The 143,713-nt window shown below is 44.0% G+C and overlaps 6 protein-coding genes across 12 annotated transcripts in view; 4 read left to right on the top strand and 2 right to left on the bottom strand.

Annotated features, from left to right (window-relative positions):
* Positions 1-9,885: 9,885 nt before the first annotated feature.
* Positions 9,886-34,116, bottom strand: rtca (RNA 3'-terminal phosphate cyclase). Its single transcript, XM_039767295.1, has 11 exons — positions 33,695-34,116; positions 33,508-33,608; positions 30,551-30,694; positions 27,207-27,330; positions 26,825-26,883; positions 22,240-22,381; positions 21,133-21,257; positions 20,098-20,156; positions 15,909-16,003; positions 15,717-15,821; positions 9,886-10,375 (listed from the first exon to the last, which is right to left on the bottom strand). Exons 1-11 carry the CDS (start codon positions 33,734-33,736, stop codon positions 10,277-10,279), a joined length of 1,095 nt encoding a protein of 364 aa, XP_039623229.1. The 5' UTR covers positions 33,737-34,116; the 3' UTR covers positions 9,886-10,276.
* A 5,460-nt stretch (positions 34,117-39,576) lies between these two features.
* Positions 39,577-79,235, top strand: dbt (dihydrolipoamide branched chain transacylase E2). The gene is made up of 11 exons (XM_039767294.1): positions 39,577-39,643; positions 42,586-42,700; positions 45,421-45,496; positions 54,249-54,430; positions 61,541-61,668; positions 67,995-68,232; positions 69,538-69,704; positions 71,579-71,656; positions 73,654-73,845; positions 74,944-75,015; positions 78,640-79,235. The coding sequence occupies exons 1-11, from the start codon at positions 39,602-39,604 to the stop codon at positions 78,805-78,807; spliced, it is 1,458 nt and encodes a 485-aa protein (XP_039623228.1). The 5' UTR covers positions 39,577-39,601; the 3' UTR covers positions 78,808-79,235.
* Positions 79,236-81,351: 2,116 nt separating this feature from the next.
* Positions 81,352-86,349, top strand: LOC120537974 (tctex1 domain-containing protein 4). Of its 2 annotated transcripts, none has more exons than XM_039767291.1 (2): positions 81,352-81,926; positions 85,042-86,349. In XM_039767291.1, exon 2 carries the CDS (start codon positions 85,081-85,083, stop codon positions 85,573-85,575), a length of 495 nt encoding a protein of 164 aa, XP_039623225.1. In that variant the 5' UTR covers positions 81,352-81,926; positions 85,042-85,080; the 3' UTR covers positions 85,576-86,349. The 2 variants fall into 2 exon arrangements, with proteins under 2 accessions (XP_039623225.1, XP_039623227.1); XM_039767293.1 differs by lacking the exon at positions 81,352-81,926 and adding an exon at positions 81,943-82,606.
* A 3,402-nt stretch (positions 86,350-89,751) lies between these two features.
* Positions 89,752-99,159, top strand: lrrc39 (leucine rich repeat containing 39). 3 transcript variants are annotated; one of them, XM_039767290.1, is made up of 9 exons: positions 89,752-89,801; positions 93,727-93,911; positions 94,450-94,555; positions 95,432-95,588; positions 97,636-97,772; positions 98,149-98,294; positions 98,393-98,545; positions 98,754-98,902; positions 99,046-99,159. In XM_039767290.1, exons 2-9 carry the CDS (start codon positions 93,775-93,777, stop codon positions 99,099-99,101), a joined length of 1,041 nt encoding a protein of 346 aa, XP_039623224.1. In that variant the 5' UTR covers positions 89,752-89,801; positions 93,727-93,774; the 3' UTR covers positions 99,102-99,159. The 3 variants fall into 3 exon arrangements, with proteins under 3 accessions (XP_039623224.1, XP_039623222.1, XP_039623223.1); XM_039767288.1 differs by lacking the exon at positions 89,752-89,801 and adding an exon at positions 89,986-90,093; XM_039767289.1 differs by lacking the exon at positions 89,752-89,801 and adding an exon at positions 92,659-92,808.
* trmt13 (tRNA methyltransferase 13 homolog) lies at positions 98,875-126,689 on the bottom strand. 3 transcript variants are annotated; one of them, XM_039767284.1, is made up of 11 exons: positions 126,525-126,689; positions 122,111-122,160; positions 120,878-120,944; positions 120,696-120,758; positions 120,543-120,612; positions 116,517-116,623; positions 112,803-112,970; positions 112,260-112,332; positions 112,096-112,170; positions 100,093-100,432; positions 98,875-99,354 (listed from the first exon to the last, which is right to left on the bottom strand). In XM_039767284.1, exons 1-11 carry the CDS (start codon positions 126,663-126,665, stop codon positions 99,129-99,131), a joined length of 1,380 nt encoding a protein of 459 aa, XP_039623218.1. In that variant the 5' UTR covers positions 126,666-126,689; the 3' UTR covers positions 98,875-99,128. The 3 variants fall into 3 exon arrangements, with proteins under 3 accessions (XP_039623218.1, XP_039623220.1, XP_039623219.1); XM_039767286.1 differs by having other exon boundaries at positions 126,517-126,688; XM_039767285.1 differs by having other exon boundaries at positions 126,531-126,688.
* Positions 126,690-139,520: 12,831 nt separating this feature from the next.
* Positions 139,521-143,713, top strand: part of sass6 (SAS-6 centriolar assembly protein) — a 38,817-nt gene continuing 34,624 nt past the window's right edge. The window contains exon 1 of one of the 2 annotated variants that reach the window (XM_039767279.1): positions 139,521-139,938. In XM_039767279.1, coding sequence (XP_039623213.1) covers positions 139,874-139,938 — 65 coding nt within the window. In that variant the 5' untranslated portion in view covers positions 139,521-139,873. The remainder of the gene's footprint in view (positions 139,939-143,713) is intronic. The other variant, XM_039767278.1, reaches the window with a different exon arrangement.

The following is a 143,713-nucleotide window of genomic DNA, read 5'->3' as shown; positions in this document are numbered from 1 at the left end:
AGATTTGTCCTGTTTTCCCGAGTCAGAAATCAGAAATTATGGGTTACAAATTTTAGCTGAATGCAGCAGAAGCATCTCTTGAATGGGCTTCCATTAAAGTTTGTGTTAAAACTCCACAAAATCTTCCCTTTATTGTCCACCACCACATAGGACTAGATGGATGACATTTCTTCAGATTAGCTCCTGGTATGCGGAAAACATTCTCCTCCATTGTCCGCCTCTTCACTGGAAGTCGCTCTGTGCTGGCTGAATGGTGAAATTACATACAGTATGTAGACTGGAGGCAGTAAACAGGAATTATGGGTAAATGTTTAAACAGCATGTCTGCTCACCATTCAGATGATGAGAAGATTCTAGAAATTACTAGGGGGCTCTGCCCCCTGCTCACTTCACTCGCCAACGCCCAGGTGTGCACTGCGCGCCAGCCACTTCACGGCTCTGCCACTTCACGGCTCTGCCGCTCACGTATGGAGAAGCGGATGTGCAATTTAAACAGATTGTTATTTTCATGAGAATTGTCACATATGCATAATAGAACTAACCATTTGACATTACAGCGAATAATTAACCCTAGTAAAAAAAAAATAAAACGTAATAAATTGAAAGTAAATTATGTTTCATGTTGCGTTAGAGGTATTCGTTGCATTATACATTTTCGTTCTGTTTGGCTTTGAAATGAACACACAGATACTTTTCAAACTTACACTTTTACTGTAAAACTTCACTAATAACAATGTTTGGAATTAACTTTTCATCAAAACCGCATTAAATGTTGATTCCGTGTTTGGACTTTCATCGTGACAACGCCACGTATAACTGGCCGTGAGTGAATTTTGTTTCTTTCTGTCTAATAAATAAACCAACTTTTTCGAATGTTTGTCCCTGTGATTTGTTAATTGTTATAGCAAAAGCGATTCTAACGGGAAACCGTAAACGTTTTAATACGAATGGCGTATCAAGATCTCCTTTGGTGTCTCATGTTAGATGGACTACATCACCTTTCTTGTCGCCTGTTAAAATTTTACATGTCAGAATTGTTCGACCAATTTTAAATACAACTAATCTTGTTTAATGGTGATATTGCATACAGCATGTAGACTAGGGGTAGTAAACAAGAATTATGGGTAAATGTTTAAACAGTATGTCTGGTCACCATTCAGATGATTAGAAGATTCTAGAAATTATTAGGGTTCTCCGCCCTTCTGCTCACTTCACTCGCCAACGCCCAGGTGTGCACTGCGCGCCAGCCACTTCACGGCTCTGCCACTTCACGGCTCTGCCACTTCACGGCTCTGCCGCTCACGTATGGGGAAGCGGATGCACAATTTAAACAGATTGTTATTTTCGTGGGAATTGTTACATATGCATAATAGAACTAACTATTTTACATTACAGCGAGTGATTAACCAGAGTAAAAAAAGAGCAAAACATAATAAATTGAAAGTAAATTATGTTTCATGTTGCGTTCGAGGTATTCATTGTGTTACACGTTTTCGTTCTGTTTGGCTTTGAAATGAACACACAAATACTTTTTAAACTTACACTTTTACTGTAAAACAATATTTGGAATTAACCTTTCATCAATATCCGTTTAAATTTTGATTCCGTGTTTCGAGTTACATCCTGACAACGCTACGTATAACCACTCGTGAGTAAATTCCGTTACTTACTCTCTAATAAATAAACCGACTTTTTCGAATGTTTGTCCCTGTGATTTGTTAATTGTCCTAGCAAAAGCGATTCTAACAGGAAACTGTAAACGTTTTAATACGAATGGCGTATCAAGATCTCCTTTGGTGTCTCATGTTAGATGGACTACATCACCTTTCCTGTCGCCTGTTAAAATTAAATGTCAGAATTGTTCAACCAATTTTGAATACGACTAATCTTGTCCTATTGCATAGCCCATCACTCAGACATCAATTACGCAATTACATCACGACACATCCTTCCTTCAACAGTAATTCGGCCGGTGGAAGACCAGACGGTGTTAACGGTTGTCGATATTCTTCGTGATATTGTATGTTGATGTTTTCATCTTCCTCACCATCACCACCAACTGTTTCAGCAGAGTCTACTGATACGCGTTTATCCAATTTGTCTCGTAACCGATTGACATTTTTGTGTTAATTTGTTTCACTTCCTCGTTTCTCGGTGCTAGGATTGCCCGTGAACTCATTTCTTCTGTTGATAACCGTTCGTGATGAAATTCTTCAATAAGATTTGAACATAATACGTTGTCTTTAATTGGGAACTTAAAGTGAGGAAAACGTAAAAATGTATAAGAGCTGAGAGAGCAGGAACTGTGATGAAAAAAGCATTCACACCAATGAGAGGACTGTGGGTGTGGTCTGAGAGGAGGGCGGGACATGAGAAAATCTTCTGGTCTCATCTCTTTTATTATATTTTAGAATAGAGAGAAATAATAACATTAACACTCAAACCGGTGCTGCAATGATGACACAGCCTTGGCAAAGTAAACTTAAACGATTAACACTCCAACAGGACTCCTCCATGTCGTCTATGGCGATTTGTAAAAAAAATCAGAAAAATGAATGCAATACCACAAGCGACTTCAGAATGTGCATCTGCCATTTGATTCTTGGACGCTGTGTGGCGCGGTGAGACATTGCAAACTGCATTGTGTAAAATGAACCTTCCAAATGGTTAAATATTAACTTTAAATTCCCAAGGCTGACACTCTACTGTTTAATATTTCGTAATGTTAAAAGTGACAGGGGCGCAATGACCGAAGCGCTGCCTGAGATGATCATCTCGCCGCCTCACTTCACGTGCACGGATGACATGGGGTCAGGGGGGCTTAAATATAAGACACCACACAGATGAGACTCGCTTCTATGTGTGGGGCCTGAAACACGTGCATTCCTCACTTTCCATGTCTTTGCTCTCAAACTCAGGAAAATCAGAATTTGGACAAAACAAGAAGAGACCATCCTGTCTGTGTGGCTAGTAGCTCTGTTGTCCCCCAAACAACTGCTTTATCGGCTGTGGTGTGCACAGAGCCCACTCCTACGACTCTTGGATTTTGCTGGGGTGAGTCACAGAGCGGTTAAGAAGTCACTAGTATGTCAGACTACACGACTGCCAGTCACCCACCTGCCTCAGACTTGCTAGGGTTACGTAAATGAAGTCTGCGACTGAAAATTACTGAAAAATGAGGAGCAATCGGCGCCTCCCCAGCGGGCTTTCATCTTGACAGGACACCTGCCTACTTCACTCTACAACTCCCAACCGCTACACATTATGGCTACAGGTTTCTCTTTGGACTGCATTCAACATGAGCCCACCAAGTATCCTGACATTAGCTAATGACGATCCCCTGCAATGTCGACTAAGTTTGCCAAAACCCTCATGAAGCAAATCTTAAGGACGACCCGATTCTCATAATATGCACTAACTTCCTAACGCAGGACCTTTCATGACATTTGGATTAATGATGTGGTTACTTGGGTTTCGCTTTCAGAGGGATGTGCGCCGCACCCACGCATGGTCAGATTTCCCAAGAAGCAGCTACAAAGTTTACTCGGCACTTCCTTTATGAGATCAGGAGCCAAAAAGGAATAAAAAAGAACCTGTGGAGCAGCAGCAGCAGCAGCAGCAGCATTACCAGTGCCAGTTCAGGGGAGGTGACCTCTTCTCTAGGAGCAATGATCTTGGGTGGTCAGTGGGTCAGCCTGTTAAGATGGTAGCTAAAGCTAATCTGATGACTTGGGGTCATTTTTGAAGTTTGCAAACTGAAGTGTGTTAGCAGGATATTGTGCAACCCACATGGCATTTTTTTGGCAAAAAAGAGATCAGAAGCTACAAAAACAACTAACGGCGCTCCTGTCCAAGAACGTTGAACATTCACAGGTAGCCAGAATGTCTTAACCTGGGGGACATAAGAATGAATAGACAGATAGACAGATAGAGATATGAAAGGCACTATATAATAGATAGATAGATAGATAGATAGATATAGGGTGGTGCAGATCTAATTATGCAGTTTTAATTACGCTATTACTTATTAAGTTTATTACATAGAAAATCACCCGAAAAATCCCGAACCATTAAGAAGTGTGTGAACTGACAACATGAAGAATCGTCCCCACATATCGATCGATCGATCAAAAGATAGATAGATGCTTTATTAATCCCAAGGGGAAATTCCCATACAGCAGCAGCATACTGATAATAACAATATTAAATTAAAGAGTGATGACAATGCAGGTATAACAGACAATAACTTTGTATAATGTTAACGTTTACCCCCCCAGGGTGGAATTGAAGAGTCTCATAGTGTGGGGTCTCCTCAGTCTATCAGTGAGCAGGATGGTGACAGCAGTCTGTCGCTGAAGCTGCTCCTCTGTCTGGAGATGATCCTGTTCAGTGGATTCTCCATGATTGACAGGAGTCTGTCTGCTCAGTGCCCGTCGCTCTGCCACGGATGTCAAACTGTCCAGCTGCGTGCCTACAATACAGCCTGCCTTCCTCACCAGTTTGTCCCTTTTCTTTATGCTGCCTCCCCAGCCCACCACCATGTAGAAGAGGACGCTCGCCACAACCATCTGATAGAACATCTGAAGCATCATATTGCAGATGTTGAAGGATGCCAACCTTCTCAGAAAGTATAGTCAGCTCTGAGCTTTCTTACATAGAGCATCAGTATGGGCAGTCCAGTCCAATTTGTCATCCAGCTGCACTCCCAGGTATTTATAGGTCTGCACCCTCTGCACAGTCACCTCTGATGATCACGGGGTCCATGAGGGGCCTGGGCCTCCTAAAATCCACCAGCAGCTCCTTGGTTTTGCTGGTGTTCAGTTGTAAGTGGTTTGAGTCGCACCATTTAACAAAGTCCTTGATTAGGTTCCTATACTCCTCCTCCAGCCCACCATAGCAGTGTCGTCAGCGAACTTTTACACGTGGCAGGACTCTGAGTTGTATTGGAAGTCTGATGTATGTTGGCTGAACAGGACCAGAGAAAGTCCAGTCCCCTGCGGCTCCTGTGTTGGACCACAATGTCAGACCTGCAGTTCCCGAGACGCACATACTGAGGTCTGTCTGTAAGATAGTCCACGATCCATGGCACCAGGTATGAATCTACTGCCATCTCTGTCAGCTTGTCCCTAAGGAGCAGAGGTTGGATGGTGTTGAAGGCACTAGAGAAGTCCAGAAACATAATTCTTACAGCACCATTGCCTCTGTCCAAGTGGGAGAGGGATCGGTGTAGCATGTAGATGATGGCATCCTCGGCTCCCACCTTCTCCTGGTATGCGAACTGCAGAGGGTCGAGGGTGTGGTGGACCTGTGGCCTCAGGTGGTGAAGCAGCAGCCGACTAAAATAAGCTGAATGAATAAGCATTAAGTTCAAGAACCCTTGTTGGAGTGTACATGTTTAGAAAGTAGGGTGGACTATGAGGGTCCTAGAACAGCCATGGGATTGTGTGGGTTGACCCTCGTGAAGTACATGGTCGTTATGGAGAAGCGGATTGATCCACGAGTGCGGCTCTGCCCGAGGATAAGGATGAAGACAGTGAAATGTCCAATCGGCCCATGTGTGGCAGTGACAATGAGTCTGTGGGATTCTCCATAAAGGAAACGGGTAACTGCAGCCGTACTTCAGCTTGACGACTCCATACAGTCCGAGTGGACACTCCTGGTGTGAAAGTGGCTGCCACACGTGCCACTGTGGCCATTCAGCCTGCCAGAAACTCCCATCCGTATGTGTCCGACGCATCTCTGGCTGTGGTTACCCTCCTCTTTCCACTGCTGCCAACAACAATCCACAGCAGTCACCATCAATCCGATTCATTCTGCAGTTTGACCGAAGGACCATCCTGCTTTGTAAACGACTACTCAAATGGTTAATTACACGAATGGCACGCAATGACATTTACCAGGTGTGGAAATTGTGGGAAAGGTTGGAGTTGACGTATGGCATTTGGCCTCGGCGTAGGGGTATTGACTTTGCAAAGGCCCGCTATATGACCGTACACAACCAGCTCATTAAATGAATGGCACACAATGGCATCTACCAGGTGTGGAGGACACTCTGCAGAGTATCGGATAGCACGTGCCAACACAAACGACGGTGTCCATAACCCACTGGTGGCAGTGGCGTGACCTTTGCCATACTCTGCATCACCATGGGGTGCCCCGATGACCCTGGGACTTTACCATATTGTATGGCGGTGTTTAAAAATGGATCCCTTCTTGGTGTGTGTGTCCCCCCTTTCCACTAGTGCAGGTTTTCTGTCATGTCATCTAAAAAGCTCTGCCCTCCAAACAGCCTCGTTGCACTTGAAGTATTGACACATACATTTGCATGTGGTTTGTTGGTTATTTTTTTTTTTTTTTGTCTCTCTATGTAAAACCCCATTGCCGTTTGAGAATACCGTAGCAGAAGATGGGAGGGTTGGATTGGGAGGACCTTTTGGGAGGTACGGGGCTGTCATTGTGATTTCCGGGAGTGCCATGGAAACGGACGCACTATTTAAATAGGGGTGCGAAAAGGCAGGAAGAGAAGGAAGAAAAGACAGCCTGAGTTTCTATGGTGAAGGAAAAAGTCCAGGAGAGAAAGATGGTTTTCGGGGAGCACCACAAGTTCAACACAGTCTGGGGTGGCCACCTCAAAGATTATGGATACACTGAGGGAAGTGAACTTCACCGTGAAAGGGATCGGAAGCAGTGTGAGCCGTAAATCTTTTATTCTGGGATTGGTGTGTCTAAGAAACTGAACTATGGGGAAATAGGACAATCGGATAAAAAAAAAAGACTAAATCGAATGGACGCTGGGGAATATTCTTTTATGCCTTTTGTTTATTGTATATATTGGAAGAGGGGGAGTTGTAGCAAAGGTATTAATTACATTGTGTTTGTTGCATCTTTTCTCGGTGTGGTTTAGTAAAAATCGCTTTTATTATTATTATAAATCATCTCTCTGCGCTGTGGGAAGGGGCTGAAGGCAGTTTGGGGTTGACCTGCAATCATCAGTACAAATGTCACTATAAACTTAGTGAAGTGTAGCGGTTATCATCGATATTCACTAATCCATGGCTACCACACTGTCTGGATTCGGTTTCGTGATTCCCAACAGTACATAATGGGATTAATTAATTCAAAATACTGCTGCAAAAATTATTACAAGAACAAGGAAATACGAACACATAACTCCAGTTCTTCAATCCTTACTCTGGCTCCCGGTTAAGTTTAAGGCAGATTTCAAAATCCTCCTTTTAACATATAAAGCATTAAATGGCCAAAGTCAGGCTTACTTGTCCGAACTTATCATGACTTACAAACCAGAGCGTACATTAAGATCTCAACATGTTGGTCTACTTAGGATTCCAAGGATTAATAAAATAAAAGTGGGAGGTCGAGCTTTTAGTCGCAGGACCCCTAAACAGTGGAGTGGTCTGTCTGCTACTATAAGAGATGCCCCTTCGGTCTCGACTTTTAAATCCCGGCAGAAGACTCACTACTTCAGTTTAGCACACCCTGACTAGAGCTGCTGATTTACTGTGCAGACTCCATCTCTCTTGTCAGTCATCAGCACTAAAACAGAAGTAACGTGACAGTTAGAATTGGATACTAACCCTCCTCACCTATTCCGTTTCTCTTCTCGGTACACAAATGTGCCACTCGGTGCCCACGGCCCACTTGCCAAGTTGTTCTGCCTGCCTAAGGTAAAGTCATCCCTGATGGAGGGTCGCATGAATCGTGGGGTAGAGGGGTCCTTTCATCGGATTAGCGCTATTTCAGCTGTGGAATGGCCAAATGGGGGAGGCAGCTTGATGGCCGAGGTCTCCAGGACTCTAAACAAATCCAAATCCTATTATGGGATATCACCTACTGGTTAAGTTCTACTCCATAATTCTAAAATTTGTATTTTTATACTGTATTGAGGATGTGTTCTGTTCTATGTATTGTATTGACCCCCACTGCATGCCCATCCTACCTGGAAAGGGGTCTCTCTTTGAATTGCCTTTCCCAAAGTTTCTTCCATTTTTTCCCTAAGATTTTTTTTTTTTTTTCGGAGTTTTTCCTTGTCTTCTCAGAGAGTCAAAGCTGGGGGGCTGTCAAGAGGCAGGGTCCGTTAAAGCCCATTGCGGCACTTCTTGTGTGATTTTGGGCTAAACGAAAATAAATCATATTGTATTGTATAATGGGAAGGGGTCTCACTTGGGCCGCGGAGTTTATGATAGGTCACTTGGTGCAATTTAAGCAAATCCGCTATGATTGCCGTTGGCGATGCTCCAAAGGGGGAAACAAACCCAACTCGGTTAATGGATCAGGGACAATTCTTCAAGGGGGATTATTACCCCACCAGGATGATGGTTGGCAGCAATTGTCATGTGGGGTAGTAGGGATGACGTTTAATTTAGTTGCTCCATGTTTAATTGGTGGCGATTCTCCAAGGTGGGACAACCCCCAATCGGAATAATAACCAGCAGGGATTCTCAGTCCCAAAGACACAAAAATCAGATTACAAGGAGGAAAGAGAAAAAAAAAAAAATAAAAAAATAATGAAGACCACTACACTAATCTATAAAGGTTAGAACAGGGGTGTCAAACTCCAGGCCTGGAGGGCCGCAGTGGCTGCAGGTTTTCATTCCGACTCTTTTCCTGATCAGTTTTCACTCCTAATGAACTCCTTTTCCCTTCATTTTAATAGCCCTGTTTTTACGGATTTAGTCCTGCGAATTGATTCTTTTCTTCATTAAATGAGAGCCAAACAGAAATGAGATGTGAAACGAGCCGACAGATGAGCAGCTAAACTGGGATTTCAAACTCCAACCAATCTCTTAATGAGAAGCCAATTCTTGCTGTCAAACTCATTTAATTCCATCACTTGTTGCTGCTCTCATTCTGCCACAGCAGACATTTCCAAAACCATCAAAACGTTCTGGTGACCTGAGAGATCAGCGTTACTGAGACCACCTTCACCTTTCTTTATTTTCAGATATTGTGTGTTGGGCACAGGTGAGCTGGTCACGTGGCAGCTTGTTTTGTGTCTCATGGTTTGGCTGCCAATTAAAGAAAAAGAGACAACTAAGAGACCCTAGTCAAGTTAATTCAAATTAAGGCAAAAAGAAGTTCATTAGCAGCAAAAACGGGTCACTAATGAAGAAGATGGTTAGAATGAAAAGCTGCAGCCACTGCGGCCTGCCAGGCGTGGAGATCGACACCCGTGGGTGAGAACAACAACAGATCTGTGGTGCTATTTACCTCATGATAGTTTTTATACCCCCATTATCACCAAACAGGTACCACCAGTAAAACCCAAAAAGGCAGCGTGGCTCCTTTCCTGTATATGGTCCAGGGGAACAGGCATGGACTGAACAGTACCTCCCCTGGGACGCTAGATGGCAGCCCCCCTGGGTGGCACTGGTGCATCAGATTCTCACAGGGCTCCATGGGAGATGGAGTTCTCTACGCCCCTGTTGGGATCTGCCACCAGGGGGCGCTGCAGTGGTTCCTGAGCCCATGTGGGTGGTTCTTCCACCAAACGCACAAGTGGGTCACTAAACACCTGGAGCACTTCCGGGTGGGCTATAAAAGGAGCCAGCAGCCACCACTCCAGGAGCCGGAGTCAGGAAGACGAGGATGGCGTAGAAGAAGTGAAAGGCCTGGGAGCTTTACTGCCGATTTGTGTATTGTTTGGTGCCGTGTGCAGGAGCAGAAATAAAAGGGAGTATTTTGGGATGGGACTTCTGGCTGTCTCAGGGTCTCTCTGTGTCCGGGCGTCTTTCACAACTCCCATTGTGCACTGAACAGTAATGGAGTAACTGGCACCAACAAAGAAACGCTGCAGTGTACAGGTTTCCACGTTGCCCCGACTCTCCAATAACATAAAAACAAAAAAAAAAAACAGAAATCAAAGTCTAATCTTTTATTTGATATAAGGCAAAACCCTGAGCAACTTACATTATTAATGGGGTGCAAACAACAGTCCTCCACTGGCACCAACGTCAATGCATCTTTCAGGAGCCCAGAGCACCACAGGCTGCCAGGCAACTGCTAACATTTTTTTTTCTTCCTTTTCAAATGTGTATTATGCAGACAACCGAAAGGAAATTAATATTACTATTTCCACTGAGCCTCTCAAAAATACAGTTCTAGACCTAAAACCTTCTATTTTGATGACCCTCCTTGACCTCTTTCCCATTTTCAGTTCATTTTTCCAAAAAAAAAAAAAAAAGCAAATTTGACTGTAGAGGTCAAGAAAGATAAAAAAAAGTTGCAACTCCCTTGTGCAGCAAAACAAAACCCCCGTTTACAGCCTGTCATTGGTCAGCCCGATCCCTTGGCACTCGATGATGTGGGTGTCATTGTTGGCATTGTCATCTACTGCCTTTGTGATTGTAAATTTGGCCTGAAACACAAAAGAGAGGAGAGATTTACAGATAAAAAAACCAAAAGGCTGCACATCTACGGTATTCTAATCTAGGAATCACCAGCCTGATGGCACAAAACTGGCACAGCCAGCTCAGGGTGTCCTGCAAGGCCAATAAACTGGAAAATTGAAACAAAACAAAAAAAATCAGGAGTGCAGCTTCAGTTTCATTGCACCATCAGAAACGTTTTTGCCAAGAATAAACCATTCGTCCCTACGGTGCGATCCTAGCCACTAAATTTCTTCAAAACAATATCAAGTCGAGTATTGAAAGTCCCTCAAGTCCTCCACTCTACAGTGGTACCTCGGTATACGTCCTTAATCCATTCCAGATCCTCTGACTTATACCAAACAAATTTTTCCCATAAGAAGTAAAAGGAAAATGATTACATTGAGAGAGAAAAAAAAAAAACCTATTGTTATTGGCATATTCTACATTGATGGGGTTGTATAAAATAATTTAAACACTGCTTAATACTAAAATATATAAACACAAAAGCAATTAGATGAAATAAATGAAAATTTCACCTCACTTTACTTTTTAATAACGTCTTTGTTTTTCACAATTGTAGATATTGTCGTTCTCGGCATACGGTATGCAGCAGCCATGTCTCAGATACGCATGCCACCTTCATACTTTTCAACAATCCATTCAAATTTACGCGAAAAAATACAAAATCACGCGAAAATTCACAGAGTTATAGCGCGGGTTGTTCACTGAATGCTAGCAACTGGCGTACTGAGGCTCGTGGGCAGTCGTGGCTTTGTCTCGAGAGAGGTAATCAAGGGTAGCGCGCGGTGTTCTAGCACACGAGTCGTATACCAAATACTAACTTAGACTTATTCCAAAAGCGGATGTATACCGAGGTACCACTGTACTTGGTCACATACTCCATGTGTCTGCGGTTCTCCTTTACACAAACTTCCTAATGTTTGTGTGAAATTTACACTTAAGTTTCCAACTGTGTCCCCGTGATCCTGATGAACTCATTTTAAAGTCGCCGTCTCGATCCACTGCGCTACTTACTTTAATCATTTTAAACACTTCAGTCAGGTCTCCTCTTCATCTCCTGTAAAGGCTCAGCTCTGTTAATCTTTCCTCATCACTCGTCCCCTGTAGCCCCACTCGTCGCTCTTCTGTGGACCTTCTCTTGTGCTGTTATGTCCTTTTTGTAGCCTGGAGACCCAAACTGCTCACCATACACCAGAAGGGGCCTCACCAATGTGAGCCTGAGCAGACCCTCCTGTGACTTGTAGTCCACACGTCAAGGTGCTATACAACCTGACATTCTGTTAGCCTTTTTAATGGCTTCTGAACCCCGTTTGGAAGTGGATAGTGACGAGTCCACTACAACTACCGAGTCCTTCTCATAAGGTGCACTTTCGAATTTCAGACCTCCCATTGTGTATTCTAACATTTTTACATCCTACACCTAACACTTTACATTTACTGACATTTCATCTGCCACTTATCTGCCCAAGCCTTATAATGCCCAAGTCCCACAGTAATCATTTGGCCATTTCCAGATTGTCTGACCACTCCCCATAGCATTTAACCAGCTTGTTATTTAAATTTCCACTCAGATCATTCATTAAAACAAGTGCCCCACAGCCATCACTCTTCTCATCAGCCAATTCCGATAAGGTTTCTTACACCATAACCTTACGCTTCTTGTGTTTTAGCCAGTTTTGCACCCGTCTACACACTACACCCTTAAATTTCCCAGTTCTCATTTAGTTCGATACCCAATCTCTCGTGTGAGACCTTATCAGATGTTTAATCATTTTTCTTTACAGATTGACTTTGATAGGTGTGTGGCCTGTCTGCTTATTGTATGCACCTAATCTCTGACTCTCTGAAACTGGGGTCTTCTGTTCATTCATGTGGCCATTGTTATTGTAGGAGTGAATTTATGACAACAATAAAAGAGAAGTCTGGCACTTACAAATGTTGAGCTGTGGCTCTAGTATCGCTCTGGGGGTCGATGCATTGACGACACTGCTTATTCCCTGATGCTTTTCAGGTTTTTTTTTTTTTGTTTTTAATGTCCCAGTCTAGTTAGAGCAGTGAAAGGCAACCTTTTTCGAGTTGCGGCGCACTAAGTCCAAAAATTTTCTTTCGCGGCGCACCTGAGGGACTGCCCATACATAGTCGTGACGACACAAATCTATGGACAATCGCCAATAAAAAACGGTTAATTTTACAAATTTGAAAGACATTAATAAAAGAACCAAAGGATAAATCTTAAATTTAACTAATGTGAACGCCGAGATTGTTTTTCAGCACATATGAGATTGATGCGAGGATCAATTTTCGAAAGACAGACGCGCATTTCCTTGTCAATCATTTGAAGTCTCTCGCATTTCTTAGACTTCATTTCTGTATCCGTACAGTGAGCGAGATCTTCTAACAGCGGGACTTTTAAGTCTCACAAGACGTGTTTTTGACATCGCTGGTGTTGATATTATGATGAATGGTGAACTGTGAAAATTTTAACTTGCATTCAAAATAAATACATTCGTTTATTCAACAATCTGATTAACCGTTATCTGTTTTTCCAACATATATTTTTTAAACATATCTTTTTAATCAACCAAAAGTTCAAAAACACTAGCAATTTAAAATATTTTATTAAAGTTTTCACGGCGCCCCTAGAAAATTGCTGCCCGACAAGGAGTTAGAGGTATACAGTTCACTGGAACCTCCGGTCACGACCGTAATTTGTTCCAAAACTCTGGTTGTAACCCGAACTAATTTCTCCCATAAGACTGTATGTAAATACAATTAATTGATTCCGGACCGTACGAGCTGTATGTAAGTAAATAATATATAAAAAAAAATTATATATATATATATATATATATATATATATATATATGGTTTTTTTTTTTTCTTTTTAAAGATTTTTAAGCACAAAAATAGTTAATTATACAATAGAACGCACTGTGTAATAGTAAACTAAATGTAAAAACACGGAGAAAACCTTGAACAGAGAAAACTAACTGCAAGAGTTCACGCTACCGCCTTACGAACCGCTCACTGTAAACACTTTTCTTTAATGAGTTTTAAGCACAGGGAAAAAAATGAACGTTTGAAAAATCCGTAATTTATACAAAAACTAAACCGTAAACAACCAAGAAAACTAACCTTGTATGAGTCGAGTTCTGGCATGAAGGAATTGAGGAGGAACTGGGTGGAGAGGAGATTTACAGTTTTGAGGTAAAGTCTGTGACGATGCGGGTTCGCTGCATGCTCCCATCTTGCTTCCGGGAGCCCTTAAACCCGTCACTGTCAGTAACGTTACCGATGAGCACGACAGTGAGGCACTACGATGGAGCAATCGGATGGTGCAAAAAGTGCCAAGTGCTTTTATTAAAATCCAATCCAAAACAAAAGTCCAAATTAAAGTGCAGTGCTTTCAGAATCCTTCAATAAATAAATGATCCCATAAAAATTATAGTGAAGTGGAGGTTAAAATCCAATAGAAAAAACTCTTCATTGAAATACAACGAGATTAAAACAATGCTCGAAGCAGTCTCTTTAAAAACAAGCCCCGGTGCATTCTTTAACTGCCTTCTCGCACCCTCTCGCTCGCTGCACAGGGAGAGACTGAACACGTGCAGAAATCAATGGCGCGTACGAACCGGAAGGGAAATTGGCTTGTTCATCACCCGAGTGTGTGGTCGTGAACAGATGCAAAAGTTCGGCAAACCTTTTGGTTGTAACCCGATTTGTATGTGTTCCGAGCCGTTCGTGACCAGAGGTTCCACTGTATATTATTGTGTTTAACTCCAATATTACTCTGCTCCACAGTTTTGTTTTGAGTAAGTTGACTGCAAGTCTAACGTTGCAGGCACATTATGTGACTTTTTAGTCGCTGGGCATATCAGATTTGCCGATTGCATTCACTGATCTTGTCGCTGCACCATCTCAAATTATACAACTGCAGATTGCAGCCCATGTCACAGTTACTGATCGAGTGCCGATCTTCCAATGGATCTTGCGCTTGTTCTTTATTTTAATTACAGCCAATAGCGTGTTGCCTGACCATTTGACAATTTGGCCCTTTAAGGAGGATTAAAAGTTGCAGCGAGTTCAGCAGCGATCTCTACTCTTTAATTCCTTTTCCCATTCAGTTATGGTATTTAAAACATGAGACATCAGACAGACGAGCTTCACACATGTACTTCCAAAAGAGCACTCATTGGGTCACTTGATTGTCAGCTCTCCCAAGCTCACTGCCCACTACTCTGACCATTAAGAATATTAAACCAGTTTGACTTTATCCTAGCCAGTCGCAGACTAATTGGTCTCAGTCATGAGGTTTGTCACATTAGACTAACTGCTTCACAGAAGCACCCCAATGACTTGCTAAGATTACATAAATGAACACTGTGACTGAAAAATCATTGGAAAAGTTGTCTAATGTGAAATTGGCCTGAATTACCCCTAGAAAACAACAAGAGAAACTGACGCATGAAGGTGAAAACTTTACTACTGAGACCACAGACACCTCATGTTTTCATGGTGAAAGCTGAACAGCAAACCCAAACAAAAGTATCACTACAGTGTGGAGAATTATTGACTCTCTCATACCCACCTTAATAAAAGGATAAATGTCTGTGTATCTGTGAGTCACGACTTTTACAGATTCCAAACCAAATGGCATATAACAGAGACATGTGCATTGGATTTGTCATCCCAACAGATTGTGCATCACAAACATTTGCAGTAATGCATTTTATTACTTAAAATTTGTGTGATGCACCATTTGTTGGAGTTAAAAACTGCAATGCATTTCATTATTACATATATTACAAAATACAAGCCGATAGATGGTGCTCTGTAAAGTTTAACAGTACGGCCTACGTTGATTACTCCGATTTCAACCCTTCTTAGATGGGTAGCATAGCTGGTATTAAACCAACGGTGTACTGGGTGCTGAATACTTAATATATTAAATAACATATCCTGTTTGTTTTTTCGTTTTTTTTTAAAAGCACCAAACTGGAAAAATGTCATAGCAAATCCATCAAGGAATGTTGTTAAGCATGTTGGTTAGGTTCTTAGCCATGTTGTTAATTAGTGAAAAAAAATTAAGGTTCAACAGAAGGTGAAATTAGTGTACAAGAACGTATGGTTCGGGGGCTCCGTTCACGGACAGAAAACAATGAAAAAAGTAATAATCAGAGTATCTAAACTAGTAGAGTGGAAAATGCTCTTGAAAGGAACATCAGAGTGATGTGCCCAACCTTGCCTACGTAATACTAAACACACAAATGACAAGTGTGAATACACGGCTCACTCCGTGGTGCTTACCTTGGTTAACTGTTCTGCAATGTGTATCGCCGTCTGTGTATGGAGTGTTAGAGGACCAGTTCGCAATCTTGAAGTGCCATTTGCTAATGCCATAAAAAGGATAAGCTGGATTAAAAGAAAAAGACATAAAAAGACATGGTTGGTTCAAGTCCGGCACAATTTATTGCTAAAATATCTGTACTGTCATATTACCTGGTCCTGAAGAAACTCATCCACACAGCCATTATGTCTTATATTTTTCAGAAGCATTTCAGCTGCTTCTAGCCCAACTTTGTCTGCATAGACACCTAAAAAATAAAAATGACAGAAATTTTGCTTGGTTAGATTTTAATTAATAAGAACGGTCTCTCTACAATTCAGGGTCAGGCAACAACTACAAAGCCCACAGGCACAACTTCTCCAAGAGTCTGTCACGTTACATGACTTCTGCAGCACTTTTCAGTCACAGACTTAATTTGCGTCATTTTAGAGAGATGAAGGTGATAGCAATGCGTGACAGTGAATATCAGTCATGTAGTCCGACATCCCCAGTAAGTCAGTGCCACCAGTCTACTACTCTTATATCACTGGGACAGGCTCTGTGTGCTTGTGAGAGCCGACAACCAATGAGCACTCACCGCCAGAGCCGACAACCAATGAGCACTCACCGCCAGAGCCGACAACCAATGAGCACTCCCCAGGAGTACAAGGCATATAACAAGGAACGTGGAGGTTTTGAATCTTATAAACAGAGGAGAGATTCGTCAGTTGGAAGTCACCGGTTTTTCCTACCACAACAGAAAGCAAAAGGGATGAAACTGTGGTTGGACTCGTCATGCTCATAAAGCCTTTACATGAGCACTGGTCTGTCAGGCAGCACATTATTTACTTTTAGAAAAATGGGTGAGCTTGAAATAGTTTTGAAATGTGAAACTGTGTCGAAAACTCGTCGGGGAGTCATCTAACTTGACATACCCTGCGATTTCTAGTCATGCAATCTAAACAGGATGGCCGTAGTGACTGCAGGTTTTTATTCCAACCCATTTTGCTGTAGTGGAAACAGATATTGCCAATACCACCTCTTACTTAAATTTTGTTTCATCTTTAAGTTTTCATTCTGTCAGGTTAGGTCGCTCTTATATCATAAAATGTTTCTCCCTTTTCCAAGGATATCACCCAAATTGATTTTTTGCCTGAATTCTTCACTTTTTTCTTTTCAGTTTCCTTCCAAGTGTTTTGTTAAACCAAACAGTTCAGGATGAATACACACAGGGGGTCAATGGAAACAAGCTGGATGGAGAACTGCTGTTTGCTCCTTTGTCATACATTAGGAAATTGTTCAACTATAGACACCTGGAATAAGTGACCAAGTAGTACGGTAGACATTGGACTACAGGTACATTCAAAAACTGACAGACAATGTTATTAAGTGGATAGGACTGGTGAGCTTTGATGAGCTGAATGGCCTGTTCTCGTCCAGATTATTCAAATGTTCTAATTTGCATGTTATTACTAATAGCAAGCAGTTAAAGGACCGAATGCACCGGTTTTAGACTAAAATAAGCAATTTAGGGTGAGAAATCTGAAAAGTGCTGCATAAAGATGTAGCTTCTGCAGAAAGTGCTTTGACAGCAATAATGGACTTCATTAAGAAAGAGGGTTGGAACAAAAACCTACAGCCACTGCGGCCCTCCAGAATTAATTTGGCAGACCTCATAAAAAGATCTTAATCCAACATAGCACTTTAGGGATGAGGTGAAGCATGAGATTTGTCGCATAAATGCTTGGCCAAAAAACTGAGACTGTCCAATCAGCATTGGGCAAAATCCGTAAGACAAATTTCCAGCACCTTGTTGAATCCTGGCCTCAAAGAATTCAGTCTGCTCTGGAGGGCCTAAAAGGGCCCAACGAGAGGATCACTTTTCACACAGACATGAAGAAAAGTTGAATACAGAACTAAGAGGTATACAGTAATCCCTCCTCGATCGCGGGGGTTGCGTTCCAGAAGCCCACGCGATAGGTGAAAATCCGCGAAGTAGAAACCATATGTTTGGTTATTTTTATATATTTTAAGCCCTTAGAAACTCTCCCACACTGTTTATAAATATTCTCCGCAGTTATACAGTAAACCCTCGTTTATCGCGGTTAATCCGCTCCAGACAGATAAATGAATTTCCACAAAGTAGGATTCTTTATTAATAAATCTAATATTTTTGCAGTTAGAGCATAGAAAACCTGCTTACAAACTTCGAAATACGTTTTTTAACATCATTGGAGCCTTCTAGACGTGAAATAACACCCTTTAGTCAAAAGTTTAAGCTGTGCTCCATGACAAGACAGAGATGACAGTTCTTTCTCACAATTAAAAGAATGCAAACATCTCCTACTCTTCAAGGTGCACGTCAGGAGCAGAGAATGTCAGAGAGAGAGAGAGAGAAGTAAACCATCAAAAATCAGTAGGTGCTGTTTGGGCTTTTAAGTATGAAAGCACCGCGATAAAGCGGCAGCAATGAAGGGATCAATGTGAAGGTAGTCTTTCAGCATTTTTTAGAGGAGCGTCCGTATCTTCTAAGCAAACAGCCTCTGTGCAAACAGCCCCTCCGTCAGGAGCAGAGAATGTCAGAGAGAGTGAGAAAAGCAAACAATCAAAAATCAATACGGGCTGTTAGAGCTTTGAAGTGTGCGAAGCACCGCGTGGGAAGCATATCGTATATAATTGAGGAGTTTTAGTTAATACGTGATACGTGCTCCGATTGGCTGGCTTCTCAGCCATCCGCCAATAGCGTCCCTTGTATGAAATCAACTGGGCAAACAAACTGAGGAAGCATGTACCAGAAATTAAAAGACCCGTTGTCCGCAGAAATCCACGTACCAGCGAAAAATCCGTGATATATATTTAGATATGCTTACATTTAAAATCCGTGATGGAGTGAAGCCACGAAAGTCGAAGCACGATATAGCGAGGGATCACTGTAATCTAGGGAATCCGGGATTCCCGGACATTTTTCATTCCCGGGAATGAAACTGCTGTAATTCCCGGGTGAATGGGAACAGCCAAGCTCGCATATATAGCGTGTAAAAATCGATCAAGAAATGTTGGAAATGGTGTAGCGTGTTGCTCATTAATTCAGTCAACAACAGACCAGCAGCCATCGTCAGTCTCCCAGCTCCCACTAAGACTGAGCACAGTGGACTGGGAGGAGTCTGCACTTCAGACAACAGCTTTGAACAGCAACTTGAAATTGCAATGCGTCAGTCTGTTGCATCCGCATTATCTGTGCCAAGAAACTTGCTCACACAGAATGAGGACAAGAAACTGGATGCATCAGTAAAAGCTGAAATGGCGGCATTTCCAAGTACCGGCAAGCGTGGAAGTAGTGCAGAACAAGCGTATCAGTATCTGATGACTGTGCTGCCTACTTCAGTGGAGACCGAGCGTGCTTTCTCAGCGGCTGGCGTTCTCTGCACGAAGGTGTACTCTTCACCTGGACGACCGCACGCTGGACACGTTGTGCTTTCTACGCTCTTATTACCACAACTAACTAGATACAAGTACTTATTTGACAGCATGAACTGCTTGTAGTTAACGTTAGTCTTTTATTGGTGTCAACGTATAGCAGTAGTTTTATTAAAAATAAGTGTCAGTTTTTCTAAAACCGTTCACATGTGAGATGCCCGTGCACTGTGTCATCCCCGGGAGCCCAGGATTCCCGGGAATGATATGCGGGATTCCCGAATTCCCAGAAATAGATAAACCCTTCCGGGAACGGATTCCCTAGTATAATCGGACTGCTCCTGACTGTCCTACCAAGAGTGGGACAATGCATCTCTGTTCTGTGCAATGGTCTCCCTTTGGCTATTCCTGCTCTCTGTTTTGCCAGTTTTTGTAAACATTTCTTTTTGTTAAATAGGACAGCTGCTGTTGTCTTAGATAGTCGCAGGTATAATTACAAAGTAGTAGTATAAGGAGGAAGACTCCCTCTTGCTTTTGATGCCTGCACCTTCTAATCATTCTTATATGCATTATAACTTGCTTTTTTTGTAAGTCACCTTGGATAATGGAGTCTGCTAAATAAATAATGAAGTGTCACATTCATACATTATCTGAATATAAACTGTTCAATATTTTGAACTGGTTGGTCTCTTCTCTTCAAAAGTCTCTTTAGGTGACATTTTTCCAGATGGTTCCTAACAAGCTGTAGTGATTCTATGGGGTACTGCAAATTACCAGCAAGTTCACATCTAAAGACCCCAAACCTACTTGCCACAACGCAGAGGTGGACTTTTAAACAAAAGATAACAAATTTTAATGTAGATCTCAGGTTCAAAATATAGCAGATTATACTGTGCATAATACAAATGGAGAAGTTTGAAAGTAAAAAAAATATATATACATTCATACCTTTTTTACCCAAAGCAGAACCAGCAAATATACATCCTGTGGAGGATTCTGCAAGTATTCTAAAAGGAGAAATACATAAATCAATTCAAGCACAACAAAGGTATTGTGGATTTGTCAATAAAGAAGAAATTAGAATAAAATTAGGTTAATTTTAGAAAATAAAATTAGTATATTTAAAACCACTGGGACGGTAGAAAGAATCATGCAAACTGAGAAACAACCCACAAATTCAAAGCATTAATTAATATCATGTATCAATTAAGGAACAGATTATTTAATAATAATTCTTTACATTTATATAGTGCTTTTCCCAATACTCAAAGCACTGCAGTGAGTGGTGAGCCACTTCATACACCACTAATATGGAGCAGCATCCACTCCTGGATGATGTGATGGCAGCCATTTTGTGCCAATACACTCACCACACATTATGGGGGTGGGGTGGAGAGAGAGAGAGAGAGAGAGAGAGAGAGAGAATGAATGATTATGGGGCTAGAATGACCAGGCCATGGTGGGCAATTTAGCCTGCACATCAGGATACACGCTACTCTTTACAAACAACACCCAGGGATCTTTTATAACTCTAGAGAATCAGGACCTCGGTATTGCGTCTCATCTGAAGGACGGTGCCATTTTTACAGCACAGAGGCCGAGTATCTGCCCAGGGGCATTGAGATCCACATTCTGCCCAGAGGGTAAACGTCCCCTACTGGCCTCACCTCAACACCAAGCTATTCCTGGTTGGTCTCCCATCTGGACTTGAACATACTTTGTTTCAAGGGGATGACCTCTTTTGAAGTGTAGGTGGTATGGCTGCTGGATATTACTTTCTGCATTTACTAACTTGTCACATGCATAACATGGCAAGCATTTTTATAATTATTGTGTTTTCACAAGCAGAAGTTTAAATTCTCACTTATGTACAGAATATTGAGAATAAAATCAAAGAAAGCACCCTGGCCATTTTATCTAAAAAAAAAAAAACAACACCAACTGTGGCTGTGAACCGGTCAGGCTCCCAGTTTCTGCACTCACATGATGCCATTGCCGTTTCCACAGGCCTCATCTTTACTTTCTCGCACCGCCTGGATATTAATATAGAGGTCTTTGATCTCCCTTCTGATACATCGAACAGCTGCTGTTGACATGTCTTTGGCAAGCTAAAAAAAATAAATAAATAAATAACATCATTACGTAAAGAGCAGGCTTGGCATCCAGCTTCTTTGCAGCTCCTCCAAAAGATTCCCTGGATGCCAAGCCTGCTTCCCAGTGGTCATTCAGCAAGTCAGCCCACCCATTCTTAAAACACAAAAGCTAAAAAAGGACCAAGAAACTCCAAGAGATGTGGAAAAAAATCCAAAGTAAATGAAACACATTTGAGGACTGTAGATGCGGTGGGCTGGCGCCCTGCCCGGGGTTTGTTTCCTGCCTTGCGCCCTGTGCTGGCTGGGATTGCCTCCAGCAGACCCCTCAACAGTGACCCTGTAGTTAGGATATAGCGGGGTGCATAGATGACTGTAAACATTTTATTTCTCCCCTAACTCAGGGTTATCAAATTAAATTTCTCCAAGACCTGAGAGCAATTTGAAATGGTTTATCTACTTAACACTTAAGATGTTAGGGAAATAAACTATTTATTTAAACCATCACTTTAGCTTACAAAATCATCTGAAATAAGCACGAGAAACAGTTGATCTCAACACACATGGCTGGGCTAGCATACCTCTGCAGATACTTCGCTGCTCCAGTTTCTTTGTAACTTTTCAGCTCCTGGGTTTTCTCTTAACTTTCACCAAAGCGTTTTTATTCTTTAAAGCATTACACAACTGGCCAAAATTTAGAGACTCTGAATTTGGACCCAATTCAATAAGCAAAACGTCTCTTTAGCCTAACATTCTGTAATCCATTTAATCCAATTCAGGGTCATGAAGAGCTGGAGGTCTGTCCCAACAGCATTGGGTGGATTCTTACTAAATGCTGGGCAAGAGCAGTGATAATTGTATGAAGTTTAAAACGGTTACTTGAAGCACCACTGCGCTGAAAAGCAAACCGGTTTAAATCCAACCATACCTAATTTGTAACAAGCCGTTTTTGTCTAATCCTATCAAACAGGATTATCCGACTCGGTTCACACTTTCCCACCTTGTCGGGGAGCACACCAGCAACGAAGGCCCTCCCGTAGATTTTAACAATGTTGCCTCGCTCGGTCAGGTTGATTGGAGTGAGTTGCTTCACCGGGTTTGTCCTCACTACAATTTCACCCCCACCGCGGGGATAGTAGCCCCTGTAAAGAGAAGGAAGAGGTGAAATCACACTGCTTTTCCATAAATTTAACAAAACATTGGTGTCAACAGTCAGGAGGCTACAAGAACGTATCCTCTGTAAGGGCATCTGTAACCGGTGAATTTGGAAAGCAGTTTCCATTGCTATTCTGGAAATGCTGTTTCACCAAAAGTCACATGAATATTCAGAAAACTAACTTTTTATGTAGCAGACCCTTGAATAAAGGGAATATTGGTTTTGAGGAGGACAGGACATGCACTTAAAAAGAGCTGAAAAGAAGTTAAAGTTTTTGGGTTTGTGATGATTCATGTGGATCCTAAGACAACATAATTTGATGGATGAATAGAAAAAAAACTGTTCATGGGATTTGTTTTAGAATAAAGAAAAACGAACCAAAATTGTTGGAAAAATGAGAAAGAATATTGTGTAACAGAAATTGGTAAATACCAAAATGTCAACATAAATACAGTAAGAAAGGACTGCACTGCACTGATGCAGATTTACAACACAAAGTACAGCCTGACATGATAGATTGATAGATGACAGACAGACAGACACTTTATTAATATCAAGGGGAAATTCCCATAATCCAGCAGCAGCATACTGATAAAGAACAATATTAAATTAAAGAGTGACAACAATGCAGGTATAACAGACAACTTTGTATAATGGTAACTTAACCCCTAAGGGTGGAATTGAAGAGTCGCATAGTGTGGGGTCTCCTCAGTCTGTCACTGGAGCAGGATGGTGACAGCAGTCTGTCGCTGAAGCTGCTCCTCTGTCTGGAGATGATCCTGTTCAGTGGATTCTCCATGATTGACAGAAGTCTGCTCAGCGCCCGTCGCTCTGCCACGGATGTCAAACTGTCCAGCTCCGTGCCTACAATAGAGCCTGCCTTCAGATGGGACAGTAGAGAAGCGCTTCTTACGTCCTTTGGTTATACTTTTTTCTACTGTTTGTGCATGAGAGGTTAGAATGTCGGCATCTGATCTGCGTGATCAACATCACCAACTGCATTATTGTGGACTACCATAAGCACAAGGCCTTCCAAATTTCCCCGACAAGGACATTGACAGTTGCTGTATTGTGAACATCGTTCTTGTCCTACTTGTTTGCGATCATTCTGTCTTTTTGACACACACCTATTTGCACCATGGTGAACACTCAGGAGACCAAACTTACATGACAGATCACAGCGGTTTGGTCGTACAGTGCCAAATGGGTCAGTTTCACCATCGATGGCAACATTTCATGATAATTCACATTTTCATCACTAGGGCTTGATTCAACTAATGGTGCAGCTTCAGTTTGTTCTAAAACCGGCTTTACGGCTTCTCATTTACACTACACACCTTTGTGTGTTTTGGTTGAAGGTCACACCCTATTCATGAATATTGATAAATTAGAATAAAGTGGCAGAAAGTAAACAAATATTTCTGATCCCCACCCCCCCCCGGAATGATCCACTAGATGGCAAGAAAACAGCGTTACTTGAGCTTTGTATTGTACACGTGAACATCATAACGTGACACTTGGGCTTAACCGTCTTTACATAGAATTCCAAGCCCAAGGAGAATAATGAGAAATTAAGAATGTTATTTTGACAATATATGAGCTTTCCCATCAGTCTCAGCATTTAACTAAAGCTAAAACCCCACCATGATAGCACAGCACGTTCTTTATAGGGATGCGAAAGGTTTTATTACTTATTAATGCAGGAATCGTATTTTGCCGTATGTGTGTGTGGCGTGGCATGTTATGGAAAGCTCAAGGAGAGACTGGACAGCCATTTGTACAAATGTAGGCCGAATCTGCATAGACTGCAATTTTCATCTTCCTTTTTGTATTGGAAGCCAGAATTATTTCAACGTATTTAATTCCCCTTCATTTCTTTATTAATAGACACTTTAAAGAGCCTAATTTATAATAAGTCTATACATTTGTTAATGTACTGTATACATACGTTTTCAAATACACTTTTTTATATTGTGGTTTTGCTGCATGTTACTTTTCATATTATATATATATATATTTGTTTTTGTTGATGAATGAAGATTATAGTTTTCCATTGTTATGTGCTTGTATTGTTGTTTTATTTCTATGAGCTTCACCAAGTCAAATTTAAAGCAAGTGATGTTGTCAAGAAACAGGAATGGAGCTCCCTTATGCCAACGACAATATGCCTGGATAATGCCTCACTGGGACTGCCAAGTCAGAAGTTTGTGTGTGTTCAGAATAGTGTGTGGGTATCCGTAAGGATTTTATCTATCTAAAGTATTTATTTAATGAGCTTCAGTGAAAAACTACATTTCCCCCGGGACAAATAAAGTTCCATCTTTGTATCTAAAGTATACATCCATCCAACCCGCTATATCCTAACTACAGGGTCATGGGGGTCTGCTGGAGCCAATCCCAGCCAACACAGGGTGCAAGGCAGGAAACAAACCCCGGGCAGGGCGCCAGCCCACCGCAGTCTAAAGTATACATCAGATGTCAAATCATACTCACCAGAATAACTCTGAATTACTTATTGCAAAGCTATAATTATACTATTCATCCTTTAGAATAATATACTCAGCAAAAAAAGAAACGTCCCTTTTTCAGGACTGTGCATTTCAACAATAATGTTTTAAAAATCCAAATAACTTTACAGATCTTCATTGTAAAGGGTTTAAACAATGTTTTCCATGCATGTTCAATTAACCATAATCGATTAATTAACATGCACCTGTGGAATGGTCGTTAAGACCTTAACAGCTTACAGAAAGTAGGCATTTAAGGTCACAGTTCTAAAAACGCAGGACACTAAAGAGACTTGTCTACCGACTGTGAAAGATGCCCAGGGTCCCTGCTCATCTGCGTGAACGTGCATTAGGCCTGCTGCAGGGAGGCATGAGAACTGCTGAATAAATTGCCATGTCCGCACTGTGAGACGCCTAAGACAGCGCTACAGGGAGACAGGAAGGACAGCTGATCATCCTCGCAGTGGAAGAGCCCGGATCTCAATCCCATTGAGCACGTCTGGGACCTGTTGGATCGATTTGGATCGATGGCTAGGGCCGTTCCCCCCAGAAATGTCCAGGAACTTGCAGGTGCCTTGGTGGAAGAGTGGGGTAACATCTCACAGCAAGAACTGACAAATCTGGTCCAGTCCATGAGGAGGAGATGCACTGCAGTACTTCAAGCAGCTGGTGGCCACACCAGAGACTGACTGGTACTTTGGATTTTGGGCCTCCCTTCATTCAGGGACACATTGTGAAACATTTTTAGTTTATGTCTTATGGTGTTGACCCTTTTAGTGTTCATACAAATATTTACACATTAAGTTTACTGAAAGTAAAAACAGTTGAAAGTCAGAGGACGTTTCTTTTTTTGCGGAGTATAGTATTCTTTACTTTATATAGCGCTTTTCTCACTTCTCAGTGCACTTGAGTGAGTGTGGAGCCACTTCAGCCAGCACTAACGAATGATGCACCAGTACACTCACTGCGTATGAGCAACTAGGGGTTGAAGGGGTTAGAGATAGCCAATTAGAGACCGGGGATGATTAGGGGACCAGAATGGATGGGACATTAGCCTGGACTTTTTCAACACATGCCCATGGATCTTTAATGACCACCGAGAGTCAGGACCTTGGTTTTACGTCTCATCTGAAGGACGGCACCATTTTTATAGCAGTGTCCGTGTCACTGCACTGGGGCAATGGGGTCCACGCACAAACCACAGGGTAGGCGCCCCCTGCTGGCCTCACCAACATGTCTTCCAGTAGCAACCCAAGCTTTCCCAGATGGTCTCCCGTGCAATTACTGGCCAGGACTGAACTGGCTTAGCTTCTGAAGCACATGTGGTATTGGCTGTCATCTGCCAAATGTACACAAAAAATTGCTTAATAAATAAATGAGAACGTGCAGGGAACTCCAAACCTGAATCATTCTCGCACTTGCATTTTGACAGAGTCTGCTGCCACACTATTGCCGACAGCTTGAAATCATTACACCCTGCTGACTCTCCACCACAAGTGTGTTCATGACTATTCAAGCCGTGCACTACCTAATGGCTACTCACTCTTCTGCTGCCATTACTGCAGGCCATGTAGATTATAATGAATGCACAGCAAACCCTGGCGAAGGACCACCACAGGCAGCAAACGGCTTTCCTCAGAACCTAAGCTGGAACCATCAATACACTCTTGAAGAGTACAACTGCAAAAAAGTGGTTTTTGATTTTACATAATTTAATGACTGGACAGCAGGAACCTCAAAATGGAGAATGTGCTGAACTGTGTAGCTTCCATCAGAAAACTAAACGTCTGCCACTTGGGAGTATGGACACTCCGTCTAGCAACCTGCTTTGTGTTTGTATGCGATTGTGAAGGTGCTTTAGTTGTATTGTCTGGGGTCTGCTAATCAAGTATTATAAATCACCAACATAACTTCGTCCTTACCTCATCTTTAAACTACAGTCAAATTTCACACCAAATTTTTCTGCAATTGGCTTAAACACCTGAAAAAAAAAATCATAGAATTGGTCATAAATACTGAATAACAGGAGCAGATGAAGTTGCTACTAAAACAAATCTTAAAATTATTTTCATCTGACAGACCCAAGCAAAGCATTCTACCGTCAGTTTAATTTAAACTTAATAAAATCCTTTAATATGAGCGGTTAAAAAAGGAAATTTGTACATTTCCTAATGATGGCCACAAGAGGCTACAAACTTTAAAAGAAAGCTTAATAGGTAAAACACATTTCCATTAAATAAAAATTCCAATACTTGGTTTCAATAAAACTCATGCCTAACAAGACAGTTACAGGTTTGTACCCACCGACAAAGTGTAGTCAATCTGAGGGGCCATTTCAGCATTTGTGCCCCCCTTGAGACACAGCACTGACGGTGAATCCGCAAACAGCACACAAGGCAGAGCCACCTGAAGCAGCAAGCTGACACTCCTGAAGAACAAGAATAAAACAAAGTTTTAGATTTGAAAATGAAGGACCTCAAACTGACCTTTTTTTGTTAACATAAAAACAACTTGACAGCTTTCCAGCTCAAAGCCCGATTGATCTTGGCAACCAGAAGTATGAAAAGCAGACAAAATGCAAAGCACACAGAATGCCTTGAATCCCCCCCCAAAAAAATAATCTGAAACCATGTTGTACTCTCGGACAGATTGACCCAAAGGCACAGGGAGTGACCTCCATTGTCATCGTTCGTGAAGAGTGGATATTGAGGAAAGACAGCGGCTTAAATAAAAAATACAACTCATGAGAAGCCATCGACTTGACCTCAGAATAATCTCGTTTTGCATTTATATAGCGCTGTTCTCACTACTCAAAGCGCTCAGCAATCACAGGTTAAAGGCCTTGCTCAAGGGCCCAACACAGCAGAGTCCCTATTGGCATTTTACGGGATTCGAACCGGCTACCTTCCGATTGTCAGTGCGGTTCCTTAGCCTCCGCCTAATAAGGGGGAACAACATTTACTTTGATTAAACACAACATTTTTCGGTTAACTTTAACGATAGTCAATTAGAAAAAAATGTATTTCTGATTTAATAAAAGGAATGACGCCATGAAAGAGACACCTGGACTAGTATGTGAAGTCTATTAACTCTTTTAGGGCGGATGTCAACTTTTGCCGACTTCCAGGGTTGGAGGGCGACAATCCGCTGTTAATGGCAACAAAACTTCCTGTTACGTCACAGGCCTTCCCTCTCTGCTTGGAGGAATGCTAGACTCATTGACTCGCCATCTAATCCTTGCGTGAGCGCGAGTTACGAGATGTAAACAAAGGCAAGATGGCATCGACATGTCACGAGGGAGCAAAGCGAGTGCAGAAAACAAAATACTCAGCAGACAGTGTTTTGCGCATTATTGCAGAGTCGGATTCTGATTTTTCAAAATCTGATTTTGTTGAGAGTGATCAGGAGAGTGAGGAACTGGCATCAGCTGATCGGACACCAGCCGATGCCACCCCAGCGGAGCACATCCGCACAAACGACGCACCTCTGGCAAGGTTCGTGTGGGAGGAATACCCAGACATTGATCCGTGGGAGCCAAACTGGCTGCCGGACTTCACAAGACAGCACGGCTTGTTGTCAGACACGAAGGATTACCAGCCGCTGGACTACTTCAGGCTGCTCTCTCCTGATGCCGCTTTTCAGCTACTGTCAGATGAGACAAACGGGTATGCAGAGCAATTGTTTTGAATTGCAGGCTGCGCTTGCACCGCATTCTCGTTTTACAAAGTGGAAACCCACAACAAGAGACGAGATGAAGGGCTTTGTGGCATCACAACTAGAGATGGGGCTGGACTGGTGATAGAACTTCAGGCAGCATTGGTCCAAACGTGCTCTGTCCCCAGGTTATGCCAGTGATAGGTATGTGCTGCTGCAAAGTTTTATTCACTTCTGTGATAATCAGAAGCAAATCCCGGGGTGTGAGCCAGGCTATAACCCCACGTATAAAGTTCAGCCCCTGCTTGACATTGTGGAGCCAACACAAACAATTTTATCAGCCTGGCCGTGATTTGTCTGTGCATGAATCTATGATAAAATAAAAGGGACGCCTTTTTTTCTGCCAATATATGCCAGACAAGCCCACCTTCTAAGGCTTCTGGCACAGAGCCTAAGCACCAGAAGACGTTTAAAACACTCCAGTGGAGGGTTGAACTACTGGATTTGCTCCGGGAACTAAAAAGTTATGCTGCAGTAGTGCGCCACTATGTCATTAATGAAAGCACCACACGCTACATGAAGAAGGAAGCAGCGATCTGGAGTACCGTATCTGTAAGTTCCTGTGATAGCGCCAAAAAGTTAACGACCGGAAGGAATAAAAATATCGTCAGGATGGAATCTGCCTTGGCATTGTGGATCACCGACTGCGGGAAGAACATCATCCCCTTGGACGGTAACATCAGCCGTGAGAAAGCACGGAAATTGTACCAGCAGTTCGCTACAGGAGACAATGTAGCAACTTCTCATCACAATGTTCCTGAAACTTAAGAAGAAAAGCCAGCACGAAACCCCAACGGGAGACGACCCGTCCAAAGATACGACTCCTCCTGAAGCACCTGAAGAGGAGGTGCCACCCGAGGAGTTTTAAATCCTGTGCATCGTACTGCACATCATCATCAATATCATTCATCATTGGAGAGCACCCGTACATTTTACTGTATTTTAATTCAATGAAATTATTATGTATTTACTCTACTTATGACAAAGAAAACGACAGTGCATACCAAAGAAAACGCACTTGGGACGTCTTTTTTCTGCCAATATATGCCAGACAAGCCCACAAAGTATGGCATAAAGGATTTTGTACTGGCAGAAGCAAACACTGGTTTCGGCCTGAAAGTAATCGCATATACAGGAAAGTATTTGTGTCAAAGAGAGAACTGTCCCTTGACAAGTCGGGTTGTGCTGGAGCTGCTTCAGGGCTATGAACATTTGGGTCATGTTGCATACATGGACGACTTTTATACATGCCCAGAATTGTTCATGGAGCTACAGAGCAGGGGAATTGGAGCTTGTGGCACAGTGAGGGTGAACAGGAGACACAGGCCTGAAGATGAAAAGAGGGGACAATACGGTTTTCATGCAGGTGGCAATGGCACGATGTCAAACGGGTGACTTGTCTCACGACAGTACACACGAACAATATACGTCAGAAAGTGCAGCAACGGACAATTGAACAGGAGACGCCAGTGCAACACGTATTGTGAGGAGTGCAACACGGCCATGCATGTAAATTGGCCGCTTAGAGCGAGATCAGACTTGGCAGGACTTTGCTGTGTAACATGTCTGTGAAATCAGAGTATGCAGGCTCGTACAACATAAAAAAAGTTAATATTTGTTGTCGATGTTGATTTAAAAAAAAGTTAGTTTTTGGAAAAAAATATTCAGCCCTGGGAGAAAAGAAACAAAAAAGGGCCCTCAAAGAGTTAAAGGAACACTTCATCCGACGGTCGTCATTTTTTCCTCTTCTGTTTCCTACCCCCTACAGGCACCACTGATCCACTACTCTGCATAACAAACCCCTGAAACGTGTCCCCATTTATAGACACACACACACACACACACACACACACACACACTTCCAGCCCCCACTTGTCTTTTAAACGCTTCAACTGAGCAAATGATCTCAACGTGCAAGTTGGTGAAACGCTTACCCAGCAGTTTTGGTGTCTGCTATGTGATTCCCTCCTTTGATTTTACCAGGAGACAGTGTTATTTCAGTGGAGCCGACTTCAGCTCCCTCAAGTCGACCATCAGACAAATCTCGGACCAGCTCAAGTCCAGAAAGATGCTGGGGCCTGGGGGTCAAAAACAAACAAAAGCCGACAGGTTAGCAGGGCAGCAGGACAATCTGTCAACAAGACCACTCTGACCATATCGTTCCAAAAATGGTTACAGATTAAGGAATGACTTACCAAAAAATTAAAAAAAGACACAAGTACCGTACACGGACATTGTACTAAATTGTGCACATGACATGACACTGCTTTATTAGGAGCTATGAAACTAGCATAGGAGGTGCAACTTTTAAGCATGGGTCCAAATACATTTATTTTTCTGGTTCTGCCCAATGCCTAGATCTGATGCCAGTATATTTAAAATTCCCTTTTTTTCACATTTTGTGTTCAAGAATCAAAGAAAGAAGAAAAATGGTTTTTGTGCCTTTATATATGCTGTTGGTACCCGAGTGTTATAATCCCACCACTCAAGCCAGATAGCGCTTCTCCAATGGTGATGACCCTTCTGATGTTATACTTAATGACACTGGAAACTTTGCGACAGACATTGGAGCACCACAAAAAAATCAGTCCTGCCGCCTCCTCCTCTCTTTACACCTCCAACTAGAACTAGAACACCAAGTCATGTCCCTTGCAGAAATTCTCAGATGATTCTGCACTTCTCAGGTTTACCGATAAGGGAGATGAGACAAAGAATACGAGTTGGGTGAAGAATCGTCTGTAACTTAACATCAGCAACTCCAAGGAACAGCTTATTGACTTTCACTGCACCAAACAGCCTATTCGTTATTCTGTAGAGGCTGTCCACTCCTACAAGTACTTTGGAGTTGACATCAATGACAGAGTGGACTGGTCTCAGAACACAGATGAACTATTGAGGAAAGGGCAGGGCAGAGCAGACATGCGACGTCCTTCACATCTTCTGTAACTCCGATGGCCGGTGTGCTGTGCTGGTAATATCCCTTCAAGAAAGGGCCACCAAATCAACACGCTAACTAAAAGGGCAAGCTTAGTTATGAGATGCACTCTGGACCTCCTGGAGGTCATAGCAAAGGAGAGAATTAAAGCAAAGTGCCATTATGAACAATGCTGCACATCCTCTTTCTGACGCACAAAACGCAGAGGACTTTCAGCACAAGAAATGCTATCGGGGGGCTCCTTTATATCAATAGCAATACACCTGTATAGTGCCTTACTGGGACTACCAAGTCAGACATGTTCTGTCTTTTTAATTTTCTTTTAGTCATTCTAGTGTGTGTTTGTATTTACTAATTGAGCTTCTGTAAAAAGAAAAATTTCTCCCTGGAGACAAATAAAGTGTGTTCTCTCCCTCTCTGCCAAGATATACAAATCTGTTCAAATATTTTTTATAAAAAAGGCCCAGGACACAACTCACATTCTTGCAATACAACCATTTTCTCTCAAATTATAACAAATACACACATCCAGGTTTGTCTGCACTGGCTCCCAAGTCACAGCTTCTTTTCAATTTAAAGTGAGTGAGTAGTCACTGCCCAAAACCACTTTAAAAGAGACCAGGCACAAAGGTGCCCCTAGGGTCAGTGCTAGGCCCTCTACTCTTGTTTTGATACACCTACTCACTAGGCCTCCTCCTCCTCCTCATCATCATCATCCTCCTCCTCCTGTCCCATGGTATCTCCTATCACTGCTATTTACCTGCTGTTCCTTCCAGAGGACCACACAGGTAGAACCTCTGTACATCTCGGCAATATTGCAGCCTAGCCAAAGAAACACCATCTCCAGCTCAACTTGGCAAACACATACCTTCTCATTATGCCAGCTCATCCATCTATTCAATCCTCATCTTCATTCAGGCTGGTTCATTAATGATCAGCTGGCCGTCACTGACCACGCTGCAACTGTCTCTCAGTCATTCCAATTCATGCTACACCCAACACCTGCAATATCAGACTTGAGCTGATTTGGTCTCGTCATGTCTGGACTACTGCAGCTCTCTGCTGGAGTACCTGTATGTGTCACCAAGCCGCTGCAGACGAATCAAAATGCAGTCACACATCTGGTATTCAACCAGCTGAGGTGGACATATATCAATTTTCTCTTCAGGTTACTATATTGGCTCCTTGTAGCGCTAGTGTTAAGTTCAAATTCTTGATGCTTGCCTACAGAGCAATCAATGGGTCAGCACCAATATACATGGAGACACTTGTGAGGTCTTACTGCTCCAGACTCTTCATACATAGCGCCTAGCTAATGGAATGATCTGCTCACCTCCATTCAAATTTTTGACTCAATCAGGGTCTTTAGTAACATTTGAGAACTCGTGCTGTGAATTCCTGTCCGTCTTAGATGTTAGACTTTTACGATCTAGGAATTCTTAACTCACTTTGATTTTGCTCTGGGCTCTTCACTTGAGGTGATCAATGTTGTACCCTTGTGCTGTCACACTTGCTCCCAAACAGTCCCCCCCCCCCAAACTGATGCTTACTCGATTATGTTGACCACTTTTTTTTTTTTTTTAAGTCACTTTGGTCAAAAGCGTCTACTAAGCAAATAAATGCAACGTACGGCAACTATAAAAAATGAATATCTCGAGTTAATACTGATGGGAAGAGTCGTGTCGATTTTCTGTCTCCCGTTTTAAATGTGTATCGATTTTACGTAGTTCTACAGTCAAAGCCATTTACTAAAGGAGTCTTAAAGATCCCGATCGATCAATTTGGACTTGAATATCTGACCGGACCTCGAGCTCCACACCCAACGGACTGGAAGCCACGACTGCTTCTCTCCCCTCTACCCCCACTTGCTAGAATGGCGATCCTGAGCTCTGCCGCAGCTCTCCAATCCTCCCTCTCTCTCCATTGGTCTCATTCGCTTGGCCCACTGTGGTTTACCTCAAGCCCGGCGTGCTCCTCCCGGCTCGGATTTTCTCAATCTTGATGGACGAGCCCTGGATGCAGCTGAGAGCTGCGGACGCCCGGAGAATCTGTCCGCCCTACGGGGAAACAAAACAATGTGTGAGCACACTGGCGGAGCTCGGCCAAACGGACGGCTTCGGCGACAACACTTCGCCCTACTCACCCCCTCCATGATGCTGCCGTCTACTACGAACGCAGCAGCCATGATTTTCCTCTTTATTCCAGTCGCCGGCGTTTCTCTGCAGGATGGAACAACCGGGAATAAATGTGCCGTGCGGTGTGCGCGCGCCGGGAATCCTCGAGGGGAACAATGCGCCCCGCCGCTCTTATTGTCGGCAAGTGCGACCCTCCAAAGCAATGAGGCTTCCTTTCGCAAACGCAAGACTGCTAACGCCGGCAAGAGGCTGCGTTCCGCTCCGGTCCCTTATATTACGATGAGAAAAGTATACGTCTTGCGCTCCTTGTCGCTGTAATCGAACTGCCTGTCAACAGCGCCGTCTGGACTGCGCCATGTTACATACAACCAAGCGTGCGCGCCGCACAAAGAGCGCCGAAGAAACCGGCGTCTGTATCCAGGCGTGCGCGCTCCTGAAAGAAGCGACTTATACGTGAGAGTGCACGTCATCGAAAGAGCGCCGAGAAGGTGTGCGCGCGTCGCACAAAAGGCTGATCGGAACAGGAGAGCGCCCCCGTGTGTTGTTTCTCAGTGTGTAATGGGACAGAATAACTCTGTCTCATTCACCGATTCACAACAGCACAGATTAAAGTGTTTTACAGTGGGTACGGAAAGTGTTCAGACCCCTTCGATTTTTCACTCTTTGTTATATTGCAGCCATTTGCTAAAATCATTTACATTAATTTTTTCCTCATTAATGTACACACAGCACCCCATATTGACAGACCAAAAAAAAGAATTTTTGAAATTGTTGCAGATTTATTAAAAAGAAAAACTGAAATATCACCTGGTCCTAAGTATTCAGACCCTTTGCTCAGTATTTAGTAGAAGCCCCCTTTTGAGCTAATACAGCCATGAGTCTTCTTGGGAAAGATGCAACAAGTTTTTTACACCTGGATTTGGGGATCCTCTGCCATTCCTCCTTGCAGATCCTCTCCAGTTCTGTCAGGTTGGATGGTAAACGTTGGTGGATGGCCATTTTAGGTCTCTCCAGAGATGCTCAATTGGGTTTAAGTCAGGGCTCTGGCTGGGCCATTCAAGAACAGTCACAGAGTTGTTGTGAAGCCACTCCTTCGTTATTTTAGCTGTGTGCTTAGGGTCATTGTCTTGTTGGAAGGTAAACCTTCGGCCCAGTCTGAGGTCCTTAGCACTCTGGAGAAGGTTATTGTCCAGGATATCCCTGTACTTGGCCGCATTCATCTTTCCCTCGATTGCAACCAGTCGTCCTGTCCCTGCAGCTGAAAGCATGATGCTGCCACCGCCATGCTTCACTGTGGGGACTGTATTGGACAAGTGATGAGCAGTGCCTGGTTGTCTCCACTCATACCGCTTAGAATTAAGGCCAAAAAGTTCTATCTTGGTCTCATCATACCAGAGAATCTTATTTCTCACCATCTGAGTCCTTCAGGTGTCTTTTAGCAAACTCCATGCAGGCTGTCATGTGTCTTGCACTGAGGAGAGGCTTCTGACAGGCCACTCTGCCATAAAGCCCTGACTGGTGGAGGGCTGCAGTGATGGTTGACTTTCTACAATTTTCTCCCATCTCCTGACTGCATCTCTGGAGCTCAGCCAAAGTGATCTTTGGGTTCTTCTTTACCTCTCTCACCAAGGCTCTTCTCCCCCGGTAGCTCAGCTTGGCCGGACGTCCAGCTCTAGGAAGGGTTCTGGTCTTCCATTTAAGGATTATGAAGGCCACTGTGCTCTTGGGAACCTTAAGTGCAGCAGAAATGTTTTTGTAACCTTGGCCAGCTCTGTGCCTTGCCACAATTCTGTCTCTGAGCTCTTCAGGCAGTTCCTTTGACCTCCTGATTCTCATTTGCTCTGACATGCATTGTGAGCTGTAAGGTCTTATATAGACAGACAGGTGTGTGGCTTTCCTAGTCAAGTCAATCAGTAGAATCAAACACAGCTGGACTCAAATGAAGGGGATCTCGAGGATGATCAGAAGAAATGGAAAGCACCGGAGTTAAATATATGAGTGTCACAGCAAAGGGTCTGAATACTTAGGACCAGGTGAGATTTCAGTTTTTCTTTTTTAATAAATGTGCAACAATTTCAAAAATTCTTTTTATTGTCTGTCAATATGGGGTGCTGTGTGTACATTAATGAGGAAAAAAATGAATTTAAATGATTTTAGCAAATGGCTAACAAAGAGTGAAAAATTGAAGGGGGTCTGAATACTTTCCGTACCCACTGTGTGTGCAGATGTTCAGGGATCCCAAACAAACACGTGATGCACAGGATTAATAAAATGTACACCAATTTAAGCTGCATTTGCAGGGATGCCAGATGGAGAAAGAGTCAAAAGCATTCCCACTGAAGTATTATTGCAGGCATAACAATATAACAGGAAGAATGGGGACAATACACAATAGATAGATAGATAGATAGATAGATAGATAGATAGATAGATAGATAGATAGATAGATAGATAGATAGATAGATAGATATGAAAGGCACTATATAATAGATAGATAGATAGATAGATAGATAGATAGATAGATATGAAAGGCACTATATAATAGATAGATACTAGATGGCTGGGACCCTTGCCCGGCTGGGATGCCCCCACGCAGGAAGGGCCGGGAGAGCCAATCTATCCAGAGTGTTACCTCCCCTGGAGCACTAGATGGCAGCTCCCATGGGTTGCAGCGATGCCTCGGACTCCCGCAGGGCATTGTGGGAGTTGGACTTGGATACAGCCCAGATGGGATCCATGGGTGCTACCAGGCGGTGCTGCAACAGCTGCTGAGCCCTGGAGAACAGCTCTTCTGCCACTGAAAAGTGCTGCCGGAAGTAGGGCAACAAGCACCTGGAGCACTTCCGGTTGACTTATAAAAGGAGCCAGCAGACACCACTCAGACAGCCAGAGTCGGGAGGAGAAAAGAGAAAGAGAAAGAGAATTGTGTTGAGCTTCTGCCCACAAGATAAAAAAGAAAATAAGAACTCATGTGTGCCTGAACTTGTGTCCTATGCCTGTTTGTGTTGGGGTTGGCCTTTACAATAGATACAGTAGATAAGGCACTTTATGACTATATGGGTCATAGCCCAGCCATATTCAAGCCCTTTACAACAACATTTATTTCTATAGCACATTTTCATACAAATAATGGAGCTCAAAGTGCTTAACATGATGAAGAAAAGAGAAATAAAAGACAAAGTAAGAATTAGAATAAGACAAAACTAATTAACATAGAATAAGAGTAAGGTCCGATGGCCGGGGGGGACAGAAAAAACAAAACAAAAAAACTCCAGATGGCTGGAGAGAAAAAATAAAATCTGCAGGGGGTCCAGACCATGAGACCACCCAGCACCCTCTGGGCTTTCTACCTGGCATAAATGAAACAGTCCTCTTTGTAATTAGGATTCTCATGGAAGGACTTGATGATGATGGTCACGTAGACTTCTGGCTTTTAATCCATCAATGTAGGAATATCATGATGCTTTGATTAGGTGGTGGTGATGGCGCAGATCGCTACCACAGAAAACTGGGACAAAAAAACAAAAGAGAGAGTAGGGGTCAGTACGGATTTTAGAGCCACCATGAATAGTTATGATAATGAATTGAATATACAGAGTATCAGGATTAAGTTATGAGAAGGCCATGTTAAAGTAATGTGTTTTCAGCCGTGTGTTAAAGTGCTCCACCGTATCAGCCTGGTGAATTCCTATTGACAGACTATTCCAGATTTGAGGTGCAGAACAGCAGAAGGCCGCCTGCCCGCCTCACCACTTCTTTTAAGTTTTGCTCTTGGAATTCTAATCAGACCCTCATTTGAGGATCTGAGGTTACGATTTGGAATATAATGTGTCAGACATTCCGATATATAAGATGGAGCAGATTATTTAAGTCTTTGTAAACCGTAAGCAGTATTTTAAAGTCAATTCTGAATGACACAGGTGACCAGTGTAGTGACATCAGGACTGGTGAGATGTGCTCGGATTTTCTTTTCCTAGTTAGGATTCTAGCAGCTGCATTCTGCTCTCGTTGTAATTGATTGATGTCTTTTTTGGGTGGTCCTGAGAGGAGTGCGTTACAGTAATCTAGTCGACTGAAAACAAAAGCGTGAATTAATTTCTCAGCATCATTCAGTGATATAAGAGGTCTAACTTTAGCTATGTTTCTGAAGTGAAAAAATGCTGTCCTAGTGATCTGATGAATATGCGATTTAAAATTCAGGTTACTTTAAGGCAATGTGTGAAGGACATGTGGGCCCACAGCACAACTAAAGCTCAACCATAATAGGACCTTATTGGGTCAGAGCACAGCCAAAGTAAAACTTCTGAAAGAGCACATTATTATGTTTTTAAGAAGAGGAGCAAAGACTAAATGTAACCATCCGATAAACAGTTTTATTTATCTTAACATTCAAATCTTACACCATGGCAAAAGTGCAAACCCAGCCGAAAGGTGTTGCTATGGATGTGCTTTCCACACTCTTCTGAAGAAACAGAAACAGGAAAGGCTGATGACAAGAGACACAGCGGTCAGCCATGTAGTGTGGCAGCTGATCAATACTGGCCTTCGAAATCAGAGGACGTCCAGTACTGCTATCAGGTCGGGACTTGCAGAAACTGCTTGACCTTTTGTAATCCATCTACAGTTTGGGGAAGTCATGTCAGAAATGGTCTTACCTGGAACACCTGTGACCAAAAAGTATTCTTTCAAGTTGAAAATAAAGGCAAGTGACTCCCCTCACACATAAGGGCTAGGTACTAAAATCAGACAGCAGTGGGCACGGAGCGGTATATCGAATTTGAAACAGTTTGGCTGTAACAAAGGGACGGGGAGCACAATGTAATGATAGTTGATTAGTAAAGTCTATTAATGAACACGTACAATGTGATTAGTAAGGTCTTGAGTGCGTGGTGTGCAGTTGTTGATTTAAGAGAGATTGGCGGTATTTGTCCAATGAAACTTGTATAAATGGTAATGCCTCCTTTAATGGTAAAGCACCGTTATTAAAAAGTTATGACCTCTTTCAGTCCGGTGTGATAATTAAATTACGAACCTAAACATATCACTACACACAAGAGTGATGATTAGTGCCTGCGAATGTCATGCCAGGCGTGTACTTTACACACGTATGATTGTACCTTAGCCGTGTTTGGCTCTCAGTCTATAACCGTGAAAATCGTTAAATGTGGCTGGGTACATCTGGGCCATTTCTGGACCACAATATTTTTGCTATTGTCATAACTGAACCTTGAGTGCCTGTCTGAGGTATTCTGGACGGTTATATAATAATAATAATTATTATTATACATTTTATTTATATAGCGCCTTTCCCATGTGCAAAACACTTACAGAATATAACAAAGAACGGCAGGGTATACAGTATATAGCATTGTACTAACCAAATAAATAAATAAAGAAGATTAAGATAGCAAATTCAGAGAAAGCCAAACAGACAACATAATTGATGGTCTGCACACACACACACACACACACACACAGGTTACATGAGCATCTTGACAGAGAGGTAAACTGAGAGAAGGGTAATAAAGTCAAGTACAGCCAAAAGCCTTCCTGATCAGATGAGTTTTGAGTTGTTTTTTAAAAGAATTCATGGAGTCAGTTGATCTGATTAATTTTGGTAGGTCATTCCAGAGTCTGGGCGCTATACAGCTGAAGGCCCCGTCACCCATGGAGTTATTGTCAAACTAAATGCCGCTTTAAGGAGCCCTGCACTTAAGTTGCAATAGTTTCTGCTTTTCGGCGCCGTTGAATGAATCCGTGGAGCCATATAGTACAATACAATCTTTTTTTTTTGTTGTCTCTCCCTCACTGCAGAATGTTGAAGGTTCCTTGCGGATAATGTGGTGTCACGCTCCGCCTCTTCTTGTGATTGGCTCCGAAGCGGGGGCGTTTGCCTACATCATTTCCGGAGTAAGATGGCGGCACTGAGGGGCTCATTCAGGCTTCTGAGTCGCTTGGTAAGGTTACTGCATGAGAGACTTCTGTTTACTGCTGTACTGGGGGTAGAAGGGTGTCGGTCTTAAATGAAGGTTAAAGTCAATAGGAGAGTAAAGACGAAAAGCGACAGCGCGCCGGGGATGTAAGATCAGACGTTACAACTCTCCTCGTAACTTGCCGCGCGCGTCTCTTGTCGACCCGATTTCTTTCCTGCAGCTGGACGTCACCGCTTAAAATCACACACTTCAGAGTGTTGACCCCACCCCAGAAATCTACCAAAGCGCATACCATGTATGTATTCATTATTAAAAAAATAAGCCTTAAAAATCTCGTCGGTTTCAGTCGGTGCTTTCTTTGTGCAGCAATCAAAACTCTTTTTTGCTGTTCAGCCTCATTGAAGCGATCAAAGACTGCTTAGAGCCATTGACACGCATTTGTTACTTTCTTCATAGGGAGAAATATTTTATATAGTGGCGTTCATGGGGAGCTAAACACAAACACAGCCGCGATACACAGGTCACAGTCTTAAAAGAACAAAGGTATACTCTGGCCCGTTTGGAGTGAGCGTCCCGACCAGGATTTGTTCCTGTCTTGCATTCGACTCTCTGGGCTTTGATCAGAACTTCCAGAGTAAATTGAAGAACCTCCTGCAATATGGTGTTTATAAAATCGAACAACTTCAAGACCTGCGTGTCGTTACAAACTGACCTCTCAATGTCATGCACCGAACCGCGCAGTTTGCCAGTATAATCTTGGTATTTGCAAACAGCAGTCGTGGATGGTGTCCAAGACAAGTTCTTTTCATAAACTGCCAGTTGCTGTACCCCAGGAAGTTTTGTGACCGTATGTTAATTAGTTTAAACTTTACAAAAAAAACCCAATCAGAAATTATGCAAAACATTGAAGCCATAATTTAAAAAATCCAAATACAGTAACAAGCCGGTCTTAACTTTGGAGGGCAACTTCTCCGACGTTGGGAAGGACCTTTTACCAGTTGGGTGCCTTAACTGATTTTTTTTTCCTTTTCCACGTAAGTCGGGTTTCTGTTGTTTGTAACTGCTTAGATTTTCGAGTTTCTCTCGCTGTGCCCTGACCGATTACGGACAGAAAACGCGTAGAAATCAGTGGAACAATTGAAGTTGGCGCAGGGACTGCTGGCGGCAATATAGAACGGCGCATGCGCACGTTTCAATTGATCGGCCTTAAAGGCGGCATTTATCCGCTAATTACATGTGGTCTATCTAATATAATATTTGTACAAATGAGGAACATTGAGTTCATAAAAATTACATAAAGATGCTTTAAAATCGCGTCAGTTTTTTTTTTTTTTGTCCGGTGTCTCCTGATTAACCAGTATAATAAAACTTCAACATTTGACTTGCCTTGATGCCAAGTTATTCACGACCTTTGAGGTTTTTGGGGTTCCCCCAATTTCTCGTCCTCTCTAGACCTGAAATACCATCATTTGCAGGCGTATATTTTGTGCAGGAAATTACACCATTTTGATAAAGAGTAAACCAATCCGTGTTTTCAGCAAAAAATTATCAGAAGGACTTGAAGTTGTGCTGGTCACATCAACTGAACCCAGGAGCTCAAGCCCCAATACAATAAGAGGAGTCAAAGTTGCTGCTTTTCACAGAAGAATGGAGATCTGTAATCTGTAGGATGGTCCAGATCTAATTACGCTATGACTTATTAAGTTTATTACATAGAAAATCACCCAAAAAATCCTGGACCATTGAGAAGTGTGCAAACTGACGACATGAAGAATCGCCTTCACTCCGAACTGGAATCGTCCCCACATAAATCAAAGTCATCCAAACGAACTGGATCTGCATAATTAGATCCGGACCACCCTGTAGACATATAGAGTGTCATTTTATACGATTTGAGATTGCTGGCTTCAGTCCTAAATGCACGTCCCCTCTGTTTCCAGGGTGCCCTTGAGTACGTGCTTCACCATTTAGTTGAAAGAGTTCTGCTGGATTTACTTTATCAATGCCTTTGAGGACTTTGAAGACCCAGGTTGGGTTCCTACGCAGTCTTCTCCGATAAAGACCAAACTGGTTTAGTCCTAAATCTGTTGGAATACATGTCCATAAGACCCAGCATGCACTTGGTTGCTCTCCTCTTCCCAGCTTCAAGTGCTGCTATGTCTTTCTTGTAGCTGGTTGGACAGACCTGCATACAAGACTGGAGATGTGATCTCACTAGTAGTAACAATAATTGATTTCTATTCCACAGCTTTTACAATACAACCTAGCATTTTATTTCACCTTTTAATCGAATCTGCACATTACTTAGACGAAGAGAATGCTGTGTTAACATAAATCCTACATCCTCCCCAGAGGTTTCTTCCCTTAGGACAGTGCTTGCCATGTTGTTTTTATAATTGACGTTCCTTTTGCCCACATGTAGCACTTTTGTATGTTAAACTGCATTTGCGTCTTCTTGAATCGTTTTGCTGCTGTTTCTCCAATTTTAGTATCGCCTGCAGGATCGATTTAACAGCTGAGACAAAAGAGCGTTCTCTTACGTAAGCAGGCAGGTGATTCCTCAGCTCTGTGGCCTTCTAGATAAAAGTGTGACCTCCTAACTGCTATTCTATTAATGCTTGGAATATTTAGTAGACTGGCATCTTGAGATTTTAATGTGCACTCTGCTTTGTAACGATAAGTTCAGGTAGGTAAGCAGGGCCGCAGCCGTTTAAGGCTTCATGTGTAGGAAGAGAATTTTTGAAATTGACTCGAAGATTAACTGGAAGCCAGTGTAAGGATGTAAGGACAGGGGTTATGTGTTTGTATTTGCTAGTCTTTGCAATAAAGAATAAATGTAGCTTGACTTAAAGCAGTTTGTGTTTACTGTGATATGTAATTTGCAAAGTGGGAAAAAGACGAACAAATGTATTACTGACAAAGTAACAGACAGACCATAACCTTTCTATGAATGTCTGATCGTTCAGGTCTGCGCACACCACTACAGCACCTACAGCAGAGGTCGCCTTAGCAGATGTGTGTATCTCCTGAATCGGCCCCAGCTGAAGATCTGTCCACATCGGTATTTTAGGACAACTACAGGTAGGACACAATGATCATTTTTGACAAGTAAGTTTATATTTGTATTTGATTGTTAACTAAATAGGGCAGGCAGCATTGTCACATGTAATTGTGGTTGAATAAATCCATCCATCTATTATCCAACCCACTATATCCTAACTACAGGGTCACGGGGGTCTGCTGGAGCCAATCCCAGCCAACATAGGGTGCAAGGCAGGAAACAAACACCGGGCAGGGCGCACACACACACACACACACACACATTCGGGACAATTTAGGATCGCCAATGCACCTCACCTGCATGTCTTTGGACTGTGGGAGGAAACCCACGCAGACATGGGGAGAACATGGAAACTCCATGCAGGGAGGACCCGGGAAGCGAACCCGGCCTCCTAACTGCGAGGCAGCAGGGCTACCAACTACGCCACCGTGCTGCCCAGTTAAATAAATATGTTTTTAATTGAATTTTTATGTACTTATTATAGTTAAGGCCTAATATCGCACAACACATACTTGTACAGTAATAACATTAAAAAAGAGCAATACATTTACAAACAGCATATTAAGTAAAACTCATTAACTGATACAACTGATCAGCAAGCCTGATGGTAACGCGTCAATCAAAAAGATAAAAATCAAAGTGTGGTGTACTGAGGGCTAAAAAGGCCCAGCTGATTAAATATTGTTTCTAGATGTGTCGCTTTCAGTCGGGCATTTTAACTCTACATGCTGTATATGTGTGTATATAGAGACACTGGGGGGTTCGCCCCTTGCTCACTTCACTCGCCAACCCCCCAACCCCCCCCCAGGGCCTGCGTTATGTGCCAGCCATTTTATGTCTCTGCCGATTGCAGTTGTGAAGAGGGGGGGCTGAATGCACCCCAAGGAGACACAGCCGCTCCTCCGAATCCCCCTCTTAAACGGTGATACAATGGGAAACAAATACAGGTTACTTTTTTTTTTTTTCTTCCCTTCTGCACGATGCATCGAACATTTAAAAGCCTGTACAGCAGCCGTCCTACTCTTTGTCTTTTATTTCCGGCCCCGGGCGTAGCTAAATGTCTTGGTACAAAGTCTCATCTCGTGGTTCTCGAGGTCTTGATATTTTATCGTTTATGTACAATTCTCATGACAGTGGAACAGGTTAGCAGTAATTGCAGTAGAAAATGTGGTTAACATCCACTCATGCATGGGAAAAAAAATAACCGTTGAATACTGTGAAACCGGGATAATTTTGAAAAATACCGTGATATAGAATTTTGGTCATGCCGCCCTGCACTAGTTTATAATTTAAAAGCGTAATCTGAAAATCTAACAACATCACATTAAAGTTTGATTAATTCTGAAAAGAATGAAACCAAACATATATATGTAGATTTGAAAATAAGCCCGATTTAAAACGTGACATAAAATTTTTTAACTTTTAGGCTTAGGATTTTATATATACGGTATAGAGTAGATGTGTACAGAGCATGAAGAAAAACTAAAAATGGCAAATACAAGAAGTGCACAACTGACAGACTTGTGGAATTTTGAAAGTATTCGTCACAGGCCTATAGAACTTGACCTACTGAGGTGCGATCAGTTAAGGCCTAATCTCGCACAACACATACTTGTACAGTAATAACATTAAAAAAGAGCAATACATTTACAAACAGCATATTAAGTAAAACTCATTAACTGATACAACTGATCAGCAAGCCTGATGGTAACGCGTCAATCAAAAAGATAAAAATCAAAGTGTGGTGTACTGAGGGCTAAAAAGGCCCAGCTGATTAAATATTGTTTCTAGATGTGTCGCTTTCAGTCGGGCATTTTAACTCTACATACTGTATATGTGTGTATATAGAGACACTGGGGGGTTCGCCCGTTGCTCACTTCACTCGCCAACCCCCCAAACCCCCCCCCAGGGCCTGCGCTATGTGCCAGCCATTTTACGTCTCTGCCAATCGCGTTGTGAAGAGGGGGGGCTGAACGCACCCCAAGGAGAATTTTGAAAGTATACGTCACAGACCTTTAGAACTTGACCTACTGAAGTGCGATGACACCGGGACATCATCAGGGTATGCAGTTCAGCTTCAGTTGCCATTTTGTATTTAGGAATTCCTGAGTTGTGCTTTACAGACAGCGCTGTTACAGATGTGTACCGTTCAGTCTCACGTGGCCATGTTGGACAATGGCAGCTCCTTCCTTAAAATGACAGATTAAGGCTGAAAACTCGAGCGTTGCTGGCTGATAAATCCAAGGTTGTCGGGCCGTGAACGTATTCTCTATTCCATCTGCAATTCGTGCGTTTTAAAGCAAGTGTAGAGCACTGAAATTCTCTGCTGATTTAACACGGCTCAACAATTTGGGGGTCTCAGGTGGAAAGAAAATTTAAGTGGGCGGAAATAACCTCCCTTGCACTTTTTATTCCATTTTATTTATTAAGTATGATTGTCCTCCTTTTTCATTTGAAACTGTTACTCTTCGTTTTTTGGCCTTCAGCCTTTTTAAGTTTTTGCAGTAACCAAAACTGATCTTCATAATTAAGTTTTAAAAAAAAAGTTTGGCCCAAGCATTTTAGTTTATAACTTTATTTGTCGCATTTTAACTTGCGTTCCCTGCAATTCATTAAGCAAGGTATAACACATCCAACAGTTTCTTTTTGTCAGTTTATGCAGTTCTGGGTAGATTTGGTGTCATTGATACACAAGCCTGCTGTTCAATTACTGCATTTTTGATGTTTGCTTTTTTCACAGTTGCCGCCGGACAGATTGTTCAGTTTAAACTCTCGGATATCGGAGAAGGAATAACTGAAGTGACAGTAAGAGAATGGTAAGACAAATAAAAATGGCTGCCGCCCGGTAAGATGTTCAGTGTCATGTTGAGTAAAGCCTTCAGATTGTCGTAGAACACCATTTACCTGCTCAATCGTATCTGTAAAGTTTTGTTTTACATTCATAGTTCCGGGGAAGCCCAGTCTGTTCTGAGAGCGACCGGGCAGGACTCTGCTATCCCGTGTGACAGCAGTTCATGTTCGTTTAATTCTCACTAGCAAATGTCCAAAAAAAGGACTGAGCAGGGAATCAAATCCAGGACCCTGCTATGGTACCACCTGTCCTCTAAATGTAGAAGATACTAGTAGTAATGAGCCTACTTCATTTATTTTCTGGATTGGATAACACAGGTAGTGTGAGTGCTGTGCAGAGTGGAGGCTGGACATCTGCGTTTTTCCCAGTTGATTCTGCGGTGTGTTCTGCTCCTACTCTGTTCAATGCTTGTATGGACTGGGTGTTGGAGAAGGTCGTGGGGTCCAGTGGCTGGGGGGGCATCTGTCGATGACGAAAGATTCACAGATCTTGACTTTGCTGACGATGCTGTGATCTTTGCAGAGTCAATGGAGGCTCTAATTGGGGTGCTTGAGAGACTGAGAGAGGAGTCTGAGTGTCTGGGCTTGTGAGGGTCCAGGCCTTTAATGACTTCTTGGGCACGGCCATCAGCAGTGTGTCTGTCTGCGAAGAGAGTGTCGACCTCATCGAGAGGTTTACTTACCTTGACAGTGACTTTCATGTGACTCTTCCTATGAAGTCAATAGACGGATTGGGAGAGCATGGGGGGGGTCATGAGGTCACTGGAAAGGGCTGTGTGGCGCTCCCGAAGTCTTTAGAGTCCTGGTGCCCCCTGTTTGTGAGACATGGACGCTATCCAGTGACCTGAGACGAAGACTGGACTCCTTTGGACTCTTTGGAGAATCCTTGGCTCCCGTTGGTTTGACTTTGTGTTGCTCATGGAGTCCCGAATCAGGCACATGACCTGCAATGTGAGGGAGCGTCAGTTACGGCACTACGACCAAGCAGTGCGTTTTCCCCCTGAGGGTGATCCGGCACATAAGATCCTCATTGTTGGGGACCCAAGTGGCTGGACCAGGCCAAGGGGTCGCCCACGTAACACCTGGCTGCAGCAGATGGAGGGTCATTTCCAGAGGGTGGGACTGGACCGCGTGTCTGCCTGGGGGGTTGCAAACTGGGATCCCCGAGTTGTATAACCGTGTGGTGGGTGCGGCAATGCGTTGTACCAGTGCATGCTCCCCAACTTGACTTGATAACAACACAGTTATAATGATAGCATACGTTTCATTGTTACGCAACAATCACAATGGATTTCATTTGGCCTTTTTAACGCTGATCAACAGAAAAAGACTGTTTAAAGTCAAACAAAACAAACACATCTTTGCAAAGTGGTCTGAATTCATTACAAACATAAAACACAATAAATGATCACATACATATCCCGCCGCCACCTTTAATATGACACCCCTAATGGAGCCAATTGGTTTCAGAGGTCCCATCATTTGCTCAGTCGCCTGTCCGGTGTCTTGAAGGGCCAGCTTGGGATGAGTCTGTATGGCTGCCTGACCTGCACAACGAAGACAAAAAGAACTCAATAAGCAGCTCCATGAAAAGCACATGTCAGGGGACGGAGACCACGAAATACACAAGTCGCCAAAATATCCAGTTAAATCAGTGATGAAGAAATGGAAAGAATCTGCTGGAGCAGACCAACGAGTGGGAGAGACCAGTAGGAGACATCTGGGAACTCTGAAGGAGTCCCAAGCTGCAGCGGCTGACATTGGACAGGCTGTGCAGGCAACACTTCATCAGTCGCCACTTTATGGGAGAGTGGGAAAGAGAGAAAATGTACAGAACATCTCGGCACAAAGCACTCGCCAGACTCTCACGTCAGCTGGAAGGAGATTCTATGGTCTGATGAGACCAAAACTGAGCTTTCTGGCCATCAGACGAAATGCCATGTTTGAACAGTGCACATTATCAAAAAACGCACCATCTCCAACATGAAGCAAGCGTGTATGTGGCAGGATCTGTTAGGCTGGTGAAAAAAAACAGGAAAATCTTAAATAGGAAAACGTGATGAAGACTATTTTTTTATTATTTTTTTTTTTCTCTAGCCATCTGGAGTTTTTTTTTGTTTTTTCTGTCCTCCCTGGCCATCGGACCTTACTCTTTTTCTATGTTAACTAATGTTGACTTATTTTAATTTCTTATTTTGTCTTTTATTTTTCTTCATTATGTAAAGCACTTTGAGCTACTTTTTTGTATGAAAATGTGCTATAAAAATAAATGTTGTTGTTGTTGTTGTTGAGAAAGCTGCACCTTGGGAGAAGACCAGCAAGACAACGAGCACAAGCAGAAAGTCAAATGCTACACAGGAATGGCTTCAAAACAATCAACGTAAATGTCCTAAAATGGCGGAGTCGGAGTCAGGATCTGAGTCCATATGAGAATTTGTGGCTGGAGTTGACAAAGCTCTGTTTACTCACGATGACCATGACACCTGACAGAGCAAAGAAGAAGGGCGAAAATGGCCGAGCTGGAGGAGAGAGACGAGCAGAGAGACTCGAGCTGTTAACTTTTATATTTGTGATGAATTTAGAACACTTTGCAGAGATCTGATCAGTGACAAAAACCCAAATGAAATCCTCTGTGGTCCAAAGTTTTATAGTAATAACAATGCGAAAACATCCAAGGGGTAAATACTTTTTATTGGCACCGTATAATTATAATAACGCGACAGTCTTCGACAAACTTAATTCAGCATTGTAGGAGGCCATATCTGTCCTAAAAGCATCGAGAACAAGGCAGGAACAAACCCTGGACGTGGCACCAGCCCATTATTGGACTCACTTGCTCACAGTCACATGGAGATAATTTGGAGTTTCTAGTCAAACCAGACTGTCCAATTTTTGTGGACCGAGATCACACACACACACGGACATGAAATTCAAACTCAGGATTCTGGGTCTGAGAGGCTGTAGCCTCTTTCCAAGATGTCTGTCTTGTTTATGGACAGTTTATGGGACTTGCTTAGGGTCATGCATTGAACAGGCAGCTTTGGGATGTATACGCGTATTGGATATTTTGCTTTTTTGATTCATATTTCTTTGAAATGAAATGTTACTTTCAGAAGAAACTATATTTATATAACACCTTTAATAATGACTGCCACTTTAAAGTTACATGCTTAGATGTTTGACTTATGTCTCGGCAGATGAAACAATTTATACTAGCCGACGCCCGCCATTCAGAAATCAAGAAGAAAGAAATACTAGAAAGATCTAACCCTAGAAAAAGCCACGTGCAGCTGACCTCGACTTGATGTTTTCTTGGAGGAAGCAAGTGGATAGGACTGGCGAGCTTTGTTGGGCTGAATGGCCTGTTCTCGTCTAGATTGTTCTAATTCTAATTCTAAGACTGGTTGTTGTAGATTAACGCAAATCTTTGCAAACATTTGTCCTTGGGACTTGTTGATAGTCGTGGAGAAGACGAGTCTGAGTGGGAATTATGTGCGTTTAAATTTTTAAGGGAGATTGGTGTCGGAAGGAAGGAGAGAGATTCTGGGAATGAAGATTGTTTCGGAATTTTGGATAGCGATCAGTTTGCGCTCAATAATCTCTTATTTATATAATCTCATATATATTTCTCTTCTGGTTCGTCCTGCTTCCTCTTCAAAAAACACACACAGCCCACACGGCATTTCTCGATTCGTATTCCTCCTCTTCCAAACCCTTCCACACGCTGGCTGCGGCCTCCCATACACCCCGACGCCGCTTTTCTCGATTCCTATTCCTCCTTCAGACTACCGCGTTCCCCGCTCCTCTCTCCTGACCCCATTGGTGTCACGTCACCGCCGAACTGAAAAGTCACGCGGTCAGGCTAGATATAGGGCAGTGACGTGACCGGGTTTGAAGAGGAAACAGGACATAGAAAGCACTTCGTAAATTGCAATTTTTGCTCTTTGCAATCCAAATTCTTATCCTCGAATAAATGAAGATGCTACACTATCCAACTCATTACCGCATGGACAGGTCATATGAAAAAGACAATTTCCTCTCGGGGATTAACTAAGTACTGTATATCAAATAAAAAAATCTCAGAAATCAAAGTGGTCCCATTAGAAATCCTCGGTGTTTCTTTTTTAACCACTAGGTGGAGATGTTCTAAAATAACGATGCTCTTGTGTCTCAACATTCAGAGGCTTTGTTCTGATTTTTCTTTGTTTTATTAATCTTATTATTTCACTTGAATTCAGCTTTTCAAGTGCAGTCCAGTTCTTGCACTTTAATTCTCTACCCAGTCACTCAGAAATGTAGTACTTGAAAACCAGCAGCATTACATTCAGAGGCAGCTATCATCGAAGTGTTAGTGGGCTGACGCCCGGTCCAGGGCCTGTTACTGCCTTGTGCCACCTTCTGTCCCTTTGTGCCACCTTCTGTCCCCAGGACTCTGACTAAGAAGGTTTGAGAATATTATGCAGTGCAGGAATCACATAATTTTAAATGGCAGAAATGAGTGAAAAGTGTTGGTGCCATGACACAAATCTTACCAGTTAAGATATTCAAGCACTTGGGGCATGAGCATGATTATAAAGAAAAGCAGGCGCAATCGGAGCACAATTCTGATTTTTGTTTCCTTCTGGGAGGCGTCATTGATGGGTCCAATTGTCTTCTGAGTAACATAAACGGTGGCAGAAGAGCTTCAGTAGTACTCCTCTGGGTTCAGATTCTAAACATTGCCATCCTGGCTGGTGTTTCAACGGCTTTGCCACTGATGAAATATAGTGAAGATAACCGATGAAACAATCGAGAGAGATCAGAGGCGTGTTTGTATACACCAGGGGTGTCCATCCCTGGTCCTGGTGGGGCGCAGTGGCTGCAGGTTTTCATTCTAACCCTTTGTCTAATCAGCAAGCCGTTTTCACTGCTAATGAACTCCTTTTTCCCTTCATTTTAATAGCCCTGTTTTTAAGGATTCAGTCCTCTGAATTGATTTGTTTCTTCATTAAATGGCCGCCAAACGGAAATGAGACGTGAAACGAGCTGACCAGCTAAATGGGAATTTCACTCCAACCAGTTTCTTAATAAGAGGCCAATTCCTGCTGTTCATTAAAGTCACTATTGAATATCGTGACTTGTCGCTGCTCTCGTTCTACCACAGCAGACTCTTGATTTTCAGGTCACCATCAAGATGTTTTGGTGACCTGAGCAGACCGACATGACCGAAACCTTCACCTTTATTTTCAGGTTAGCTGGTCGTGTGGCAGCTTGTTTTGCGTCTCATTAAGTAAAAAAACAAACAACTAAGGGGGTTTGAGTCGCCTCAATTAAAACAAAGGTAAGCCAAGTTAATTAGCAGCACAAACGGCTCCCTAATTAAGAAGATGGTCAGAATGAAAGCCACTGCGGCCCTCCAGGACTGGAGTTGGACACCCCTGGTATACACCATTGTGGCACTTCTGTTTGAAGCCGACACTTTTAAGTCTGATGAGTACGCCACGTTTATGCTGTGCCTTTTTAACTGGAGCAACACGTTAGTGTCGTGCTGACACAGGAATCGGCTCTTGAAAGGGCAAAGGCTCGGCTCAGGGTTAACGTGCGAGAGTCCGTGCTGATGGAGATGAGTACAGCAGGACCCCATAATGGAACACAGTTTATACCACGTTGACGAACAATATAAATCATAACTTTAAATGTATGGTTTCATGTCAGGAAACGTTCAAAAGCAAAGCTGTGACGATGCGAGTTCGACTCCATCCCCCTATTGCTGTTCAGGAGCCCTTGAACCCAACACCGTCGATAATGTCACCGAGATGAGCTGACACATAGGGACAAATCTCTCAAGGCCAGGGGATATTCCATAAAGTGCTTTATTCAAAAACAAAAAGTGCAAAAGTGCAGCGTCAAAGTTCAATAAATAAATCCATAAAAATCAAGTGTCCAGTGGGGTTAAAACCATCGACAATAAATACATCCTTTAAAATCTGAGGTAAAAATGTAGAAGTTAAAAACGCAGTCTCTCGCACAACCTTCTTGTTCTCTGGCCCACCTCCATCACTCTCTCCCCGGCTCACCATTACTTGCAGCCGCGGAGACCCAACAGTCACGAGCTCCTTCTGTCAACCTCCGTCTTGGCCTCCAAACGGACGTCACTGCCAGACCGACGAGGCTGGCTCTCCTCCCGTGATCTTTCGCGCACCCGTAGTCGCTCCTCAGATCCAGCGGGATGACACCTCTCCTGCTCACCCCACTCGCTAATTGTCAGTGGGGCAAACTTGCCCCCTAGAGCGCCTCCATCTAACGCTCCTTCGCGGGGCCCCCGTTCGTTCTGTCTCTCTCTTAAGGTGGCCAGATCATCCAGCCTAGACTGCCATTGCCGTACTTTAACCTCCTTCTCACATCGTTCTCCCTCCTTCCATTTCTTTCCCCGATTTATCTCTTTTGTTTTTTCCACGATTCCTGATTTATCCCCCTCTCTCTGCCTCCGTGGGCACAGCGTCTTAATTACCCACCGCAGGAAGCCAATGAGGCAAACAAGAGTGACCGCACCCTCACGTGCAGGTGCGACTCGCTCCAATCACCCCATTAACTCCCCGCGGTTGTGCAGTCGCGCCCACGGAGAACGACACGGCTATACGGATTTAAAAAAACGGACTTTTTTCAGAAGCCGTGGACCCGCTATACCACAAAAGCAACGATAAATGGTAATTTAGGAAATTGTAGATGAAATATGGTTATTTTGTAAGATTGCAGCTAAGTCAGTCAGTCAGCCAGCCATTGTCCAATCCTACCATAGGGTCACAGGGGTCTGCTGGAGCCAATCCCAGCCAGCACAGGGCGCAAGGCAGGAACAAACCCCGAGCAGGGCGCCAGCCCACCGCAGTGCAACTAAGTTACCTCGTTTATTCCATATTACAATATACTGACATTTGTCGAAATGGAGCGAGCCAACGTTAAATTAAAAAAAAAAAAAGACTTGGCGATTCTGAAAGAATTCCTCCACTAAAATTCTGCCGTCCAGTTTTGATGCTTTTGTCATGTAGCGTTCTTTAATGATGCGTATTACGCTGCAGAAACCGATTATTAGAACTGCAGAGAGACGTGTTGAGTGCACGCCGTCCATTGTAAGCAGTTTCACCCGTCAGTGCGTCACTTCCGAACTTTGTGAAGGGGCCCATTAGCTCAGGGAATAATTAAAAGTACAGATTAACTTCATCTATTGAACAGAATGCACAGATTTCAGTTCTTTTTTTTTTTGTAAGACATTGGAGATATTCTTTAAAATGACGCCCTTGTGCCTCAACCCCAGAGCAGTAACCACTTTGTTGATTGGCCTGATTGTTTCATTTGCATTCGGCCTTTCACGTGCCGTGCAGTTCTTGCACTTTCATTGTCCGCCGCTCGGCCGGCCGCTCTGAATGTTTGCGCTTTCATTAACGTGTTGCTCTTTGTCTCCGGAAGACATTGCCATTCTCTTGGGTTTTATTATTTTTCTTTTTCAATTTTATGCCCCAGCACTGTTTAATAAGTGCTTAATTTGCCACCAGGGAGTTCCCTTAGTGACCAAACTGAGTCACATGAAAAGCAAAGGGCGCAGAGGCTTCATGTCCAGTGGCAGATGTTCCAAAACATCCTGTTTGCCTTCACAGTGGAAAGGAAGAAAAAAAAACACACACACGTATATATGTCACATTTTATTGCAAAGGGTCAATTTATTAATGGCTAATAAAGGGTTTAACTTTTTTTCATATTTTTTTGAGTAACCGAAGCAGCAATTAAAGGTTTGAGAAGCTGATTTCTAAAGGTGCTTGACCGTTTCTTTTCATGGTTCAGCTAGTAATCCGATTTTGGTTTAAGAATCGGTCGATATTGAATCCTTTGGATTTGTCTTTTTCATTCGGAGGTCCGTAACACGAGAGACTTACTGGGAGTTTTGTTTCTGGTCATTTCGTATTTAACTCTTTGTCAAAATTCAGGAGTAGAGGACGGTAATCAGCTACAAACTGCAACAAAACTCACCCTTATGTTTTGCTAGAAGGAAACTTACGTAGCTTTGCTGATTGAACCTCGATTCCCTACGCGTGCATGAGTAGCGAAGAGCATACAACCTCGAAAATGGCACCGACATCTGGCGAGAGAGCAAAGCAAAATACTCCACGGACGTTTTACGTGATTTTGTTGAATAGGCTCTGACCCGTCGGACCCCGAGTTTGATACGAGTGATCTGGAGATGGATATCAAAAACGAAAGTGAGGTGCCAGCATCATCTCGATCGGCCCCCAGCTGATCGTGTAGCTGATGTGCCTACAGCAATGTTTGCCTGTGAGGACCACCACTTATGATGACAAACCATAATGCGTCACTCTTCAGCCGCCACCATCACCCACCTGCTGTGCGAAGACAGCCAGGCAGCTGGCCCACCACCATTAAGGTGCCCCCACACAGCCACTGCCGCCAGAGATGCTGAGCAGCTCGTAGCGACAGACGTTTTGTGTTGACTAATGTGTGAGTCCATTGCTTTGTGTGCTTTCCAGAAAAGTGAGTTTTTTGGAAAAGATATTCATCTCTCAAAAAGTGAATTTGCCGAGCCTCAGGTTATTTTATTCCACTCGATCAGGCTGATCCACCTTCTGTTATTCACTGTGTGCCAGTCATTGTGTTCACGTTGATGCTGTCGGGTCTTCATCAGAGGCGTCCCGACTTACTACTGACTTGTATTGTTTCTCTGATTGGCAGGTACGTGAAAGAAGGTGATACTGTGTCCCAGTTTGACAGCATCTGTGAAGTTCAAAGCGATAAAGCATCTGTCACCATCACCAGCCGTTACGACGGCGTGATTAAAAAGCTTTATTACAGCGTCGACGACACAGCCTTCGTGGGGAAGCCGCTGGTAGACATTGAAACGGACGCCGTGAAAGGTAGTTATGGCCTCTTGGGCAGGGCCTGTTTCTGACTTTACGGCACAAGACGTCTCATTCATGACCACTTGGCTGACGCATACTTTGCATTTTTATGGCTGACACTGGGGGCTGTTATTTATTTATTATTTTTTCTTTTCACTCACTGCCACCCTCAGAGCTTTTAAAGACCCCTGTCACCACTCACACTGCACCTGTATTTTTTTTTTTTATGCATTTCTGAAGTTAAATTGCTATTTGAGAAGTGCTTGACAGGTCTGGATATTCCCTTATTTCTAATCACATGGCAGTGCCATCTGACGTGTCACCAAATTCCTGGATGATCAACGACTGTAATGCTCTCCATTGGGTCGTCTGTTTTCTTTTCCTCCCATTCATTCATTACAGACGGTGTCATGGAGTGTAGGTACGTTTCCAGGTGTGGATGACATGCTAGGCCAGGGGTGGGCAATAGTCAGTCCTGGAGGGCCGCAGTGGTTTTCATTCCAACCCAACTGCCTAATTAGAAACCAATCCTTGCCAAGACCTTTTTTAATTGTTTGGCTTGTTAGTCTGCAATGCCAGGTTCTTATATTGTAGTTTTCCCTTTCCAAGGATATCATCCAAATGATTTGAAGCCTAAAATGCATAATTGTCAGTCTGTCATATTAAGTGTTTTATGTAGTGCAGGATGAATCCCCACAGGCGTAAACGGAAACAAGTTAGATGGAGAACTGCTGACTCGTTTGTCATTTGCACCTTGTGGCTAATAAGAAGCCATTAATAAACAGTGACTGCAGCTGTTTAAGGCTGAAATGAGCAAGTAAGGGTGGGGAACCTAAACAAGTGAGACCACTAAAATGGGGCCATAAGTGGTGCTTCAGCAATAATTGACTTCTCATTAAGAAGCTGGATTGGAACCAAAACCTGCAGCCCCCCAGGACCAACGCTGCCCATCCCTGTGCTAGGCCATTGCAGGAAATGCATGGAGTACTCGGGAAATTTACTCTTTCCTGTCGAGAAAATGAAGGCTTTTGTTGGCCAACTAAAAAGATTACGATATGTAGGCCCCCCCTCTTCAGGCAAGAAAGTCTCCATATTCTAATTGGTTCAGTTAGCCAATAAGAGGTGTCGGTTTGCTTGACTTGTCATTGCTTCCATAATGGCGAACACGGAGCAACTCCCTGCTGCTCTAATTCTCCTAAACCCATTGTGTGACTTTAGGATTTTAATGGAAATGAAGCATCAATAACTGCGTAAGACAGGGGTCCTCAGTCACAGTCCTGGAGGGCCGCAGTGGCTGCAGGTTTTTGTTCTCACCCGGTTGCCTATTTAGAAAGCAATTCTTGCCAATACTTTAATTTCATGGGCTTGTTTGTGCTTTAACTCTGCTGTGTCAGCTCATTCACATATCTTAGATTTTCTTCCCCTTCCTACGGATCTCATCCAAATGATTTGAAGGCTAAAATGGAGGAGTAATTCTCAGCCCTTCACTTTTTTCTCTTCAGTATTTCATTAAACCCAATGGTGCATGATGAATACACACAGGGGTGTAAATGGTAAGAGACTCAATGGAGAAATGCTGCTGGTGTCTTTTGTCATTTGCATGTCATTGCTAATTAGGTGCAAATTAAAAACCGAGAATACGGCTGTTTACGACTAAAATAAGCCTTAACGTGCGAGACAACAAAAGTGAAGCAGAAGTGTCGCTGGAATTGGGTTGGAGCAAAAACCTGCAGCCACAGCGGCCCCCCAGGACCGTGATTGAGGACCCCTCTGGCATAAGGCCTTCAGTATTTTGAGCATCAGATAGCAAGTCTATTTTTTTGCGTGTTTAAGTGATGTGTGCTTGATTGGTCCTATTTAAGCAAAAAGATGCTCATTTGATTAACCATTTTAAAGCAATAAGGTGCTCTGTGGCCAGTTATTACTACAAGAGCGGTCAACCTGTACTTCACTGCCAAAGTGTCAATCTGTGTGATGTCTGCTGCTCGTAATACACAGTTTATTATTATTATTATTATTTACCATGGTGGCCATTTCAGTGCACTTACTTGATCGGGATGGGCAGATGTTTTTGGTGATAGGCCAAATTGTCAATAATGTCTCCTACGGTGAGTCCCATAAAGTCTAAGTGTGGGATCTATTACATGTGTTAGTGACAAGCATGGAATTTAAAACACATGTCCAAAGAAATAGTTTAATTGTAAAACATCTCTCTATTATAATAAAAAAATCTTGGGACGAGACGAAACTTTTGGAAGGAAGTCCCACGAGACGGAGACTTACCATGAGATTCTTTCCAGTCACGCCATACTTACAACTATTTTCAAACAAGACTACGGTCATCAGGTTCATTCCGGCACTTAACCTGAACAGACACCAATCCATTAATGGGATTACTTATGAACACACACACACACTTATGAAGATCCAGTTTAGAATCACCCATTCATTTAACTATTGCAGCAAGAAACGAAGTCAAACGAATTAACGTGAAAATTGTCGATTGGTTACTCAGCAAATTGATTAAATGCGTACCAATAGACTCTGCTGAACCAGTTGGTGATGATGCAGAAGATGAAAACATCAACTTACAATATCCCGTAGAGTATCTACAACCGTTAACACCGTCTGGTGTTCCACCACACGAATTACTATTGAAAGACGGACGTGTCGTAATGTTATTGCGTCATTTATGTCTGAGTGATGGACTATTAAAAGTTGTATTAAAAATTGGTCAGACAATTCTAATGTAAAATTTTAACAGGCGACAAGAAAGGTAATGTAGTACACATTCCGCAAATAACATTAGACACAAAAGGAGATCTTGATACGCCATTCTTATTGAAACGTTTACAGTTTCCCGCTAGAATCGCTTTTGCTGTGACAATTAACAAATCACAGGGACGAACATTTGAAAAAGTCGGTTTATTTATTAGAGAGAAAGAAACGAAATTCATTCACGGGAAGTTATTTGTTGTGTTGTCACGATGTGAATCCAAACACGGAATCTAAATTCAAACCGATATTGACGAGAAGTTAATTCCAAATACAGTGGTACTTCGGTATAAGTCCTTAATCCGTTCCAGATCCTTTGACTTCTACCAAACAGGACGTATACCAAACACATTTTTCCCATTAAAAATAAAGGTATAATGATTAATCTGTTCCCATGAAAAAAAATCCTATTGCTATTGGCATATTATACATTGATGGGGTTGTATAAAATAATTTAAACACTGCTTAATACTAAAATATATAAATACAAAAGCAATTAGATGAAAAAATGAAAATGTAACCTCACTTTACTTTTTAATAACGTTTTTCACAATCGATATCGTCGTTCTCGGCATACGGTATGCAGCAGCCATGTCCCGGATATGCATGCCACCTTCATACTTTTCAACAATCCATTCAAATTTACGTGAAAATTCACAGAGAGTTATAGCGCGGGTTGTTCACTGAATGCTAGCAACTGGCGTACTGACGCTGGTGGGCAGTCGTCGTTTGTCTCGAGAGATGTGAACAAGGGTAGCGCGGTGTTCTAGCACACGAGTCGTATTCCAAACAAAGGTCGTATACCAAGCAACATTTTTTGCGTCCAAGCAGGACGTATACCAAGTTAGACTTATTCCAAAGCGGACTTATACCGAGGTGCCACTGTATTATTTTAACCGAAGTCTTAAAGTAAAAGTGGAACTAATGAGTATGTAACAATACCCATGAAAATAACAATCTTTTGAAATCGTATATCCGGTTAACCAAACCCGGGGGTTGGCGAGCAGGGGGTGGAGCCCCCGAGTGTTATTAAAAGATATTTGGAGTAATCCTCAAATGCCAATAAGAAAGTCATCTTAAGTCTGTTCGAGTTTTGTTAATATCAGCTGAGGTGCCGAGTATACCAACTGTTAATACATTTCAAAGATTTGTGTCTGTTAGTACACTTCTAGATTTGCTTTTTACTCATTTTAATGTGTGAGAAGTCCTGCTGGCAGCTTTACGTGCTACCAGAGCTTGATGACGTGCGCACCGCAGGCTTGCAAAGCCTTAGAAACAAACCTGAGTCAAGTTCAGCCTGTAGAAATTGAAGAAAGAAACTTTTTAGTAAGCATATTTTTTAAGTTGACCGTTGCTGTGCGGTTCACATACTTCCAACTGCAAGACTTTTGGAACGTTGTCCACGTTAACAGTAAAAGGATATGGAAGATAGTGCCAAATCCATGTTGTGGCACCTAAAATCCTAAAAGAGAGATTCAGGTTCACCACGAAGGATGGCAGCCTGAACAGCTTGTCCGATGAAGTCCGCACTTCTATTAGGAAAATGAACAGGTTTGGATTCGGACTATCATAAAGTTTAGAGAATGGAGAAGAAGGTAACTGAACTGTGCTATACCAATATGAAATGCGCTCACCTGAACGCTGTAACAATCGAACTCTTCTGACTTGGCAGTAAAGCGTCTGAAAACCAAACCAGCTGCCTGAAGCTCTGGTTGTGATGCTGCTGCTTCTTGTCTGACCACATGAATAGTCCGGCTCGGTCTTTTCTCCTTCTAATTGCTCTGTCACATTTGTAAATGGTACTTTCAGTACTGACGGCGACCCCTAAATGGGAGCAGCTGAAAGAAGGCGGCGGCGGCGACTTTTAATACGGATTTGTGAATCAGACACCCCTTCAGCGATGCCAAAGATAAAATCGCTACATTTGGTTGATGTGCCTGCTCGACCTCCTCCAGACAGTTTGGTCCTGCACCCCTTACCCCACCATTCAGACCCTTTTGCTTCAAATCTTCTTTTACTTTATCCATCCACCTGCACTCTCTTCCCCTGTACTTCCATTAGATACATTATTACAAGTTGCCTTTCATGAAATGCTTGTTGGGGTCCACAGGGCAAGTTAATGGAGTGTGGATTTGAACTTTTGCTCCCTTTTTAAAGCACCATTTCTTATTTTTGTTTTTTGTTTAGCAGGGGTTGTGGTTAGGGTTGGGCACACACTAAAAGTACAAAGGAGGACTGTGTCGAGGGTGCCATTACCCAGGCAGTCCTCCACTTGGATGTGGCATTTTTCCGTCCATTTCCCACTGCTAATCTGCCATAAGCCCTTCTCATTAATTGCATCCCATTCTTTAAGCTGCCTTCTCAGTTTCCCAGCTCTCTAAGTCTCTGAGTGGATTGATGTGAAGCAGCTGACACCTTTCAGGAATAAATGAGGAGCCTCTTGAGCTCTCAGGCCTGCCAGTGTCCAAACTCCATCAACGTGCCTTTTATCTTTTAAATAGAAAGTGTTAGGTGCCCAGTTAAGCAGGCAATGAGTTTACTGTGAAAGATGGAGGCAGGACACTTTAGGTAATCGCTATTCAGAAGGTGATTGCTGAAGCATTAAGCTGAGGAGACACACTGCATTTTCCTCGATTTGAAATATAATCCATGTTTAAGTTTAATGTAGATTATTGGGCCCGATGTCAAGCACACACTACTGCCACCTGCAGGTAAGGGAAGAAAAAGACTCAGAATGCCAGTCAAGTCACCAGAGTAACTCTGCCACCAGCAAAAGAACCCCAGACCATCACACTTCCTCCTCCATGTTTGACACCAACTCGAAGGCGTACAAACACCTGCGTGATGAACCAAAGTTTTCAAAGATGGACTCATCAGTCCATAAGACTTTCTTCCAGTCTGCAGTGGTCCGCAGCCCGTGTTGGAGCGCACCTTGCCTCCACTTAGCTATCAATGCCTGTTTGTTCAACAGACGTTATCATCTACAGATTCTTAAGGAGTAACGTTTGACGTTTTCGAGAGAGAGAGAGACCACAGTTACGTGTGTTTTAGAGGGTAGCTGCTCATTGGCAGAGATATCACGGCTACCTGCTCTTCTCCCTACGTGGAGGACGCTCTCCCGTCAGAGATGAACACGATCAGATACATGGCCAACGTTTGACGTTGAAGCGTTTTTGACATTTTGTTTTATTGCTTTTTAAAGTTTGTCCTGTTTAACTACTACGTGGGCGAAGCCGAGGGGGACAGCTAGTTTGTAATATTCTGAAATTTCCTTTTTTCAGTTTTTGCCAACCTAAACCTTACATTTAAACGCCTGCTTACCTTTTCACCATTTTTGGTCAGTCATTGCATGTCAACTGATTACATTTTTAAGAAAAACTGAGGTGTTGTAAAACGTTTGACTGGTAGTGTATGTTTATTTTTGCTCCAAATCTTCACCCTGGACGTCCATGTGAGTTTCTCTGATTTGGAGTGAGATCGTTCCTTTGACGGTAGTGATCACAGTGCCACAAGCGGAGTACAAGAGTATTTAATACGGTATATCCCAGTTTACCTTTCTGGGGACCTAACCCTGACATTCATTCTCAAAGACTTCGATAAAATTAGTGTTCAAAAAATCTTTTCAGCTATTTAGGTAGTCCAGTGGTTCTCAAACTGTGGGGTGGGGGGCACGAAGTAACAAAAAGGGGGGTGCAAAGATGTGAAAAAAAGAAAACAAGAATCAAAAATATGAAAAATGTATCTACTGAAACCAAAACAAATGAACTTAAACTACATTCTGATACTAGAAAAATAAATATTGAGTTAGATAAATGTCGATAAAAGTTAAGTAGGTATAATAAAATATGCATCTATGATGTATCATTAATTAAAAAAGAACAAATTGGTATTTGTGGGCTCCTTTAAAAAACGTTATGAAAACTCGAGTCACAAATACTTAAAGGTTGAGAAACGCTGAGGTAGTCACTGCCTTGAGAGCTCGAACGTAAATGAAGAGGACGGCATTAAAGGCGAAAGAAACCCAGTTAAGCACATCTTCACACAGATGGTTGTGGGAATCGAGAGCAAACTACTGCTCAGTGTCCCTGTTTATCATAATGGAAGTATGTTCAAATAGTAGACCTCTCATAGAGTTGTCTCAAGACGTGTAAATAGGCCAAGGAGTCCTAGTGGACCTTCACCGTTACAGATGACCTTACACATGAAAGGTGACTCCAGCCTGGCCCATCCTTGCAGATGAGGCGTTTGTCTTTTGATCTGATGTGTTCTTGCCTATTCTCTTGAGCCTGAACGTGACTCACCGAGCAGCTGTGTCCGTGCTTACCTTCATTTTCTGTCTTTTCCATGCAGATGGTATTTTGGAGGAGGATGTCGTTGAAACCCCTGCTGTTTCCCACGAGGAGCACACCCACCAAGAGATCAAGGGCCAGAAGACACTGGCAACCCCAGCGGTCAGACGTCTCGCCATGGAGAATAATGTAAGTACTGCGATCCCAGGCCATCCTCCCTCCCAGTCTCCCCCCTTTTTCCGTTCTGTGTACGAAGGTTGTAAACCTCCCGTGGCGTTGCTAGGCTGCTATCTTGGGAAGGATGTGTGACAGGCAGAGACGCTCCTCATTCCACAGCTGAAGTCAGAAAGAAATCCTTTTGTTTATGTTTATGTGAGCCAATTAATGGCATTTTCGGAGAAACGGCAAAGAATAAAACATTTCTTAGCTGGTTGCTGGAGTTGCCATGGTGGCTGCCAAGAGGCCTGTTGACCGTGAAATGGGTTCAGGATGCTGTTGACCTACATGGCTCAGCCTGGCAACAGTCATAAGAATGTGGGCTTGTTATTCACTTTTTCCCAGCAGCATCCTTGGGGTTGGAGGGGGTGTTGGGTTTGGTTTAAATGGAGGGTTTGCAATTTACTGGAATTAATGATTGTCCTGGGCAAAGGAGTGCACATTCTTTGTGTGATTATCTGCAAGGCCTCCTGGGCAGAGGACTCTGCTTATCACTTCAGGAGGTACAGGACAGTTAATGCACATTCCCCATAGAGGTCTGATAGATAGATCGATCGATCCCAAGGGGAAATTCACATAATCCAGCAGCAGTATACTGATACAAAGAAACAATATTAAATTAAATAGTAATAAAAATGCATGTAAAAGTAGACAATAACTTTAAATAATGTTAGCATTTACTCGCCCGGATGGAATTGAAGAGTCGCATAGTGTGGGGTCTCCGCAGTCTGTCGCTGAAGCTGCTCCTCTGTCTGGAGATGATCCTGTTCAGTGGATGCAGTGGATTCTCCATGATTGACAGGAGTTTGCTCAGCGCCCGTCGCTCTGCCACAGATGTTAAACTGTCCAACTTTACTCCTACAGTACAGCCTGCCTTCTTAACAAGTTTGTCCAGGTGTGTGGCATCTTTCATCTTTATGCTGTCTTCCCAGCACACTACCGCGTAGAAGAGGGCGCTCGCCACAACCGTCTGGTAGAACATCTGCAGTATCTTATTGCAGATGTTGAAGGACGCCAACCTTCTAATGAAGTATAGTCAGCTCTGTCCTCTCTCTTGCACAGAGCATCAGTATTGGCAGTCCAGTCCAGTTTATCATTCAGCTACACTCCCAGGTATTTATAGGTCTGCACCCTCTGCACAGTCACCTCTGATGATCACGGGGTCCATGACGGGCCTGGGCCTCCTAAAATCCACCACCAGCTCCTTGGTCTTGCTGGTGTTCAGGTGTTGGTGGTTTGAGTCGCACCATTTAACAAAGTCTTTGATTAGCTTCCTGTACTCCTCCTCCTGCCCACTCCTGATGCAGCCCACCATAGCAGTGTCATCAGTGAACTTTTGCACGTGGCAGGACTCCGAGTCGTATTGGAAGTCTGATGTATGTTGGCTGAACAGGACCGGAGAAAGTCCAGTCCCCTGCGGCGCCCCTGTGTTGCTGCCCACAATGTCAGACCTGCAGTTCCCAAGACACACATACTGAGGTCTGTCTGTAAGATAGTCCACGATCCATGGCACCAGGTGTGAGTCTACTCCCATCTCTGTCATCTTGTCTCTAAGGAGCAGAGGTTGGATGGTGTTGAAGGCGCTAGAGAAGTCCAGAAACATAATTCTTACAGCACCACTGCCTCTGTCCAAGTGGGAGAGGGATTGGTGTAGCATGTAGATGATGGCATCCTCGGCTCCCACCTTCTCCTGGTATGCGAACTGCAGAGGGTCGAGGGCGTGGCGGACCTGTGACCTCAGGTGGTGAAGCAGCAGCCGCAACATGGTCTTCATCAGATGTGACGTCAGAGCAACAGGCCGGAAGTCATTCAGCTCACCAGGACGTGGTACCTTTGGGACTGGGGTGATACAAGATGTTTTCCAAAGCCTTGGGACTCTCCCCTGTTCCAGGCTCAGGTTGAAGATTTACTGTAGAGGACTCCCCAGCTCCAGTGCACAGGCCTTCAGCAGTCGTGGCGATACTCCATCTGGACCCGCTGCTTTGCTCACATGGGCGGCTGTAATTGTGGGTGAGGATGTCTCACCTATGCTGGGATCAGCAGATGGATGGGTGGAGGATGCTGTACTCTGAGGTGAGAGTGGGTTAGGGTGATCAAACCTATTAAAGAAGATAAAGAAGATTAAAGATAAGCAGAGAATGTGAGCTCAGGCTCATATGACCTGCTGTAGAGGCGTCCATCTTGCAAATTGTACAAGAGCAGCAACCTTTCACCTGAACGTTCTGTCTAGGAGTAGACTGGCCGCCAGTTCGTATCACGTTAACAGCAGTTCTTGTGTTGAAGGGTGCAATGTGAGGTGCAGCTGAAGGAGTAAATTCACCCAAAGAAATGTTTTTTTGTTTTCCTTTTTTAACATATGTGGACATGCCCAGATTTGAACTTCACTCAAGCAGTATCTTTATATAAAGGTGATCTAGCAAACATAATGCCACATTTACATTGTGTAGTCCATTGTATAATTTAAATAAACATAAATGGTGATTCCACATGTGGAAAGCACAAGGGCTCGTTTATACTTCACGCTCAGTACGCGGACCCGCCCGTATCGTGGCTGCCACACGTTCCCAGCGTTCATTTGACGCGTCCTCTGAGCAGGTCCTCGGAAACGAACGCGACGCATGTGCAAGTTGCAGGACCAGCAAAATGTTGGGGGGGTGCAGTGTTCTAAAAGTTGGAGTGTGACGTCAGAGTCTCTGTTTATTATCTACAGTACATGTGACAGAAAGCCGCTATGCGGATCCTACAAGATCGATGTGCGCGCTTCGATGTTTCATGAATGGTTCAGTGTAGTGAAGCAAAATGCCGACATACAAAAACATTCGTGGTGCTTTCATATTCAAGTGTCACATATTCCCCATCGTAATGACACGATACGTTTTAAAAGGCTCACATACCATCTTTTGTGCCTTCCTCCCGACCTGACAGCAGCAATCGCCACACAGAACATGTTAAATGGCTGATGTTCCAACTCTCTGCACATTTAGAATCCTTAGATTTATACTTGACATGACATTCATGATGAAATGCGTTAAGGTGTGTATGTTACATTTTACAGATAAATCATTTCGTTTAAGTAATGAATGCTGTTAATAATTACACACGAGGGGGTGACATGGTAGCAGAGCGGTAGCACTGCTGTCTCGCCGGGAGTCCCGTCGCTGGTATTCCCTGCCTGGAGTTGACATGTTTTCCTACTTGGTTTCCTTCCAAAGATATGCAGATTTGGTGACACTAAAATGACGCCAGTGTGTATGTGAGTGCTTGTGTCCACCATGCGATGAGGTGATGCCCCATCCAAGGAGTGTTTCTGCCTCGTGCCCAATGCATGCTGGAATGGACACATCCCTGGATTGATGGATTTAATCATTAAACATCCTTTTTTCAGAGATATTGTGGTAAGGTGTCATCAGAATTTAATGGCTGTTCCAGGCAATTCACAACACAGCGAAGCTGAACCTGTTCTCACCTTGATGATATCTCGCACTGCCACCTGGTGGATTCCTCCAGATTTACGTTAAGTACGCTCTCAACTATAAACAGTAAAGCGCTGGAGCATGCGCCGCATCGCGTCACGTGAAGTATAAACCCGGCCTAAGTCCACCCCTCCCTTTATCAGTACCTCAAATACCACAACTTGATGTAGAATCGGGTGCAGATGACCAGAATATCATCACAGAGAACCTTCAATGAGCTCGTCTTATTTAAACCTCAGCCGTTAAGTTTGGGTTGAAGCGTGTATTATCATCATTCTGAGATCAAAGGAAGGTTCTAGATGCCTAGGAGTCTGGGAGGTCTCTAAACAACTGGAGATCAACCAGTCCGCTGTCAGCAAGATCATCTGCAAATGGAGAAGATTTCAAACCATGGCCACCTTGGCCAAACCAAACCCCCACACACAGTAAGTTTAGCCCAAGATGCAGAATGACGTCTCTTAAGAACCCCGGGATTTCATCATGGGACCTCCAGGTAGCTCTTGTCACTGGTGTTGTCAAAGTGCACGAGTCTGCCATTAGAAAGAGGCTGCACGAGTTAGATCTACATGGGAGGAAAGCAGAAATCACATCAGGACAAGCCTAAAGTCTGCCCATAAACACCCAGGCAAGGTCCAGGACCCCTGGAGCACTGTGCTCTGGAGAGAAAACATAAGACGGTTATTCGACCACAGTACCAGAAGACATGCCTGGTGAAAAGCAAAGACAACATTTGACCAGAAGAGCTGGATACCAGCTGTAAAGCTTGGTGGTGGAAATGTGCAGCTTTGCTGCATGAGGGCCTGGGCAGCACACCATGACAGAGTCCATTATGAATTCTTTATTGTACCAGAGGGCGTTTTAGGATAAATTGAGACCACCTGTCGGAAGATTTAAGCTCTTGCAGCATGAAAATAACCCTAAACATACCAGTCAATCCAACAAGAGCAGGAGAGAGGTTAGGACCCACCACATGACAAACCAACTCGGGACCCCAGATTATGACCCGAGTGCAGCCATGTGATGGGTGACACCTCAGCACCACACTAGTTCAGGTTTTTTATGGTGGCTGGAGTGCCATTTGTGCCAACACCCCCCAGGTTTTTCCCTGCAGGTTAGAGGGCTGACATGCAGATTAACGTCATACCCAGGACGGAGCAATTGCAGGTTATGGGTCTCGCTCAAGGGGCCCAATGGAGTAGAGTCACCTTTGGCATTTTACAGGATTCAAACCGGCAACCTTCCAATAGCCAGCACAGATCCCTAGCCTCGGGGCCACCAATCTGCCACCACACCTCTCCTTTATTCCAACAAGGAACAGTTGAAAGGAAAGACAAAATGGGGAGTTCTGGAAGGGCCAAGTCAAAGCCCGTGGCTGTGGGAGGATTTGACAGAGGATGTGTAAGCAGGACTTTCTCAAATTTCATCACACAGCTGAACAAAACTTGAGACGGTCATCGGGAAATGCTAATGTGACGGCTATTACAGCCAAAGGGGTACTTCACTTTTTGCACAGACTTGAATGGCAGTGTCATGCGTGCGGCCGAGGCTTATTGACGTGTGTGGGACGGTGAAGGCTAGCCCATCTGGTCCGGTCCCACAGCAGAGCTACTGTGGCACAGACTGCTGGAACACCTAATGCTGGCCGTGAGAGAAAAGTGTCACAACACCTGGTGCATCACGCAGCTTGCTGTGCTGGCGCAGACCGGTCAGTGTGCCCATGCTGACCCTTATCCACCTCCTGAACTGCCTATAATGGACGTGTGAACATCAGAAGTGAGCCAGGGAAGAATGGAAGAAGGTAGCATTCTTTTAGATCAAGTGGATGGCCAGGTGTGTGTGCGCCATTTACCTGGGTAAGAGATTACAACAGGATGTGCTGTTGGAAGAAGGTAAGCTGACAGAGGCAGTGTGATGCTCTGGGCAGTGTTCTGCAGGCACTCATGCTGATGTTACTTTGACACGTGCCACCTACCTACAGGTTACTGCAGACCACGTATGCCCCTTCATGATAATGCACTTGAGACACTCCAGAAAAAGTTAAGGAATGGTTTGAAGAACACGACAAAGAGTTCAGGGTGCTGATTTTGCTCCCAACTTCATCAGCATCTTTGGGATGCGCCGGAAGAACAAGTCCGATCCATGGAGACCCCACCTCACAAATGACAAAACCTAAAGGATCTGCTGCTAACGTCTCCGGGTTAGGACACCTTCAGAGGTCTTGTGGAGTCAATGCCTCAACGGGTTGGCACGAGGGGGACCTACACAATATTCGGCAGGTGCTTTTAATGTTGTGGCTATGGGGTTTGATTCTTGTGCTTTCAAACAGCACAATTTTACACAACACAAATTACCAGCATTTTGAATATATAATTCAATAAATATAATAATGTATTGTGCAGTTCATTCAAAGGTTTTTTTTTTTTAATCAATTCACTCAAATAGATATTTCAAAAATATCCATCCATTATCCAACCCACTATATGCTAACTACAGGGCCACGGGGGACTGCTGGAGCCAATCCCAGCCAACACAAGGGCGCAAGGCAGGAAACAAACCCCGGGCAGGGCGCCAGCCCACTGCAGGGCACACCAATCACACACTAGGGACAATTTAGAATCGCCAATGCACTTGACCTGCATGTCTTTGGACTGTGGGAGGAAACCCACGCAGACACAGGGAGGACCCGGGAAGCAAACCTGGGTCTCCTAACTGCGAGGCAGCAGAGCTACCCACTGCACCACCGTGCTGCCCTATTTGAAAAATATCAAATCAGTAAAGTGAAATCAAAATGGCCGCTCATGTGATCTTTTCTTATTTCCTTCACAGATTAAGCTGAGCGAAGTGGTCGGCAGTGGCAGGGATGGCCGCATCCTTAAAGAAGATATTCTCAACTACCTGTCGAAGCAGACGGGTGCCATTCTGCCCCCCACTCCTGAAATAGTGCCTCCACCACCCAGACCCACACCAGCTGCCCCACAGCCACACGACAAGGCTCCGTTGAAGCCCACTCCCGTTTCCGTAAAGCCCGTGTTTACAGGAAAGGACAGGACTGAGCCACTGAAAGGTAAGCTACGTGGCATGGTAACAGTATGCCGTAAATGGACCAGCGGCAGCACTTTGCCATATCGTTTCCTTATAGCATTACTTTATTCCGTTTCATTTTATTTTTTATTTTTAATAAATTTTCAAAAACCTCAAGTAAACTTTTTTCATGTTGTTATTATGGGGTGTTGTGTGTAGAATTCTGAGGAAAAAAATGAATTTAATCCATTTTGGAATAAGGCTGTAACACAACAAAATGTGGAAAAAGTGATGATGTGCTGTGAATACTTTCCGGATGCACTGTACCTATGGCACACATTGAGGACAAATATATACATTGACCATCCTTTACCTGAAATGACGTGACCACTGCATCCTGCCACTGGTTCTGAGGAGGAGTTTCCACTGGAATGCCCTCAGAAACAGGGCGATGGGCATTTTGCTGGAGAGCCAATTCTTCTGCAGGGGTTAGGTCTGGAATGCGTGGACCTCCACCTCTTTTTTTTCTTGTCTGCCACCTTATTAGCATTAAAATTAATGTTTTTTTTTATATTATATATGACTCTTTATGTCAACAATTCTTTAAATAGTTACATACTAATATTTACCAGTTTGAAGTATATTCTTGTACTTCACTTTAACCCGTTCCCATGTTCTCCTTGTGCTCAGGTTTGATCTGGAATTCTGACATTTGAAATAATAACTAATCAGACACATAGGAAATGCAACAGCGCACACTACTTACGCATTTAATTTGTCGGCCATCTTTTCTGGTTTGGGCTGCTTTTGCAGTGTTACCCCTTGTGCATGTTAAATTCTTCATAACCTTCGAGTAAATGGTCCTGTTCTGTTTGTGCGAAAAAAATGCACCCGTTCTTTTGTCATTTTGTTGCAGCCAATCACAGACTTGCTGATCATCTAGACTCGATATATACGGGCTTTTCAATCCGCGCACGCACGCATTCATCTCGGATGATTAGATCCAGCGAGACTAATCTACTACACAGCTGCGTTTGTAAAACCGACTTATCCCGGATGAGTTTCACCGGCATTAACTCATCCAAGATGAGGCACCTGATCTCGGATGATTTAAGTGACATACGGAAAATACCCCCTTGGACCACTGGCTATATTGTGGCTACAGGGTATTAGCAGACAGCGTACAGGGTTATTACACTGTAATTACAGTCTGTTCATGGACCTCTCTTAGAGCCGACCCGTTATACTCGTCATTGTGCAACGGTGTACCACTAAGTGTCATTTACTGAGGAGTCTGGCCAAGTCTTGACGTGTGCCACCTTTTGATCTCGGTTTTACTCACTTCTAGGTTTCCAGAAGGCAATGGTGAAAACGATGACTGCTGCCCTAAAGATACCCCACTTTGGTTACTGCGATGAGGTGGACCTGACCAGGCTTGTTCAGCTGCGCCAGGAACTAAAGTCATTGTCGGAGTCCCGGGGTGTCAAGCTCTCCTACATGCCCTTCTTCATAAAGGTACCACCTGTTCTTCCTGCTTTGGCATTCCATTCTCCTCTCCAGAGAGTCTGGGCTGAGACTTACAAGCACTAGAGAAGCGGAGAAAGTCGGCTAATGTTCTACCCCTCAGCTTCAGGTAGCTTGTTTGACAAGACTTGCTTTGTGAATCCCAGGCTGTTGCCCGCCCTCTTTAGTGCCACTAATCTGCTTGTATTGGCACAGAGTGAAGACGAGTGAGCATTGTGGCTGGTGAATTCTTCTCTTTATCAGAGAGATCACTTTCAGGATTATCTGAGGTTCAGACGTCATGGAAGAACACAACGTTGGGGTAGACCGATGGTTTGACCTTTGACGTGTTTCATCAGTGGCCCACCGTGCGAATGTAGAAACGCACAAACATAGAAATGGTCAGCCGGGCGCTAAAAGGGCTGCTGGTCTGCTTGACAAGTTGTTCTTCAACTGGGATTTTAGGATGTCCCTTTTTCTTTTGTCATTTTTAATGTGGCATGTTTTTATGCTGTTGTCCCGATTTCTTTATGTACCACATTCCATGTCTTTTTTTTTTTTGCTTGCCAGGTTGTTTTTTGTTCTCCCTTTTATATTTTTTTTATTCCTAATTTTCTTATATCCTGAAGGTATCTCCATATATGTAAAATCCAACGTCTGTCTGTCTGTCTGCGTTGCATGAGAGAACTACTTAACGGATTTAGATCACGTTTTGTTTTCTAGAATTTGCTGGAACATTCCGGTTGATTTTGCGACTTCTCTCATCGCGCGGAGTATCAGAGTTCGCTTGCAGTTCTGATTTATTTGCATGAGAGACCCACAGCGGGCTGAGGGGCAGGGACCTCCTCACTCACGTGCCAGCCTCAGAGCGTATCTTACATCCGCTTAGCTAGCAAACGAGAGAACTACTTAACGGATTTAGATCACGTTTTTTTTTTTTTCTAGAATTTGCTGGAACACTCCGGTTGATTTTGCGACTTCTCTCATTGCACTAAGAATCACAGTTTGTTTGCAGGAGTGGTGTATTCACACTAATCCGAGAGACGCGCTGCGGGCCGAGGACGTCAGGCGAGGGGATTCGGTCAACCGCTGCGTGTTGGTGTGCACCTCGCCTCCACTTAGCTAGCGATACCTTTTTGTGTATTGAATTTTTAAAGTTTGTCCTGTTTCACTTCTACGCGGGCAGAGCTGTGGGGAGCAGCTAGTAATAAAATATAGAAACACGCAATGTAACAACCGTATACCGTATATACTCACGTATGAGTTGGGTTTTGAAACCCGAAAAATCGATCATAAAATCAGACCCCGACTTATACAGCTGTTCAAAAATGCAACACCTAAATGTTATTTATTAGTTTATTTATTTATTTACATCTTCTTTCCTTCTCCAATCTCGCATCGAATTTTGTTGCCAGCACAGTTACCAGCATCATATTTTTTTTTGATCGAACACTCCATCGTAGATAAGGGATGCTCTTACGATAAAGGTGTGTGATACAAAAAAAACCAAATCAGTGCAAACATCGCTTTGGAATAGTTTGGGTATTACTGTGTGGTCACGTAGGCACAATACATAGAAAACAAAGGCCGTGTGCCCCGTGGTTACTCCCTCAGGTGGGCGTTAGCATATCGTAATCTCTTGGACCAATAGCAGGAGTTTTCCACATTCGACTTATACAACCGACATTATAAAATACCAGAAATTTTACGGTCAAATCAAGCTTATCCACGAGTATATACGGAAATAAGCAGAAATGAAATCTGTTGTACAAGAAAGAATTTTTAAGCAAGTTAGGTGTAAAGGTGTAACCCTGATGACATACTGAACATCGACTGAGCTTCGCTGCGGCCTTCTCTCCATAATGTGAGCTCTTTGATCTTTGCAGGCCGCCTCCCTGGGTTTGCTGCACTTCCCGATTCTGAATGCTTCAGTGGATGAAAGCTGCCAGAACATCACTTACAAGGTGGGTTTGGTCAGTCAGTCAGTTTACTGCCTCTGCAGTTTTTCACTGTAAGTCAGACTTGTCCACACTGGGCACCAAGTGGTGTGGAAGGTGCCCGGTGTTGAGAGTTCTAAGCAATACAGTGCTACTTAAATGATGCCCATATTTAACAGGCTAGTGAGATTTAGGCCCTTTTTGGTTCTTTATGTCGCCTTATACAATTTCTCGTAGTTTTCGTATACCCCTTGGGGTCTGAGCGCAGGTACCTCTGGTCACGACCATAATTCACTCCAAAACTCGAATGTAATTTCCCCATAAGATTGTATGTAAATATAATTAATCCATTCCAGACCGTACAAACTATATGTAAATATATTTTTTTAAGATTTTTGAGACCAAAAACAGTTAATTATACCATAGAATGCACAGTGTAATAGTAAACTAAATGAAAACATTAAATAACTCTGAGAAAACGAACCTTGCAAGAGTCTGTGCTAGACCCTTACGAACCGCTCGTTTTAAGTGCAGGGAAAAAAAATTTAAGTTTAAAAAATCCGTAATTTCTACAAAAACTAACCCTAAACAACATGAGTTGAGTTCTGGCGGAGAAAATGGGAAATCATTGGCGCGTACAAACCAGAAGGGAAACTGGCCGCCAGTGTTTTTGTTTGCCACCAGAGCGTGTGGTGGTGAACAGATGCGCAATTTTGGCAAACTTTTTGATCGTAACCCGATTTGTACGTGTTCGGAAACGTTTGTGACCAGAGGTTCTACTGTATTGTGTGACGTCTCAATATTTAGTCAAGGTTTCGTTAATGGTGCTGTCCGGCAGAAGGCGCAGACTCCATGAACTGACCAGATTCAGTGCGGAGAAATGCACGATGGAAAGCAGATGTGTTTAAAGTGCGGCAGCAACGACGAGAAGAGCAGACAATCGAGGCTCAAATAATGTATTAAAGATTCATTCAGCACACGGGCCACATCGGGTTCAGTGGAAATGTGACAGCGACGAACCCAGCAGTTAGCCAAAGTGCCCTCGGTAGTTGAGCTTTTAACTTCCCCGGGTGCCACTTGGAGCACACAGGAGTTTGGAGGGTGGAAGGATACCGAGGGCACCAATTCAGAAGTCGTTGGGTTGAGCGGACCCGCAGTTGTGGGGTTGTCTGTTGCTTTTTAGAACGTCTTTTGTAAAGCACACCAGGCGGTGTTTATCTAGGAGCTTCACCACCCGCTGCTAGACATTTTCTCAAAACAAAGAACTTCCTCAGCGAGTCAAAGAAAGATTATTTTTTCTCACAGACTGATAAAGCTGAATGGTCAAAACAAAAAGCAAAAAGGTTTAAAAAATTGATGAGCAGGTAATCTAGTAATAGTCATAACATTTAGAGGTAGAATATATAGTGCCTTACAAAAGTATTCAATCTCTTTGAAAGTCCATCACCATTCTCCAAATTCCATACACATCCATCAATCCATCCATTATCCAGCTCCCTATATCCTAACTACAGAGTCACGGGGTCTGCTGGAGCCAATCCCAGACAACACAGGGCGCAAGGCAGGAAACAAATCCCAGGCAGGGCACACACACACACCAAGCACACACACGGGACAATTTAGAATCGCCAGTGCACCCAACCTGCATGTCTTTGGACTGTGGGACGCAGGGAGGACCCCGGAAGCGAACCCGGGTCTCCTAACTGCGAGGCAGCGGCGCTACCCACTGCGCCACCGTGCCGCCATTCTGTACACACATTCCTCCAAATGATTATTTTTACTGCCAACCTAAGTGTTCCAACAGTTTATTTTTATAAACAAAGTAAATAAGCTGTAAAAAGAATGTTTCTAAAAATTAAAAACTAAAAATAAATGAAAAACGAAGTTTGCTTAACGGCCACATTTTTCGAGGAACGTTTGCTTGCCGCTAAGGTGGATGTGTTTCTTGATTTGGGGATTCTGTACTCCACCCTGGCTGCCCTCCTCTTTCTGCTTTGCTCCTAACACCCTTATCTTTCGCGCAGGCATCACACAACATTGGCCTGGCAATGGACACGCAGCAGGGGCTCATCGTACCGAATGTGAAGAACGTCCAGCTCTTAAGCGTCTTTGACATTGCAGCAGAACTGAACCGCCTTCAAGCTTTAGGAGCCAGTGGACAGCTGGGGACGAATGACTTGACTGGAGGGACGTTCACCGTGTCCAACATCGGATCTGTAAGAAGCCCATGACGGAGCTCGCGTTAAATAAATTTGCAGAAGCAGGAATCATTTATTGACAGTAGGCATGGGTAGATGGCACCCTGCGGAGGTACAACTGGTGATTAGACTAGAAGTAGCAGTGCCAACCTCGAGGGGTGTGGGGTATATGAGGGAAAGAAACGTCCACAAGGTAAAGTGACAGCAGAGAGTCTGATGGCTCTACAGCCTCAAATTTGTGCCCGGTGATGCGTGACCCTGGGGGACAGGAGTGGAACCTCATTTTTTTTATTTTTTTATTTTTATAGTGAGCATTATATTATAAAGTACTTTTTATGTTGTAAAGTACTTTTAATAGTGAATGCTGAGAAAGGCAAGGTCGGAGTGGTGGCTCTGAGGCTAGGGATCTGCACTGGCAATCGGAAGGTTGCCGGTCCGAATCCCGTAAATGCCAATAGGGACTCTGCTCTGTTGGGCTCTTAACCTGCAATTGCTGAGCGCATTGAGTAGTGAGAAAAGCGCCATATAAATGCAAACAATTGTTATTATTGTATGGAAGTAACATTTAAAACCATCCCGGGCTGATTTGGCCATATAGTACAAATGCGTCTGTACCCAAATTGTAACGTTTAGCAGGGCATGTGACCCACATGATGGGTGGATTTTGAAGCGGCAAAGGTGAGGACAGAATGGGGTCGTCGACGGTTATGTCAGCTCACTGGGGGACATCACAGTTTGGTAATTAGGGGTCTGGCAGGCCAGTGGGGATCACAGACAGTACTAACCCAGGGTTAAGAGCGCAGTCATCTGATTTAGATTGGGGTCACGTAAACCGCCTTGCATTTTTGACGACCGTTAATTTGGTTTCTTGAGATTTTCTGCTGCGGCATCTTCACAGATAGATAGATAGATAGATGGATACTTTATTAATCCCAAGGGGAAATTCACAAAGACGAAGGTGCGGCTGGGAAAAAGACCCTATGCTCTCCCTCCCAGTTAACGTCTGGCATGGAGAGGACAGCTGCCCTACTCACCCATCACTGAAACGAAATATCAACTGCATTTGAATTAAGCAAAGCCCTTCTCTGATTTTGCTCTTTTCTTGTCTAATCCTAGATTGGCGGGACTTACGCTAAGGCAGTGATTCTGCCCCCTGAGGTGGCGATTGGAGCACTTGGAAAAATTCAGGTTTGTGGCACAGCCAGTGGCAGCTGAAGTAAAATGTTACCGTCGAATTGTAAATGTCAGTCCTGCAGCCTGGTGCTGCCAGACTTGAGGTAGCTTCAGAATGGAAGGGAGTCTGTAAGTCGCATAAGGATGAAGAGTCTAATGGAGGAGGAGGAGCAGCAGCTAGGAGGGAGGGTCATGGCAGTAAGTATGACCTCTTTAAAGGTGACAAAGTGAAGGTCACTCCTTTGTGGTGGGATTCTTGTCCCATGTTATGCTGCTGTCCGCAGACTGGGTGGCAGAGATTGACCAATAATGGCTTTGTCAGCGGGTATTATCCGTGACTCAGTGTTGCCCTCATGTGAACAGAATAATGCAGCACGACTCCCACATTCAGTTCATAGTTCCAGTCCTGGCAGTGCCGAGCTTAAGGTGGGAAACATTGCTGAACGATGTGTCAATATGTCCCTGGATGCAGTCCTGCACGCACACTCACACTGGATCCGATTCAGAATCGCCAAGCAGAGCAGCGCCCACACAGACATGGCCAGAATGTGTGTCAGAAACAACCAAGCGTAGGATCTGAACTTGGGATCCTGGATCAGTGAGGCAGTGCCACCCACCCACAGCCCACACCATGACGTCCGGTAAAATAAGATAGGGATGGGGGGCACAAGTCTGCATTTCTTCATTGTTTAAGTCAACCTTCAACTTTGAAAAGAAATGGTAATGGCGTCAGCGTGTCCCCCTTCACTTTTAACACATCTTTGGTGTACTGGACCATGCAGGAACTGTTGGGGGGCATGCACTGGTACAGCGTGTTGCCGCACCCACTACACGTCAAAACAACTCGGGATCCCGGTTGGCAGCCCCCCCAGGCAGACCAGTCCAGTCCTGCCCTCTGGAAATGACCCTCTATCTGCCGCTGCCCGGTGTTATGTGGGCGACCCCTTGGCCTGGTCCAGCCACTCGGGCGGATCTTACGAGCTGATCACCCTCGGGGAAAACACGCCACATGGCTGTAGGAACTGCGATGGCTATGAAATATTGTGCTAAACGCGGGAGTGTTTGGAGGACCAGTGTGGGTGTCCTCCCTCTTCCACATCCCATGCACCTTTGGTTAGATGGCGACTCTAAACTGGTCGTGCAAGTCTGATTGTGCCAGACTGATGCCCATTCAGTGTTTGTTCCTGCTTTGTGCCCACTGCCTTCAGAGAGGGCTCTGAGTTATGGAGGAATATCCATCCATCCATTATCCAACCCGCTATACCCTAACTACAGGATCATGGGGGTCTGCTGGAGCCAATCCCGGCCAACATAATGCACAAGGCAGGAAACAAACACCGGGCAAGGCGCCAGCCCACTGCAGTTATGGAATTAAATAAAAATGCAGATAGACACTGGCATTGTGGAATGTAACAATAAAAGTTAAATGTCTTTGTTGCTTATCTCTTTAGTGTTTGTTTAATTATCTCCTTCAGTGGCGCCACACACAACGTAAAATACGACATTATCAGCCCTCAAACTTGAGAGGGCGGGCTCTAGCTAGTGCTGCGTTTTGATTGGTGAATCGTCAGTGAAGTGCTTAAGAGGCGCTTACTGAACCACAGGCCTCAACAGGATAAAGCAAAGCACCTGCTTTAATGATTGTGTGGATACAAGTGCAAGAAAAAGTTGACCAGAATTCTAGCGAGTGCTGCGTTTTGATTGGTCAATCGTTGGTCGTGTGAACGTAAACTTCCGGCCTCCACGTTTACTGCAGACTCCTACGAGGGTGATGAATTAAAGTCACCTCTTCAGGTAATAATTCTGGTCGACTTCTTTTTGCTCTCGTATTCTCCCCGGATGCCCAGAGTTTTTAAAAGGCGCTTTGCTTTATCTTGTTGAGGGTCCTGTGGTTCAATAACCAATTCTTGAGCACTTTACCGACAATTCACCAATCGAAAGCCAGCACTCACTAGAGCCCGCCCTCTCCACTTTGACAGGTAAAACCGCCGCTTATTTCAGTGCACATTTCATCTTACATCTATGGAGGAACATTTTGACAAAATTAAATACTGCAGACAAATCTACCACTAAACGTGACAACAAACAAAAGGTGAAGTTTAATTATAATTAAATGTTTCATGATTACTGGATTCATTTAATTATTTCTTCATATATTTCAGCAACATGAAATGCGCAATAAAATGAAAACTGTCATTGTCACCTGTCAAAGTAGAGAGGGTGGGGACTAGCGGTTCCTGTGTTTTGATTGGTCAGAAGAGTGAGCGCATGTAAGTCTTCAGCCATTAAGCACTGCATTTACAGGCAGACCTGTCAGACGCAGACTTCTGAGAGGATGATGATGATGGAGCTTCGTAGACACTTTGTGCACAAATTCTGGCCAACTCATGGTGACACTGATGCCCAATGTCCAGGCCTGCCGCCAGAAATATTTGGGCCCCTGACAACTGGGTACGTGTGAGCCCCTCTGCCTTCCACCGGGTCCCCACATGCCAAAACCTTCAAATACGTATACAAAATGATCGAAATGTCCCCTTTGACAAGCGTGCTTTACACGACACGAGCATGATATCTACTGGCGTGGAACGTGCGGCTATTAAAACACGCACTTGTATTGTTGTAAGCTAAATGATTTAACTTTTCTATTACATGTAACTTGTAATAAATGTCCGAATATATATCTACGCGCACAACATCGGCATAAAAAGAAATCAAGCATGAAGGGGCCCCCTTCCGTTAGGGCCCCGGACCAGAGTCCCGTTTGGTGTCTGTCCCCCCGGCAGCAGGCCTACACTGTCACAACTCCGAATGGGCGCTTGGCACACCTTGGAAATCCCGTGGCTCATGGGAAAGTGCAAAGTTGTGACGGTGAGTGTCCTGTCTTACCTATGATTCGCCAATCAGAAGCCAGCACTCGCTAGAGCCCACCCTCGCGACTTTGACGGGTGATGAGAACCGTTTTCATCTCAAGTGGCTTTTCATGTTGCGTGTGGTGCCACCAAAGTAAATGAAGAAACAAATAAGTAAAATTGGTCTACCACCTGTGTGGGTATGGGCGGGTGCACCCAGTGCATGCTGGGAAAGGCTCCCTGCTCAGAATAAGTGGGTTTAAAAGAATGACAGACAAAGATGAAAGCCATAAAAATGTACATTTCATGACACATTTAAGCTCATATAATTTTCATTTATTTGTTTATTGTCACATTCTACAACACATTTATTTGTGCATGTGGTATCTCTGAAACAAATACATGATGAAATAATTAAAAACAAAGATGTAAGCAACAAAAACCTATTTAGTGACATATCTAATTATTTAAGGTCACTTATTATTTAGTTATTTTTTTATTTGATCACTTTATTTTTTTTCCTCCTTTGTGTGATTTGGACTCTGAATTCAATGTAATCGTAGTTAAGCCCAAGTCCGACTCGGAGTGACATTTAATGACTATATTTGACGTTTAACAGTTTCTATGTGTATTTATGTATTTAGTTTCATGTCAAATATCCGTTCTGCCCTCCCGTGATGCTAAATTAGGGTTGAGGGGGTTTGAGGATCTCGTGTTCGATTCTAGAGGGGGTGCAGCAGTCGACCTGCTCCAGTGGCACGGTGAGGTAGCCTTTCTGTTTCTCCCACAGGTTCTCCCGAGATTCAACGAGAGAGGCGACGTCGTGAAAGCCCACCTGATGAACGTGAGCTGGTCAGCCGACCACAGGATCATCGACGGAGCCACAATGTCCCGCTTCTCCAATCTGTGGAAGTCGTACTTGGAGAACCCTGCCGCCATGCTCATGGACCTGAAGTGAAGGCTGCCATCCATCCCTTCGCCCCTGGAGGTTTGCTCAGCAGGCGTCTGATTGTTTTTCTTGTCCTTTTTGTGTTTTTTTGTTTTGTCTCCTTCCACTGGGATTCTTGAACGGTGGCCCATCAAGACGTGTGCCTGTTGACGATAACACTTTTCATTCTGGTAGCGCCAGACTAGAGCACAAGTGAGGACGTGATGCCAGCCCTGGACTAGAAGTGCCGGGATCTCAGATGCACAATCCTCGTTAGCCTCTCGGTTATTTATTTGGAGTTGGACATGAGGGAATTGTATTGTTGATGGTTGGACAGAGAACAAGGGGAACAAAAATAAAATAAAACCGCATACACAATATTGTGCAGTGAGTGACCGAGAAAACTGCTGTCTTCATTTAATCTGAGCTCTCAATAAACTAACTGAGTTAAGGACTCGCGCCTGCTTCTGTTTCTCTTCATGTCCACTCCGTGTGTCTCACTGGTGACCAAGTTGCACACACTGATCCTTTAGTTCATTTTGGGAGGACCTTTATAAAAGTATCCTGCATATATATGTCCACTATGAACTCAGTATGTTATTTACAGAGTGTTTGTTTTCTTTTGTTTTTAATTTTATTACTTTTTTTTATTATTTATTTGATTATTTTGTAACTTCCTTGGTGTGATTTGGACTTGTATGGAATTCTATGTAATTATAGTTAAGCCCCAGTCAGACTCGGGGTGACATGTAATGATCCACCTCACAGCATAAAGCCCAAATAACTCATGGGACACAACTCTGCTGCCCTCTAGTGGAGAAAATCGCATTGTGTTGCACAAAAATCATTAATACTTCTATGCTTTGCCACTCTGAAGTAACTCGTCAATATTCATGAGTGGGGTGGGGCTTTCAAACAAAACATCTTGTAAATGAGACGCAGTAAAGCAAGTTCTACAATAAACTGAACCATTAGCTGAATCGAGCGATAGGGATGACAATGTGTTTTCAGACTTTCACACAAATGATAATAATAATAATTCTTTGCATTTATATAGCGCTTTCCTCACTACTCAGAGTGCTCAGCAATTACAGGTTAAGGGCCCAACAGAGCTGAGTCCCTATTGGCATTTTATGGGATTCGAACCGGCAACCTTCCGAGTGCCACTGCAGACCCCTAGCATCTGAGCCACCACTCGGCCTGTAAGATAGGGAAACTGATCCTCCCACAGTCCAAAGACATGTAGGCTAGGTGCATTGGCGATTCTAAATTGTCCCGTGGGTGTGTGTGCCCTGCGGTGGGCTGGCGCTCTGCCTGGAGTTTGTTTCCTGTCTTGTACCCTGTGTTGGCTGTGATTGGCTCCACCAGACCCCATGACCCTGTAGTTAGGATATAACGGGTTGGATAATGGAGGGATGGATAGGGAAACTAATACATACAACACTGTACGACCGTATCACCATGAAAAAGTTCATGTAGCTTCTTGGCTAGGAGGAACAAAAAAAGACATTTGCCACTTAATCACTGTTCACAATTCAGCAGCTGCTGTTCTTGTCGGTGGAATGTGAAAGTCACCAAGTCTTAACACAAGGGGCATGCTGATCAGGCACTGACAGTCTAAGTCACTGTCTCTCGTGTGCCAGCCACAGGAAATATGGAAGAAAAGTGTGGAAATGAATGTGTTATGCATTACATTTTTGTCACTCCAACAGGTAGGTGGGGTATCACAAACATTTGTAGTAATGCATTTTTTTTTTTTTTACCATAAATGTTTGTGATGCGCCATCTGTTAGAATGGAAAATGCAATGCATCCTACATGTACTACATTCCAATAAATAGTGCACTGCAAATGTTAATCTTGAGGTCTATACTGGTTAGTTAGATGGGTAGCACAACTATCCATCCATCCATCCATCCATTTTCTAACCCGCTGAATCCGAATACAGGGTCACGGGGGTCTGCTGGAGCCAATCCCAGCCAACACAGAGCACAAGGCAGGAACCAACCCTGGGCAGGGTGCCAACCCACCGCAGGACACACACAAACACACCAAGCACATACTAGGGCCAATTTAGAATCGCCAATCCACCTAACCTGCATGTCTTTGGATTGTGGGAGGAAACCGGAGCGCCTGGAGGAAACCCACGCAGACACGGGGAGAACATGCAAACTCCACGCAGGGAGGACCTGGGAAGTGAACCTGGGTCTCCTAACTGCGAGGCAGCAGCGCTACCACTGCGCCACCGTGCCGCCGTAGCACAACTAGTATGCTAATAATTCTTTGTGCTGGATTTTTGTCAACCATTCTGAGGAGATGTGCAAGAACAAATGACATTGTACTGACCACTTCTACACGCTGACCCACTGCAGGCCCTTGTGCATACATCGCTTTTTTGGTTACTAACTCTCCCCTCGCACATTTTTCATGTGATCATTGGTGTGTGGTGGGCGAGAGTTAGTAGTGTGATCAACTGATTGGACAGTTAGGTGTATAGAGGATGCAGCTTGGACCAATCACGTCGTGTCTCTGTCTCTCTCTCTCACTCCAGCGCTCACTCTTTTTATAGTTTATGGTTTGACAGCGCTACATAGACAGTGAGTATGGCAGGTTTGTCCTATTAATCCCAAGGGCCAGTTCATCTCAGCAGGTACTGCAACTCCATTTGGCTCTGCCTTTCCTTTTTTTTTTTTTTCCACCTGACTTCACTGCCAATACCCCGACGCTTATCCTTCCAGGCCTCGCCTTGTCTTTCATAATTTAGTTTCACCCCAGCATGACATTTGAAAGTCTTTCTACTGCAATTTGTTACTGCGGTAAAGAGGAATGCAGGGTATTCTTTAGATCTTTCTTACGTGTCATTATCGGATTACTTTGAAGCGTTCCGCCATTCTGTCGGGGAAAAGCGCGCCCGCAGGCGTCCAACTCCCGGACAAGTGGGCCAAAAATGCGCATCGCGCATGCGCGACGTCTGATCCGCCGCCAACAGGCTGTTATGCTAATGAGTGCGTCTCAATTCTACCCGCCTCGCCGCTCATTGGCTGTCCCGGTGTTCGGAGAGAGCGCGTCACTCGCCAGGCTGCCGAGGGAGGGCGCGGAGAGCTGGGCGCGATTCGTGACTCGGAGGAGCAGAGACACGCGAGCGAGCAGGTGAGGCGCCGGTGTTTGGTGGTCTTTAAACTTGAGCGGGTGGGAATGGGCGATGACAGGACAGGACAAGACTGGGCATGGGTGGCACATCACAGACCAGCTCGTTGTGCAATGAGTTGGTGTGCTAAGCTGTTGCTCGGTTCTTTATAACCTGGATAGCGTGTGTGTTATACCTGCCAAACACATCGTCGATCTCGTAAATAAATGATTGAATTCGCCTCTCCCGCTCTCCGTTGCTTTGCATTTTGTAGTCGGTGCACTTTTTGTTCGTTTAGTTTGCGTGCGGACGCCGCCAGTCCTTAATTCCGTCATTGTGCCCACAGGGAGTGGTGCCACACATCATCTCCTGGAATAGGTAGCCATATTACCAGGTGGCACCAGAGGACTGTTTTTTTTTTTTTTCTTTTCTTTTCTTCTCGCACGTTTGTCTGACGCGTTTCGTGTGCATTGCGCACATGGCGAGTGCGTGACAGAAGTTGCAGAGTTTGCAGCCTGTCGATTAAGATTACTGTACGTGTGAAAAGAATCGGAAAATTAATTAAAGTGCACGCCAGGGAGTAACAGAAAAACGCGCTCTCTGAAAGCCAAACGCAGACGAGAGCAGAGAGCACCGAGCCGGGCGAACTCCTGCAGGTACACCGGGCTGACAAAACGAAGGAGGAAAGAAACACTCACGAAAGGTACCCGATGTAATCATTTATACTCCTAGCTTTGATATTACAGGTTGTGTCACATTATTCCATTCACGATTCAGTTAGATACACTGTGTTAATCTCGGGGAAAATTAGACGAACAAGGCAGCAGATGCATAAAAAAAAAACAAGGATACAGACTTGTAGGACAAATAATACAGCCAATCAATCATCCATCCATTATCCAACCCGCTATATCCTAACTACAGGGTCACGGGGGTCTCTGCCGGAGCCAATACCAGACAACACAGGGCGCAAGGCAGGAAACAAACCCTGGGCAGGGCGCCTGCCCACTGCAGGACACCCACACACTAGGGACAATTTAGAGTGGCCAATCCACCTAACCTGCATGTCTTTGGACTGTGGGAGGAAACCCACGCAGACACAGAGAGAACATGGAAACTCCATGCAGGGAGGACCCGAGAAGCGAACCCAGGTCTCCTAACTGCGAGGTGGCAGCGCTAGCCAATTGATCGATAAGGTATATTATGCAGAAATTGAAATTAAAGAATACCAGTATTTAGTATTGGGCAAAGGGAGAATGCATTAAATTGCCTGATAGCAGTGGACAGAAAAGACCCCCATGGGCCTTTCTTGGCACACCTTGGCTGAATGAGCCTTTTGACTAAAAATGCTCCAAGACAGCACCTCCTGGAGGGGGATGGTGGTGATATTTCATGATGGCATCCAATTTTGCCACCATCCTCTTTTCCACAGCAGCTTCCAGGGTGTCCAGGGTTCACCCCGTGATGGAGGAGGTCTTTCTTATAAATTTGTTCAGGCGTTGTGCTTCTTTTGAGCTCAGGTTGCTTCCCCAGGAAACCGCAGCACAGAACAATATTAAGGCAAAGAACCAGGCCTGGACTGGATGCCCATCAGTCAAAGGTCACGCTCGTTCAATAAAAGGTGTTTACGTGCCACAGAAACTTTGGCTGGGCTACTTGTGTGTGTTTTGTTCCCACTGCACAACAGGAACTGTAACCTTTTATATGAAATGAAGAAGTGCAAAGTGTGGCCCGTTCAGATCTTAATGCAGTCCCTGTGCTTGAACCTGTGGACGTGCGTGGAAAAATGTACGTGTTGGAGCAGACACGCCATGCAGTAAACAGTTTTGTCTCCCTTTTTTCTGGCAGTTTTTCGGGTTGTATAGTGAGGGTTAATCATTGAGCATCGCGCAAGGAATCTTTTCTAACGGTAACTCCTCCATGAGACCAAAGAACATCTACAATTTTGTCCAAGTTTGTGAATGTAGGTGACATCAATTTTCATGAGTTCTTCCAGCACCAAATTCTCCAGTTCAGCCCAGATTGCTCGGATGGCTCCACTGGCATTTCAATCGTTCCTCCAAATAGTCTCACAGATTTTCTATGAGATTTAAATCTGAGGATTTTGCAGGCCAGTCCAGATACGAGAAGGCTTTCGAATGTCCTTCCTGCCAAACGCACAGAATGCCAGCTCTGTGCCAGTTGTGCTCATGGAGGACTGGCGTAGCCATTCTGTGTTCATTCTGGAGATGAAGTGCAGAAAGTAACTGTTTGTCCCAACACTGCTTTTGCACAAGCAGACGGTTTGTAAGTAATCAACAAAAGTTGGAACACATGTAGGAACTATTTGCTGTCACACTGTGTGACACATGGTGTCGGCCCCCCGTCTCTGAGTACCGCCGCTTTGGTGACAATCATTTGTATGCCACTGCTGGAAGACCCGCTGCAGGACTGTGCGGTTTGACGCACCTGCAAAGTGGGCAACATCCTGTTTGCTATGCCCTTTGGCCTGGCTGAGCGCCATCACCCCTTTCTGCCAACCATTTTGCCATTTTTCACAAAGAGAAGCCAACACACGTGGCCCAGCACAGCAGTTTGTAGAACAGTATTCATACTGGGGTGCCCTCTGTGGGTGTCTGAGGTGGGCATTACCTCTTATATGGGTGCTCACTCGTTTGTTTTTGTTCAGTGAGCTTATCTATATGTACTGTACTGTATATCTATATATGTATGTGTATGTATATCTATAGCTATGCGTGTCAAAAGTAATCGGTAACTTTTACAATTTCCTGTTGGTGTTTGATGCCAATGCAAAATTGTGATTTTTAGCGGTTTTAAACAACTTTGGATGAGCCACCCTTGAAACAAACACCTTAATAACGTCACTAATGTCCGCTGGGTGGGCTGAGCTGCAGCAGTCACTGTGTTCATCCTTCCATCCATCCTGCTGCCCCACGACCCGCCATTGCCCCCCTTTTTAGGTAATCCACTGCAGGGAAAGACAGAAACCAACCCTCAAGGGATACCACGCCACCCAGGATGTTAATTTTCATTTATATATATATATATATAATGAGGACATCACTGGTAGGACCCGGATGATGACATCATCTTTAAATTTTTTTTTTGTTGTTGTTTTTTCCTTCTTTTGCTTACAAGTCTGCCAGCGGCGCCCATCACGAAGTTACACAGTCCACCATGCAGCGTCCCAGCCCACCAGTGAGGCAGCCGAAGACCCGCCAGACTCTGACAGGAACTGCAGCGAGGAGACCCCAGGACGTCAAACGAAGGCACGTCGGCGGACACCGCAAGCAGCGGGACAGGGGCGCCGAGGTAGGCGCGGGTGGAGCGGGACACCTGCCGCCGGCCGAGCGGCGCTTCTCAGCTGAGCGGACCCGGGCGGCGGTGATGCCGCTCCTGGAAGAGCGTCTCCGGGGGGTCGAGTACGAGGCTGACGGCTGTTCCGCGCTGGCTCTGGAGCTTGCTGAGCGGATCAAAACGGCGGTGCGGGCTCTCTACCACGAGCGCTATAAGATCGTGTGCTTTGTGGTGCTGGGCTCGGTGCCGCGGGCGGAGGTGCGCTGCTGCAGCCGAGGCATGTGGAGCGGGGCGGCCGATGGCTTCGTCGAGTGCGCCTTTCAGAATGGCTCTCTGTATGCGCTGTGTGTAGTGTACGCAGTTTACCACGAGTAGGCGCTGAGACGGACCCCTAGGTAGAGGTGAGCTGACCAGTGGATATTCTGGGGGGTTTGGGGTTTAACTGACCAGTAGGGCAGGCCGGACAGGGGCACAGCTCCCTTGCTGGTCATCTCTGTATCCGTCACTGCAAGTAGACTCGGCCCTTGTGCCTGTGCAGGTAGACTCCATAGTTAGTTGTGGAGCCCACAGGGGTCTCACACGGTTAGCCACAGCATTTGTAGTTAGAACAGCGCACATCCACGCATGGTGCAGGGGTCTGGTGATTAGGGCAGCCTGGGCACGCATTTAATGGCCACTGCGCTGCGGTCACCACGCGCTTAGAGAGCCACAAGCAGCCCAGAGGTCCGTGTCACGGGCAGCAGAGCTAAATCTGTGCTAATGTATCTCTAGAGGAAAGCCAAGAGATGTTAAGGCACAGCTCATATAGCGCCTTGACTTGAGGTGAAAAATGTCAACAAACATAACTGGCACAAGTGGCAGGAATCGTCAAAAGGTGGCATCATCGACTTGTCCTTGGAATACGATCGTTGGGAATTTGCAAACGTTTTGGGAGGCTCCAGAAGTTCACACCTGAATTCAGTTTTGGACATCTGGGATGGGGTATGTGGAACGCCAGCTCTGGACGATTTTGTAATCCACTTATTCAATTTGTGGGAAATGAATACATTTCTAGAATCATTGATGGCTCTTGAAACGAAGCACGGCATAAAAAGTGGCAAATTCCTGCGCATTTACCAAACTGTTGGTTTTGATAAAGCAGTTGAGTGGTGGGGGTTGCACTGAACCCGGGCCGCCGTTGTCTGCAGCTGGACTGAGAGGCCGCTGGCTGTCTTTTCTGCTTCATTCTGCTCAGAGTACTTAAAACAATAAAGCTAAAAATAAAAACCCAAAGTGACGCCTCTGATTTGTGTTCTTCACTCTCAAAGCTTCGCTGGTAGGCTGTTAATGCCCTCTGCTGGCCACAGTGCCGCACTACACCAAGCCTGCACAGTGCTAACCGCTTCATTGAAACAGGAGCAGTTCCTCGCCCTCTGCTGGCCATTCTGCTGTATTACAACACGTGAGCCCTTTCCTAGACTGTTGCACTGCAGTTGTGCGCAGCCCTTCACCTGAAAGTCGCGTGGTGTTAGTGACGTCACAGCACTTCCCTGGTAGCCCGTTAATGCTAAACACTTCATTATTACTCATCTGTCTGACGCGTTTAGCTAAAACAACTTACAACTTTTGAGACTTTTTTTTTCCAGTTGGAGCACAGAAAGGTGAAGTGATTTGCTCAGGGTCATACAGTGTCAGTGGCAGGATTTGAACCCACAGCTGCAGGGACTGTAGGCCAAATCTTTAACTAGTATGCCATATTGCCTATACCATAGATATGAAAGGCACTATATAAAGTAGGGATGATTATATTTCCTTTTCTAGTTGGAACACAGGCAGGGGAAGTCATTTATTTGTAGCCAGACAGTGTCAGTAGCCGGATTTAAACCCACAATCTCAGGGTCTATATATACTGTATATATGAAAGGCACTATATAATAGATGGAATGTGGGATGTGAAAGGCAAAACATTAATAATAGATGGTTACATTTCCCTTTTTTTTTCCAATTGGAGCACAGGCAGATGAAGTGGCTTGCTCTGAGTCACACAGTGTCCTAGTAGTAGTGGCCTTAATTACTATGCTGCATTGCCTACACCATAGATAGACATGAAAGGCACTGTATAAATTATAGACAGTACATTTCTTTTTCCAGTTGGAGCACAGGCGGGTGAAGTGACTTCCTCGAAGGCCACACAGTGGGATTTGAACCTACCTGTGTGCCAGGTACCCTGTCAGTGTCTTCTGGGCCCTGTGCTCCACCCTAAGTGTGCATTTACCGCCCCCTGATATCACACGGCTATTACTTTTTATTGCTGGAGTGTAATTTCATATCATTTGGCTGATTTCATTTTATTAGTGTTAATAGTTTTAACTAAAAGCAGTAATAAAAGCTCCGATTCGTTCTCTATTAATATTATTATTATGGTATGCCAGATTATTTTCCTTGCCGATGGGTTTTCTGTTTGTAATTTATCCTCAAAATGTGATCAATATAGCGCCTTTCAACGATCTCGGGGGCTTTACTGAATTTCTGTGATAGCAGGGCTGATGAATTGAGTGGCTCATGTGGTGCGTCACAGCTGATGTCTGCCATTGTCACCTTTACATTCTGTATGGCGCCTTATTCATCCAATTCGGGGGGGGGCAAAGCAGTCAGTGATGGAAAATGAAAGGGCAGCCTTGTGCTTCAATATAGCGCCTCTCATGCTGAGCACAGCAGACCTTTCTACAGATGTTAACTACTGAGCAAAAGCAAGCGATTCGGAGTCAAGGGGTGGCTTTTCTACTGTGAACACCATTGCAAGGCGCTATATAGGTGCCTATAGGTGATATGTAAGTACGTCTAGTTAAGCAGGGTCACCCAGAAAGTCTCCTGGGTTTTTAAGGTCAGCTACTGCACCACACAGTCTTCTGTCAGACTTTATTGGATATAGCGCCTTTTCATTGTACTTTGTTACCCATATTTCAGTTTTACGACCAGGGACTTGTAGTAGTGACGAATGAACCACAAACCGTTACATTGAAATGGACCCTAAGTGTGCAGAGTGCTACGCAATTTATTAAACTGGGCAGTTTGTTAGTGCCCTCTACTGGACACAAGACTACACTTGAACAACAGCCCCTTGTGCGTTATTGAAAAAGAAATGTTGGTTATTTTTGTAGCTACTATATACTGTACGTATTTGACTTGCTATGTTATTTTGATTTGTTTAATTTAAAAAAAGGATGTTTGCTAGCGCCCTCTACTGGACACTATAGTGAACTAGAAGGCTCGTAAACTTTCTTGAACCAAAAAAGTGGTTTGTCAGTGCCATCCAGTACACTACAAGTGAGTACATCGCTATGTTCTTTATTGAGCAGGCCGTTTGTTATCGCCATCTGCTGGACACTGTGCTGCACACAACACGTGCAAGGTAAGGTGGGCAGTGCCCGCTTCTAGACATGATGCTGCACTAAAAGAAGAGCTTACAATCGTAGTTATGCCAGGTGGTATTAAGTTCTGCCTGGATGATTTTGTCGTATGGTGAACTATTGGCCCCTTCCACATATCAGAGACTCGAGATGTTTCCGAATGAATGTGCCAGTATGTTCTGTTCTGTTACGTGATTATCATCTCTCTGTTTTATGCACCGGCCCGTTTCATGACAGGATTATGTGGCGCCCGATGGCCACGCCAGTCAATTGTGGTCCAAACCCATGTGAACGCAGCACACACATTCAGCCACTCCGAGTTGGGCAGGGTATGCATTGCTGAAGAATCAGTAGTGTAGGGTGGTTTACAATATGGGGAGCACACAGGGTTAGGAGTCTGTTATTATGAATGACGCTAAGCGATGTGTGGGGAGCACTTGTTGATCTCTTTTTCTGAGGACGTCACAATGGAAACCTTGATCAACAGCCACAGTCGCCGAGGTTGATGTCCCCTCCAACTAGAAGTCGTGTAACGTGACATCAGCTAAAGCAGCAGGAGCCTGAACTGGCAGCAATGCACATGAAGTAGGAGATAATTCTGAAGTGGGCACCAGTCCACGGCCCACTGACCCAAACTCAGGGCCAGTTAGCTCAGAATAAGAGCTGCATCGCTGTGCCGCCCTTCACTTAATTATTTTACTTACAGGTTGCATTCCATTTTTTAATATGAAGTGGTGCAGGAAAGTCGGTGTTGGTGTTGGTGAGGTCGTGTAATCTACTATCGTCCTCCGGCGACGTCAGCAAGTGTGACATCCCATCCAACCAGAGGATCAGGCACGGCATCTCTCACTTTAATCAACCCCATATAAATCAATCATATTAGGGCACTCAAAACTCCAAGACGGCCCCCTCTCCTCCCATTCTTTGATGCAAAATAACAACGCGTTCCATTGGGAGATTACGAGGCATCGCGAGGTGGCCCGAGAAGCTGACACGAGTCTTGGGTGCCGCCGCCTGACAGTCACGTGACGCGCTGCGCGTTTTTATACCGGCGCGGGAGTGCGGAAGGCTTCACTTGTTGGCTGCTGCTGCCCTCTGTTGATCACCGCGATGCGCTACAACAGCTTTGCACTTTGAACAATAAATTTGGAAAACTCAATAAACGAAAGGCGGTCCACACGGGGGGTCCTGGTTTATCCCCCAATATAGTCGGTAACTTTTTTTTTTTTATTCAGTTTGCTGCTATGACGGAATGGTGGTCTTCGTGTCTGCGGGATCCACCAACTTCTTTCGAGGTTGGATTTGCGCTCACGGCGTCATTGCGGAGGAGCGACACATTTGGGAATGTCGGTCACCTGATGGCCACATTTCTTTCTATCCCTCTCACGGGTTAAAATTAGCCACATGGGGGTGTCGCGTTACATGTCGCCACACCACAGGCTTGTCGTACGTCCGAAGTGAAGAATGACGGTCGGGCCAGCGTGCTAAACGCAGAACGAGTTCGGTAAGAAGGCTCCTCTTTGGCTTCTTCTCGGTTTGTTGTCCTCCGCGATGCAGCGCTGCACGAGTCGCAGGGCCGCCCGTCATACTGCTCGAGTCCTTAACTACAGCTTTAACGGAAGGCGCTATAAAGTCCGTTGTATTCCGCCTCAGCTTCCTAATGCTGTGCCCATCCTAATCGATTCCGAGTCGCGGTGAGCCTCGGCCGTAAAGCAGGAACCCACCGTGGACGCCTTATTCACACACCCACGTGATTCTCCCGTTTTCGATCAATGACCCCCAATAAATGGGACTCTGCAACCGTAACTGCTGTGCCCGTCCGCCCTAGCGAGGTCACCTTTATTAAAAAAAAGACGTCGCCCTCTAGTGGCCAAGAGAGTCCATTTCAATGTAACGGTTTGTGGTTCATTCGTCACCACTACAAGTCCCTGGTCGTAAAACTGAAATATGGGTAACAAAGTACAATGAAAAGGCGCTATATCCAATAAAGTCTGACAGAAGACTGTGTGGTGCAGTAGCTGACCTTAAAAACCCAGGAGACTTTCTGGGTGACCCTGCTTAACTAGACGTACTTACATATCACCTATATAGCGCCTTGCAATGGTGTTCACAGTGGAAAAGCCACCCCTTGACTCCGAATCGCTTGCTTTTGCTCAGTAGTTAACATCTGTAGAAAGGTCTGCTGTGCTTAGCATGAGAGGCGCTATATTGAAGCACAAGGCTGCCCTTTCATTTTCCATCACTGACTGCTTTAAACTCCCCCACCCCGAACTGGATGAATAAAGAGCCATACAGAATGTAAAGGTGACAATGGCAGACATCAGCTGTGACGCACCACGTGAGCTATCACAGAAATTCAGTAAAGCCCCCGAGATTGTTGAAAATTATTGATCGCATTTTGAGGATACATTACAAACAGAAAAGGAAAATAATCTGGCATACCATAATAATAATATTAATAGAGAACGATTCGGAGCTTTTATTACTGCTTTTAGTTAAAACTATTAACACTGATAAAATTAATCAGGCAAATTATATGAAATTACACTACAGCAATAAAAAGTAATAGCCGTGTGATATCAGGGGGCGGTAAATGAAATTTAAAATAAAAATCATCAGGGTAGCTGACCTGCTGACTGGCAGTGCCAACAAGTGTGTGCCCCATCCAGGGTCAGTTCCTGCCTTGTACCCAGTGCTGCTAGGATTGGCACACTGTGGCCTTGAAGTTGGCAAGCGGGTGATGAATTGGCTGGGTGGTGACGTGTTGGTCCCGAGTGGCACAACAGTCACTGCGTCTGCCCGATGGCGTCGGAGTCCTGGGTTTAAACAACAGCTCAGCAGATGTGAAGCTGGAGGGGTGGATGAAAGACGACAGGTCAGTCATGAGTGGCACAGAAGTTGCCTGACAGTTTTAGAGTCCTGGGCACAAATCCCATCCTAACCTGCATGGACCTGCCATGTTCTCCCCGTGTGCATTTTATTCTCGCATTCCAAGGACTTAGAACTAAAGTTCTATCAAATGTGCCCTGAAATGGGTTGGCGTCTCTTCCAGGGTTGGGTCCTGCCTTGTACCCTGTGCAGGAATGTGCGGTCAGGGAAGGCATCATGAAAAGTAAGAAACCTAATTATTATAACATAACATACATTTGCCCACTGGTCTGTGCTATAAATTTGTTTTCTGTATGATTCCAATAATTTTGATAATTTTTATTGTTAAAATCACTGAACTGGCGCATTGCCGGGGAGAAATGCGAGGTGCAGCAGCGACGAGCCTCCCTTCACTTCGGACTGCGCTCTCCCTCACCTCACACACGGGGCAGATGCCTGCGATTGGTGCGTGCCTGCTGCTGTCTCTCTCTATGTCGCCATTAATAATAATAATAATTAATAATAAAAATACATTGTATTTATACAAGTCGCCGAAAACAATAAATAAATTAAAAGGGCAGCACGGTGGCTGCTGCCTCACAATTAAGAGAGTTCGCTTCTCGGGTCCTCCCTGCGTGGAGTCTGCACGTTCTCCCCGTGTCTGCGTGGGTTTCCTCCCACAGTCCAAAAGATTAGGCGCACTGGCGATCCTAAATTGTCCCGAGTGTGTGCGCCCTGCTCTGTGTTGGCTAGGATTGGTTCCAGCAGACCCCCATGACCCTGTCGTTAGGTTATATAGATAGTGGGTTGGATAATGGATGGATGGATAAACAACTTAAAACATCAGAAAATATAAAAATTAAAACCAAACAAAGCCACTGTAATCATAGAGATAAGGCCATTTTAAACAGATGGGTTTTAAGTTTATATTTGAAGGTTGAAAATTGATTCGATATATAATATAATGTTTGCAGACACGTTTATTATATACTTTCCACAGTCTGACTAATATCTTTAATGACGGTGTGGGGCATATTTAGTCTTGCTGATCGGACATAAAACCGCAGTGAAAAGGCGGAGGGTGAGGCTGACAGTACCGTGGCGCCCAGAAGGGGGCGCATGTGAGCCCAACAGGTGCTCGTTGCTGCTCTTCTTCTGCGCAGACGCTCTACGAACCAATAAGTCAGCGATATCGGAGTCAAGCGCACCGCAGCGGTCCGTTTATTTTTATTTTTTTGTTCGGACTGACTACCAAAATGGAAGATTATATATCTAAGCTTTTCTCAAAATTGGACTTTTCAGTCAAAACAGGAGGTGATAATTAGCGGAAGACCAACGCCGGAGCTAAAAGGTTTGCTTCAAACTAAGAGACAACTAACTTTTGACCTTAAATAAAATATTCTGTTGTTTTCCCTGTTATCCTTTTGTTGCACGGTCTGCAATAAATTTAATTAACACACCAGAATTAAAAGCTTTAAAAAAACGAAATATTTCAGTTAAGGTCAAAATTGAAACCCGTCTTTTTTTATACACCACTCTATACTTTCATTTGAATTGTGGAATCGCAACGGCAAATTTAGAACACACGAAGGGTGAGGAGCAAATGCGCTCTCTCCGCTCTCACTCGCCCTTCTTCATATCCAAATATGCGCCTTCCCTGCTGTATGTGTGTGTAAAGAATGCTGATGAGATATGAAACATAACCAGTAGTCAGTGTCCATGCTGGCTGCCAATTGGTTAGCGAATAAGTTGCTCTTTGGGGCTCACAGATTTGTAAATCGGACTCTGAAGGAGTCGGCGTCTCACCAGCCATGAACCTCACCGCACGTCACTGACCCGGTGCTGCCAGGAATGATTCCGCCTCACTGCGGCCCTGAAGTGGACATGCGGGTGACGTGTTGGTCCTGAGTGGTGCAGCAGTCTGCCTGACGGCGTCACAGTCCTGGGATCAAATAACAGCCCTGTGCTGGGCAAGCAGATCAGAGATGGGTGAAAGTCGTCTGCTGGGTCTCGAGTGACCCTGCCGTTCACACATAGCTGACACTTCCACAGTCCAAGTCCTGCCCCAGTGGCTGTGTGTGTGGAGCTGGCGCTCTCAAAATCTCTTCACTTGCGCTCAGATCGGAGGCTAATGGAGCTCAGGCGTCCATTTTATAGCGCCTTTAACAACCTTGTTTAAATTCATGTTCGTAACGAGTGGTGTTGACGAAACGAAGAAGCTTAATGACGCCCCCTCAGGTTAACGCCGCTCCTCATTCCGTTTCCCCAGAGCCCCCGGTGGTCCGGCGATGAAGAAGACATCGTCAACCAGGCAGAAATGGAGCTGAGTGCTGACGTGGCGGTGTGTCTGGGCTCTGTGGCCTCCATTAAAGTCCTCTGGGAGGGAAGGATCAGGAAGCAGAAAGAGGAACTGCAGAAGGAGAAGAGGATCAGGGAGCAGGCAGTGGTCAGTAGGTGAGCCCACCTGGCGGGACGAGATGTGACCCAGGATGAGGTTGGGAAATTTTAAAGTTCATTCTCAATTCAAAGAGCCCTTGGGGTGGCTCTTAGTGCCCAGTGACGGGTGACAATCGTGTGAGACATAAACCAGACACGAGCTTTAGAGATTCCTAAGGCGCAACACAAAGGCTGATGGTCACCTGCGCCAGGTGGCTCCCCAGCTTTGATCTGATGCAATTCATTATAAATGCAAATGATGGCATCAATTTGTTAAAAGCTAAATGTGCCAACTTTACCCCAAATGACGGCCCTTCATATTCTGTTGACTTGAACCTCCAGCTCACTCACCTTTTGGCCAGCAGGGGTCTCTCCTGTGCCATCAGAGTGTCATGGTTGGAGGAACGCTGCCCTCTACTGGTGAAAATGAGAACTGCACATATTATAATATTGAAGGGCATTTCCGCCCGTCACCTGACTGAGCCTCCTCTTGTTCAATGATAAGGTTGGCACTAAAAAGGAGGGCATGCCTTGTGGTTTACTTTTTTTTCCACAGGTTAGCACATGTCTGGGAAGACAGAATAATTCTGGCCAGGCTGAAGGAGAAGATCTTAAACGAAGAGGGCCGAGTGATCCTGAGAATCGAAAAGGAGGAATGGAAGGTATGCAGTGGGCAGCCACAGTCTTGGCCAGGGTGGGCACCTCTTTGTTAAGTGCCAGATGAATGACACTCCAATCTAAGGATCACGGTTTCTTTTTTCTGCCCAGTGAAGTAACTGGCACAATGTGCCACCATGGACACTCAGCCTTAGTCACTTTAGGGTCACTGATGTAAACCCAAGTGCCCCCTGGTTGGCCTTCCTGTCCTTGCACACCTTTGAATATTAGCTGATTGTCACCTTGATGCCCTCACACAAATCAGAGTGACCCCCGGCCCACCCCATGAACGACAGTACCGCTCTCATATTTGTCTTTGCTCTTGGACCATCTTCAGGGATTCCCTCATAGACCCCTCATTCATCAGTGATACCCCCAAATTTAAGCCCACCAGTGCTCTTAAGTTCCTGTGGTGTTTCCACTATCAGGTTACACCTCCAAGAGCTTTAAACAGCACCATGTGTTGGAATTGCAGAGGACTGGCTTTGCCAGGCCTGTCCCCCTCTGTCCCAGTTTCTACTGAAGATTTGGGGGCAGCAGGGAGCCTTGGGTTACGCACTGGGCTCACCTTCATATTATGAACAAGACTGCAGGTGGCGCCATGACCCAGTATCCTTGGCCTAAATGCAGCCCAGGTGCCCATGTGTGTCTCTAGCCCAGACATTGATACACCCCTGACATAAATGACCTTTGACCTGACAGACAGTTCATGAACTTTGAAATCCAACTTGACACTCCAGTTAGCCGTGCCAGCCATCACATGTCCAAAAATCAGCCAATGAACCTCTGGGGGTATCAAAGTGACAAAATGGCAACTTTAATAATTGAATCAGACCGGACTGCAAGTCCTAATGTGCTTCTTTTGCATCCCTTGGCCGCAGGTTCTTCCAGCTGCTATGGTACAACTGACCAACCTGCAAGAGTGGCACCTGCACAGGACGGGCCTGCTGAGGGTCCCCTCATTCATTGGCCACTTTGAGAACCTCCTGGTGCTCAACTTATCCAGGAACAGCATTGCCGAGGTCCCCCCTGAAATAGGTCAGTTCAGTGCACCACCCACAGTCACGGAAAATAGGGAGGGGGTTTAGGAGAGGCATGTGGGCATCAGTTCACCACCCTGCACAAGGACACTGGGCCAGGGACATATGCGGGACACCAAGGAGCCCAGTTATCAACCACAGAAAGACAAGATTTGGAAATGTGATGGAGGCAGCGGGGGACTTGGTCACACCCCCCAGAACTTACAGTGGGCACCCAACTGATCTGGCCAACCACCATGTCTGTATAGTCAGGCTAGGCATCTTAGCGGGAGCCTTGGCTCTTTAACATATGAGTGATGATTTGTCTTCGTCATGCCAGGTTGTAGTAGAGGCAGGTGACACCCACTGGCATATGCCAGGCTCTAGTGTGTTCCAGGTGAAGAGGAAATCTGCCAGCCTAAGTGGCACTCTGCGGCCTCATGACCCGCTTATTATGACAGCCTGGTAGGTCTGCTAGCCGATTTGTGCCAGTTCTCCCAGTATGGCATCAATAGGTTGGGGGGAGCTGATCTGTGAATTCTGAGTTAGCCAATCACACACCTGGTCTCCACTCCACTCTTGTTTACTCCTCCTATTATAACCTGCTTCACTCCGATTGGCTGATAAGACCTTTTAGGGGCACCAATTTGGCGAATCTCTTGGGGTTTGCACCATCCACTGCTTTCTGGGAAGGTGGAGGGTGAGGGTAAGGATTTCACACCCCTCTTCTAAACAGGAAGAACCTTAGTGCCCCTTTCTGGATGGGAAGACCCTCGGCACTCACGGCTGGACGGGGAGCCCCTCAGTGAACCCCTGTGGACGGGAGACAAACAGCTGACCATCAGTGCAGCGCGGCCAGTGGTGGACGAGGACACAGGCGGTGAATCCCAGACCCAACCGTCACCACTCCAGGACCGTTACGAGCAGTGGGAAGTTTGTTTAATTTGAAAAAGAAAGAAAAGCTCAAGGATCAAGAAGTGGAGCTGACAAATGAAGGACAAACCGAAGAACATCGATGACGGGTGAAGAATGACCTCGCTAAATGCAGATGACCAAACCAGTAAATAGCTGGACATCAACTCAAAACTGTGAGACACAAAACACTTCCACCTCCAGCCACAGGCCCCCAAGTGGCACCACAGCAGAGGGTTCTGCTGCTGGAGGTCCTCTGCCAGGCTCTATTGGACCCTTTCATCTGTTCCATAACTAACTAAAGATACCACCCAAGAGCTGATTTGTAATTTTAATCCAAAACTTGTATGCCAGCAACACTGCACCACCCTCTTAAGTAGGGCAGACGTAACGACATCGCGACATTAGGAACATCTGGAACAGCGATGACAAAATTTAGAAAAACTGCCTCAGCGACATCACCAAAGTGATGAAGCAGAAATGAACGGAGTCACTAGAAGTGTTCAGTCCCATAGAGATGCTCAGAACGCTTTGGCGCCCGCATCATGGCTGCCACGCATTCCCAGCATTCTTTAGACACGTCTGCTGAGCACCTCATCAGAAATGAACGCGACGCGTGTGCAAGTTGCAGTACCGGCAAGAATGTGGGTGGCGTGCGTGTGCAGGTTTTGGTATGTGACGTTGTTGGCTATCAACATGTGACGGCAGGCTGCATTGCGGCTCCAAGAGGATCAACGTGCGGGTTTCGATGTGGTGAAGCAAATCAAACTTAAATGCCAACATGTGAATGTCGTCGTCGTGCTTTTCTTCATCCACTTCTCTCACAGGCAATACAAACGTCGCATATCTCCCTTCGCAACGATGCGATACCCTTGAAGGTCTCGCATACCGTTTTTCTTTTTCTCCAACCCATCAGAATGTAAGTAATTTATTTTAACATCTTTCAACTGACAACTGAGCGAAACTGGACGTCGTTTTCTCCCCGTGATGACTTCTCACGCTGCCACCTGGTGGAATCCTCCAGATTTGCTTTTCTAAGTACACAGGCCACATATAGTCAGTGCACCAGCGTCCTCAAGCGCCCGTGTCGTGTAACGTTACCCACAACCCCCAGCCTAACACTGACCCTCAATTTGCCTTCCATGACCCAACAGGGCGTCTCACCAGACTGCAGGAGCTCCTGCTCAGCTACAACCGGCTACAGGACGTCCCAGAAGAACTGGCGGGCTGTCAGAGCCTGGAGAAGCTGGAGCTGGCGGTGAACCGAGATTTGAGTCGTCTGCCACTGCAGGTAAATTAGCACACGTTACGTTGTGGGGCACACGGGCAGTATCATGGGAGAGAGCTGGGCAAGGAGTCACCAAGCCAGAAAAGTAGGCACTCCAGCCGAGAGGTTTCTGGGGTCTGCTAAAATGAGCTTTTAAACCATGGCCACCAGCGATGAGGGGGCCTGAACTACCACAACCCCAACAAGTGACACCACACTTGAAAGGCTGGATCTGAACCAATGGCCTCCAGACCAGTTACCAGTACCATCACAATTGGCACAGAGGCTGGTGTAATTGTGCCAGTTACCCTTCCTGTAATTATTATCCCCCTCATTCCACTGTGCCCACCGGTCTGGTTTATGGGTTGAATTCAGGTGCCACCTCTGTTTCCATTTCAAGTTAGGTCAGCTGAGAAACCTCCAGCACCTGGACCTGTCCATTAACCAGTTCACTGCCATCCCTGAAGCTCTGCTCGACATGCCAGCCCTCGAGTGGCTCGATATGGGAGGCAACAAGATCCAAGAGCTGCCACATGACATTCACAGGTAAGTGGCCACCCACCCTGACCACAGTTACCTTAAGACCGGGTTATTAATGGCAAGGTAGCTCTTGACGGGACACCATTATTGTCTGGAAACTACAGGATGAAAAATCTTCACACCCTGTGGCTGCAGCGGAATGAGATCTGCTGCCTTCCCGAAAGCGTGAGTGAGATGGCAAACCTTGGCACACTCGTCCTGAGCAGCAACAAACTGCAAGACATCCCCACCTGCATGGAGAAGATGGACAATCTGAGGTACAGGCCACAAGTGGTACACTCAATCAGAATGGCAAGTGCCTTGTGGGGAGGCAGCTTGTGTTCCAAGGGCACACATTGCTTTGGTTTCACAAACAAGCGACACAAAGCTTTATTGTAATTGACCAACACAAAACCAGATAAAAAAAAACACCGCAAGGTGGTCCCATCGAGTCTAATCGGACGTGTCATGTGCTTACGCTTACAGGTTTGTAAACTTCAGAGACAATCCTCTGAAAATTCAGGTAAGCCTTCCATGGGAAGAGAAAGAAGAGGAGGAGGAGGAGGAAGAGGACGACAGGGAGATGTATGGAAGAGAGTTCATGTTGGCATACATCCAGGAGTCCAGACGCAGAGGTGGGCAGCGTTGCGCCTACATACCCTTTATGTGTGTTCTCACTGGCCTTCCCGATGACGGACGCTGAGAATTTAGAGCTCTGAACAGAGCCGTGCGTCTGTGTGCTGCCACACTAATTCAGCTCCAATCTTGTATTTTTTAGAAAGCAGACCACCAAGTTCCCAGTATGAGAGCGACTTGCCTGCGTGTTCCTGCTGACAGCGCCGCAGGATAGAGGACTGTCCTTCAGATTACTCCCAGGTCTGTGTTATCAGCTGCGAGTACCGCAGCAGCCTCCTGCCCCCTGACTGGCACTGCCGTGAGCACGACGTTCTCCAGTGACACCGCCGGGCTAGTATAGTACATCAGACTGGCATCGTAGCCCCTCTCCCGCAGGTACTGGACCCGGCCCTGGTCAATGAGCAACTTGCAGAGGCGGCCCAGGTGCTCCCGCTCACTTGGTGTCAAAATCCTAGACAAGACACACAACACTCTTTAAATGTTTAGGCGATCATACCATCCATGGAGAGGGAGCTGGAAATGGGGGTCATGGGGACTTTCTGAAAACAAATCTTTTAATTCTTCTTGTCTTGGCATCAAGAGTGTCACACAAATACTGACTTGTGGGGTGGGCGACTACGGATACTAGTGGCACTACTGTGAGCTTTTTGACTTCTAAATTTGCTTTCTGGACCCCCTCTAATGGAGTCAAAGTGAGGTGGCCTTCTATATGGACATTCCGAGTGTCAGAAGCACATCTGCAATGTCCACCGCAACTGGGGCATAACCTGCAGCGCCTACAACACTGGCTTTCTCTAGGTGTCATGGGATCCCAAAAGCGAGTGGCAGGGGCTGAATGGAGATTCACAGTGGGAGCCTCAAGGTTTTTAACACAAGTGGTGGCAGAGAGGACAGGCCAAAGGAGTCTGCTGTAGAATCCACCATACAGTGGCATCTGCACAATATGAAGGCTATAGTGATGGAGAGGCGAATCTTAAATCCACGCACTATTTTATCATCACATAAGACACTTCAACAATTAATTGACTTATAATGCAGGACAAGCCATGGCTCCTTCGTGAGTGGTGTTAATGGTTTTACGGGGTCGGGAAAAAACCTTGTAGTGACTCAAAATATGTTTTGGTGCCCCCATTAAACATTCATTGTCTTGTGGACTTACATTCAACAGTCTGCTCTGGCTGGTACTCACCCCTCCACATCCCGCAGGACACTCTCCTCATCTTGGTCATGCTCCTCGAATTCCTCCGCCTGGCCCCTCATGCCACAAGTGGCCCAGCTGGACATGCGTTGGAAAACTCCAAAGTCCTCCGCTCCCAGTCCTCGAGACTTGAAGAATTCCTGGCCGACGTAGTGTTTCCAGTCACATCGGTGATGGCAGCACAGGGCTATGGCAACCCCAGAAACGCACTGCTCTGGCTGCGTGGCGGGGCTGGGGGGATCGGTGCAGCCACAGTCCCGCCTGGTGCGCTTTGGAGATGGTTCTCCAGCTGCAACGTGGCAGTCTCTCAACAGGCATCTCAGGGCAAGATCTGTGGGCGACAGCAACAAAGGGCATGATTTTGACAGCTGGGACTTTGACTGCAGTTGAACACAAACCCAGCAGATGAACGACCACCACGTGTGCTTCGTTTTTGCTGCTACTGCATATCAATATTTCACTGTGCACTCAGCTGTACGGTCCTGCTTAGGTACAGTGGTGCTTGAAAGTTTGGGAACCCTTTAGAAGTTTCTATATTTCCTCATAAATATGACCTCAAACATCATCATCAGATTTTCACTCAAGTCCTAAAAGTAGATAAAGAGAAACCAGTTAAACAAATGAGACACAAATATTATACTTGGTCATTTATTTATTGAGGAAAATGATCGAATATTACATATTAGTGAGTGGCAGACGTATGTGACCCTTTGCTTTCAGTATCTGCTGTGACCCCCTAAACGTTTCCGGTAACTTCTGTTCATTCCTGCACACCAGCTTGGAGGAATTTTCACCCATTCCTCCGTACAGAACAGCTTCAACTCTGAGATGTTGGTGGGTTTCCTCACATGAACTCCTCTCTTCAGGTCCTTCCACAACATTTCGACTGGATTAAGGTCAGGACTTTGAGTTGGCTATTCCGGAACATTCACTTTATTCTTCTTTAACCTTCTTTGTTAGAACGACTTGTGTGCTGAGGGTCGTTGTCTTGCTGCATGACCCACCTTCTCTTGAGATTCAGTTCATGGACAGATGTCCTGACATTTTCCTTTAGAATTCTCTGATATAATTCAGAATTCATTGTTCCATCAATGAAGACAAGCCGTCTTGGCCCAGATGCAGCACAACAGGCCCAAACCCTGATACTCCCACCACCATGTTTCACAGATGGGATGAGGTTCTTATGCTGGAATGCAGTGTTCTCCTTTCTCCAAACATAACGCTTTTCATTTAAACCAAAAGTTCTATTTTGGTCTCATCCGTCCACAAAACGTTCTTCCAATAGCCTTCTGGTTTGTCCACGTGATCTTTAGCAAACTGCAGACGAGCAGCAATGTTTTTTGGAGAGCAGTGGCTTTCTCCTTGCAACCCTGCCATGCACACCATTGTTGTTCAGTGTTCTCCTGATGGTGGACTCATGAACATGAACATTAGCCAATGTGAGAGAGGCCTTCAGTTGCTTAGAAGTTACCTTGGGGTCCTTTGTGACCTCGCCGACTATTACACGTATGCCTTTCTCTTGGACTGATCTTTGTTGGTCGACCACTCCTGGGGAGGGTAACAATGGTCTTGAATGTCCTCCATTTGTACACAATCTGTCTGACTGTGGATTGGTGGAGTCCAAACTCTTCAGAGATGGTTTTGTAACCTTTAACAGCCTGATGAGCATCAACAACTCTTTTTGTGAGGTCCTCAGAAATCTCCTTTGTTCATGCCATGATACACTTCCACAAACATGTTGTGAAGAGCAGACTTTGATAGATCCTGTTCTTTAAATCACACAGGGTGCCCACTCACACCTGACTGGCATCCCATTGACTCAAATTTCACTTTCAGACTAACTGATCAACTGAGGTTCACATACTTCTGCCACTCACTAATATGTAATATTCAATCATTTTCCTCAATAAATAAATGACCAAGTATAATATTTGTGTCTCATTTGTTTAACTGGTTTCTCTTTATCTACTTTTAGGACTTGAGTGAAAATCTGATGACGTTTGAGGTCGTATTTATGAGGAAATCTAGAAAATTCTAAAGGGTTCCCAAACTTTCAAGCACAACTGTACACTATCCGCGTGTGTGTGTGTGTGTGTGTGTGTGTGTTGGCTGCTTTGTTTCATTCCTTTGTCCGTATTTTCACTCAAATACTTTGTGACAACACTTTATACAAAGTGATCCGTTTGTGACAGCACGCTAACACTGTCTTGCCACTACAATTGTGGAAGTTTTGCATATCATAGAGTTTAAGATGCTGCTTGGCTGTTGAAGATCTCCAGTAACGCCGGTCACACTCCTGTCCGCTGGTGTGACGACGCTTGAATACAACTGGACTGCAACCCTGCAGAAGGACTCGGTGAGATGTCTGCTGAACGGGTTGCCATGCGTACTGTCGCTCTTTAGAATTGAACGATTCTGGACATCAAGGAAGGGAGGAATGTGGGCTGCGCTTGGAAGCCAGTGTTGCACATACGAGGGGATACCCGAAAATAACCAGAAAAAAAAGAACAATTTTAATCATTTTTACTTACTGAAATGTAAGCCTCCTTCAAAGTACTCCCCATCACAAAGAACAGCAAGTCTGCGTTCAATTTTGTTTTCTCTTAGGGGGCAGCAGCTGCTGAAACCGTAGTGATGCTTGAAATGGCTTTTAAAGAGGAAGCTTTAAGTCACCGGAGTGGTTCTCACATTTCAAACGAGGGGAAATGTCACTCGAAGAGCAACTGAGATCTGGCCGACCCTCCACAATTAGGAATGACGAAAATCTTAAAAAAGGTTCGCAATGCAGTTCACGAAGATCATCGTCGGACTACTGAAGAGATCTCTGAATTGACTGGTGTGTCTTGGAGTTCTTGCCACCTTCTCTACCCGCCTGATGCTTGCTCCGTGCCACTTTCTCTTGGTCTCGCACATGAAAAAAAGAACTTGAAGGAAAGCGTTTTTGTACCGTGGAGGACGTCAAAGAAAAATCGCTGCAGGTCTTGCACAACGTTCCTCCTTCAGCAATTCCAAACATGTTTCCACCAGTGGGAAAACGGTTGGGACGAGTGTAGTCATTCACATGGAGAGGAGTTTGAAGGAGTTTCAGGAAGTAAAAGTTATTAAAACAATTGTTTTTTTCAGTTCGTTATTTTTGGGTCCCCCCTCATATGTGCCCGACGGTCCCTCTAAGAAGTTACATCTACTGTGAGCCTTTCTGCAACAAAAGAACTGCATAAACCGTCCCGCAGATTCTGATAGCCATTGGCAGACAGACTGGATGAAGAAACCTTTCACGTTCTTTATAGGAACTATCGTTATTCTCATTGTATTGTTTTGTCAAGTTTATTTTCTTCCTTTGCTCTCGTTGCTCTTCAGCTACATGTGGGCCACACAGGGTAATCCTCACAGACTCTCACCTTTCACTTCCTTTTCCTCATGTGGAACTGACTGATTGATTCAATATGGATGATAAGGGGCGGGGACTGTTGAAATATTGAAGTAATAACCATCATTTTAGTATAAATCAGTATATTTATTGTATTGTTATTGGCCGACTCAGAACAAGCAGGTACACCACTGACCTTTGAGATGGCAATTGATAAAGAACTCCACAACCAAGCAACATTGGAAAGCAGAATTTAGCAGATGTGGCAAACCTGCTTGCTTGACATGTAATGGACTTTGACAGAATCATGCCAGTGTGGCATTGTATGATGGTATAAAAAATAAAATGAAAAAAAAAAAAACAAAGCTAACCTTTACAAGTATCATAAATTACACCGACTGTTACAGACTGAAATCAAATGTATGTTTTGATTCTAAAATAGTAAGAATACGAGCAGCTCACTTCTCAAAACGGACTCGTCCGGGATTGAACCTGTGAAGCTTAGATTACCAGTCAACAGTTGATACCGCTGTGCCACCGAAGCGGTCATAGCAAAGTGGTGTCAATGTCGCACCCTAATAATAATACTACATTTTATTTGAAGCGCCTTTCAAAAAACTCAAGGTCACTGTACAATCAGATAAAAATTAAACATTCAATAACTAAAGAATTTAAACTCCAAATAAAACAACACCAGTAACAATTACAGTGAATAAGCCATTTTGAACAGATGAGTTTTAAGATTAACCTGAAATTGGTGAAGGGTAGTCGTGTTCCTAAGGTAGGCAGGTAATGAGTTCCATAAGGAGGGTGCCGATCTGCTAAACGCTGGATATCCCATCGTGACAAGACGTGCTGGTGGATTATTTAAGTTGATGGAAGAAGAGGATCTGAGCATACGGGAGGGTTTAGTGACTTGTAGGAGCTGTGAGAGATACAATGGTGTGAAAAACTATTTGCCCCCTTCCTGATTTCTTATTCTTTTGCATGTTTGTCACACAAAATGTTTCTGATCATCAAACACATTTAACTATTAGTCAAATATAACACAAGTAAACACAAAATCCAGTTTTTAAATGATGGTTTTTATTATTTAGGGAGAAAAAATCCAAACCTACATGGCCCTGTGTGAAAAAGTAATTGCCCCCTTGTTAAAAATCACCTAACTGTGGTGTATCACACCTGAGTTCAATTTCCTGATTACTGCCACACCTGTTTCAATCAAGAAATCACTTCAATAGGAGCTGCCTGACACAGAGAAGTCGACCAAAAGCACCTCAAAAGCTAGACATCATGCCAAGATCCAAAGAAATTCAGGAACAAATGAGAACAGAAGTCATTGAGATCTATCAGTCTGGTAAAGGTTATAAAGCCATTTCTAAAGCTTTGGGACTCCAGCGAACCACAGTGAGAGCCATTATCCACAAATGGCAAAAACATGGAACAGTGGTGAACCTTCCCAGGAGTGGCAGGCCGGCCGACCAAAATTACCCCAAGAGCGCAGAGACGACTCATCCGAGAGGTCACAAAAGACCCCAGGACAACGTCTAAAGAACTGCAGGCCTCACTTGCCTCAATTAAGGTCAGTGTTCACGACTCCACCATAAGAAAGAGACTGGGCAAAAACGGCCTGCGTGGCAGATTTCCAAGACGCAAACCACAGTTAAGCAAAAAGAACATTAGGGCTCGTCTCAATTTTGCTAAGAAACATCTCAATGATTGCCAAGACTTTTGGAAAATACCTTGTGGACTGATGAGACAAAAGTTGAACTTTTGGAAGGCAAATGTCCTGTTACATCTGGCGTAAAAGGAACACAGCATTTCAGAAAAAGAACATCATACCAACAGTAAAATATGGTGGTGGTAGTGTGATGGTCTGGGGTTGTTTTGCTGCTTCAGGACCTGGAAGGCTTGCTGTGATAGATGGAACCATGAATTCTACTGTCTACCAAAAATCCTGAAGGAGAATGTCCGGCCATCTGTTCGTCAACTCAAGCTGAAGCGATCTTGGGTGCTGCAACAGGACAATGACCCAAAACACACCAGCAAATCCACCTCAAAATGAAGACTTTGGAGTGGCCTAGTCAAAGTCCTGACCTGAATCCAATTGAGATGCTATGGCATGACCTTAAAAAGGCGCTTCATGCTAGAAAACCCTCAAATAAAGCTGAATTACAACAATTCTGCAAAGATGAGTGGGCCAAAATTCCTCCAGAGCCTGTAAAAGACTCACTGCAAGTTATCATAAACGCTTGATTGCAGTTATTGCTGCTAAGGGTGGCCCAACCAGTTATTAGGTTCAGGGGCAATTACTTTTTCACACAGGGCCATGTAGGTTTGGATTTTTTCTCCCTAAATAATAAAAACCATCATTTAAAAACTGCATTTTGTGTTTACTTGTGTTATATTTGACTAATGGTTAAATGTGTTTGATGATCAGAAACATTTTGTGTGACAAACATGCAAAAGAATAAGAAATCAGGAAGGGGGCAAATAGTTTTTCACACAACTGTATGTAGGGGCAAGATTATGAATAGCCTTATATGTAAGGACTAAAATTTTATAGTTGACCCTAAACTTTATTGGCAGCCAATGAAGCTGCTGAATAACAGGCGTAATGTGATCAGAGTCGGGTGTTTTAGTAATTATACGAGCAGCCGAATTCTGAACAAGTTGAAGTTTATGTAGTAACTTTTGGGGCAGACCAAAGAGAAGTGAGTTGCAATAGTCCAGGCAGGAGGTGACCAAACTGTTGACTGAAATAGCAGTCGAGTGATTTGACAAAGATGGACGCAGGCGATTAATGTTACGCAGGTAGAAGTAAGCTGCTCGGGTAACAGAACTAATGTGAGACTGAAAAGACAACGTGCTGTCCAGAATTACACCAAGGCTTTTTATCTGATCTGTGCAGGTAACAGATGTGTTGTCTATTAATACTGAGATCTTTGATGCCTTCGCAATTGCAGATTTTGTGCCCATAAGAAGCACCTCAGTTTTATTGGAGTTCAACTGCAAGAAGTTAGAAGAAAACCAAGACTTGATCTCAGCAAGGCAATCAGTAAGTGAGGATGGTGGAAGCGATGCAGATGGTGAAGTTGAGATATATAACTGGGTATCATCTGCGTAACAATGAAAGTTTATCTTCCATTTACGAAAAATGACACCCAAAGGAAGCAGATAAATGATAAACAGCAAGGGGCCAAGGACAGAACCTTGAGGAACCCCAGATACTACGGGAGTGGGAGTAGAGGTACATGTGTCCAGCTGAATGAATTGAGTTCTGTCTGTAAGATACGACTTAAACCAAGTTAACGGGATGTGAGAAATACTGAGTGCAGATAACCTGTTTAGTAAGGTGGAATGACAGACAGTGTCGAATGCAGCACTGAGGTCAAGAAGAACAAGGATTGTGATTAGGCCTGATCATTAGTGATCTTAATCAGTGCCATCTCAGTTCTGTGAAAACGTCGAAATGCTATTGCTGGTTCTTTTTCTGTAGTTATATTTTTGAATGGAAGCGCATTTGTTCTGTTATATTTGTACCTTTTGTGGAAGTGTTTCTTTGATATTTGGAATTCAGGCTTCACACAATATAAAACTTCATGTCTACATTTTGTCAATTATTACCAAAACATGAAACACGCTTCTGTTTTAACAAGGTGTTTACATAGATCGTTGTAGACACGAACACACATGAAATGCAAGTGTTGCAAATAACAATATAGTATTTATAAAAGGTGTCATTTTGCTTGGCTTCTCACTCTATACAACTCCAAGCAACTGACATGCAGGTAAAGAGACTTGAGCTGAGAAAACTGTGCACCGGTGTGGGGATGTGACAGCAGGCTGCTTTATCAACACATTTAAAGTACAAAAGACGCCAACTGAGAGGTGCGAAGCGTTTTAAGGAAGGACGGATCTACGAGTTTTTTTGTAGGCTCTGGTAATTCTAGTGTTAAATAAAGGTTGTCAAGGTTTATGTTTCAACTGCGTGTCTCGGTGGTTTGTTTCAGAGTCCTACATCTCTTTGTGTAGAGAAGTGCTTCCTGACTTCAGTTTTAAATGCACTTCCCCTTCATTTCCATGGACGTCCTCGAGTTTGTGATTCACCCTTAAGCCAAAAGAATGTTGCTGCATTACATCGGGGAATCTGTCCAGTGCTCATTTCTACAGGTGCATCTCAATGAATTAGAATATCATCGAAAAGTTTATTTCTTTCCATTTTGCCGATTGTAGTTTATAGTTAATGAAACCCCAAAATTCAGTATCTCAGAAAATTAGAATATTGTGAGAAAGTTCAATATCGTAGACTCCTAGCGTGACACTCCACTCAGCTAATTAACCCAAGACACCTGCAAAGGTGTCCTGGGCCTTTAAATGGTCTTTCAGTCTGCTTCAGTAGGCCACACAATCATGGGGAAGACCACTGACTTGACAGTCGTCCAGAAGACAGTCATTGAGACCCGGCACAAGGAGGGGAAGCCACAAAAGGTCATTGCTAAAGAAGCTGGCTGTTCACAGAGTGCAGTAGCCAAGCATATTAATGGAAAGTTAAGTGGAAGGAAAAAATGTGACACAAAAAGGTGCACAAGCAACAGGAAGAACCACAGCCTTGAGAGGATTGTGAAGAATTTGGAGGAAGATTCCCAAGGAGTGGACCGGGGCTGGAGTCGGTGCTTCAAGAGTCACCACACACAGACAGACATGTGTATCGGGGACGTGGGCCACAACTGTCATAGCATTCATCGTGTCAAGCCACTCCTGAACCAGAGACCACGTCAAAAGCGTCTTACCTGGGCGAAGGAGAAAACGGACTGGACTGTTAACAGCTCAGTGGTCCAAAGCCCTCTTTTCAGATCAATTTGGAAATCAAGGTCTGAGTCTGGAGGAAGAGTGGAGAGGCACAGAATCCAAGTTGACTGAGGTCCAGTGTGATGATTTGGGGAGCCATGTCATCTGCTGGTGTTGTTCCACTGTGTTTTATCAACTCCAAAATCAGTACAGCTGTCTACCAGGACATTTTAGAGCACTTCATGCTTCGCTCTGCTGACAAGCTTTATGGAGATGCCGATTTCATTTTCTAGCAGGACTTGGCACCTGCCCACACTGCCAAAAGTACCAATACCTGGTTTAATGATCGTGGTATCACTGTACTTGATTGGCCAGCAAACTCGCCTGACCTAAACCCCTTAGAGAATGTATGAGGAAGAGGAAGATGAGAGACAGCAGAGCCAACAATGCAGATGAGCTGAAGGCCGTGATCATAGCATCCTGGGCTTCCATAACTCCTCAGCAGTGCCACAGAGTTGTCGCCTCGATGCCATGCCATGCCACATTGATGCAGTAATTCATGCAAAAGTTGCTCTGACCAAGTTACAGTATGAGTGCATACATGGACAGACTTTCAGTAGGCCGACATTTCTGTATTAAAAATCTTTTTTTTATTGGTTTATGTAATATTCTAATTTTCTGAGATGCTTACTTTTGAGTTTTCATTTCCTGTAGGCCATAATCAGCAAATTGGAAAGAAATAAACGCTTGAAATACATCACTCTGTGTGTAATGATTCTATATAAGAGTTTCACTTTTTGAATTGCATTACTGAAATAAATATTCTAATTTATTGAGATGCACCCGTACTTGTAGAATTGTAAATAAATCCTTGACTCTGTGTGCTAAATTATTAGGCCAGTTTGTCTTCCACAGCCTCCCCATCAATCGATTCCAAACAGCTCACTTTGGAAAGCTAACCTCACCGAGTCCCGTTTCTAAAGTTGTCTCCTACTTGAACTGCTGGACATCATAGAAAGAGGACAGTCGGATCCTACTTGCAGATTCACTAATGAGTCACAACAGAGCAACGTCGATTGCTTAAACAACTTGCAGCAGCCCATAGCAAGAAACTTCACAAACAGTACAGGACCTACTCATGTTAAATACAAAGTGAGCCGCGACCCAAGAACGGCAAACCGCATGCCACAGTTCACGAAACTGGGCTCTATAAAATGGCAATGGATATACAAAAGTCACATAGTTTCTGAGAATGAACAATAAGATAAAATTATTCACTCAAAGGTGATTTTCTGGCAAGTCTCAAAAACCATGTGTTCTATATACTGTAGACTTCCCTTCGTTACGAACATAAAGTGCTCCTAAAGAAAAACCCTCATTAAGCAAACACTCACCATTGGAAAACCCAATCACCAGTTCCTAAAATTGATGGGTTTTCCTTTAAACACCACCAGATTCTATTATAATATACACAATTACTTCAATAATTAACATTAGTCATCAAAACACACTCTAAGGGGACAAACAAGTTCTCTGAAGCCCATTTGTGTATTTTCTAGGTCTGCTGCCTCTTTGGGCGCATTGCCGAAACGCTCCTTTCTGCTCACCACAGATACAAACAAATACATCAATAAAAACAAGATTTTTCTTTTCAACTGAATTTTAATAAAATGTTTCAACTAGTTGCCTTGCAGTATGGAGAACTGGGTTCGCATCCTGGGTCCTCCCTGCGTGGACTTTGCATGTTCTCCCCGTGTCACTTCCCACAGTCCAAAGACATGCAGGTTAGGTGCATTGGCGACCCTAAATTGTCCCTAGTGTGTGTGTGTGTGCCCTGCGGTGGGCTGGCACCCTGCCTAGAGTTTGTTTCCTGCCTTGCACCCTGTGTTGGCTGGGATTGGCTCCAGCGGACCCCCGTGACCAGCGGGTTGGATAATGGATTGGATGGATTTTCAACTAGTGACGTCCACATTTTACTTGTGAACAAAGCAAACTAGTTCTGACGTAGATGAATACGTAGTGGCTGTCACTCACAGTCGGGCATTATGCATAAAAAAAGCGTCACTACTGGGGTGTTTGCTTATACAAAAATGCTCCTTAAAATGGTGGAAATTAGAAGCAAAATGTGCAATGTGTCGATAGTTTGAGGCATTTAAGGAGGGAAGGATAAACATTTGCTCAAGTCTCACTGCTGATTTGAATTGACGAGGACTTCTGCTCCATATGAATGATTAGCACCAAACTGGAATGTTTTGTTTAAAAGACTACAAAATCAACGTTTCCAGTATTATATACACATATAATTAAACAGCAAACAGTTAAACACCTGTAACTATCAGATTTTCTGAAGCTTATAATGCCATCTTAAGGCCTATGCATACATATTATGTTCATAATCTGCTTTTATCTAACATATAAAGCAGAGTCGATGTATGTATGTGTGTTTGTTTGTCCGCCATACAAATCTGCACCGGGTGTCCGATCGGCACCAAACTGGGGATGGGGCTCCTTTGTGACCAGGAGGAGGTCATGGGGTATGTTTGGTTGGGAAAACTGTTTCGTGGTGAACCACAGGGCACCTTTTCACCGACACAACGTTTGGCACACGTCCCCGTACTTATCATGGACAAGATGGCCACACGTTGCAACAGACGTTCACAGCGGCGCCATCTAGCGGCAGCTCTGGTCTCTGTGCGTCGCTCTTTACACATGTTTCTTTAAATTGCCAACAGATGGCGAAAGTGTCCCAAGTATGAGAAGGCCGACTGCTTTGATCGGGTGAAAGCGAACTGCCGTATGGATGTAAAACGTGAACGACCCAGTGCGCGTGACGGGCAGACACACTCGCGTTTCCGCACGTCTCACTCCCACACGTACTGATAGTGTTGTATTTCATTCGCCAGCGTCCGTTATGTGGCAGCACGTTTGAACAGCGACTCGCCTTAAAAAGACAGCATCCTTCCCCCAGCATTTTCCCCAAACTCAGCACCGGTTGTGTGTCCCTTCTCTCTGTAGTTACCATCGCCAACGTCCATTACATGGCATCAGGGTTCAGCACAGACGCTCCTTACAAAAAGAGCACCCCTCCCCGCCATTTTTCCCAGTACAGTTTTAGTGCTACTCTTTCTCACTGGCTTTCCGTATTTGTGGTGCTCTTTCCTCGCTTTCCGACTCACAGTACGATTTCAGAGTTGCTCTTTCTGACTGACGGCTGCTATTTGTTCGCTTTCCGACGTATTGTAAATAACGTTAATTCATCTCACTGTGGTGCGTATTCTGCACGTAATACCATGTAACACATTATAATTGTCCTTCTTTTCGCTAATATACCCATGCCACCGTAAAAAAGACGTAGAATTGGAAGGTCCACTTCAGATGCCACAAGAAAGTCTATTTCAAGGGCGTCTGAAACACCACAGCAGACAGAATCCAGACAATAAAATGTGAATCACAAAACTGTTTCTTCTATTTCTATGTTCTGTTTCTTTCATTTGGCACCGGTAATTGATTCCTGGGCAACGCCGGGTACTCCTGCTAGTAAGAGATAATGAAGATTTTACCTGAAATAAATACAAATTTGTTTTGATGTGATTGCATGAGGTCAACCAAAAACTGAAACTGAAATTGTTGGCCTTAACAAAATAGTAGTGTAGTTTTTGTTGCAGACAAACTGTTATATTTTTGAATATCTAGTATTTTATCCAAAATGACCTCAACCAATTGATTTCAAAAGGAATTTCAGAACACCTCACCTCTTCCCAATTAACAAAAAAAAAAAACCACTAAGACAAGTGTTTGAGAATTAAGAAAAACGAATAAAAAACCAACCAACCAACCTGTAGCAGCGCCACACAGGTGCTTCCCAATTCCAATCACGGGAAGACGCTCTTTCACGAGTAGGGGAACCTTACCTGAAATACAAAAAGAGAAGCCGGTGTGTGGACTTCACTAGAAGTTGTGCTGCAAATCAGCAGGCCGTCTTCCTCCACTCAATGCTTACTTAAACAAAGGTGCTGAATGTCCACCTGCAGCCTCTCAAACACCGAAGTGCTGCCCTGATGCTTTCCATCCACCTGCAAGAGAGAAAACAGCTAACCCAAAATGCAGCTGTGGTGAATGGGCGCACACACGCCAGCTTGGCGTCATTCATGGACATCGACAACCAGATACCAGAACACAAGATACCAAAACACACCAAGGAGGAGTTAAGGGCTCTCCAGAACCCAATGGTGGTCTCCAAACTTCATAAGTGACACAGGGCTTTGACCACCTAAAAAAAACTGTAGTCACACAAGAGGTCCTGCATGACCCTTGTTCTCTTTTAGTCTCTTTGCACTTCAAAATATCACTTCAAAAGTCAGAACTTGAATCATCTAGCAATCAAAATGTAAGAACTGAACAAGTCTGAAATACAAAAGTAGTTAGCAAAAAATATTTCCTTTTTCCACCTTAAATATGTTTGTCATCCCAACTGCTTGTTGGGGACACAATACATAAAAAAAAAAATTAAATAAATTAAAAATAATGCATGTGCAACTTGTACCTTGAACCGGGTGGTGGCCCTTTCCACTAGAAGAAAGTGAACATTACGAACGTCCCTCAAGGCAATGTCCACCCAATGGGACAGCTTTCCTCTTCCAGCTCCAAATTCCACAAAACACCTATCTGGACCCAGTAGTCCCAAGCGGTCCATGTTTCCAAGAAGCGATGCCTGAGGAAGAGGAGGGCGACAGAGCTTAGCACTACACAGTAGCTGAAGTGTGTCCACCATTTTTCACTCAAACCAGAAAGCTCCCCAATAAAGACAAGCAGGTTAACAGGAAGCACTCCAGAAACCAGTCAGATATCGACCAGGAGGACATGCCTTTTAATTTCACATTAATAATCTTGTCAAACCACATTGAAAGTAGAAACCTGCTAACCCTGGTCAGTTTATGATAAATTGGTTTGACAGTAACAGTGGGTACTATGAATCCAGCCCAGACAATTAAAAAGCAGTGAAATGAAATGAGCTGCAACATCTGTAAAAAGGCGTGAAGCACATAAAGTGAACCATTTCTGAAAACACATCCATCCATCCATTATCCAACCCACTATATCCTAATACAGGGTCATGGGGGTCTGCTGGAGCCAATCCCAGCCAACACAAGGCGCCAGCCCACCTCAGGGCACACACGCACACACTCGGGACAATTTAGGATTGCCAATTCACCTGACCTGCATGTCTTTGGACTGTGGGAGGAAACCCACGCAGACACGGGGAGAACATGCAAAGTCTACGTAGGGAGGACCCGGGAAGCGAACCCTTAAGGGTCTCCTAACTGCAAGGCAGCAGCGCTACCCACTGCGCCACCGTGCTGCCCTATTTCTGAAAACACATGAAATTAAAACTAGTAAGCAATTCTGGGGCAAATGGCCAACCCGAGTAAACTACTTTTAAACTGACCTGAAGATAAAGGTTGCAGTTTTGGGCTGCTGTGTTTCAGTGGCAGGGTGGTGCTTAGCAAAAAGAAACCAATTGCTGTGACTTCCTTCCCAGTAGGTTTATACTGGATAACATTTTTCTTATATGGCACAGTAATTAATTTTACTGTCTCATAAGGATCCAGCATCCTGGGGTCAAAAATGTCACGTCCAGTTGATGTCGTCGGCTCAGCCTAAAACCCGCCCGTCCTCAATAAAGATGAGCATGTAGGGATGACTGGCGATTCTAAATCAGTCCAATGTCAGCGTGGTACTGAGTGTGCCATGTGGTGGACAGGGCTTTGTGCAGGGCTGTTTCCCACCTTGTGCCCAGTGCTGTCTGGACAGACTCTGGCCCCTCTGCAACTCTAAACTAGATTAACAAGTTCATGTTAAATGTCTTACTTCTTTTTCTATTCCTTTGCCTGTTGTGTAAGTTATTATTCTTATTATATGAACCCGGGACGTTCCACAGCTCCTTTAATAATTTGTTAGGCTTGAGTGGTCAAAGTGCATATTTACTTTTATTATTGCCGTTTTCTAATCATCTTTTAAAATCTGCTAAATTAATACGTCTCCTGATGGTGGACAATATTGTAAACTGCATTCTGATAAGGGAGACTGAAGTCCCAACATAACTCTGTTATACTCACTAATCACGGCACCGGAGAAGAGCAACATGTTGTATTCAGATTAGCACACCAAAGAAAGAATTTAATGCAATAATGACCCTATAAGCAGGTCTGTCGTGTTGGCAATGGTGCCACACATCTCCAAGAACATAAGCAGGATTCCTGGGATAGTCGTGGTCCATACAGAGTCTGCCAGTTCTCTGCCACACCAGTGTGGGTTTTCTCCTGGTACTCTGGTTTGCACTCAACACTCCACAGGCTGGCATGTTAGGCTATTGAGACACGACGCTTGTTGGCGTATCTTTGAGTGCAACTTACAACAAACTGGTATCCTGTGTGTGGTTCAGGCCCCTTTAGCTCAGTGCCAACATGATAGGTTAACGTATGCTGGAACTGCCTTCGTTTGTCTTTTTGGCAAAGCAACAATACACATTATTAATGTTACGAATTCTGACAAAACTGAGCCTACAGTGCCAGCTTTGGAGTTAGTGAGGAGCTGTGTCTGGGTGCATCTGCAAAGATAAATCCCACAAAGAAAAGGTAAGAAACGGCGCATTTTGCCTGTGTGGTCTTCATCAGGCACATCAGATTCAATGTCGTGTCTACTATCTTTTTTACTCAGAGTGGTTTGTTACCTTTACCTTTCTTAATGCTAACTTTGCTTTTATTTAAATAATCTATTAGTTTATACCTTCATGAGGGTCCTGTGTGCATTCTTACCTTAATGCCAGACCATTTCGAGCTTTCAGTTTTTCTAGCGTTTCCTATTGTATTTTATTGTAATTAAAACTGCTACTGCGACTTGCTTAAGGCGCTTTTCCACTGCATAGTACGGCACGACACGACACGGTTCAGTTCAGCTCACTTTTGGGGGGTTTTCCACTGGGAACAGTACCTGGTCCTATTTAGAGTACCACCTCAGCCGAGGTTCCAAGCGCGCCGAACCGTTACCAAAACGTGACGTGTAAACTCTGCTGGTCACTGATTGGCCGGAGAAAATCGTCATTACTGCGTCATTGAACTTGCGACACGAGACACAACAGACCTGTTAGATTTTTAGCACAGCCAGCGAAGGTTCGGACCCACCATTTTGTTTCAACCAAAAATGACTGTTTCGTGGTCTATTGAGGAAGTACAGACGTTCCTCTCGTTGGTAGCCGAGGAGCGGATCAGCGAGAGCTGGATGGGGTGACGCGGAATGAAAAAGTTTTTCAGGAGGTCGCTAAGCTCTTGGGCGCACATGGCTACCATCGGACTTACAAACAGTGTAGGGACAAGTTAAAAAATGAAGAGCGAGCAGTAGAGGCGGCGCAACTATAACGACACGTGAATAATCGCGCCCACTCTAAAGCGGTACTAAACTGCAGTCGAAACGCAAACTGAGCCGAACCAAGGTGAGCTGTACTGAACCGTGCTGTGCCGTACTATGCAGTGGAAAAGCACCATAAGTACTTGTGAAAGATCCATCCATCCATGGTAGACAGTAAGACTTTAGGAACTTTCAAAACTCAACGTGATGTTTTTTTTAGAGGAATTAAGTGGATAGGACTGGTGAGCTTTGTTGGGCTGAATGGCCTGTTCTCGTCCAGATTGTTCTAATGTTCACTGTGTCTGGTGAAGACCAGGCTGTGCTCAGCATCTGCCAAATATCCATCCATCCATTTTCCAACCCGCTATATCCTAACTACAGGGACACGGGGGTCTGCTGGAGCCAATCCCAGCCAACACAGGGTGCAAGGCAGGAAACAAACCCCAGGCAGGGTGCCAGAAAACCGCAGACTTGTGAAAGATGCCATATAAAGACTGGCAAAATGAATGAAAATAAAGAAATGTGGAGTTCAGCCGAATTTTAAACATCTTGATGTCTTATGTTTTTTAGAGATAATGCACAGATTAAACTCACAGAATGGAAAAATCAAACTAAACACAGAAAACCTGGAACATTGGTGTGCTCTGACTAGGACAGAGTAAAAGTCTAACTATGCAATCTGAGGTTTACTGTTTCTGAAATACACTGCACAGAGATAATGGGAGTACTGTCGAGCTACAACCCCGCCGCTTCTTTTCAGCTTGTCGTAGTTCTGTATTCTGAGCCATCCAACACTCTATAGATTATATATAAATAAAGCTCAAATGTCAAGGCAGGGTCTCGGTGGGCTTACCTGCTGCTTCAAGTGCTTAATAGCAGAATCTCCATTCTTGTTATCACTTAATGCTTCTTGTAAAGCAGGGTGGGACAGGGTCTGGTCTGTATAGTCACCATTTAATCCTGAAGATGTTTGGGATGGAGAGAGAGAAAAAAAAAAAGTAAGTTAGGAATTTGTAACACTAATTTAAATGCAACCTTTCAAGATCTGAGACAGACTCTGAACATGCATTTATTCTAATATAGACCATAAACACAAATTAAAAACAGGAGACAACATTAATAAAAATCCAATGTGTCCATTACATGACCACTTTTCTTACATAAGGCTGTAGTGAGAAGTCAAGCAAAATGACCCCTTTTATTGGCTAACTAAAAAGATTACAATATGCAACCTTTCCAGGCAACTCAGGCCCCTTCTTCAGGCGAGATGGAATACAGAAACTGGAGTTCCCTGTGAAAGCTTGCATACTGGAATCTTTTTAGTTAGCCAATAAATGGTGTCATTTTGTTTGACGGGCGGCACGGTGGCGCAGTGGTAGCGCTGCTGCCTTGCAGTTAGGAGACCCAGGTTCACTTCCCGGGTCCTCCCTGCGTGGAGTTTGCATGTTCTCCCCGTGTCTGCGTGGGTTTCCTCCGGGCGCTCCGGTTTCCTCCCACAATCCAAAGACATGCAGGTTAGGTGGATTGGCAATTCTAAATTGGCCCTAGTGTGTGCTTGGTGTGTGGGTGTTTGTGTGTGTCCTGCGGTGGGTTGGCACCCTGCCCAGGATTGGTTCCTGCCTTGTGCCCTATGTTGGCTGGGATTGGCTCCAGCAGACCCCCGTGACCCTATTCGGATTCAGCGGGTTAGAAAATGGATGGATGGATGGATTTTGTTTGACTTCTCACTACATTCACAATGGCTAACACGGTACAACACCCTAGTGCAGGGGTGAGCAAAGTCATTCCTGGAGGGCCGCAGTGGCTGCAGGTTTTTGTTCCAACCCAGTTGCTTAATAAGAAGCACTTATTGCTCTAGAAACACTTCTGCTTCATTTTAGTTGTCTCACTCATTAAGATTTTGAACCCTTATTGCTTATTTAAGTCTTAAACAGCTGCATTCTTGGTTTTTAAGTACTCCTTATTAACAATAAGATGCAAATGACAAAAGAAACTAGCAGTTATCCATTTTGCTTGTTACCCTTTACACCTGTGTGTATTTATCGTGCACTATTTGGTTTAATTAAATACTTGGAAGGAAAGAGAAGAGAAAAAAGTGAAGGACTGAGAATTACTCACCCGTTTTACACTTCAAAGTATTTGTATGATATCCTTAGAATGGAAAAAAAAAAATCTAGGCTATGAGAATGACGTGACATAGCAGAGTTAAAGCACTAACAAGCCATGAAATGTAATTATTGGCAAGGATTGTTTTCTAATTAAGCAACTGGGTTGGAACAAAAACCCGCCCTCCAGGAATGACTTTGCCCACCCCTGCCCTAGTGCTACTGACATAAGGCTGTAATTTTACCAGTAAAACAATCCAGGCCAGTATGTACAACAAAAACAAAAACATATTCTCTGTAAAGCAAAATTTAGTAGAGCGATTTTTTCTCGGGTCCTCCCTGCGCGGTGTTTGCATGTTCTCCTCGTGTCTGCCTGGGTTTCCTCCCACAGTCCAAAGACATGCAGGTTAGGTGCATTGGCGATCCAAAATTGTCCCTAGTGTGTGTGCGTGTGTGCCCTGCCCGGGGTTTGTTTCCTGCCTTGCGCCCTGTGTTGGCTGGGATTGGCTCCGGCAGACCCCCCGTGACCCTGTAGTTAGGTTGGATAATGGATGGATAGATGGATGGATGGATTTTTTCTCAAAAAAAAAAATCACTGTGCTTCTAGTATTTTACATTGGAAATAACTTCCAACTTTTAAAAGAACTGTGCTAATGTCCGGGCATCAGTCCGTCACAGCGAGGTCTAGTAACATCAATCCAGTTAAATAAAATGAACAGAACTAAAGCTCGAGTCTACGGAAATGTCACTTTATGCACTTTTTCCTACACATACGTGTTTTGTTTTGTCACTAAAGTTTATCCATCCTAAACATTTTTGTATTCAGAAACAGAGTAAACGAATAATCTACTATTTTGTTTTAAATTGTTCACCTCTTTAATTTGACAAGAAATGGAATAACTGACAAGTTGGAACTATTTTTTCTTTTTAATAATTGCCTGGTACACGTTACAAGCAGGGTTAAAATATCCCTTAATCTATTTGTCTTCCATATACTATTTACACCAATGACATTTACTAGCTTTATATAAATAAACAAAAAGGTATGCGCCTTAATTATTTGCTATAACAGAAAGGGAATGTTTAAAAAGTCCACAACCATTTATGAGACGGTAGAGACTGCTCCATACACACACAGCATTCATTTATATTTGTCTAATACTCGCTTCGCTTGCCAACCCCCGTGTTGGGTTAATCAGATATACAATTTTTAAAAGATTTTTTTTTTCTGTGGAATTGTTTCAATTTAATTATTTGCACTTTTACATTAAAGCTTCATTAAAAACAATATTTGGAATTACCTTTTCTTCAAGATCGTATTGAATTTTGACTCCGTTTTTGGAGACGCATTGTGACAACGCAACGTATAACTGCCCGCGAGTGAATATTGTTTCAGTTTCTCTAATAAATAATTTGACGTTTTCTAATGTTTGTGATTTGTTGATTGTCATAGCCAATGCTATTCTCACAGGAAGCTGTAAACATTTTAATACGAATGGCATATCAAGATCTCCTTTGGTGACTCATGTTATTCGTAGAATATATACATTACCTGTCTTGTCGCCTGTTAAAATCTGCCTCGCTTCTCCGTGATCATAAATATACACCTGACCGAATTGTGTTTTCTTTGAAATTCAACTTGTCGTTGCTTTAACTTTTGCAGGACCACAGATTCTCATAGCGTATGATCTATTATTGTGTAAATCTACGTTTTGTGCATTGAATGATGCGAAGGCGAAAAGACTTTGTTTTCTGCTCTTTGCCTTTTATTTCTGATCTCGCTTTGTCCTGATATTTTTTCCCGATCACACCTGGTCCTGATGATTCATTTCCTTTTGTTTGCGCTAATGCGATCTTTACTGTCTTTTTTTCATACCATAGCGACTGACGTAATAAAGTGTCACAAAGGTTTTACTTGAACAATCACCAACTTCATACCCCAAACACAACTTTCTAACAACCCCTCAACCCCAGGGTCTCGCACACCCCCTTACCGCATCAATCAGCCTTCTATGCTGTACTCCGCCCTCCCTCAATCGGACCTAACGGTCACTTAAAACCAAAAAGGCTTCAACCTGGCTGGGACGCTACAATACTTTTGTATTTTACTGCTTTCATATTCTGTACCTTTCTGTGTGTGTATCGCGCCATCGTTTGTTTGAGCCTTTCCAATTCCACTGCTTTCATAATCCCTTCTCTGCCTTTTTTTCTCTCCAACGCTTTTGGGTCTCTTTTCTCCGCGCTGCTCTTTCTTCTTTCCTTAGTCATTGACGTTTCATCAGAACGTATTGTCCTTATCCGCTTTATATGTGCTGAGAGCACGGAATGTGTGTGTGGTACGTGCCTTTACACGACTGAGTGTTTTGCCGGCCGTGCTCTTATTTGATATTGTTTGCGTCTTGCGGGTCTTTTAAGTGTCTTCTGAGAAGATCACGTCTCGTCGCCCTGCTTTTCCTTTCCAGGATTTTTTTTTATAATAGAGAGATATACAAGCAGATATACACACACAAGATTCAAAATATAAATTTCTCCTATGGATTGGCATCTTGTCATTACCAAGGATATCGGATGGCAGACAACCCCACTCTAGTTTAGATCCTGATTTTTTAGATCAGACCCTAATCTGCTTAAAGAAATTTGATAAAGAAGAAGTAAAAAATAATGCATACAGAGAATACATTCAATGACTACTTGCTAAGCTTTATATGAAGCAGAAATTCCTAACAAAAAGTTAAACACAAGCCAGTGGCCACTGACCACACATGGTGACCTACCAGCTGTCACTTGCTTCAGCGTTTTAATGAAAGAGGCCAGATCCTCCTTAGATCGCGAGGCCAAGGGAATCTGAAAAAAAGGTTGATAGCTAACCGTTAGTCTTATTTAGCTTGTTTTATGATCGCAAACTGAGGCAGCACTTGTAAACTGACCTGCTTAAAATCAGCGTCAGCATTGGCCTCCTGACCTGCGTTAATATTCTGAATGAAGTAAACCTGTAGAATGAGCATTCAAAGTACATAATCTCTTTTTTTGAAATTAAAAACAGGAGGATGTAAAATAGAAAGACTGCGAGAAAAACATGTAAATATTAGTATGTTTAAAAATGGCTTACGGGTTTTGGCTTCTCCCGGGAATTACACTTCTTAAGATGCTTTTCAAGTTTGTCTTCAAACACCGTGCTACAGGACGGGCGAGAAAAGAAGCAGTCAGTGCCTAACTCGGTAGCGTAGGCAGCACGTTTCTTTCAGGGTATTTTGGAACAAAGTGATATCAAGAATAAGACACACATAAGAGACAGAGATGGTAAAATCAATCGGAAGCTACTTATAAAGTATATATTGTGATCTGTAGCGAAGGTAGGGAGCAGGTTGAGGAGACCCTGGAGAGGTGGAGATATGAGAGGAGAGGACTGAAGGTCAGTAGGACCACCACGACAGAATACATGAATGTGAACGAGAGTGAGGTCAGTGGAGTGGTGAGGATGAAGGGTTGACAAAGGTGGATGAGTTTAAATACGTGGGAACAACAGTACAGAGTAATGGGGAGTGTGGAAGAGAAGGTGAAGAAGAGAGCGCAGGTAGGGTGGAATGGGTGGAGAAGAGTATCAGGAGTGGTTTGTGACAGACGGGTATCAGCAAGAGTGACAGGGAAGGTCTACACGACGGTAGTGAGACCAGCTATGTTACATGGGCTGGAGACGGTGGCACAGGAGACAGAGCTGGAGGTGGCAGAGTTAAAGATGCTAAGATTTGCATTGGGTGTGACGAGGATGGACAGGATTAGAAATGACGACATTAGAGGGTCAGCTCAGGATGGACGGGTGGGAGACAAAGTCAGAGAGGCGAGATGGTGTTGGTTTGAACATGTGCAGAGGAGAGATGAGGGGTATATTGGGAGAAGGGTGCAATGGATAGAGCTGCCAGGGGAGAGGAGAAGAGGAAGGCCAAAGAGGAGGTTTATGGATGTGGTGAGAGAGGACATGCAGGTGATGAGTGTGACAGAACAAGATGACGAGGACAGGAAGAGAGGGAAAAAGATGATCCGCTGTGGAGACCCCTAACAGGAGCAGCCAAAAGAATATGGAGGATAATGTGCCTTACCGGATGGGATGTGGAATTTTTTTTCATACCTTTGTTTACAATTGTGTGCTTGTATTGTAATAGAAGAGTCAGAATATAAATGGAAGACAAGCATAAGAAGAAGTGGCCCAGTCCTCTGAACTGTATGGTAACTGGTACCTCAAGGTGAGTGCTGGTACTTTGTGAATTCGGTTTAAATACATAACCTCTCACTCCTGTTATTTGTAGCCGGTTGTAAAGGCAGATTACGATTTATTAATACTTACTGTTTTGGATCTAATGGGCACGGAATTCGTTTTCTGTTGCCTTCTTCTTTCTGGAAAATAAAAATGAAGGAAAACTCAATTATCCAAAAAAGCAAAGTATGACCTACCAGCTGTAACATCTGGGAAGGGCTGCGGCGTCTCCTGTTCACGATGCACACGGCTCCAACAGGCTCGCTCTGCTCAGCACGAGAAAAACGTCAAGTGGTGGCTCTTCTGCTCGCTGCAAACGTTTAACCGAGCAACATTTAACAGTCCACACAATTCTGAGTGTCTTCTGATGCTGCCGTGATTCTGTAGTCTTTGAAGAGTCCTAACAAGCAGTTGCGAGCATACTTGCTTTACGCTCACATCTAAGAATATCCAGATCATTTAAAGTGTAAACTTGCATGGCACAGAAAAAATATTACTTAACTAAACATTTCTAAACTTTGGCACAGTTGCAAAATTTGACAGTGTATTTTGTACATTGCTCTTTAGCCTGCAAGATGATATCGGGCTCACTACATCCATTGAAATACAAAATATTTTTATAGATGTAAAAACTGAAATACTTGTTCACATGGTTTTCATAACCCCAAAGTGCTACAAAAAGCATAACAAAAGTATAAACTGTTGTAATGGAAGGATTTTTCTCTGTAAAAAGCAAAGGTGAAATAAAGAGAGGGAGGGGGAATCAAGAGAGCAGATGGGCGTTGGCCGCTTCAGCGCAGAATCAGCTACCGAGACTAATGTTTTGGGAAAAACAGCCGGGAATGTTCTAAAGATACAGCCAAGGCTATGTAAGGAGTTGTTTTTCACTTCGAGAGGCTTTTTTCACATGTAAGCATATTACTGTGTCTTCTGGTATCAGGCACTAGTCTCAAGGCCGAGTAGAAGAAAAATAGCGCCGTGTCCCGTGGAAGGAGGGGGTAGGCTGAAATTGATCACTTCTGCATACACTGCTTCCACGTAAGCCGCTTTTGGGCAAGGACACCTAATTAGTATATAAGGGAAGGTTCCGCCCTCAGTTTCTTTGGACGCTCAACCGTGGGGAAAGATGCATACCGCCCGGTACATGATAAAAGGCACACGGGGTTGATCCTCTGACGAGACTGACATGCGGGCTCCCTCAGTCTACTGGTCTAGGATGATGGCTCTGGGTCTTTTGATGTATGTTACTGTATGTATGTTATTGTAAGTATAAGTTTGTCTCTTTAAGCATATATATTTATTTCTATAACCTATTGTTATTGCGTTATACTATTCATATGTATTTATATGTTATAATTGAATAAGTACATTTTATGGAAGTATCGGACCTCTTCTCTCTGATTTTTGCCCACTTATTCTAAAGAACCCCTTGAACCATTTTCCCAAATCAAAACAACTGTGTAGCAAATAACAAAATGAAAACCAGTATTCAACAAATACGTATACAACAAAAAAATAGGCAGACAAAAATCTAAGTAAAAGAAGAGCAAACCTTAAATTAAATAAGTATGCTTTTTGAAACATTCAAATCAATGTGTCTCTGACGGCTACTGGCCGGGCACTGCAGGTAAAGCTCCCTCCCCATGGACCGAAGTTTGGAATTGCTGCAGGGTGAAAGAGCCAGCAGAGCAGAGAGAACACAAGGGAACAAATGGCCTGACAAGGTCACAGACGTAATGACGGGCTGTGCCATCGGCGGCTTGGATTGAGAGGATAAGAGTTCTGAATGGAATGAACGCAGGGACAGTGATGCCAGTACAGGGGTGGTAATGCAGCTGTAATGACATTCGAGTAAGAATCTGAACACACCCTCAAAGATGGCTGCCACGTAACCGATTTGGGAGCGACACCATGATTCTTGAAAGAATGGCTGGGATTGTACGATTTAGCCTGGTACAACAAGGGCATATGAAGTAATCTTTACATTTTCACTTGGAAGAGCCAACACAAATAAATAAACAAAAATGGCGGTCCACCGTGAGGCGAGCTAACACCTGTCCCACCCCCTCAATGCTCTTGACTGAGTGTCCCGCGGGGTCCGAAGCGTTTACTTTGAAAAAATGAGATGTTCCAAGCAGGCCCCCCGCACGAATGGAGTGGAAGGTAGCAATGCAGAGACTTCACTCAAGCTCCATGTGCGCAAAGCATACAATTATTCAACTCAAAATTATATATATCGAGCACATCTGTCTCGCCTAAAACTGTCCAAAATGTTTCCAGGGCGAGATCCAACCTGCAAACACTGCAATCAAGTCCCAGCCTCACTGGGTCACATGTTCTGGGCCTGCACCAAATTAACATCATTCTGGACCAAAATTTTTAATTACCTTTCAGACAGCCTTGGTGTCCCAATCCCTCCTAAACCTCTAACGGCTGTGTCTGGGGTTCTTCCAGATGGGCTTAAAGTGGAGAAGGGCAAACAAACTGCAATCGCATTGCCTTCACTACACTAAACTAGAAGAAACCTAACTTTCCTCTTTTAAGTCAGTGGGAAACTGAATGTTTTATATACTATTAAGAAATTGGAAAAAATCAAATATTCAGTTAGAGGATCTGTACAGAATTTTTTCAAAACCTGGCAGGATCTAATCACTAATATTTTAGAATAAGCTCTTAAAGCACCGAGGAAGCAATTATCTCATTTCTTTTTCTTCTCCATTCATCTCTATTGCCCTATTAAAGCCATCAATTATATGTTTACAAGCCCTAAGTTTCAACCCGTCGGCCATGCTCTCTCTCTCAGGGGTGGGGGTCGACTTGTTTTTAATCCTATTTTTTTGTAAAAATTGATCGATTTGTATGGAATGATTACAATAAAATTAATTAAATTAAAATAAAGTCCCAATCAGAAGTCAAACACACAAATGTACAATAGTATAGCATAGAGTAAGGCCTCAATCCTAACAGTTTAGAGCAGGGGTGTCGAACTCCAGGTCTGGAGGGCTGCAAGTTTACATTCCAACCCGTTTCCTAATCAGTGACCAGTTTTCCTTGCTAATTAACTCCTTTTCCCTTCAATTTCATAACCCTGTTTTTAAGGATCCAGTCCTCTGAATTGATTCTTTTCATTAAATGACAGGCAAACAGAAATGAGACATGAAACGAGCCAAGCTAACTTGGGGCTTCAAACTCCAACCAATTTCACGCCAACCAGTTTCTTAATGAGAAGCCCATTCTCGCTGTTAATTAAACCCGTTATTTAATTCCATGGCTTGTTGCTGCTCTCATTCTGCCACAGCAGACATCTTCCAAAACTGTTGATTTTCTGTTTTTTCTAAGAACACCGTCGAGATGTTCTGGTGACCTGAGAGATCAGCCTTACTGAGACCTTCACCTTTCTTTATTTTCTGATACTGTGTGGTGGGCAGGGGTGAGGTGGTCACGGGGTGGCTTGTTTTGTGTTTCATTATTGTTTGGCTGCTAATAAGGAAAGAGAAACAACTCAGGGGCCCGAGTCAAGTTAATCAAAACTACAGCAAAATAAGTTAATTAGGTCACTAATTAAGAAGACGGCTAGAATGGAACCTGCAGCCACTGCGGCCCACCAGGAACAGAGTTTGACTCCCCTGGTTTAGAGAAATACAAACATTCAAGTTTAATGCAAACGTTTGGCATTTCTTTATCCGGTGTTCCTTCTGCACATGCAACTTCTCCTTATGAACATAATTTCTAATTTACTGTGTGTATTACATGTTTACAACCCTCACTAAGAAAAGCAGATAAAAAGTTGAAGTGTGCTCGTCGATGGCTTCATTCATTTAACATCTTGGAGAGATTTGGTGAAACGGTTAGTGTCGATGTCCTAAAACTGCTTGAAAGTCACACGCGCTCTTCTCGGGGCCTTTTTTGGAGTGGAGGTGGGATGCTAAACTGGGCCGTCTTAACGCATGGGCACGCCGGGCAAAGGCCTGGTGGGCCAACGCTAGTCTATGTATGTTGTGACTTGCTGAGTGGTTGCGCAGGTAGGGACCCCCAGTGCACTGCTTTGCCAGGGGGCCTATCATGCTGTTAAGTCGGCCCTGATGCAAGGGAGTCAAAAACTGCATGCAAGCTTTGTGCAGAACTCCATGTTTCTATGGAAACATTTACTGGACAGGAAATTAAATGGAGGGACCTGTGCATAGTGGCTTGAATATCTAGAAGAATATTAAAAAGCAAGAGGTGTGAAGTCCATCTAGCACACACGAACCCCGGTTTCATTCAGTAAGCATTTAGCATATCTAGTATGTAACATCTGCACTTATACAAAAAATAAAAATTAATAGAAATATTAAACATCAGCTTGCTCCATATGAAGGATGGTGCCCTATTAAAAGAAGAAACTGATTAGGACAAAAACCCGTACGCTACAAGGACCCCATTAGAAGTGAACTTGAGGACCACCGTCCCAAACGGCTGAGAACCCCGTAAAGGACAACTCAGTATTCTCGCTGTACCCACGCACACGTACGGCGCTCATGTGTTCTCCGCAGACAGTCTTCCCATGCGCAACGATCATTTTGCAGAAACGTTTTTTTCTGTCCACGTAAAAGCTGCATCTTCCGGGAAGGGGCACGTGCACCCCGTCCGCCACTTCCTTCGCCATGTTTGCACTGAACGGTCTGGCCGTGGGCTGAGTGAACTTTAAAGAACAGGGGGGGGTTGGTAAGAATAAAACCTACAGAATACAATTGGAAAAAATAGAACGCATTTCGTGGAAGATATCAAACCTTGTATGGAATTAAGTATTCTTTAAAATGGTGCAAGCGTATGAAGCGTATTCCAAGATAAAAAAATAAATATTATCCGTTCACTCTTAATTGGTATCGCCCACTACTGCGCAGTTCCTCCTCAACCGCGGCCGCGCGCCGCCGCCGTCCAGTTTGTACGATGCGCTCAGTTGTTAGTTGTGAGTGACGGAGGTGCGTATTCAACGTAAAGGCTTTCGACAAATTGAAAAGCCGAGGCACAGTCAACCCAGACTCAAACTTCTGTTGTTGTGGACGAAAGCGAAGCTTTTTGAGAAGTCGATCACAGATCAGCATGCACAGAGAATGAACCTTTTATTTATTTTTTTACTACATTCCGCTCGAGGGCGCGCGTGATCTCTTTATTCCAACAACGACAGTTTAGACCAGTGTTTCCCAAACTCGGTCCTGGGGACCCCCTGTGGCTGCAGGTTTTTGTTCCAACCGGATTCTTAATCAGTGACAACACCTGATAACACTGATTTCATTTAATTAGCTGGTATTTTTTTTTCTTTTATTCGACATTGAGAAAAGCACAGCAGCATGATTTTTACATTTATAAGACATTTATAAATATTTGTGCTTTTGCTATAGATTTAAATGCTTAACTCTCTTTTGTTGATTTCATTATACTTTGCCCTTTCTCTGTGCAGTTTTTCCCCATTCGTTGTATCTTAATAATGACAATTTAAAACAAGCAGATCAGACACCCAGGCAAACAACACTGAATAATCAAAGGCTACAACTACTTTAGAGTCAGACCCACTAATTAGTAAATAATGGATTAAATAAACAATTAGAACACCTAGAAAAGTAGAATGAAAATCAAGATGAAAATACTGTTAAAAAGAAAACAAAAAACATTCCTATATAACTGCTTGGTACATTTTAATATTTTTTTTTCGCAAACTTAGTTTTCTAATTTCTATATTAGTTCCCTAAACACAGAACTTGGGAAATATCAGTTCACTTAATTAGCCCAGGAGTTCAATTAAAAAAAGAAGCTGGTTGGATCAAAAACCTGCTGCCACAGGGGTCCCCAGGACCGAGTTTGGGAAACACTGGTTTAGACCATAGACATAGAATAGCTAGACGCCTCATGACCAACTAAGGGGCCAAGCGCAACCCCACGCCACAATCCCCCCACCACCAAACTTTACACTTGGCACAATGCAGTCAGGCATGTACCGTTCTCCTGGCAAACACCAAACCCCGACTCATTCATCGGATTGCGTGATTTGTCACTCCAGAGGACGCATCTTCAATGCTCTAGAGTCCAGTGGCGGTCGGTGGGCTTTACACCACTACATCCGACGCTTTGCATTGCACTTGGAGATATCAGGCTTGGCTGAAGCTGCTCGGCCATGGAAACCCACTCCATGACTCTCTCTACACTGTACTGAGCTTTTGGAGGTCTGTAGCTTATTGAATCTACAGAGAGTTGGCGACTTCTACACACCTCAGCCTGCGCTGTCCCCGCTCTGTGAATTTACGTGGCCTACCACTTCGTGGCAGAGTTGCTGTTGTTCCCAATTGCTTCCACTTTGTTATAATACCACTAAGAGTTGACCATGGAATATTTAGTAGCGGGCAGCATGGTGGCGCAGTGAGTAGCCTCGCAGTTAGGAGACCCGGGTTCACTTCCTGGGTTTCCTACCACAGTCCAAAGACATGCAGGTTAGGTGCATTGGCGATTCTAAATTGTCCCTAGTGTGTGCTTGGTGTGTAGGTGTGTGTGTGTGCACACCCTGTGGTGGGCTGGCGCCCTGCCCGGAGTTGTTTCCTGCCTTGTGCCCTGTGTTAGCTGGGATTGGCTCCAGCAGACCCCTGTGACCCTGTAGTTAGGATATAGCAGGTTGGATAATGGATGGATATTTAGTAATGAGGTAACTTCATGAATGGCACAGGTGGCATCCTATCACGGTACCAGGCTTGAATTCACTGAGCTCCTGAGAGCGAGCCATTCTTTCACAAATGTTTGTAGAAGCCAGTAGTCTGCATGCCTCAGTGCTCGATGTTATACACCTGTGGCCATGAGAGTGATTGGAACATCTGAATTCAATAATTTGGAGGGGGGTCCCGATATTTTTGCCGATATAGTATAAGTTCATTTCTGGGCAGGCCTACAAAGCTTTTTGGAGACGTCACACCTCTTTAGCCATATCTTTGACTAGAAAGCACAACAACCGTGTCCATAGTGGGTTTCGGACTTGTTACATCAGGATGTGCTCAGTCCCCTGAAACTCTGCACTGGATTAAGAAAGTCTGAGAACGTTATATTATTTTAGACAATAAGCAAAAGTAATATTGTTGCTGGCATTTCAATAAATGAGAGCAAATCCCCCCAGAAGGACACTTCTGCTTGGTAAACATGAACACTCCTGAGGAATTCAACTTTAAAACAAAACACAGTGAACTTCCAGGAGATCCCTTCCCACTAAGTCAACATTTCAACAACACACCTGGATGGAAAGCCCAACCCTGGGGGCCCCTTGGAGCAGGCGTTGGAGACTCCTGGCTGAGGCCCTTTGATTGTTTGTGTGGCGGGTGTCCGTTTTGCTGGCCAACGGTAGTTTTTGCTCAAGTGTATAAAACACATCCATAGCCTAAAGTAAACCAAAAGAATAAAAGCGCTGACAGCTGACATTTTTGAACTTTCGAGATAACACGTCAATGGTTTACTTTGGCTTGCTGCTTTTCTGCTGGCTTCAACATAACTTGTCAAATTTCTGTTGGCCTCCTTCCCGAGAGCGACGTGCTGGACAGGCGTTTAGTGTACATAAACATTTGCCATATTCTGGAGTTTGGTGCGATGCCCAGAAATGGGCCACTGATACTGTCTGTGTGCCAACCTGAATGGAAACAGGATGATCAATACAAATAATGCTCTTCATATCAAAACAAGAAGTGGCACAGTATGGTTGCTTCGTGCTTCCTGCCTCCTGGGCTCAAATGCTGTTGCTGTGTGTGAGAAGTTAGCATGTTCTCTGTATTTTCCTCCTATGTCTCCATAGATGTGTGAATTAGGTTAACTGGAGACTCTAAACGTTCTCATAGCTTCATTTTAGTTTAACCCTGATATTCTGTATCTGCATTTAATTTTTATTATCATTCATAGTGGCTCAGAAATCTGTAATAACCCCTACATGTGATCTGTGATGGCAATCTGCGTCTCCACTACTCGATCAAAGCACCGTGCTGTCCTTACATTGATGGATTGAAGGCCAGAAGTCCACATGACCCTCATCATCAAGTTCTACCATGTGAAGCCTGAAAACCATGAGGACTAATTGAGATCATTGATGTGTTGTAGAATGCCTAGTGGGGGCTGGCCAGGTGGTCTCATGGCCTTGGTACCCCTGCAGATTTTGTTTTTTTCTGTCCTCCCTGACCACCGGACCTTACTTTTATTCTATGTTAATCAGTATTGCCTAATCTTATTTTTATAATGGTCTTTTTTCTCTTTCTTCATCCTGTAAAGCACTTTGAGCTCCATCATTTGTATGAAGATGTGCTCTTGAAATAAATGTTGTTGTTGTTGTAAACAGCGCGTGTGTGTGAGCGGTGGATGAGTGTTCTGTCTGACACTGTTTAAGGTCTTAGGTTTGGGCCTGCATGACTCTTGATTGGATTAGGCAGGTTTGAGTATGTTGTATTAAAAAAGGAGACAGATTTAAACAAAGGGGTACAGCGGATTCAGAAACTATTCAGACCCCTTCACTTTCTGCACTCCTTACTGTGCTGCGCTTTTCCATCTCCATGCCTCCATGAGGTCAGATTATCTCAAGGCCTAATGTGAGCTACCACAGCTAAGCTGAAGACACACAGCTGGATTTATCAACAGCGCCTGATGACCCCGACTCTCTTGGTTCACTGACCCCAATGTCTTCCTTGTGTTTCTGAATGGATGAGTAGGAATGTTCTCAAACTAAATAAGGAGAAAACAGACATCTTAGTGATTGGCAAAAATGGATACAGTGAGGGTATTTGAAATAAACTTGATCCATTAAGCTTAAAAGTCAAGACAGAGGTAAAGAATTAAGGGGTAATTATTGACTGCGACCTGAATTTTAAATCACATATTAATGAGATCACTAGGAAAGCATTTTTTAGATCCCTTATAACTTTGCAAGATGCTGAAAAATGTGTTCACGCTTTTGTTTTCAGTCGGCTAGATTACTGTAACGCACTCCTTTCAGGACCACCCAAAAAAGACATCAGTCGGTTATGCAGAATGGAGCTGCCAGAATCTTAACTAGGAAAAAAAAAAAATCCCAGCACATCACATCACACCAGTCTGAGCATCACTACACTGGTGACCAGTGCCATTTAGAATTGACTTTCAAATACTGCTGATGGTTTACAAAGCCGTCAATAATCTGCTCCATCCTTTTATCTCTGAATGCCTGTCACCTTTCACTGCAAGTCGTAACCTTAGATCTTCAAATTAGGGTCTGCTTAGAATTCCAGGAGCTAAACTTAAAAGAAGTGGTGAGGTGGCCTTCTGCTGTTATGCACCTCAAATCTGGAATAGCTGAGTGATGGAAAGTCGCCAGGCTGATATGGTGGAGCACTTTAAACAACTGCTACTGTAACATGGCTTTCTCATAGCTTCATTGTAGTGTAACCCTGATATTCTGCATATGCATTTAATTATCATTTTTATCGTGGCTCCACGATCCATACTAACCCCTACTCTCTCTGCAGTTTTTTTCCCGTTTTTTTCTGTGTCCCCACCACCTGATCAAAGCACCATGCAGTCCCTCCATTGATAGATTGAAGGCCAGAGGTCCACATGGCCATCATCATCTAATTCTTACACGTGAAGCCTGAAAACCATGAGGACTGATTGAGATCATTTATGTTAGGTGGCCTGGGTGGTCTCGTGGCCTCGGAACCCCTGCAGATTTTTTTTTTCTGTCCTCCTGGCCATCAGACCTTACTGTATTCTTTGTTACTTAGCATTGTTAAATCTTATTTTTATATTTTTCTTTTTTCTTTCTTCATCTTGTAAAGCACTTTGAGCTACATAAAATCGTACTCTAGAAATAAATGTTGTTGCTGTTGTGGATAAAATTTGCCATCTTGCCCAACAAGTTTTCAGAAAAGTTTGCAAATTTTTTAAAAGCTGTTATTCCTAGAAGTAATCAGAACATTCCTGTTGCACTCCAAATTGTTCTCCCTGCTTTTATACTCCTTGTGATGTGTCTAGAATTTGGAGTCCGCCTGTGGCAGATTGAACTGACTGGACATCAGTTAGAAAGGTGCTGTGGTCCTGTGTATAGAAGGTCCCACAATTCACATTGCACATCAGGACAAAAACCAAGTTGTGAAGTTCTATGAACCTTCTGTAGATCTCCACAATCAAACTGTGGTGAGGCACAGATCAGAACAAGGGGATGCACCCATTTGTAAAGCCTTCAGTGTTCCCAGGGGTATAGTGGCCTCAGTAATTGTGAAATGGAGGAAGTTTGGAAACACCAGGACTCTTTCTAGAGCTGGCCATGCAGCCAAACTGAGTGATGGGGCAAAAAGATTCTTGGTTGGGGAAATGTCCAAGAACCCAATGGTCACTCTAGCAGAGCTTCAGAAGTCCTCCGTTGAGATGACAAACCTGTCAGACAGACGGCCATCTTAGCAGCATTCCATCAATCAAGCATTTATTGTTGAGTGGCTTGATGGAAGCCGCTCTTCACTGACAGGTATTTGATAGTTTAGAGATTCTCTGATCTTAGGAGAAAACTCTTTGGGGGGGAAACTCCAAGCACTTTGTGGCAAATGAAATTTAATGTCAGTAAATGTAAAGTATTACATACATAGGAAGTAAAAATGTTAGGTTTAAGTACACAACGGGCAGTCGGAAAATCGAGAGTCCACCTTATGAGAAGAATTTATGAGTCGTAGTGGACTCTAAGCTGTTGTGGTATATGGCCGGCAGTTCATCCTGGCCAATACCCCCATGCCACCAGGTGGAGCCCTTCTTGCAACATGGAGGTGCCCTGAGTTCCAGCAGGGCATTATGGACAGTGAAGTTTTACATCACAGCCCTGCTGGATACCATGGGGGCCTCCAGGGGACGCTGCAGGGAGGCTCAACAATTTATATCTTCAGTATAGCCTGGAAGTACTTCCCAGTCACGAGGACGGAAGAAATAAAGTACTTCCAGGCTGAAGAAAAGAAGAGTTTTACCTGACCCGGAAGTGTTAATATAGTCAAATGGACTGAGGGATAAGAAGCACTTCTGGGTCAAGGACTATAAAAGGATTATGGGAAACCCCAGCGAGTTGATCTGAGTTGGGAGGAAGGGTGACAACGTGTCTGGGAGTTGGAGGTTTGTGTATTACTGTGATTTATTGAGAATTGTGGAGGTGGAGGTGCTTGTTCACATTTATTATAATAAAGTCAACATTTGGACTTTTATCTGGTGTCTGGCGTCTGATCTGAGGGTTCAAGGGGACGACTCGCCCCCTATCTGGCACACTGTCTACTTCCAGACTGTGTTTAGAAGGCGTTAAGATGGCTAACAGACTGTCAGGTTATATGGCGCCTTGGTGTATGGAGTACAAGTCACAGGAGGGTCTGCTCAGACTTTGTAACTCACTGGTGAGGCCTCATCTGGAGTCCTGTGTGCAGTTTTGATCTCCAGGCTACAAAAAGGACATAACAGCACAAGAGAAGAGGGACGAGGCTAATTCAGGGCTACAGGGGATGAGTGATGAGGAAAGATGAAAAGAGCTGAGCCTTTACAGTTTAAGCAAAAGAAGATGAAGAGGAGACCAGAGTGAAGTGTTTAAAATTATGAAGGGAATCAGTGCAGTGGATCGAGACGGTGACTTTAAAACTAGTTCATCAAGAACACGTGGACACAGTTGGAAACTTGTTAAGGGTAAATTCTGCACAAACATTTCTTTACACAGAGAACCATAGCCAATTGGAATAAACTACCAAAGGAGCGTGGTAGACAGTAAGACTTTAGGAACTTTCAAAACTCGACGTGATGTTTTTATAGAGGAATTATGTGGATAGGACTGGTGAGCTTTGTTGGGTTGAATGGCCTGTTCTCGTCCAGATTGTTCTAATGTTTACTATGTTTGGTGAAGACCACGCTGTGCTCATCAACTGCCAAATATCCATCCATCCATTATCCAACCCACTATATCCTAACACAGGGTCACGGGGGCCTGCTGGAGCCAATCCCAGCCAACACAGGGTGCAAGGCAGGAAACAAACACTGGACAGGGCGGCAGCCCACCGCAGACCTTCCAAATACCATCCCTATAATGAAGCATGGTGGTGGCAGCATCACGCTATGAGAATGCAGGGATACAGAGACTAGTGAGAACTGAGGAAGAGATGAATGCTGCCAAATAGGGAGAGGTCTTTGAAGAAAGCTTGCCCCAGAGTGCAGGCAACCTCAGGCTGGGGAGATGATTCACCTTTCAGCATGTCAATGAAACCGAAGCCAAGAAAACACTGGAGTGGCTTCATGACAAATCTCTGACTGTCCTTGAGCGGTCCGGCCAAAGCCCAGTAGAATGTGTGTGTAGAGACCCGAAGATGGCAGTTTACAGACCCTTCCCATCCAATCTAACAGACCTTGAGAGGATCTGCCTGGAAGAATGGGATAAACTGCCCAAATCCAGGGATGCAAAGCTTGAAAAGCTGAAATGCTGCCAAAAGGGTATCTAGAAAGTACCGAATTAAGGAGGAGGAGGAGGAGGAGGAAGATGTTGGGCGCATGCACTGATACAGCGCGTTGCTGCACCCACCACATGACGAACCACCTCAGGATCCCAATTTAGGACCCAAATGCAGCCAAGCAGTAGGTGACACGTCAGCACCACACGAGTTCAAATGGAATGGGGCAGTGTGAGGTGGAGTGACAATCCTGCCACCAACCCTTAAGTTTTTGAAGTATTTCTCTGAATGAAAGATTTCAGTTTTTGATTAGGGATGAATTTGCAAACCTTTCAAGATATTTTCACATTTTCATTCTGGTTTATTGAGTGTAAATTGATGGGGAAAATTGGCAAATGTATCCATTTAGAATGAAATCTACACCACAATAAAGTGTGCAGAAAGTACAGGGGGTCTCCATACTTTCTGAATCCACTGTATAATACCAAAGAAGAAAAAACAGAGAAACAAAGGAAAATTCTGATGCCTCACGTCTTATTCTCCCAAATAAATGTGCGTCTGTCAGCGAGCAATGCCCAAAAATCACCTCAAAAACAATTAGAATGTCAGAGGGTGATGATGCCATTTATCCTCTGTCACAAGAAATGACTGGAGACATCAAAAAGGTTTGGGGCAGCCAACTGCATACTATTCCCTGGCTGCAAATTGGGTTTCAAGCAAGAACGATGGGTACAGGTTCGAGTCCAAGACAGAACTGATTCTCTGGTGGCTTTAAAGGGGAGTTGGGGTTAATGACGTCGTCATAGGGTCCGGAACTGGAAGTGATGTCTTAGAGACTGGGACCGGATGTGACGTCATTGGGGTCAGGCGGAATTTCCCCAAACTGATCAGCAGAAAAGCAAGGGAAAGAGTTAGTGCACTCGGCCATGCCCTGGTCTGGTATGGAATCACTCTCATTCCGGCCCTTTAGCTGCCTCCCATGCACACGTGTGTGACACCCCAAACTCATTTATGGAATCAGTCAAAGACCTCTGGCTCCTCCAGCAGAATGCACTCTGGTGTTCCCTGGAGCTATCGCACCACTGAAGACCACCCTGTATGTGAAGGGTTGAGTCCACAGATTGCTACACTCCCATATTCCCCGACTGTATCTTTTATTCCCCATCTAGTCGTTAGGAGGAACTGGCTTGACAAGCTACTCCACGAGCCATTGCCCCCTGGTTACCACATGTTTTCCTCAATAGCCTTAAGAACGTTTCTGCTCTAATAAACCACTTTCTCTCTTGAACATGTAGTCCTACGCTGAATTCCAACAATTATCTGCACATTGCACAACCTGTCACTAAATATATATGCGGGCGATAGGCTGGTGAGATAAAATGTCATCTGCAACAGTGAAAAGGCGACTCCAGAATGCTGACCATGCTGCGCTTTCCCAGTCATCTTCCATCCAATGTCTGTCTTCTTTTGCTCATTTTGAACTTTTCTTTTCATTTGCCAGTTTCAGATATGAGTTTTTGTAAGAAACTCTGCCACTTAGGCCAGCCTTTTCTCTGTTACAGATGACATTGGTATTTGGCATGCATTTAAGCAAGATGCCAGCTGAGGACCTGCAAGGCTTTTGTTTCTCACGCAACGCACTCTGATGTTGTTCTCCTCTCATGCAGTTGTGCACCTTGGCCTTCCCCTTTATTTTCTAATATATAACAATAATATTAACAATAATAATACATCCATCCATCCATCCATCTATTGTCCAACCTGCTATATCCTAACACAGGGTCACGAGGGTCTGCTGGAGCCAACCACAGGGCGCAAGGATAGGAAACAAACCCCAGGCAGGGCGCCAGCCCACCGCAGGGCACACACACTAGGGACAATTTAGAATCGCCAATGCACGTAACCTGCATGTCTTTGGACTGTGGGAGAAAACCGGAGTACCCGGAGGAAACCCACACAGACACAGGGAGAACATGCCTAACCCTAACCCTAACCCATAATAATATTATTATAATATGTGAATAATAAATTAAATGTCCATCATTTCATGGAACAAATAGACTTTAGAAACACTAGTAATGTCTTGGCTATATTTCAAAATCAATTTAATTATATCTTCATAAAAAAAAGCTTTCACTTTCTATCAAAAAGATGAACATTTCCAGATGGTTCTAGACTTTTATAGGTAGTGTATATGCTGTAATTTTTGTAAGGTTCCTGGTTTTCTAAGTTTCTCTCTCATAATCATTATGCATGTGTAGGTAAATTTAGTGGATTAATGGAAGGCTGCCTTCTTTTGAAAAAATAAGATGAACTTTAAAGTCTTGCAGTGACAACAATCTCTACCCTTGTTTACTGAGACAGTTTAAGTACAATTGTCACAAGCAGATCCCCACCTCAGAAACTTTGCTAAAAAGGTTAACAATAATTGCAGTTTATCTGCCTGTTATTTTCAATCTACATGCTCTCATTAGGTCAAATTATATCGAAACAGAAGGTGAACTACCACAGCATTACTTATCTATAGCACTCGATAAATCTGACACTCTGGGTTTCCGATCCAATGTCTAAACTTTTATTTTTGAATGGACTAGTAGCAATTTCCTCAAGTTAAATAAGGAAAAAAAAAAAAAAACAGAAATCATAGTCGGTAAAAGTGGAAATAATGAGGGTGTTAGAAATAAACTTGATCCCTCAGCACTAAAAGTCAAGGCAGAAGTAAACAATTTAGACGTAATCATGGCCTCTGACCTAAAACTTTAAATTTCACATTCACAAGACTAGTAGGAGGGCATTTATCCATTTAAGGAATATTGCAGATGATGGATGTCCTAGCCTAATTTTACTTGATTATGTTAACCTCCTTTGTAAGTTGCTTTGCACAGTAGCGCCTGCCAAATAAATAAATAAATGCAAATGTCTTCTATCATTGCAATATGCTGAGAAATGAATACACAGAAATGAAAAGTTGTAACATATTGGCTATATTTTTAAAACAATTAAATGGTATCTTAATAAAAAGGTTAATTTTTATCAAAAACATGAATGTGCAAAAGTTCGCTGACGACACTGCTATCGTGGGCTGCATCAGGAGGAGTATAGGAACCTAATGAAGGACTTTGTTAAATGGTGCGACTCAAACCACTTACAACTGAACACCAGCAAAACCAAGGAACTGGTGGTGAATTTTAGGAGGCCCAGACCCCTCATGGACCCCGTGATCATCAGAGGTGACTGTGCAGAGGGTGCAGACCTATAAATACCTGGGAGTGCAGCTGGATGATAAACTGGACTGGACTGCCGATACTGATGCTCTGTGTAAGAGAGGTCAGAGCCGACTATACTTCATTAGAAGACTGGCGTCCTTCAACATCTGCAATAAGATGCTGCAGATGTTCTATCAGACGGTTGTGGCGAGCGCCCTCTTCTACGTGGTGGTGTGCTGGGAGGCAGCATAAAGAAGAGGAACAAACTGGTGAGGAAGGCAGGCTCTATTGTAGGCACGGAGCTGGACAGTTTGACATCCGTGGCAGAGCGACGGGCGCTGAGCAGACAGACTCCTGTCAATCATGGAGAATCCACTGAACAGGATCATCTCCAGACAGAGGAGCAGCTTCAGCGACAGACTGCTGTCACCATCCTGCTCCACTGACAGACTGAGGAGACCCCACACTATGAGACTCTTCAATTCCACCCTGGGGGGGTAAACGTAAACATTATACAAAGTTATTGTCTGTTACACCTGCATTGTTATCACTCTTTAATTTAATATTGTTTTTTTATCAGTATGCTGCTGCTGGAGTATGGGAATTTCCCCTTGGGATTAATAAAGTATCTATCTATTGATCTATCTATTTCTGGGTGTGTTTTGACTGGTAAGCGTATATGACTTTGCTGCTATTTTCCTAGGGTTTCTAGTTTTGTCAGTTACTCTCTCTTAACGATTATGCATTTGTAGTATCAAGAGGTAAATGTAAAGGATGAACTTTAAAGTCTTGCACTGAAGGCGGCCACTGTAATACATTTACTCAGAAGCTGGATGTCGGAGCTGGGAATGACACCACACTTGAGTCGCCCACGTTCCAGTAAAACATTCAGAAAACCATTATGGATGTCTCCAGGAAGACTGTTGTTGTACTTGCTCATTCAGAATACATAACAGCTGATAACAATGCCCTATGTGGTATTTTGTGCATCAAAACACTGCAGCAATGTGTCCACAGATAGAAATTGGACAATACTGTGTGTATGATTTAATAAGACGCAAATAGACAGAAGTGCTAGCAAACAGTATAATACTACAGCTTTTATTTAAAGATCTTCTGTAAAAGGCCAAATTTCCCCACTGGGGACAAATAAAGTTCTATCTATCTTTTACTAAAGTTTATGGTGTATGTCGCCATTTTGGATTGATGTTATAATCTTAAATCGGATAAACCTGGACAACAGACCAGTCCCAAGTTTTTGAATAGGAAATCCAACGTGTGTGGGCATTCCAGTTGAAAATTCTGACTTGGAACTCATAAATTCCGAGTTTCCAGTTCAAATGGAGCACAGCATGCCTCCACCTTTGTTTACTGATATGGATTAAGTAAAATCATCACAGACAAATTTAATTTTGTCCAAAACAAGAAAAATAAAAAATGCTGTATATTCCTCTATATAAGGTATAAACTTCATATCCATCTTAGGGAGACCCTAACAGGCACAATATTAGGATGAAATCCTACAAAGATCTCCAGATCCTCACAGAAACCATTTGATTCCAGGACTATGGAATGATGAAGCTGCAGTGTTATTTAACTGCATCAGACATAAGAAATAGGTAATATTACAAAATGTTAAAATTATAAAAAAATTTAATAAAATAAAAGTAACGGTAATATCAGAACTTTAAAACGATAACGCCCCGAGGCTTCACAAATTGGTCTATTCATATGTAGCAATCACGTCACGTGAAAGCACTTATCAGCGCAGACTGCTCGCACTTCTGCTCCTTCCAAACCTTTTCGCCGTTTCTTTCTAGCTTTTTGTTTGCTTTTCCCTTCACTTCCAAACGGCTCTTCATACCTGTCCCCGGCAGCACGGTCAAACTGGGCCAGGTGAGGATAGCTTCGCGCCCTGAGGTCGTTGCCATGAGAATCTTTTCGACGCACCGGATGTCAAGCGCGAGGTTGACGTTGTCAGGGTGACGGAAAGAAAAACAGAGGAAGCCGCGCTTGTGTGACCCCGCCCCCTTGACGCATTTTCCGGCTTCCGGCTTTTTCCTGTAACGGCTGTTCGCTCGAGCGAAGCGCCAAAGTCAAAACGGGCCTCTGCGCAAGGATATCCAGCATACGGCCAAAGGGATATTTTTTCATTACATGAAGATTATATAACAACGAGAGAAAGTCAAAAGAAAGTTCTCGCTCAGGAATATGAGCTCACCATGACCGAAACTCTTTTCAACCAAACGCTGCAGTTGCAGATCAAGTGTAAAGACTGCGAGGACAGGTAGGCGTCCCAAGGGAGTCCAGTCGAGGCAAGCGAGGGGAGCTCGACAGGTGTGCGACAAGACAGACGGGCAGGGAGGGAGGGAGGGAGGGCCAGCTGGACATTTTAGAGCCGGGGTAGAGGGGTAAGCGCGGTATATCTGCTTATGGAACATGGATGGAAATGGAAAGTGTTCGGTGAGACAGAGGGGCAAAATGGAAGGCGTTTGTAGAAAATTTTAACCGTAAGACAACAGGCCACCAGGCGGAACAAGAACTGGGTAACTGAAGGTCAGCCTGGTGGGGCATTTATGAGTGTTTCGTAGCAAAGTTTGTTCCGGAAATCTTTAATCCAAGCTTGGCAGTGTGGTGCACGTCAGGGTGCAGCAGGAGCAGGCGTGTGCTGGAGTAGCTGTAGGTGAACATTGTAAAGGTAAGATAGGCCAAGGGAGTTACGTTAGTCTGATGCACTGGACGTTTGTTTTTATGCAAAGATTGTTATTCATAATTTAAGTGCGTGCCATGTAAGAGTGTGTTAATGTAAGTAATGGTAAAGCACAGGTGGGCATTGTTGCATCAGAAACAGTACGACACAAATTTCTAACCTCAGACATGTCTTGAAGGGCAGTTAAGAGTGATCTAATGGAAGGCTGTATGTGTGGAAGTAAAAAGTTAAAGGTTATCTCCACACTGAAAAGAAAAGGAAAAAATTGTTTTGGCTGTATAGCCTTCATGAAAAAGGAAAAGCAGGTAAAATATTTAGGAGGGGATAAAGTCGGCAGAAGAAAGAGGAATTGGTGCGGATATGAAGGGGAAGAATGAAAAGTTAGTCGGTCGTTAAGACTTGGAGAAATAATCCCAGGTTGAGAATGAACCGACCTGCATCCATTTTTATTTTGAAAAATGTCTTTGAAATCCTGTGAAAGCAAACAGAAATCTGTGCAGCAGTAAAGGAAGCTTTGTAAGGTCTTTGATTTTAACGGCTCAGACATGCTGTTTGAAGCAGCCTGCTAGCCGTCTCCCTGTTTCAATTCTGCATGTTGCTAGACACTTCCTTCAAAAAATGTAGTAAGATTTTTAAACTGGAATGAGGCTCATTGTTTCATTTTGAATTTACCAGAGGGGCCAGATGTATGGGTTTTACTAGTGACATATTGGCAAGTGACACTTTGTCTCCTGTTACAGCTGGAAGTGTCTGGTGAGGAATGTGGCCCTCCTCTGTGAAGTGAGCTGCAGAAAAGAAGTTTGTGTAGGTTAGGCAATTGATGTAAGGAGATCAAGGAAAAAAGCTTCTATGGAAGGATCGGTCTTCAAAATGGGGACATTTTGTTTAATGACTAGTGGTAGAGAGGGAGTGTTAAGGTGGAATGGGGGGGCCAGCAGGATGCAAGTGGGGTTCCTTTTAGTGTGAATGTTTACAGGTTTGCCCCTGGCTTGATTGACCAACCTGTCCAGAACGTAAGGGAAACGTCTATCATTGTAGAAACTCCTCATTCTGAGTGCTTCATTACAGGAAGGAATAACCTTATCACTGCAGAGGTGGCAGAATCTAAGGAATAGTGAAAGAGTTACATAGTTTTTTTTTTTTTAAATGTGCCAGGGATCAAGGAGCTTTAGAGAAGGTAACTGTGTGTTAGTCATGTTGCTTGTAATAGACAGACAGACAGAAATAAACTTGATTTATACTGATGGAAATTGATGGGTTACTGCAGCAGACAAAAAAGGCACAAATATACATAACAAAAATTTAGAATAAACTTAGGTATGCTAACAAAGTACAACTACACATATAACATGAATTATTTAACATTGTGTAGGAGTTTACTAAGTGTAAAGTGATTAGAATTGCACATAATCTCACAGTACAGGATGTCAGTCTTTTGCACAGTATATTGCACATTTTGTCATTGTTTGTAAAGATGTCTACTAGACCAGCGCATTACCATTCGGCACACAGAGGGCACAGTACCACCTTGGTTAAGGGGTGACTCATTATAGAGCTGGCTGGGGGTAGAAATGATCTCACATGGTGATCTCTGGAGCAATGCGGTTGTCTTACTGTAGTCTGTTACTAAATGTGCTCCTCTGTTTAGCCAGAACCTCATACAGGGATTGAGAGTCATTGTTCAGGATAGTAAGCAGCGTTCCTCAGTGACTGTCTTTTCTGTCACTTCCTCTAGTGAGTCCAGCCTAATTCCCTCTCTATCCTTGATCTCTCCTTTTTAATCAGTTTACTTAATTTGTTGGCACCACCTTCACTAATACCATGTCCCCAGCACACTACCGCGTAGCAACTACAGACTGGCAGCAAACATACAAGAGTGGCCTGCATACACCAAACAACCTCAACCTCCTTGGGAAATAGTGGCAAGTCCGACCCTTCTTGTATATACTGTAGATGGCCTGTGTGTTTGTACTCCACTCAAGCCTGTCATTCAGATCCACCCCAAGGTATTTGTATGTCTTTGTCACTTCCACATGGGGACATCAATGTGATCTGGGGGCAGAGTGTTGTAATGGAAATATTGTATGTTTAAAAAAAAAAGAGTTTACCACAGGTGGACCTAGTAGTGTGGATCTTTATTCTTAGGTGTACCTTCTTTGCTACAGTGGATGGTATGGCTTGGTCATTTTTAACTCCATGTTGTACATGACCAGTAGGTATGGCTGTTACTGTAGTAGTTTTGTGTGAATTGTTAAACAAGAGTACTGCTGTGGAACTTGTGTGCCGGTTGATTTTTAACTGTAGGATCGTCTTGAGGTGCAGCTGAAAGGTTTGTATCAGTGGTCACTCGCCCTTTTTATGTGTCTGTGATTCAGTTGTTAAATGGCATAGTGCATTGTATTGGTTTTAGCAATGTTAAGGACCTTGCAATGAACTATACTGTTAATGGTGCCATAAAACTGATTCATGGTGGGCCATGTAAAGGCATTGCCTATGAAGGTGTGTGCAGAGACTGTAATTACTAGGTAGCTTATGTCGACAAATATAAGTTTACTGTGAAAGAAATTGATCCAAGTGGTGCGCAGTTTCGTGCTAAAAGTCCTTAGGTAGGGAATGACATTGTGGGAAAGCTTATCTATGCCAAACTTTTATTTCTCAGATGGTCATGTAAGTCTGGTAGAAATGCACACCTCATTATTCTTCTGGATGAGGGACAAGACCTGTGGCATAAAATGTGTGGTAGATAGCTAGCAGGAGAGCTTGGAGATTCTGTTCAATTGTAAGTGTCTGAGAGAACTGCAGTCAGGCTCTGAAAGAAGGGTTATCCACAAATGTGTGCTATCTGGTATTTAAGGGTGCTGTGAGGAGTATCTTCTCAATAGGTAGTCCCTGTGGAGACGGCAAAACTAGTGTATGTGTTCTGGCCAACCCTAACAGGGTCTTGTACAGCTTTTACAAGAGCTGCATGCGTGGCACTAAGTTCAACGAGTTTCGGTAGGACATGATCAAGAGAGGTGGCTCAATCTACATTTGAGTTTTTCAGTAGGTAATGTTCGCATCAAATGTCCGCAATATAATAAATTGCTATGCAGGCAATGTAGACCGTTAGGGAAAAAACGCTGGGTTTCATGTATAATAAATAGATAATTCTAAACTCTGGTGGAAAACTTAAAGGTGGTATGTAGGAGAAATATAAAGAAGTGAAATTGTGGAATTCATGAGAGTGCCACATTAAAGCTGTGTTCTGTGACAACCACTCGCCTACTGGGACTTGTATTAGAGGTTGCAGGAACTGCCGTGTAGGTTAGCCAAAGAAATATTCCTTGCCCCAATGTAACCCCCCAGTTGAATG

Source organism: Polypterus senegalus, chromosome 10 (assembly GCF_016835505.1).
Source record: "Polypterus senegalus isolate Bchr_013 chromosome 10, ASM1683550v1, whole genome shotgun sequence".
NCBI lineage: Eukaryota > Metazoa > Chordata > Cladistia > Polypteriformes > Polypteridae > Polypterus > Polypterus senegalus.
This window is presented reverse-complemented; position numbering and strand designations above follow the sequence as displayed.

What these genes read in the sequence shown, in the direction of transcription:
- LOC120537974 (XM_039767291.1), top strand. Translation starts at nt 85,081, where the DNA reads ATGCAGCGTCCCAGCCCACCAGTGAGGCAGCCGAAGACCCGCCAGACT.
- dbt (XM_039767294.1), top strand. Translation starts at nt 39,602, where the DNA reads ATGGCGGCACTGAGGGGCTCATTCAGGCTTCTGAGTCGCTTG. An exon ending in GTCTCGCCATGGAGAATAAT is followed by an intron (nt 61,669 to 67,994) that starts GTAAGTACTGCG and finishes TTTCCTTCACAG; the next exon opens with ATTAAGCTGAGCGAAGTGGT. An exon ending in GCCAGAACATCACTTACAAG is followed by an intron (nt 71,657 to 73,653) that starts GTGGGTTTGGTC and finishes TCTTTCGCGCAG; the next exon opens with GCATCACACAACATTGGCCT.
- trmt13 (XM_039767284.1), bottom strand. Translation starts at nt 126,665, where the DNA reads ATGGCGAAGGAAGTGGCGGACGGGGTGCACGTGCCCCTTCCCGGAAGA. An exon ending in AACACATGAGCGCCGTACGT is followed by an intron (nt 122,161 to 126,524) that starts GTGCGTGGGTAC and finishes TTTATTTTCCAG; the next exon opens with AAAGAAGAAGGCAACAGAAA. An exon ending in GGGCCACCACCCGGTTCAAG is followed by an intron (nt 112,333 to 112,802) that starts GTACAAGTTGCA and finishes TCTCTCTTGCAG; the next exon opens with GTGGATGGAAAGCATCAGGG.
- lrrc39 (XM_039767290.1), top strand. Translation starts at nt 93,775, where the DNA reads ATGGAGCTGAGTGCTGACGTGGCGGTGTGTCTGGGCTCTGTGGCCTCC. An exon ending in TCGAAAAGGAGGAATGGAAG is followed by an intron (nt 94,556 to 95,431) that starts GTATGCAGTGGG and finishes CCTTGGCCGCAG; the next exon opens with GTTCTTCCAGCTGCTATGGT. An exon ending in GAGAAGATGGACAATCTGAG is followed by an intron (nt 98,546 to 98,753) that starts GTACAGGCCACA and finishes TTACGCTTACAG; the next exon opens with GTTTGTAAACTTCAGAGACA.
- rtca (XM_039767295.1), bottom strand. Translation starts at nt 33,736, where the DNA reads ATGGCTGCTGCGTTCGTAGTAGACGGCAGCATCATGGAGGGG. An exon ending in ACGGCAGCATCATGGAGGGG is followed by an intron (nt 33,609 to 33,694) that starts GTGAGTAGGGCG and finishes GTTTCCCCGTAG; the next exon opens with GGCGGACAGATTCTCCGGGC. An exon ending in GACTGTAGTTTAAAGATGAG is followed by an intron (nt 22,382 to 26,824) that starts GTAAGGACGAAG and finishes TTCTCTTTACAG; the next exon opens with GGGCTACTATCCCCGCGGTG.